Source organism: Electrophorus electricus, chromosome 10 (assembly GCF_013358815.1).
Source record: "Electrophorus electricus isolate fEleEle1 chromosome 10, fEleEle1.pri, whole genome shotgun sequence".
NCBI lineage: Eukaryota > Metazoa > Chordata > Actinopteri > Gymnotiformes > Gymnotidae > Electrophorus > Electrophorus electricus.
Window position 1 is genome coordinate 13487447 of NC_049544.1, and position 128199 is coordinate 13615645.

The 128199-nt window shown below is 38.6% G+C and overlaps 3 protein-coding genes and 2 long non-coding RNA genes across 6 annotated transcripts; 2 read left to right on the top strand and 3 right to left on the bottom strand.

Moving 5' to 3' along the window:
- The first annotated feature begins 12769 nt into the window (after positions 1-12769).
- capn7 (calpain 7) lies at positions 12770-21438 on the top strand. Of its 2 annotated transcripts, none has more exons than XM_027003029.2 (21): positions 12770-13111; positions 13470-13578; positions 14289-14446; positions 14853-14920; positions 15031-15228; positions 15341-15427; positions 15602-15728; positions 15828-15913; positions 16215-16308; positions 16441-16587; positions 16694-16800; positions 16935-17055; positions 17242-17386; positions 17482-17581; positions 17782-17914; positions 18006-18081; positions 18308-18453; positions 18860-18922; positions 19005-19135; positions 19526-19618; positions 20262-21438. In XM_027003029.2, exons 1-21 carry the CDS (start codon positions 13010-13012, stop codon positions 20404-20406), a joined length of 2436 nt encoding a protein of 811 aa, XP_026858830.2. In that variant the 5' UTR covers positions 12770-13009; the 3' UTR covers positions 20407-21438. The 2 variants fall into 2 exon arrangements, with proteins under 2 accessions (XP_026858830.2, XP_026858823.2); XM_027003022.2 differs by having other exon boundaries at positions 17779-17914; positions 20262-21437.
- Positions 21439-21813: 375 nt separating this feature from the next.
- On the bottom strand, positions 21814-35457 carry sh3bp5b (SH3-domain binding protein 5b (BTK-associated)). Its single transcript, XM_035531109.1, has 9 exons — positions 35064-35457; positions 34511-34573; positions 32865-32993; positions 27119-27283; positions 26898-27028; positions 26156-26198; positions 25826-26045; positions 23838-24164; positions 21814-23507 (listed from the first exon to the last, which is right to left on the bottom strand). The coding sequence occupies exons 1-9, from the start codon at positions 35142-35144 to the stop codon at positions 23350-23352; spliced, it is 1317 nt and encodes a 438-aa protein (XP_035387002.1). The 5' UTR covers positions 35145-35457; the 3' UTR covers positions 21814-23349.
- Positions 35458-38473: 3016 nt separating this feature from the next.
- On the bottom strand, positions 38474-42254 carry mettl6 (methyltransferase like 6). The gene is made up of 5 exons (XM_027002567.2): positions 41629-42254; positions 41415-41549; positions 40033-40203; positions 39568-39709; positions 38474-39481 (listed from the first exon to the last, which is right to left on the bottom strand). Exons 1-5 carry the CDS (start codon positions 41896-41898, stop codon positions 39327-39329), a joined length of 873 nt encoding a protein of 290 aa, XP_026858368.1. The 5' UTR covers positions 41899-42254; the 3' UTR covers positions 38474-39326.
- A 1197-nt stretch (positions 42255-43451) lies between these two features.
- On the top strand, positions 43452-46367 carry LOC113573053. The gene is made up of 3 exons (XR_003410176.2): positions 43452-43535; positions 44245-44308; positions 46299-46367. It is a non-coding gene; the product is annotated as an uncharacterized LOC113573053 (long non-coding RNA).
- Positions 46368-111471: 65104 nt separating this feature from the next.
- On the bottom strand, positions 111472-114112 carry LOC113572859. The gene is made up of 3 exons (XR_003410161.2): positions 114002-114112; positions 113817-113914; positions 111472-111876 (listed from the first exon to the last, which is right to left on the bottom strand). It is a non-coding gene; the product is annotated as an uncharacterized LOC113572859 (long non-coding RNA).
- Positions 114113-128199: the final 14087 nt, after the last annotated feature.

Genomic DNA, 128199 nt, shown 5'->3' on the forward strand with positions numbered 1-128199 from the left:
TTGACTTTTTTCTTTTGAAACACTTACAGTTTCAGCTAACACTGTGCACTTCTGTTAAATCTTATTCAGTGCACCTAAATTAAAATATTGATAATAATATATATTGCCAGAAATAAAACTTGAAGATGGAATCAATGCTAAGTACAGTTAGCCAATCTCTTGTTCCAATCATGCACCATAAATTCTGATTTCAATATTTGGGTTCCATGGCTAATATTCTTGTAAATACAGAAAGTATTAGTATATGTATATATTTTATGTATTATATTTTTTAATTATTGAGTTAGGAGCTTTCTATTTATTACATGCAAAGACTGTGGAATCTATGAGTCTTCATGTTTGACATTTGAATCTACACACTATAACAAATTGCTTGTATTGCAAGCTGACTGTTGCCTGACTACTGGGGTTTGGTAAGATTTATTTTGTAATCATGCTGTAGTAAATATATCTCCAAATCAAATCTAAGATTACTTAGTTGCTGGCTTTACATAAATGTCTTTAGAAAACCTTCTTTATTGAATTTAATATAATAAAGTAAAAATATCTTATCTTTATCTTTCAGATTGGATTTATTTTTAATTACACATTTAAAATTAAGTAATATCAATTCAAATAAAGTAGACAGGTAATGTTATAGGCACCTTACATTTTCTAATTAACACACATTAATTGTCTCAGTTTTTTAAAAAAACTCAAACAAAAAACAAACAAACAACACCCCATGAGTTCGAATTTGTCAAAATACAGAATCCAACATAGAAAGGCAGTCAAAGAACACATCAAGCAGACCTTTTGAGTTTACTTTTGGACCACATTCAGCCAATGACCACATGATAGAGGAAAAGCAGACTGAAGGAGCCATACTAATTTGCTTTTTTTTCTAGCCCCCTCAAGTGTAACTGTTCATTAAATAGAATCAAGTTTGTTTTCTTCACACCAAAAACGTTTGCTAAAATTGCTGGCAGTATGAATGAGATCTTTATTAATTAGAATTGTCAGGCCAGCTTTCTGCTGTTTTAAGGACCAGAAATTCATTGTACAAGCTGACATACTGTTAGGAAATTCCAATATATGAACAATCCTTCCTATTCCAGAGCAGACTCAGATGGTCTTTTCATGCCTGAGAATGATTGTTTTCTTTTGGGTTATATGAAACCTCCTTGCAACAAATGGTCAGTCCAGCTGCTGATGAAAAGTACAACAAAGTGATGTGATTTCTAATATTGCACTATAGCCCTTGGGCATTTTGATCATTTTAGTTTCTTCAGATTCTGTAGCTCACAAAGTGATTGCATGATTTTATCATCTGTCCAAGAGTGAATAGTTATTGTTTTTGTTTTTTTTTGTTTTTTTTATGATGGAGACCTTGGCAGCACAGCACAAGCCCCCATTATACACTGGTATGTATTCTTGGCTTTAGATTTGTTGGATTTATTTGTTTTCAGTGCATAAACAAACAAAGCACAACCAATTCAGTTTGTAAGCAAATGTATTTATTTATAGGCCTAAAATTTTCACACATAACAGCAAAAAAATTATGCTTGGAAGAGTGGAATTCATGAGATGTCAGTAGGCCAGAGCCAAATAAGTTTTATCTATATGATGGAAAATATAAAGATTCAAATGGATGGACATGTTTATATTCAAGGGATTGAGAGGCAAGAGAGGGCTCACAGATCCCCCTGGCCTCCACAGTGTCCAGGGGGAGGAGAAAAGGCTGTGAACTACACTCTCTAAACTGCTGTATCTCTTTAATACTGCTGTCTTGTCTCTGCTCTTACACACAGCTTTTTATCAGGGCCTGAAGAAGCTCATGCAGGAGGGTCTGGCTGGAGCAGGGAGCTCAGCAGTGAGCCTTCCACTGTACTGCCTGGGTCCCTTGGCATCTCATGACAAACAATCCTGTTAAATACTACAATCATCCCCTTGTTTTTTCTTCAGTGAACTAGGCAGGAAATTGCTTATTTTCTCAGTGTCTTTCTCCTCTTTCTGTGTCTTTCTTTTTCTCTCTCACACACTCCAAAACAAACATTCTTTTTCCTGTATAGTTCATTAAGCTGCATTCCTGCTCTGTGATCCTTGTTAATGTAACATGCTAAGGAATGGTTCTTGGGAATCGTTGATGGAAGAGCTGACTTATAAAAGACTAAACTCAGTTTTACTAACTTTGTGTGAGTGTGTGTTTCTGTGTGTATTCTTTCTCTCTGGTTGGTACTTTACAAAAATTTAAATACATATGTGCACCCTAAAAAGACCAATTCTGGAACTTTCCCAGGATCTGGAGTTACTTCACATGTGGATGGCATGGTGCCAATCTTAATTGCTCTCATTCCTCCAGTTTAGTATCTGTCCTCACCAGAGACCGACATTTGATGAAAAGTTGTATACAATAGGACTGGGATGTGAAGAACTAAGAGTGAGGTTTAATTCTGATCATTTAAAGCATGCCCTTCACTATACATTTACAAGTGACTTTGCTAGTCTCAAAAGCTACATATTTTGAGTCACTCATGATAAGTTGCAAGGATAAGTTATAAACAACAGAGAAAATGATAGTATTAATGTATGTATAATCAAAATCATCATCAGCTTCATCAGCATTGTTAGCATCATCATTAAATATGTCATGCAATTTAGGCTTCACATAAGATGGCTACATCTGATATTAATACTGGGACTATTTATTTAGACCTTAAATAATTTATTTACATTTATTTAGAAGAATCTTTTTTCCAAAAGTATTTGTCTAACCAAAGTAGGAAACAAACATGTAACAACTATAGATAAACAAGTTGTACATTTAACAATCAACATGACTAGTAATTAGGAGCATGGTTATTCAGAATTCCAGGTCACATTTTTCAGTGCTCACTATTTAAGCTTAGTCTTTATTTATTAAGCAACATCTGTTACAATCATTTTTTATTAAATGAAGTTGCTGTACTGACAAATTTAATAATTAATTCTATGTTTATATTCCAAGCAATAGACTTAATAGACTTAATACTATTTAAATCCAAAAACAACAAGTGTCCAAGTCAATGTGTGGGAATGGTTGTTCCCCTGGGAGAAAGAATAGATGCATGTTTCCCTGTAAATGTGAAAACCAAATCAGTGAAGTTCTACAGAAATTCTTACTAAGTCTTATGAAATGCACATGACCTTGTATTTATAGGTTCCACTGAGACTTGCCTTGGTAAGTGTTCTCAAATGTGCAGTTGAGTAATGCCAGGTTTTCAAGAACCAGATGAGAGCCGTTCTCCATGAAAGATGTAAAAGCAAAAACAAGAAAATAACTCTATGTTCCATTTTTCTGAAGTTAATGAATATGCATGTAATGAATATGCATATAGTTGTTCAGTATAGTTAAGCAGTAAAGTTATTTGGCATAGGTAATGTCAGTTAAAGAGGATGAGTCACTTGTATCATCTGTGTCTGTAACAGTAGCATTTAATGGTAACTTATAGCACTTGGTAGCTATTTTAAAATACTTAATTAGTTTGCTTCTATATTGTTTCCCCCACAGGATACTCACATGCCTAAACATGATAAATGGGGTTAGACTATACACATTTTGTACCTGTTTTATCAAACCGATATCTCTGCATTCTGCCAATAAATGTACATTTGGTACATTCAGGTTTGTCAAAACCTATTCTTTATGATTAACTAGTTGTGTGCTTACAATACAGTGTATAGTTGCATGCTTGCAAAGCTAGATTGTATAGACATAGGATGGGTGGTTCAGCACAAATAATTACACATACCATGAAGGACTGTTCCAGCAAATCATAGCCGATAGCAGTCTGGTTTCCACTGCAGAATTTGATGTCTGGAATGGATCTAACCTGTATAAACTCAGCACTCTTGACTTACTTGCAAATACATTTAACAGTAGATTAAACACACACACACACACACACACACACACACACACACACACACACACACACACACACACACACACACACACACAAACATAGAGGCAGTGTAGCAGAGGCAGTACCTTGGAGTTCTTCCAAGACTGCGTTCTGAGGCAGAGTGTGTTGAGTTTTTGGTGAACAGGGAGTATAGGGTGCAGCAGGGACTGCTCCTGGAGGGGAAGTGACCTCTAGTGATCAGAGCAACAGGGTACAGGAGGGACTGCATCCTGAGGAAGAGCACCCTCTGGTGGGGTGCAAGGAGGCACAGAGCACCGGAGGAGCACCAGCTGAGGAGGTGGAGGGTGCAGGAGGAGCGCCCACCAAGGTGCACCAAAACAGCTTTTTGGTGACATATATTATATTAATGCTCTGTTATTTTGCTTAGGAACAATTCATTAGCAATAGTAATGTGATTACTTTTATAACGTTACATTTTTTCTGACTTACATTCTCTGTATGATTGAATGCAAAACCCCAGGCGAGGAGGAGGGGGGATAGAGAGGACACGGGTGCAGACAAAAGAGGAAAACAAAAAGGAGATGGCTGCTTCCAAAATGGTGGGTCATTCTGTCACGGGTGAAGAGCAAACGGCAGTCTCCAACTGAAGAGTTTAAGGAAACAACACTGAACATGAGCGTGCACAAAAAAAATAAAGGAAATAAAGAAAGCCACTTTAACATTAATGACTGACAATTGGGCATACTAACAAAAAGGAACAACAGAACATAACAACACAGGGGTGTCACCGCAATGAGTATGGGGCATGCCTCAACCCCAGAACATCTAACACATGCAACAGAAAAGCACAGCACAAAAGAAAGGGTAATATGCATGCCACCACTGCCAGGTGAAGGCTGCTGGAGGGCAGGCACCATTGCACTCTGCTAAAATGATGGTAATCATCCATGTGTTACAATTGTGGTAGCTAGAGATTAGATTTCAAAATGCTGAGTATTCCTTTAATTGTGCCAATTGTAGTCTTCATCAGAGTCTCTTACAACTACCAAAATGCCAAAGAGCTGTGTTTGTATTGTAACAACCACTGATACGCCCTCTAGCAGATTTTGTCATTCTGCCTCACCAGTACACCGATTTCATAATACTCCTCACACACCTGAAGGACATTACCTGAACCCTTTGTACAGCTCTCTTGGCTTACTGGAAAGTCTATTGTACCTTAGCCGGGTTTCTGGGCTGGTTTTCATGAGTGCTTTTCACTGTTGATCATTTACCCTTTTTCAGGACTCTTTTTTGACTCTACCTTTTACCTGCCTCTGAAACCTCTGTTTGTCCCTGATTGACCTTATTTTTTGTAATAATGTATTCTATAGTCACTCGCACTTGCTCCCCATTATTATCAGGCTTCCTACATGTATATCTTTTTTTTAAAATCCAAAAACTCTCAAAAACCACATAACAATGTAACCAAAAGAACCAGGTGAGCCTGATCTAGCGGGGATTTCTTTCTTGGGATCGAGAAGTGCAAGCAATCAGTACTTTGTGATGACATGTCATTATGACTGAGCCCATCATGTATAACTATTATTTGTCTTGTCCATTCTTGTGAAAGTACTCTTCATGAAGAGGTCTGGGATTGTATCATGTATTAGATATTATATAATCTGTAAATAATCGATACATTTTACTTAATGATAAAATATTGATTTAATTCTTTATTAAATAGTTCCTCCAGACATTGTATTGTGAACACATTAATATTACCATATACAGTCTTGGCTCTAAACTGTACATTCTAAATGGTGAATTGATTTACATTTTTATTTATGGCATTTGGCAGTTGCTCTTATCCAGAGCAACTTACAAAATTGCTATGTAATTTACTCATAGAATGTATTCTAGCCAGTACAGTAGGTTAGAGTTCAAGATACCATTGGACTACAATACTACTGTTGAAATATAGGGCTCAATGCTGATGCCCAGACAGCAATAGGTGCAATAACAAACAATACCCTACTCCAATGTTACTCAACATTGATAAGATTTGATACTACATCATTATTTCAGTATTTGTATTCCAGCCAGAAAGTCATATTTCACTGAGTCCAAGTCAATGTGTGGGGGTGGAATTTTTCCTGGAAGAAAGAATAGATGCAAGTTTTCCTGTAAATGTGAAAAAAAAATCATGTAGTGTAGTCCTACAGAAATTCCTACTAAGTCTTATGAAAAACATGACTTTGTAATCATTGGCATATGATGAAATTGCATGTTCCCATGGATGCCACGTGGTATAGTTTTTAGGATAAGAGAGTCAAACAGTATTCTGTTGTGCACTGTGGATAAGTTGTTGATTAAACATAGTGTATTTAATGTTTTATTTCTCCTCAAATGTAATTACAAGGGTTTAGTTCATACATTCATTCATCTTCTAAACCACTTAATCCAATTTAGCGTCATACAGGACCAGAACCTATCCTGGCAGTACAGGGCAGTACAGCTAGCTCTGGACAGGGTACCAGGCAATCACAGGACCAATCAATCTAACATGACCGTCTTTGAAATGTAGGAGGAAAACACAGTATTCAGAGGAATCCCACACAAGCATAAACTCCGCAAAGGCAGCAGCTGGAATCCATGGATCAAAGCCAGGTCTCTGGAGCTGTAAGGCAGCAGTACTAACCACTACACCACTATGACACCCTCAAGTGTTTAGTTGAACAGAAAGTGATGCTGATTTACAACAAGAGGGCATTCATTTGTAGGGTGTTTTACATTTGTCAAGCATGTGGATGAACCGTAATTAAATAATAATGTAATGATGACATTCTTTCCACAAACTGATTCCTACATCGTTTCACTGGCAACTAACTTATCATTACTAAACATTTTGATATCAGAGAAATACAAAAATTAGTTCAATGATTTAAACAACTGTTTTCTGAGTAGGTACCTAGGTTCAAAGAGGAGTACCTGAAGTAAAGTTCTTTTTGTGTTACATTGTTCACAGACAGTTCAACTGAAAGGTACTTAAAGGTACTGAAAGTAAACAATATAAGTAAAAGCATGTGAGTTTACCACACGATCTTGTTTGCCACAGGGATGACATACAAAATGAATAATTGCATATGTGGATATGTGGATATGTGTGCTGCTTAAACTGTCAGGAAAACATAGATTTAGCTGAATAATTCTTCCTCCCTTCCAGTTGCATCCAACAAACTTTAATATGAAATTCTGGTTGACATCCTGCTATTATTCTTAAACAGTTTTGCATAGACTTTTCTATTATTTGGAGTTCATAGAATAAACATTATTTTAGTGATTATAATCTCACTTAAGAGCAGATTTTTTTTTTCTCACTGTTCCTTTCCGTATATATGTATTGTTGCATACTTGCAGTCGCCAGACCACGCACTCTGACAGATGTACGCACACAGTCCCCACACTTATTCACTTCTCTATTTAAGCCCATAGGAAAATTCCTCCAGTGCTGCACCATTTCTACTCTTGCGTGTCAACGCCTTGAAAGATTCTGCTAGCTGCTTGTTCACTGTGCCTGTGTGGATTTCAGTAGATACCCTCCTGACCCACACTCGCATTTCACGCCATGCTTACCACGGTCACACTATGTCATGTCTTCCACAAGAACTCAAAACTCTAAGGACTACCCATAAACATCTTATTCGTTCAGTTACCTGATTTATAATAGCATCTGTGTCTTGTTTTCCCTGATGCATTTCCGTATATAAGTCCATACCGTTAATTTAATAATTTTGAAGTCTCATTTGCCTAGCCTTTCGCGTCTGAGCCGTGTATATGCTTATTCTACTCTGTATTCTCGGATATTTTTATCTGTTTCCCTGGATTTTGCTTTCTTGTCTGCCCCATACTGGCGTTGGATAATACTGCTGTGTTTTGGAACCCTGTAATATTAAAGTAATCCTGTTTGACTACAGTCAACTCCGTCTCTGTGCCTCACTACCTGACACACTACTTCTTAATTCTTTTCATGTTTTTTATTCGCTGTAATTCATATGGGCCCAGTTTGATCACTTTGTAGCACTGACTTTATATGAGGTTATAATATATGTCTGCCACGAAAGCTATAAAAACAAAAACAACAAAAGAACACTATTTTTCCAAAATTTCTGAAGTTAATGAACAACTATGCATATAGTTGTTCAATATAATTATACAATAAAGTTACTTGGGGTAGGTAATGTTGGTTAAAGAGGATGAGGTATTTCTAACATTTGTGTCTGCAACAACAGCGTATGCATGGTCACTTATAGCACTTGTCAATTATTAGAATATTTATTGCATAACATTTTAGTGGCAAAAATATACTTGTTGAATGTGTATAGTTCTAACTTAAATAATTTTGAAATTCTGTAAATAATTCCAAAATTTTGTTTTGAGTATTCACATAAAATATACTGAGCAAGCTTTATAGTTCATATATAGTTGGCAGCAATTTTAAAATAATGTGTTCGTTTGCTTCTTTACTGTTTCCCTCATAGGCCTAAATCTCTCACATGATTAATTATGATAAATGGGGTTAGATTATACATGTTTTGTACCTATTTTATAAATCCAACATCTCAAAGCTGCATTCTGCCAATAAATGCACATTTGGAGCTAAAACATGAACAGATTTGTGAAGACTATTCTTTATGATTAACCAGTTGTGCTCTTACTATTCACTGTATAGTTGCATGCTTGCAACTCACTGAATGTATAGGCAGTGGGTTGTTCAGAACAAATATTTACACATACCAAGAAGGAATGCTCTAGCAAATTGTAGCCAATAAAAGACTAATTTCCACTGCAGAGTCTGATATCTGGAATTGATCTAACTTGAACAAACTCAACTTTCTTTCCTCACTTATAAATACATGAGTAAACATGCATGCGCAGACACTTCAGACATCTGTAGTTGAAAATGTCTAACCTTGGAATGAGCATTATATGCAGGTCAGTGTGTGGAACTATTTTACAGTGGCCTCTCAAACTTAAAATGGCAGTAAGAGTTCTACTTTTTGGACTACTTTTTTCATCCTCTTTGGACTAGTTCTTTCCATCCTGTGTTATGTAATACAGTATAGTTACTATTTTACACAACATTAATTATTCTTTGCACTCATACAACTGAATATGTCCTCAATTTTGTCATTGAAAGGTCTATTATTGCAGTCCTCATCATGTATAAGCTTACCCTAAGGCCTTCTTCAAATAAATAAATGCGTCTTGTGTATTAACTGCTTAAACTTCTCATGGAATAGAATTGACAGCTGAGTGAACATCACGGAGTGTGCCATCTATTTAGAGCATATATACAGCCCCATGAGACTCCACTATACTAAATGGTGCCACACTAAGCTTTTTCTCAAGTATAGAAAAGCACTTATTACTGCTTGAACATCTTATCTTTCAACCTTAAGAGAAAATACCAAAAATAATCCTAGATTTCTTTTTAGTACAATTGCACATCTAACTAGGAATAAAACTGACACCAATGTTCAAATTACAACATCACACAGTAATAATAAGTTCATGAATTTCTTTAATGAGAAAATTAAGCACATTAGAGATAACATTAAGAGTGTTAACATGACATTGGGTAGATACTTAGAGATCATAATAACCAAGCCAAAAATGACTCTAGAATCCTTTACACCTATCCATGAGCCAGAACTTACATCTCTGATCTCGCACTCAAAACCTCCACTTGCTTACTAGATTCACTGCCCACACACTTTCTTAAGGAAATACTACCTGAAGTAACCAAACTTTTACTAAATTTAATTAACACCTCCTTGAACCTTAGCTATGTTCCTAAATCATTTGCAGTAATCAGACTACTTATCAAAAAATCTAACCTCGACCCATGTCAGCTGGCAAACTACAGGCCTATCTCAAACCTTCCATTTATTTCCAAGATGTTAGAAAAAGCTGTAGCTCAACAGCTAAGCTCATATCTGAATCAGAACCAGATATATGAAGTCTTTCAGTCAGGATTTAGGCCTAATCATAGTATGGCAACAGCACTAATTAAAGTAGTTAATGACCGGTTGTTGGCTTATGATCAGGGTTATGTCTCTTTGCTTATATTGCTTGATCTGAGTGCAGCATTTGACACTATAGATCACAACATTTTACCAGATAAACTCGATTGATGGGATTAGGGGAATAGTCCTTTCCTGGTTTAAATCTTATCTAGCTATGGTGTCCCACAACGATCTGTTCATGGGCCTTTGCTTTTTTCTTTATATATGCTACCTCTAGATGACATTATACATAAAAACTGTGCTAGTTTACACTGCTACGCTGATGATACTCAGCTATATGTCTCAGCCAAACCAGACAACATAGTATCTTAGTATTATTCAGGTATGCATAAAGGACATCAGACACTGAATGTTGAGGAACGTTCTCTCACCTAATCCTGACAAAACAGAGGTGCTTCTATTATGCCCACAGACACCTAGGTCCTCACTCTCTAATTACTCAATGATCTACAATGGTCTCCCAATCACATCTTCTCTAACATTTAAAGATCTTGGAGTTATTATGGATCCCAATCTCCTGTTTGAAGCTCATGTAAATAATATTTCTAGGGAGGCCTTTCTCCACTTTAGGAACATGCTCTCCTCTCATGATGCAGAAAAGCTAGTTCAAGCATTTGTTACTTCAAGATTGGACTACTCTAATGCCTCACTATCTGACTGTATCATTAAGTGCCTAAACTAGCTCCAGCTAGTTCAAAATGCAGCAGCCAGAGTTCTTACTAGAACTAAAAATTTGATCACATCACTCCTATCTGAGCTACTTTACACTGGCTCCAAGTAAAATGTAGTATTGATTATAAAATAATTCCAATGACCTGCAAAGCACTGAAGGGTCTTGCCCCACAGTACCTTAGAGAACCTCTAGTGCATAACAATCCACCACGTCTGCTTAGATCAAAAGGTGCATGCTCTTTAGTAGTACCAAGAATAAGAAAATCAAGTACCAAGAATACTGCAGCGGGCAGAGCCTTTTCCTATAAAGCTCCCACACTATGGAATAACCTTCCTGTAAATGTTCGAGACTCAGACACAGTCTCAATATTTAAGGATAGGCTGAAAACATCTGTACAGTCAGGCATTTTATTAACTACTTTTATTAACTACTAAAAGTGTAGATCTGGGGGTCCATGGGCATTGAGAGTTATGGTAAACCTGGATATTATGATGCTGTTACTTCACCTCTCTGTTGTCACTCAAGTTTGTTGACTGAGAGCAGCGGAGTGCGATGTTTCAGGGTGCCCTCATGCTTGTGTTTCCTTCTAGCTCTATTCTTTTAGCTGTGCTGCCATAGCTAGATCTGCCGGAGTCCATCTTTGCACATTATAATTCCCTAACTTACACACCCTCATACCTGGACATGCCTAATAATTTAGTCTCTCTTTCTGCTAAGATACATCTACCCCTGATGTCATTATGTTACTGAGCCTCAACCCATTTCAGCTGCCATGGCTCCTCGCACCACCCCCTGATGTCTCCTGCTGTAGCCCACCACACCTCCACCCTAGCCAACTAGTTCTCTGTTGCGTTTAATGGACATTCTCTTGCAGGATGGGTTTCATACACATGCACACCATCAGGACAAGACTAGGACCTCTAGGACCTCTAGTCAGCTACATGCCATAAATTTAAATGTAGAAAATTAGATTAGACATTAATTGCTTATTTTTTCATTTTATTATTTTTTTCTTAAAATTGTTACTATTGTGGTGACTGTTATTGGCCAGAGAGGGATGCCCCCCCTTTGAGTCTTGGTTCCTCTCAAGGTTTCTTCCTTATGCTCTATGGAGTTTTTCCTTGCCACTGTTGCCCTTGGCTTGCCCACTGGGGGCTTGGACTTGGACATTTGTAAAGCTGCTTTGTAAAAAGCGCTATATAAATGCATTTTGATTTTTGATTTTGATAAATATTTACCCAAACGTCACTGAGTGTGGCATCTATTCAGAGCATACGTACAGCCCCATAATACTCAACTATGGGTGGGATATCTTGGAGAGTCTGGGGTGCCACAGCTTTGGGGCATATTTCATCACCAGCATCATAAATAAGATCACGAAATTTGGCAGTCTATTTGATCATAATATATTGGATCATAATCCTAATCTAGTGTGGCCCAAGGACATTTGACATAAAGGTTTGGAGCTCATTACTTTTCTGCAAGGCAACCAGACATTTCAGTTTTAGATGAAATTTAGTTGAAATATTTGATCTTTGATCCAAAACCACCTGTTAACGACATGAGGAGTTTTGTCAAATAGAATGAGTTTTTCCTACGAGAACTAGTCAAAATAGTCTATAGTTGGTTTAACTGAAAAGGGGACCTGTATGTAAAGTAGCCCAGTTGTAGTTCAGAGGCATTACCACCTGTTCCATCCAAAGAATAGTTAATTGAGGAATGGTTTCCTGAGCTATAGGGCCATCTACTGTCTATTACCCAGACAAAACAGAACCAACGAAAGCGACATATTATTTTAGTAAATCAAATAACCATCGATGTGACGAGGCAAGGTTACTCACTTTATGCTTTCATTCAAACCTTCTGTTTTAGTTCAGTATAATTACAATAAATTCACGTTTTTCAGAACATATTACATCTTGGTACCATCAGCGTCCTGAAATTATAATTGATGGTAGAACTACGACGTTTCTTCATCAGCTCTGCAAGAAAAGTGCTTCTGAAATTTCCCTTTCTATAGTATGGATTTCCAAACATTATGCAGTGTTGGTGACATAGAGAGTATAGAAGCCCAGTGTAAGTTCTTTGGCCGATATCTCTGATGACAACTCCGAGAAACGCCCACCTAACCGGAAGTGGAAATGTTTGTAGGCTTGAAGTAGGTAGCCTAGTTTGTTTTATTCCAGCCTGGTACGGTGTTTTTAACGGTGTAGATTTTCGAGATCTTTTCATCACTTAACATTTAATAAAGTGGAATCTTACGCCAACAGGCTTGTATTCAGTGTCTGGATTTGCTAGAATGGAAAACTTAGAGAGCTAGAAACTGGAAAGTTGCTTAGCTAGCTAGCCTGCCATAGAGGGCATTTGTGTTCGGAAATAGCAAAATGGATTGTAGCGCGCTGGAGCTTGATGCTGTCAAATTTGCCAAATCAGCGGTGTCTCACGATCAGAAAGGAAAATATAATGAAGCGATTTTCTTCTACAAGGTAAGTTCTGAAACTGTGTTTGATTAAACAACAGATTACGTAATTGGGTAGTTTGCAAGGCTAGGCGTTTGGTTGAGAATTCTGACACTTAAGCTAACGTAGCTAGCGATAGCTGTCTCGAATTAGGTTCCTCAACCAATCAGTCAACCAGCCATGTTGAACCCTGTCACATGTAACGGGGATGTGATTACGATTGTTGCCATTGGATTGGCATTTCATTGTTAGAAGTTTACAACAGACAACAACAGCAAATCATCTTTAAAAACATCTTTATAAATATCTGGTTATATACCACTATCAAAAGTCCAAACTTGAAATGGTCTTTATTTAGTAATAATTTTTTTTTTTTCCACGGTAGGAAGCAGCCCAGGCCCTGATCTATGCTGACATGGCAGGCTCCAAACTGGAGAACATTCAAGGAAAAGTAAACGAGTACCTGGAACGTGTACAAACTCTTCTCAACGCTGGTCAGTTCTCTGAAATATTGTAATGTAGTAACATTAGTTAGAAGGGTTTGCTGTGTCTGTCACTGTCATGACTGGTTTCACCTTCTTGGGAGGAAACTTTCCATGGCTCATGCTCCAGTAATGCATATGTCATCTATACTTGGTTTTGGTGTGGGTGCGACTTATGCGAGTGCGTGGAACTATCATCATGTTTTTAGACAAACCTTTTTGCAAGTTGTAGTATTGTTGTCTGGTTGTGTTGCTGTTGTGAAGAACACTTGACCTTCTCCCTGTTTCCTTTTGTTATATTTTTGTTATATGATAGCCCAGCCACAAAATAAACAACCATGACTCATTTTTATTAGGCAATAAACAGTGATCTTCATTTTGTAATTAGGCTAACCAAGAAGTGCTGCATACATCTCTTTTTAATGTGTGAATATGTGTACAGTGTAGAATGGATTGTTAATTATATTGCACTCTATGTGCGGTTGATGGCTTTATCTGGTGTAATAGGATAGTTACTTTACAGCTCAAAATTGTGTAGTTTTATCTACTCAGTGACTGATATTAACTGATATTAATTGGACATTAAAAAAGAGCCATAAAAACAAATAAGAAAAAAGGGAATTTAAGTGTTTTTTTCCCCCCTTACTATTTCAATATCTGATGTCCTCATTTGATCCTGCAATTCCATCAAAAATACTGAAACACTGATCTCCCTTTATCAGTTCAGGCCCAAAGCAGTGACCCACTGAAGAGCAAGCACCAGCTGGACCTTGAGCGGGCATACTTTTTGGTGACCCAGGCCTTTGAGGAGGATGAGCAGGGCAACAGTGATGAGGCCATTGAGCTTTACACTGAGGCTGTGGAGTTGTGCATACAAGCTGTGAGTCATTGTGTTCGAGGAAAAGTTCTGTAAAGGAGATGTAATGGAGATGCCTCTAGTATGAGGGTGAATTCATACCTTTTTTTGTTAAAAGTTCTACAATGTTAAAAAAAAACAAAAAACCAGGAACACCAGCACTGTTTATTTCTTTTGTTTGGCATGATGGATCTTAGGCTTAAAATAAACCTTAGCCTGGTACATGAAAATGGCTGCCCTGGGACTTGTGGCTGTGGACTCCTGAGCGTTGTGGCAGTGGAAACAGTATTTTATACAAGTTAGACACACCCAAAGGCTTTGTGTGTTAGGTCTCATTTGTGATTGAAATGGTTACTGAGTGCTTGCCTGCTGCTAAACAGATCTGTTGTCCTGGTGAACTTTGCACTCTCCTTGCCCCTCTGTCCCACAGTCCAATGAGACCTTAGATCAAGCACTGCAGGGCAAACTGAAGCAGCTGGCCCGCCAGGCACTAGACAGGTGTGTGCTCACAAAAATGCTGATATGCTGTACCTCGGTCTTGTGTTGGCTTGCTGTTCATATCTTACTGCTACCATGTTTTCATTCTTCTCCTTGTTTGTGTATTTTAGGGCAGAGGGGCTGAAAGACTCTCTTTCTAAACCCATAGCTCTGGACAAGCCCACTGTCAAAGCCACTGCTCCTGTGAGGCAGTACCTGCCCCTGGGTCCAGACTTCTCCCTCCAAGACAGGCCCCAGCCAGTGCGGGCAGTGCAGTCCAGTGAGCCGCAGGGCCAACGTTACACGGTCGAGGAGATAGAGGTGCTCAGGTGTGGTCGGCTGGCTCCTGATTTTTATATGCCCAAATGTCGTCTTTTTTTGTTTTTTGTTTTTTTTTGGACATGGCTTCTCATATCCACTCTTCTGCTTTGTGTATTGAAGGAAGACTTCCAAGATCAATAAGATTGAATATGTACCATTCATGAATGTTGACCTGAGGGAACGCTTTGCCTTCCCTGTTCCATTTTCGTGAGTTCTTTTTATTTTCTTCTTTTTAATTTTCAGAGAAGCAGTGACATGGTCTGATTTAAACTTACCTATCAGAACTATTATATTAATTTGATCTACTAAATCTACTTATTTATTGACAAAGAACTGTTTGAAAAGCTGTAGTCAAAAGGGCTATCATTTGTTGATCCGAAGGGACAAGTTTGGGAAATTGGCGCTGTCCCCTAAACAGACAGCTGTCTTCTCTCGCTGGGTCCGTCCAGATGACATCTGCAACAACCCCACCATGATTTTCACTGTGTCCAGCTTCAGCATCAAACAGGTGCCATGGTTTTCTGCTCTCCACAACATTGATGCTCTTTAGAAGTTTTGAAATAAACTGTAAATGGCTGAATAGTAATGTTATTTGTTAAAATTGCAGACGGTAGTGTCAGACTGCTCTTTTGTCGCCTCTTTGGCCATCAGCGCAGCATATGAGAGACGCTTCAACAAGAAATTAATCACCAGGTAGAGCCCCACTGCCAGTCACCTGGACTTCTTTTGCCTCATCACAGTTGAATGTCTTTGCTGTAGAGACTGCTATTCAGTGCCATGTGTCTTGGAATCAGTTCCTGTCCTCTTGTGTGCAGAACAGCACACCTGTGCCACTTTAGTCACTTAGAAAAAGACAACAAGTAATTTGTATGTGTGTGTGTTCTATGTTTGTGTTCATTTCTGCATGTGTGTGTTTTTTGTTTTTTTGTTTTTTTTTGTTTCTGTATTTGTGTGTGTGCTTGTTTGCACGTGTGCACGTGTGTATGTTCTACAGTATCATTTACCCACAGAATAGGAGGGGTGAGCCGGAGTATAATCCCTGTGGGAAATACATGGTGAAACTCCACGTTAATGGGGTGCCTAGGAAGGTACAGGCACTCAGCTCCATTGACAAGACCGTTTTACTCTTGAGAGTGTTGCAAATGATCTCTCATTGACCAGTTGTAGTGACCACTTACTCACCAGTGATTAAAAGTGTGTTGTAAATGTTGTTTCTTTAGGTGATCATTGATGATTTCCTCCCAGTGGACCGGAATGGTGAGCTGCTCTGCTCCTACTCAAGTAACCGAAATGAGCTGTGGGTTTCCCTCATAGAGAAGGCCTATATGAAAGTGATGGGTGGATATGATTTCCCTGGCTCCAACTCTGTATGTATGGACCAAGGAGCCTTTGTTTAAGTAAGATTATGGATTAAGGATTGTGAAGGAAGGCTTCGGCCTTGTGTCCATAAGTGTGAATTGTTTTCTTTTGTAGAATATTGATCTGCATGCACTGACTGGTTGGATCCCAGAACGCATTGCCATGCACTCGGACAATCAGTCCTTCAGCAAAGATGACACCTTCCGCATGCTTTTCCAAAGGTGAGCTCACAACCATGTAGAGAGTTACCAATACACTCCCCAGCACTGTATTGCACTACTCTTATCAGAGGCTGCCTTTTTTGATCTGGCCAAGGTTTTGAGATTCAGTGCCCATGTGGGCCCCACTCTCACAGGTTTCACAGAGGCGATGTCCTCATCACCGCGGCGACAGGTGTCATGACTGAGGAGGAAGGGGAAAGGTGGGGCTTGGTGCCCACACATGCCTATGCTGTGCTGGACATCAGGGAATATAAGGTGAGAGGTCATGTTTCCTCCCACTACGCTTTGACAAAATACTTTTCTATTCGGTCTTTCTTTGTTTAAGGGGTTGTGTTTCCTTGGGTGGAGTATTCCTCTGTTTAAATGTATTCCATGTTTTATCCAGAGGAGTCTGATTTCTCTTTTTGCTCTTAAGCATAATTTTATTGTCATGGGCTCCAGGGTAAGCGCTTCCTGCAGCTGAAGAACCCTTGGAGCCATCTTAGGTGGAAGGGCCGTTACAGTGAGCGCGACGAAAAGAACTGGAGCCCAGACCTACTGAAGTACCTCAAGTTTGACCCCAAAACTGCACAGAAGTTTGACAATGGTAAGTGAATGCTGTGTAGTGCTTATCACCAAGTGAAATGGGAAGACCAGATTCCAAAATCAAGAGTCCTGAACTGACCTTGGCCTGTGTTTAAGGTGTGTTCTGGATCATCTGGGAGGACTTGTGCCAGTACTATGATGTCATCTACCTGAGCTGGAATCCTGGACTGTTTAAAGAATCCTCCTGCATACACAGGTCAGCCTCATTAAGTGTCATATTATTACAGGTGAATCATCCTATATCAGGGTGTGTTTGTGGGCTTTTAGACAAACCTTATATCAGAATCAAATTATGGGACAAAGAATAGTTCCTCTGAGGTCAATAAATTGAAGTTGGGTTGAAGTTGCTGGGATGAAGGCTAAATTAACGTGTGGTTTAATGTGTGTTTGTAGTAGCTGGGATGTGAAACAGGGCCCAGTAAAGGATGCCTACAGCTTGGCCAATAACCCTCAGTACAAGCTGGAGTTGCAGTGTCCACAAGGGGGTGCTGCATTGTGGGTGCTGCTAACAAGACACATCACAGACAAGGTACATTCAATGATGAGTTCTACCTTTTGTGTATTGTATGCTGAGTATTTTATTTTAATGTTAACTGCATATTGTTCTATTCACTTTCAAGGATGACTTTGCTCAAAACCGGAAATTTATCACTTTAGTTGTTTACAAGACTGATGGAAAGAAGGTTTATTATCCAGGTAGATATCATAAAATAAATCAAGAAATAGAAGTGTATTAAGTGTATTTATTTTGTGTAAAAGACAAAAAAAAAAAGAGAAAGAAACCTAAGAGAGATGTTTAGTTTTTTGTTTGTTTTTCTTCTTAATTCCAGCTGTTGAGTAGTTTAGGTAGACGGGTTCTTTTGAGAGTGTGTGAGCTCTGGTGGTCCTTCCTTCATTTTCCACTGTGCCTTTGTCCTCGTAGCTGATCCTCCCCCGTATATTGATGGTATAAGGATCAACAGTCCACACTACCTGACGAAGATCAAGCTGACCAATGCAGGAATGCACACTTTCACACTGGTGGTATCTCAGTATGAAAAGCAAAAAACCATCAATTACACACTAAGGGTAACTCCCTCTGTCTCTCGGGCTTTTTCTTTCTGTGTTTCTGTCTCCATCTGTCTTTCTCTTTATGCAACTCTGTCTTTGTTTTTTTGAATAGGTTTATGTGCATGTAGGGATGTTATAAACCATTACATTCAGGTGCTATGTAAAAGAGAGGAGAGAGAACAGTGATGACCTAGAGCTAATTTATATTGGACTCCATAAACATGGTTTCTTTTGCATATAGGTCTATAGCCTGGTACACTCATGCCTCTTGTTTCATGTTTCCTCTGCACTCATGTCTCATTTTGACATGTTCATTTATCTAATGCCTTGAAGGCTCTTTGAGGTCATTTGAGCTAATAAGACCTCAGCTAACAAGCAATATGAACATTTGAGTTTCCAATTAATTTACTGTGTTCCCTCTCAGGTCTATTCGGCGTGCAAGTTTAATTTCTCCAAAATTCCGACACCATTTATCCATACCAAAAGGGTAAGCTTATGTTCTGTTTGAAACAGAATTTGCGAGTGCACTACACTGCTTGTTTTAATGATTCTTTTGTCTGTCTATGTAGTTAAATGGCCAGTGGAAGGGAATCAGTGCTGGAGGGTGTGGGAACTATAAGGACTCTTACAAGCACAACCCCATTTACCAGTTTAACCTGGACAAATCAGGACCTCTGCTGATTGAGCTTCGGGGCTCCAGGTAAGCCTGGCCACCATGTCTTAACCACATACTACTTGGGCATACGTGTGTGTACATTTTGTATACGTTACTATTCTGATGAAGATAAATTATTTGAATGGCCTCATTATATAGGTCATTGTATGATTGTGGGTTTGATCAGAGGCTCTATATCATGAGTCATGTCTTCACAGAAGACCTCATTGTTGATGTCAGAAAAGCAGTTAGCATTCTTAACAAACAAATACACACACACACACACACACACACACACACACACACACACACACACACACACGCGCGCACATGCTCTCACTCACTCACTCCTACAGTGTTTGGGAGCGTAATCTCTGTAATGTGGCGTGGGTTGCCAGCATACGACAGTAAATGTTGTTGGCTTTCCCTGGGCAGGCAGTACAGTGTTGGCTTCGAGATTCTGACTGTCTCCACTGTAGGGGATCCAGGCCCCTCAGGGTTGCAGAAGAAAGGCAGTGGAGATTACAGGTAAAGTACTGCATTTCCCAGTATGGACACAGGAGGGCATGTAGAAGGCTGATTCAGTATTAACATCTTGCTTGTGGTAGGCCAGGACAGAGAATAAGTCTAATATTTACTGCTTAAAAAAGTCATTATGTTCATCAAATTTGCACCGTGTATTTGTTAGCTCAGTTGTACAGGTAAAATAAGTGGCAACCAAACTTAGTAAGCATGTTTTTATATAAAACAGCAGCACAAAGTAAGCACAGAATACCTAGGTCTCACGTGGGTATAATAACCAATTTGTGTTTTTTTACATTGTCACTTCATTTAATTGTTACTCCTTGAGTGTTGTCCTAATCTATTTGCATGACCACGGTACTGTTAATATTTCATGTTAGTGAATAAAAACAAACTTAACATTATGATTTTATTCAGGGTTGTTGTTTGTTTGTTTGTTTGTTTGTTTGTTTGTTTGTTTGTTTGTTTATGACTACTGCCTTAGCTAGCACCTTGGCAGTGCAAAGGTTGGACATCATTATCAGGACTCTAGTTAAATGGAATAAATTTCGGTGTGGGGGCTAAACAAACACATAGCCATTGAAAACAACTGATAAGAGTCCTAATACCAACTTGCATAGCTCTTCCTGTCCTCACCCTCTCTTGTCAGGTGTGGGTTCTGCTACATGGAGGTGGACCACATCCCTGCAGGCATCTATAACATCATCCCCACCACCTTCCTGCCCAACCAGGAAGGGCCCTTCTTCCTGGACTTCAGCAGTGCCACCCCTCTCCGGGTGTCACAGCTCCAATGAAGGCTGCCCCAGCAGGAGAGCGAGGAGAGAGAAGCGTTGCCTCATGCCTTCGCAGTGGGAACTCACTTCCTCTCTGCTCTGGACATGCCTACTCTCCCTCCGCCTCCGTCTCTATGACTGCTTCCTGTTGCCATAGTGGGTGGGCTGACCAGACTGTGGTTGCCGTTTGATTGCTCTGGCATGGTACAGTGCATGGAGCAAGTGTGTACATTCAGTAAGGATCAAGCATTGTTCCAAAGTCACACAGAACCACAGCAGTGGTGTTGGTGCATGACTGTTTATTCCTAGAAAGATGTTCTTTACTCAGGAGACTGCAATAAACAACTGGACTTTAACAGAGCTGTATATTACAAGAAGACATGGATGCCGCTGTACAATGGTACATAAATTCCTGTGTAACTCTTCTAAGGACTTTACTTTTTGGTGAGTTAAGTATAGATGACTTTGAGAACTATATGCTGACAATGTAATTATAGCACTCTCATCTAGAATGCATATTATAGTGCTATGAAGGCACTAGTTCACAGATTACATTTTTGTTTCTTGAAATCTAGAGATTTTTCTATTTTTATTAGGTGATCCTTTTCCTTGTGTCTTGCAAGGTGATGCCAAAGCCAAATTAATTTTGGTTTTGAAGTAAGGAGTTTAAATACATAGTACACCTCAGTTAATTGCCTTTTTATGTTTTTGTTTTTTTTCCACTCAGATGTATTTATTTTCAGTGCAATTAAAAGAATGAGGAAGAATCATTAAATTAGATTTTTGGACAACCCATATATGGAACTCTGTTTCTCAGAGCAGGTTATATATGCTCCAAAACCACCAAACAAACTCCAGTTTTGGAAGAATCACATTAGATTACAACAGCAGCCTGCAGCCTCCTCTTTAAAATGTCCATGTGATCCAGAAGTCTTAAGTTAAATACCCATTTTTATGATTCTCTTGCCTTAAGTTCTGAACAACGACACTATTTTAATGAACTAGTTTGGTGACGGAACTACAGTATTATAATTATCTATAATAAAAACTATTGTCACTATGAGAACCAAACACTACCCATTGGAATGACTGATCATCTTGTACCTTAAATACTTGAAAACACCTTGAAAAAGATGCATAGCTATTGGTCCATACAAGTACAGGATCTTGTGTGATGGATAGAAAGCACTGAATATTATTAAATAAACATTGAGTATGAAGAGTTATTACACTAAATAGGTTATATAGAATACCCTTTTGCCTGTGCCCTGGCAAGAGTTGTTTATCACTTTCATGGTCTTATCAGCAACATTTTGTAGCATGGCAGTTTTTCAGTCCAGAATATAGACCACTCTAAAGAGTTAGGAAACCCTCAGTTTTGGCCTTAACTAGAACTGGCTGATAGAAGAAAAGTGTGGAACAAAGATGTTGCAACAAGCAGGAAGTATTTATTTAAGTCCTGAAACAATGACAAGCAGAAAGTCAAGAAAAAATAAGACACATTGAAATGGTTTGTCTTCCCCCACTACATACACAGCACAACAAAAACACAAATACAAAGGGGGAAATCAATACAAAGTTTTACATAGACTGTACAGCCTAGTCTACTGAGTGGAACTGAAGTATTGTCTGGTGCCTCTATATCTAGTAGCTGCTACTGTAATGTTTGATCACTCTTTGTGCATTTTACTTTAAAAAATAGTCATATCCTAACATGTTAATTCCCTATTCTATACTACATAAGACAAGTCATAATAGTCAAAACTGTCTAATGTGACTGTTGCTTACTTTTGCTGCTGGACAGATAAGGCTGAGCTAGGTTACCCAGCTCCAAGAAGAATCATGCTTTGGGAAATGTGCCCTAGCTAAAGGGGTAATGGGGGTTGAGGCACAGTTCTTTCGCAAACGATTCACAACCTCTAGCTGATCTCAGCATAGCACAATTACAGTTAACAGACAGCATTAAACTAGGCTACATAATGTGATACACCATTATGATCCATTCTCCAAACATTCCTGTAAAGAGAGCTGGAAGGCACAAGGCATCTTCATCTATTGCTCCTTTTTCCTACGAAAAGTTACCAAAAATGTTGACAGTCCATTTTTCCAGAGACAAACGGCATCATGCATACTGTCCTGGTGTATTGTAAAGCCCATGATTAGCCCATGTGGTGTGGCAGGGAAGGGATGGAGGAAGGTCATGTATGACGAGGTGAAAGCAGTTACTGCATGTCTGTAGATGAGGTCCAACTCAGCTTGCTCTTTTCACCTGGCTATTGAAGTTGTAGTGCTTTTTGAATCCTCTTGAATATGGAAGTGTTGTTCTGAGACGGCTTCATTGTGTTGACTCATGGCGGCGAGGTCTCTGCAGTGCTACAGGCCCAAGCCAAAGCACAGTCTGCATTTATTTTACTGAAGGATTAATGGTCTGCTATTTACAGTACCATGACTTTGCTACATTGAAAATGAAAAACAGTGGGGAAAGTCTGTTAATGTCACGTGAATTTACCAGCCATCACTTCATTTTTTCCTCAGCTCTTTAACTCTTTCCATCAGGTATTTTTGCAAAAGATTCTCATTTAAACAAAACAAAAACACCTCCCCCAAACATTCATATCACTGCTCTGTCTAATATATAATCTTTAAATTTGCAAAGGCCTTTCATATCTCTTGGCTACTTGCAGAGGTCAGTATTACTCTATAGAAACAGGGATGATCTCAGCAAGTTTTCAGCAGGCCATTCCAAAGAATCCCTTTCTCTTAAAAGTCAGTATGATCTAGCGCGATTGCTTTCCCTGAACCACCAGAGCATGCTAAAGAGCCTTGGCAAAATTAACAGTGCAGAATTCATGGATGAGGGAGAGATGGGCAGCTGCCAATGCCAGCATGTCATAGCATGTGGGTGGAAAGACTGTGGGGTTGGGGTAACGGCTCCCCATTAAGCAAGCATGTGCTGGGAGGACTTTAGGCCATACTGAAGGCCTTGTGTCTGAGGTCTTTGGTGTTGTCCATCTGTCCGCGTTTTAGGGTCAGGAGACGGAAACGACTCTTCATGCTACTGATGCTACTGTTGTTATTGAGAGCGTTGTTGATCTCAGCCTCAGCACCCTCTGCTCGGTCACCTAGTCTCGCAAGTGCACACACAAACATGCATGTTAAATGTGTTCCAATTTGAGGCATTTAATGAGTTTCAGAGAAGGGCATAAAATCTAAAATGTGTGTTCTCTGTACAAAGTGTAAAGCCTTCAGCTCCAGTTCTGCTTAATCTGGTATTGTGCACCTGACGGTGTCAATTAGTTTTTTTCCATAAACAGTCCTTCCTCAGACACAGGTGCAAGCAGGACAGGAAACCAGGACAAATGACCAAATCCATTTTCAAAATACTGGACAGTATGGTGCACAAGAGTTGACACACACATACCCCCACTCACGCTTTGTTGAGTGCATCTCACCTCTCTCCAGGTCGCACTCTGGTGAGGAGGCTCCACTGCACTCACTCCGGGGTCCCAGAATGGGTGAAATCAGGGCGAAGTCCGAGAGGGATCCTGTGCTGAGCAGCTCCAGACTGCAGGGCCGCACCGTGCGGGGAGGGGAGCACGATGGTGGTGAGGGAACGGAGGAGGAAGAGGAGGAATAGGAGGAGGAGGAAGAAGAAGAAAAGGGGCAAAGCAGCTCCAGTGGGCTGCTGCCTACAGAGCCATGACTGCAGGTAGACTGGGTCTCAGAGTCCACCTCCGACATGGCGCTGCAGTTCTCATCTTCAAACAACTCCGACCCCACTGCAGCGAGACAGACCATAGCAGAGGGAGAACTTAACCTGCACTTTGTCTGGCACGAACAAAACAGGCACAAGCTTCTATTAAGTCTTTTCTAGTAGATAACTGACATTGTTGCCACATATATAGCAATGTCATTATACCATAAGGAAGTTGTTATTGAGCAACACAAACAGTGCAGTGCTCCTAAAAGCAGGCCCTTTGACTGCCCTCAGACTGCATGCCAAAGGCACTAATCAGCCTTTTCTTGCTGACACTGGTGAAGACCCTTCACTACCCCCACCATCCTTACTGTACACAAATGAACAGCCTCCTAATTAAAGCAAAACCAGTTACAAAATCTCCCATTACTTCTTAGCAATGAAAGGAACAATGCAAACTTGTCCAAACAAACTACTGAAAATCTAAAAAAATCAGCACCCATATGTTGATGTTCACAGATGTTCTAGTGCAACTAAAAATTAAAAAAAAGTCTCTTTGTTGCCATGGTGACCGGCATTCCCATAAACATCTCATTAAAGCAGAGCAGCAGTCCAGCCAAGGGTAACAGCACTTCAGCCACAACTTTGGTACTGGAGACGGATGTCCTCACTGGGTTATCCCCTGGGTTCTGTTCAGAGCCCAGGACTTGTCTGTCTCTCATCCACCAGCTCATATATACATTTTTAGAAGTATAACTTCATATAGAAGTTTTGCTGCATCCGGGCCAGCATCATTGATCCTAAAGGAAAATGTCAGTCCATCTGTCTGTGAGCTAAATCTCAAGAGAATGTGGGTCCTGCAACAAGAAAACTAATCATTCTTAGGTAGAATGAATTGTGTGCTTAAAGAAGAACAAAAGTTAAGGTTTTGGAATGGCCAAGTCAAAGTCCTGACCTTAATTCATGGAAGGACATGACATTAATGGGAGGAAACCAACCAATATAAGAGTTTAAACTATTTTGTATAGAGGAATGGGCTAAAATTCCTTCAAGACAATGTGCACTACTAATCAGCATGCCACATACTGGGACCATCACACCAGATAATGAAAACAAAGGTTCACATTTTTCCACACAAATATGTAATATTGGATCATTCTCCAAAATAAATAAGTCTAATATTTGTCTCATCTGTTCAAGCTGCTTCTCTATTTACATCTTGGTCTTGTGTGACAATCTGATTAAGTTTTAGGTAAAATTTATGCAGAAATATAGAAACATCTAATGGGTTCACAAACTTAAGCACCACTGTATTAGCAATAGCCACAAGTGAATGAGCACATACAGTATTATGGAGGTATTCAAACTATAGTCCTTGAAACCCAACTACTACAGATTGTTCAGCATCCATTTATGTAGGAGTCAGGTATGCAAAGTGGCCAATCAAAACTACTAAATTAGTTACAAGTTATTACCAATTCTGGTGATAAATTTAGTTAACATCCAGACTTGAGTATGACTTGAAAATAACTGCATCATTATATCCCCATAGCATCAATACTTGTCACTACTATCCAACACCACATCACTTCAGCTTATGATTTAAAAACAAGCAATCCAACCTACTAATTTTTGTTTCATGCATATTTAACCACAGGTTTATTGATGAGGGGAAAAAAGAAAACTATGACCTACTGTAAAGCTAATTTGAGGTTACACCTTCAGCTATTAGAGTATACTCACAGGAGATGCCATCTGATTCCATTTTGAAACTTGTGAGGTCATCTCCACCGAGGCAGTCACCCTCTGCCCCGACTCCCCTCTCCCTTGGCCCCATGGCCGAGGAGCGCCGTCGCTCATGGATCTCATCTGAGATCATCTCCAAATTTTTCAGAGCCGTCTTATACTCCCCTTTAGCTTGCGTCAGCTTGGTCTGCAGCTCATCCACATTCTTTTTTAGTTGCTGGGGGGGGGGGGGGCGCAAATGTAGATCAATCCAGTAAACACCACATATGTAGGTGTAGCAGGAGGTACCACTGAATGTGGGTTATTCCTTAATATTTACAAAGTTACCTCAAGCTGCAAGTAGTATTTTGCCTTCAGTTCAAAATAGGGCCTGAGAAAAAAAAAGTGAGAGAGAGGGGTGAGAGAAAGAAGTAACCATCAATAGAACCATACATTATTACCATAGCATCCACTTGCTGTTCCCTGCCAGGTTTGATGAGCGTTGGGGAGTAGGACTGCCCTCCTATCTCCCTGCCCTGCAGTGCCAGGCTGTAGCTGAAACAGACTGGTTCTGCACATGGCTGCTCCTTTTGTCCACACGGTTATGTTGTGGGTGAGGAGAGACTACATGCCATGCTCTGTCAGCAGACAGCTTGCATGTCATTCATGTGAGTCCAGGAAAATAGACTCCAAGCAGAAACCTTATGGTTATGATAAATGTAAGGCTGTTATTAGCAACCTTTAACCATCTCCCAAACACACACAAATGCATGTTTTGAATTACTACCTCAATTATTTATCTCTATACACCATGTGGTTCAGTAGAAAACAAAAAAAAAAACAAAAAAAAAGAAAAAGAATGATGACATCTCGCATGATGGAGGGCTGATTTCACAGTGCTAAATTTATGTACACAGACAATATTGTGCCGTCTGGATTTTGAGGTGAGGGCTGAAATCAAAGCCACAGCTCCAGGGTGGGAACCAAATAGCAGCTCACAGCACGAAAGCACGGTCAGCATCAAAGCCTCTGCTGGCTCACTGCTCTGGGAACTTTAAATATTTAAGCATGCCATGTGGACAACGCTCACTTGGACTTGCTGATGGTGCGCTTGAGCTTCTTCTCCAGCTGCTTCATGCGGTTCATGGCGGTGTTGTACCTGGCCGCAGTCTTCTTGTGTAGCAACTCGCTGCATGTCTTCGTATGCTCTGCCTCCATCACCTTCAAAATGCAGGGCACGTTTTACAATCAGTGAACCTCACCACCGCAATCCCCGAACTCCAACCAAAGGGGGAGGTCCACTTCACTCACCCTCTGGGTGGCGTGGTTGAGCATCTCCTGCCAGGCAGAGTCGAACTGACGCTTGTCCTCCTCCAGTAGCCTCTGTTCAGCCAGGGCGATGGTCTCCTTTGCAGCACGGAGCACCTCTGTGGCCCTCTGGAAGTCTTGTGTGGCCCTCTGTGCCTCCAGCTGAGCCTGGGGAGTAGGTAGAGTGCAGCTCCATCAGCTAGAAGTCAGCAGTGGTATGATGCCAGGAGATACTGCCAGACTCCCTCACAATCACTAACCTCTACCTGATTGGAGGAGTGAGGTATTCCTGCTGTGGGACCAGCTGGCTAGCCCACATTTCAGCCAGATTTCATTTAACCCAGGCAGAAACTGCCCCAACATAATTGGACAATTAATTTTTTTAAGCAAATCACCTGCAGAAAATTCTTACAGACCAAATAAGCATTATATTATATAAATGGCAGTGCAGTGATTTTGAAATACTCTTCCTTATGGAGCATGAAATTAGATTTTCTCTCCACTGCTATCAGCTTCTGGTATATCAACTTGAGCACTGTCCTGCTTCCCTTTCTTTTTGGATAAGTTCTATACATAAGTTTATATCCCTTTTTACATTTCTGAAAAACAGTTCAAACATTCATGTTTCTAAAGAATCATTAAGCTAGTAGGCTTCTTTAAACTTAAGATGATGGAGCAGGTTTTATCCCCGAGACCAGTTTGGATCAAAATAGAACAAAACACTGACAAGTTAAGTTCAGCTGGTCAAATCTTATCCATAGTGCCTATGCAAATCTCCTGTTAACAGCTCAGGTAGCTATGGTAGATATGCTCAGGTAGAACTGGTAGATATACTATAGATATAGTGAAGATTTGTATGTCATTAAATACAAAAAATACAGTAGGGTAGACCATTTACTCTCTTGTTCCTCATACAAAACCACTTCTCCAACATAACTCATAACTCACTTCTTCAATATACCCTAGATACCAATATGAATGGAGCACTGCAAAACTAAATGTGGACATGCTTTAACCAAACGAAGCTGGTAGTCTACAGTGCTAAAGACAACTTAGGCAGTGCCTGTGGGTTGGGATCATTTCACTATGCAATCAACAAAACTGCTTGAATAAATAAGACCTAATATAGACCTATTGTTTTGTGAGACCATGCATATACTGGATTTACTTTGAGATGTGGCGTAAATGGCCTTAGGGGGTTCCTCACTGACTAAAATATCAATTTCAAGGAATTCAAAAGACACCAATATTTCAGACCATTTATACATGGAACAAATTCAGAGCCTCAATTTTGCATTGTAGCTGACTGTATCTAGAATGGAAAAATTAACACATTTCCCTGAGGAATTATTTCTCAGATAAATATGAATATGCTATTTTCCAATCACTTTTCCTTCATCAGTCCTTTAGCCATTCTGACATCACATTTCTTGCACTTTCCCTCTGCCTCTGTTCATCTTCATCTCTGACCTGCTCTTGGTAGTTTTAGTTCACAGTTCAAAGTAGATGCTGTGATCGTACATTTCCGCAGATAGGTGACTGTGCTACATTTCATAGATGAATAGAATAAAATAATAGAAGAATTTTTTTAAAAATGTAATCAACTAGCAATACTTTTTAAAAATAATTTGAAGTACACTGATGCACTAAGGGCAGACGGCCATAAACACTACATCCATTTGTCTAGTGTACAGCCTGACTACACGCCATAATCAGTTTTTTTTTCCATGTTTCATGCTGGTTCAAGACAAATACACAAAAAAGGAAGAATCAGAGTTGCATTAAAGATTCACTGTGCTCATTAGCACTCATCAAAACAGGAATATTTGAGTTCTACTCTTTGAAAATAAGGAGGCAGTGTTTCATTATGATCAGAGATTATCTGAAAGAACTCAATTAATTGAGTACCAAATATTCAGACAATAGCTCTAATAAATTATTCCAACTCCATGCAAAGCAACCATATTTGAGGCCTTTTGCAGTAAAGCACATCTCTGAGGGTATGGAACAGCAATTTGACATCTGCTATTGGCCCAGCTCCAAGTGAAAGCTACATGACTTAAGATAGTGCATCATTAACTTTATTGGGCCTAGTGTGCCTGTTTTAAGGGAGTGAGAGATGAGGGAACTTTTTTATTAGATGACAGCACGCTGAATCGGTACATTCTGCTCTTTAGCGTGATTGGTACCGATTTGAGGTTTCATTACACACCGACAAAACAAGGGTGTTGCTACATTTGGCCTACGATTTCTCAAAAAAGCTGCTCACAATGAGATATCCTTCAGGATGCCTGGGACACAGCATGACCCAGTTGAAACAGTGGTTTGTGTTTCTCTATTGGCCCATATTCCAAGCACATGTTCCTCAACCTTCTCCCACATGAGGTAATTCACACTATCTGCTTTATCCCAAAGTTCACTTCTCAGAAGATTTTTTTCACCTCTCACATTCCAGCACCGCTGGGGCATTGTCTGATTGTGGACCATATTTGCTAATAGCACAAACCACACAAACTAATTAAAATAAAAACAGATCTCCAGTCATCGGGTTTTGACAGATGAATAATTTACAACATGTGAAGCTGTCCTCATCAAAACAAGGGCAATATTGGGCTACAACTGGCAAAAATGCAGTATAAGGGCCACTGAAGCTTGAAGGTTTAAGGGACAGATGAGATACAGACATAAGGGTAGATTTATTTTCATACTAGACTTGTTTGCCTTTAATGTGAACTGTTTGAGCATAGATCAAACGTAATTTGGACTTGCATTACAATCATATGGCATATTGTTTGGCACAAAGAAACGGAGCAAGGCAGAACAAAAATGCTGCATCTGCAATGCTTGGGTCTGCCGACAAAAGCTCCTTTTAGCTGGAATTAAGGTTTGAATTCCAGCGTTGTTATTTTATCATTCATTAGAAAAGGGGGATATGAGATCTAAAATCAGCTTGGTTCGAGCCCTACCAAGTCACTATTAAACATGATGAGGCTGCCTGGCCACAGAAGCACTTGCATAACGGCATCCAACAGAGCAAAAGAGCTGCCCAACTTCCCCAAGAGAAAGATGGAGGCTTTCAACAGACTGCCATCACCTTGGCTGTCTCCTTCACAGTAGCTTTGCCCTGTACAGCTCAGCCAGCCAACATTCATCTCATGAACACTGTACACACACTGAAGATTTATTGCGATCAGAGACTTTCCATATGGCTTTTACACACAGTTCAATAATATAGCACTATAGAAAATTATTATAAGGTCCTTGGGCATCCAACAAAGGGAACAGACCCATATAATAGGTTAGAAAGATGAGACAGGGAGTGAGATGCTCAAGATTTAATTATTCTGAAAATGCCGTTGCAAATTAATCTGAAAAATTAATACATTTATTAACCTCAGTGCCAAAATAAGCTTAGCAATCTTCTGCATCCTGCACTGTTGAAAGGACCATGAACAATCAATTGTGTGACTTTTACAGTAAACAATCTTGGGTGAATATCATTGTGAGGATGATGCTATAAAAAAGGTACATTACCACAGTATTCATTATACTGTTCTGGACAGCCCTGTATTGGTGTAATGAAAAAGTTGAACTGAAAAACATCCATCACCATCATTATGGACTGATTACATGCTGTGATATAATCCTTACAGGCCTGGCTAATGAACAAGCAGCACTAAACCATATTGACTAATGCACAAGTAGAGCTATAACCATATATACCTGAACACCTTTCTGTGGGAGGTCATAGAGATGGGCCAAAAAGAATACTGATGGGGAGAGCTTTTCAGAGCTTCTCCCACTGAGCCTCACGGGTCCCATCTGACACTGATCACTTGCAACATCCAAACTAAGCATCACAACCACCTCCATGATTGTGAATGACATTCTTTCCCTTAGGCTGCTCACACAAGCATTGGTGTTTAGTATTTCCCATGCAGTAAGTCAAAACTGAAGAAAAGTGAAACAGTGCCAATTCTGAAGCAGAAGTACAACCAATCTCAGTTATAATGAGTTCAAATAAGGAAGAACCTATAACTGTTCAGAGAAAAAAGGAAAGCTCAAGGAATAAAGCTGTACCAAAAGGTGTGCAGTCAACTGTTCCTCCCAATCCTCTCAATCTAGGGAGGAATGGTACAGAGAAAATGCAAGAAAGAAATACACTGCAAGAAGAGGGGGAAAGAGAGAGAACACTGTAAATGAAAGAAAGCAAGAGAATAACATAACCAGAAAGAGTCAGGAAGATATTACAGTATGGCTATAACAGATGTCATCTTGACTTCTCTCATTTTTTTTTTTAAAACCAACACCAGAATCAATTCATAAGGTCTAAACCCAATGGAGACCACCCTGCCAGAGCTATGAGTAATGTGTTTGGGTTTTCCACACGATTAAGGAGATTGGCCTCTGTCCAATCGCCTTACAAAGGCACCACCGCAATATCTGTACATCCTCCTGGTTTCCAATCAGCACATTCTCTATTGGACATAAGAACACTTCAATCACATCAGGTTACTATTAGGAGCTCTGCCCAAGCTATTGACACCAAGGGCTGGTTTTCCAGACATGGATAAAAATCTAGTCATGGACTAAATTGCAGTGTCAATGGTCTGTCAGTGATGATAACTGCAGAATTAAAAACAAAAGCCAAAATCAAAACAAACAAAATTCAGTGTTCTAAAGATCATTACTGTAATTAACTTGAAATGTGAAGCTCCAAACCAATGCCCTTCCAGAAACAGAAGAATTCTGATTTTCATTCTGTTATATATTGCATGCCTGGTAAACAGACTTTTTTCAGCTCAACAAAACATCTTTCCCCCCAATTCAAGGCAACTACATCATTAAACGTAAACCAAAGCAGTACAAGTAAAATAACTTGTCCAACAAGCTGGTGCTTGAGATTCCTAATAGCAGAACAGGTACACAACTGGTTAGTAAGTTCTCTTAAGACAGTACTACTTCTTCTCGTCTTCTTCTCTAATGAATGCCCAGATGGCACAGAACATGCCCATACGTTCTGTATATACAAATACTTTGATATATACAAATGTACCCAAGCATATCCTTCATTATACCAGATCCAAGCTACACTGGTTCCTACACCACTCTGTACTGAAAGAGAAATGGGCACATTACCTTGAATACAAAGTTTAGTCTACTATCTTTTTATAATGAAGTACCTTATTAATTTAATTGATTGTTCTTCTTTACAAATGCTGTTGGTTGCCCCTGATAAGCATGTTTACCTCTCTGTGCACTTTGCTCCTCTTTGCTGCTGAGGAAAAGCCCAAAAGAGTTGATGCTTTCTCAGTGAAATAGTTGGACCGGCAAAAAAGAAAAGCGTCCTTCAAGCATCCACGGAGACCATGGATTTAAACTACATTGGCCTGCATACATATTTTTTCAGTTAAAAGTTTGCTAAATACTACCAAACTGCACATTTTAAAAAGCCTGTGGCATTACAAACCTTTATTTGTAGAAATCAGCAGTGAAAGAGAAATTGCAGGTTTACTTTCCCCAATACAACCAGAAAACACATACATCGAAGAATCTTCTGTCCTGACCCAATATAAAATGTGAGTGAATGTACCTGTCAGCAAGTTAACAATGGTAGGAGACGACATGTGATAGAATGAAAACTGTTCAACAACTGAACTCATGTAACATGCAAGAAGGATCATGTTCTGGTCAGAGAACGTCCATTACTGCTGTGAGTCAAGCTGTAGTGGGGCTGAGGGGGCCTTACCTGTCGGGCCACCCGCCGTGCCTCCCAGTATGGTTTGGACTCTTCCACCGCCTTACCAATCTTTTTCACCAGGTCATCCAGTTTCACGGTGGCCTCAACCAGCACTGAGCGGAACCTCTGCCTCGCATCCTGAGAGTCACAGCACCACCCATTACACATGTACCTTATACAACCGCATATTAAAAATCAAGTTTGCTTGGAACAGTAAAACAGGACTTAAGATGCAGCCATTCAATTCATTCAAACCGCAGTTCTAAAATGAACACATGATGAAATGTAGTGAGTCAAACCTACATGTGCATTTCCCATTTAGATTAGTAATCTGACCTCACCTTTAAACAGCTCACTAAAAAAATGGCAAATGTTCTTCTGAGAATTGTACAAGGAGAAAAAAAAGGATAATTTTCACTATAAACAAACAGTGGGCCATTCATTTTGTTAACATCTAATGATTTTAAAAGTCCATCACTTTAAACCAAAATTCTTTACACTTATGACAGTGTCCAGACAAAGTTCTGAATGACAACAGTGGAGATGACTCCGTCTCATAGGTGAAGCCAGTACTGTGATCACATTCACCATCATCAGGACCATTCTTTTTAGTTATAGTAATGACATACCAAGAAAGATGTCTACATGCAGCCTGACCAGAGCAAGCAAAGCTGCAAACACAGGCAGGTTATGGCACGCATCATACAGGCAACAGCCAAGACCTAGTCTGGTGGACTGAGGCAGACAAGTGCCAGCACAACCAACTACATACAGCACTGTTTCTTTAGTTCTTTTCTCCCCAGCGTGCCCAGTGGGGACATTTGCACTGATTTACAGTCATGGCTGATACTGAGTTTTACCTACAGCTCTGCAGGGCTGAAACAGGTTTAAAGCAATTACTTTAGTTGGCATCAAATGGCAGTGGACTTTGACTGGGTACAGGACCGCTAATATTTTGATCTTAGTCTGCAGGCAGATTAAAAAATTAACCCAAGCAGCTTTATAGCTGGATATTAAATATTCAATGCATTTGGTGAAAAGTAAGATCCAAGTTGGGATTTTATTTTTAATAAGATGATCTTAAACACTGAGGGACTCTATACTTGACCTGGTAACAATGCCACAATTGTAGACCAATGAAAACTGGCATGACCAGTCACAGACCGAGATCTGAGGCAGTTAGTTATGAATGCCTGTGTGCCAAGTCAAACTGCACTGACAGAGTGCTGTGAGCACTTGAAGAGGATGTGAGACCTATGGTGGACTATTTCAGTCTGGCAGATCTGCACAAGGATGTGAAAACCACATGTAGAGAATCGCCTGATTTTATACCCCTGAACAAGGGAAATTCATCACATGGACTATACAATGGATCAAACTCGGCTCCCCACCATTACAGTTATTTATTTATTTTAGTTGTTTTTTTTTCTCCTCCCTGTAAGGTCTGGGCAAGGTACAGAAACTAAACATGCAGATTACTGTAGTCAAAGATTTATGGCAGCTCAATGTGGATGAACCGATTAGTGTCTTGAGAAGCATAAACTAAGAAACAAAATGGTTATAAAGACTGACTTCAAGAAAACAATATATAAAATGTATAAACACACCCGTCACTGTAAAAGTGTTTACCGGTGCATTAGAATATGTGAACATACCTCCAGCTCTGTCTCACATCTGTTGATATCATCTGTGGACTGATTCAATTTCTCAAGCTCCCCCTATTATCAAAGAATATAGAATTTATAGTAAGAACCAATAAATACACAGACAGACAACCGCTTTTAACATTCACTTAAAATGAATGGCCATTTCTGAGCGGGTATACATACTTGGAACAGGCCGGTAAAGCCTTCATAAAAATGACTGGAGTGCCTCTAGCTTTCAGGTTCAAGTGTTATAACCGTCAGTTCAGGTAGCATAGACTACAGTCACTGTTCTTTCATGAAACAAATAGCAGCCGCTTGCGAGCAAATAGTGGAATTTACAAAATTCTCATATCAGACATCGCGATTGCAATTTCCCAGCACATGTCCTCGATTTTTCTAGGGTCTTACAAATCAGTCAAACCTAATTAATTTCATATATTGCTTTTGTAGGCCCCCGCCCCATAATTTCTTTCTTTCTTTTTAAAAATAAAGATTCATAAACAAAAATAAGGAACAATATAGTTTAAAATAAAACGAAAGGACACCCAGTAGCTTGGCTTACCTGAATCCTTGGGTCAACCTCTTCCTCTTCGCCTGATTCGTATTCCTCGTCTGACCTATTTTCCTTATCTGTATTATCCATAGTGAGTAAACAATTTCCTGAGCCCCTTTGATGCGCGTAGTACCAAACAATGGGCTCTCCTGTGCCCTAAACAACAGATTGAGTCACGACAAATTGTTTACCTTATTCGCCTACGTCTTGTAATCTTTTCAGTCTGAATGATGAGACGAAGTCACGAACACAAAAACACTCCACGCGTTCTTCTTGTAACAATGCGGAACAATCTATACAAATATATTTAACTGAGCTCTGCATAATGCGTACGCTTTCTCGAAGAGCCGTGGCCGAACTGCGACTGCACTGTAGAACATGGCACCCGCCCCCTTCTCATGTCACACAAGGCTGGTTTACCCAGTAGTAAAATAAGCCACATGCACCAGACCTAGTCCTAATCTAAAATGTATTTTATGTGGAGAATCACCATCGGCGCTGTAATTTAGCTCTGTAAATGCCAACGGTTGACCGAGTTACACTGCGCTTTCATATTAATTAAATTATAAAAACAGTGTCTTTCAGAATAATAATTAAAAAAAAAAAAACTAGGAAAAAAAAGATCTTGGAAAAATCTTTAGTTGAGCTCTAAGCGATTTATTTCTAAGCGACCACACTGAGTGCTCAAATTGTGAAATTAGGCTGTATTTATCATAATTAATTAATGACGCAAAGCCCCCATTTCGCAACCACTTCTAGCATCTGTTGAAAGAAGGAAAACATGAAGGACACTTACTAATGACAGAACTGTTATACAACAGTCCACGCTCTTTTCAGAAATGACAGGAAACCATGTTTCCCTGACACACCTAAAATGCTGGCTTTTTCCATAAACTGTGGAAGACTACTTTGTATGGAAGTATAGGTGCAGTAATTCTCTTTAAACAATATAAATGCATTTTAATCATGCATCTGTATTGCATTCCATATCTAAATCATTTAATAATAATGTTCAATTTATATAGCGCCTCTCGTACTCAAGGTCGCTTTAAAACAATACATGGAAGAAGATAAAAAGCACAACTGTTTACCGAAGGAAGGTGATCAAAAATATGGAGAAAAAGGTTTATGTTTTATGAATTTATGTTTTAAATTCAGCTTTAAAAGAGAAAAGTGAAGAGCAGAGAAGGAGAGATTGTGGTAGTGTGTTCTGTAGTTTTGGGGCCATAACACTGAAAGATCCGCCCCCCGCAGAGACCGATATGAATTTAGGGATGGAGAGAAGATAAACATCAGAGGACCTAAGTGTACAGTCGTAGCCAAAAGTTGAGACTGACACAAATTTTGGTTTTCAAAAACTTTACTGCCTCAGTTTTGTCAGATGTTTATATGGTATAGTGAAGTACAGTTACAAGCATTTCATAGGTTTAAAAACAACAAAACTTTTTATTGACAAAAAAACCATCCAGTTTAAGCAAAGACTTAATATTTACAGTGTTGACCCTTCTTTTTAAAGACTTGTACAATTCACCTTGGCATGCTGGATATCAGCTTCTGTGCAAAATCTTGACTGATGGCAACTCAGTCCTTGGAGTTGTTCAGTTCTGTGTTGTTTGTCCACCCTCTTTTTGAGGATTGACCACAGGCTCTCGCTGGGATTGAGATCTTTGGCCATGGACCCAAAATTTCACAAATTTTGTTCACCGAGCCACTTGGTTATCACTTTAGCCTTGTGACATGGTGATCTGTCATGCTGGAAAAAGCATTGTTCATCACCAAATTGCTCCTGGATCATTGGGAGAAGTTGCTCTTGGGGGATGTTTTGAGTGTTCTTAGGCAAAATTTTGAGCAAACCCACTCCCTTGGATTAGATGCAACCCCACACATGAATGGTCACAGGACCCATGGTAGCGCTCACCTTTTCTTCTCCAATCATTTGTCCAGATGTCCCAAACAGTCTGAAGGTGTCTTCATCAGAGAAAGTAACTTTACCCAGTCCTCTGTAGTCAAATTCCTACACTTCCTGCAAAATATCAGTCTGTTCTAGATGTCTTGATGTTTTTCTTGGAGAGAGGTGGCTTCTTTGCTGCCCTTCTTGACACCAACCCATCCTCCAAAAGTAATCGCCTCACTGTGCGCTCACATCTGCCTACTGCCATTCATGAGCAAGCTCTGCACTGGTGGTGACACGATCCTATAGCTGCATCCTCTTTAGGAGACGGTCCTGGTGCTTTCTTGACTTTCTTTGATACGCTGAAGCCTTCTTAACTGCAACTGAACCCCTCTCCTTCTTGATGACCGATAAATGGTTGATCAGCTATCTTGTCCTCGTTAACACTTTTTCCTGAGCTAACGAGATGATCACTGAAATGATGTTAGCAGGTCATTTTGTGACAGGGTTGAAATGCAGTGTGCAGTGGCTGGAATGCAGTAATTTTTGTGATTGTTAATTTTCATGGCAAGGAATGACTTTGCATTTGATTGCAATTCATCTGATCACTCTTCACAATCTAGAGTTAATGCAAAGGCCACCATAAAAACTGAAGCAGCAAACTTTGTGCTAGTCTCAAAATTTTTGGCCACAACTGTAAAGGCAGGACAGTAAGTTCAGCTAAATAAGGGGGTGCAAGACCATGCAAAGATTTGTATGTGAACAGAAGATTAAACTGAATGTATTGTGGGACAGGTAGCCACTGTAACTCATGCAGAATTGGAGTGATGTGGGCTGATTTTCTAGCATAAGAGAATTCTTGCAGGTGAATATGTACAGTGCAATCTTTCACTAACTGGAGGGTGACTAATGTGTTTTCCTGTGGTGTACTGTAATTTTCAGATAGCACTCTGGCAGATAGTGCTTATAAGAATTATATAAAACCAACAATGAAGTGAAATCTGATAGGTCTGGCTGAACTTTAAAATCTTTCAAGCTAAAAATGCTCACACTGCGCATTTCACATCATTTCATTATGTGGCTGGTTGTAAGATAGGCTCTGAGAATTCAAGGACACATAACGAGGTTTGTAGAACACCTGAGATAACATAGTAGACTCAAAGAGCATGTGTAAGTTTAGGAAAATTTAGGCAGTTGGCAAAGCACCACATTACAGGTGGTGAACAGAGCAGATAGGAAGTATGCTTTAGAATGTGGCTCTGTTCTCAGGATAAAATCAGAAACCAGGGGTATCTGCATATCTCACTGTATTACTTCAACTCCAGAGTGCAGGGACCCACAAGATATCCAATCCAAATCCAGAAGGGCCAAATCAACAAGGAATGTGTCACCCTCCAGTTACTGATGGACTTCACTCTACATACTCAAAAATGTCCATACATTTCAAGTATTAACGTTTCAGTATTATTTACAGTATTCAATGCACTCATTTCACTGGTTTCATGAAACAAACTATAGCTAGCCAAGACAAATTTGATCACACTTTAAACACTTCTGTTACACAATTTTTTACAGGGTGAATACAGATAATTATGTTAACCTCAGATTACTTTTGCTGTGCCCAGAGTAGCATTTAAATCATCTTAAAAAAACAATAAAAGACAATCACGATGGGAACAACTATTTAAGGGAATTTCCTCACTTAAGATCTCAAACAGGACCTAGCATCTTAATGTAATGGCATTTACATTTAGAAAAGCACAAGATGTTCTAGTATTCAAACTCTTGACTACTAACCTAAAAAGAAAGAGCAGCAAAAATAATTGACCCTTGAGCAAGTGCACAAACTATACACAGGCTGTCTCCACAGGAAGCAGAAAACATGACATGTATTGATTAGTTGGATGTTCACTGGGAGGAAAACCTATGGTGCTGTAGAACATTACCTAAATCTAATTATCAACAAAATATAATTTCCTTTATTGGCCTGGTATCGTGACTTCAGCTAATAGCGCATCCATTTCACACACACCAGTGTTTTACCATTTTATATCACCCTGACACACTATATCTGTACATACTAGTCTCTCTATAATCTCAGTTCAGAGAGAGAGAGACCCCGCACGCTGGGGGGGGGGGGGGGGGCAAAGCAATTGCTGCCCTCATGTGTTCAAAGATGATACAGGTATGGCTAATTCTTATTTCTAACCATATAACTTGATATGCTAGTATCTCATTACCAGTACCAGTGAAAGGTTATTTAATAACATCATACAAAAACTTTAACTGTTTTGAAAGTTGATCCATCCAATTAATAGAGTAAAATGCATACATCAAAAATAAACAGGTTCAAACATATAGATAAAAAATATGATTGTGGATCACTGACAGGCATTTCTGGTACATTTTTGGAATTTACCCTGGAGAAATACTCGGGGAACACAAAGTCCTTCCCTTTTGTTCACAGTTTCCCTCAGAACATACTCATTTACAAGTGTGTGAAATCCCGCCTGGTGAAAGAGGTTGGCAAGATACTCTGAAAAAGAGCCAAGGAGTTAATGAGTTCAACAGGATGGTACAGAAGGAACATGTGATTCAAAACACATCCTGACCACTACTGACCTCTGGAGAAGAAAAAGGAGCGAGTGCCGTCCTGTCTTACATAGAAATTCTCCCCAAGTTTGCTGGCTGACTTAAACCTCAACATGGCATGGTCATAGAGGCCATAGTCCCTGAACAAGACTATACCTCCGACTTTTAGGACCTGCGAAATGAAAACAAAATCAGTATGACTCAATGCACTTCACTTTATGCCATCAAGGGAATAAATTACATATACATGAGCTATAATGTGAAGGGATGTTTAAATGTTAAACATAGCTTGAGGCAGCTATGTAATGATTTCATGCCAACAGTTTGTATTTTGCTAATACGGCAGAGTGTTCACTGCTTGTTAATGCCAACCTCACTGTTACAGTGCAACACTAAATAAGTATAGTAAACAGGAAAGAAACTTTATCCTGGCTAAAAATGCCCTAATCGCACATTTACTACCTGCATCTAATCAGACTTAACAGGTCACATTACCTTATGAATGTTTTCAAGGGCGTGTCGCATTTTGTCAGGATGAATGGCTGATAAAACAAATACCAGGGTGACCACATGCAGACTTTCTTCTGGGATGGTGGCTTTCAGGTCATCTTTAGTCAAGTCACACTGAAATGCCAGACATTGCTCTGAGCAGTACAGGTGATTTTCCTGGAAACAAATATGAATGCTAAATTTGTGAACACAAAAGCTGGTGTGCTTTTCTGCTGCATATGTAGCATCTGCTTGCTGTGTCACCAGGCACAGCTGCTGTTTGCCAACAGGAAAAGAACAGAAACTTAACCACTTCACACTTCACAACCATAGAGATCAGTGAGCAGTATGGAGTATAGGTGTGACAGTATGGATTTTTTTACTCCAACTTTTTACACGTGTCTTTTATTCTGTGTAATGTGGGTATATATTGAATCGAACAATGTCAGTAGATATACTAAAACCTAGAATTAATTAATAATAGACACAAAAGAAATCCCATATGTTTAATGGACTGTCTCTTCCAGTCACACGCAATGCTGAAATGAACAGCAATTCAAGTTTTGTTTCTCCAGAAACCCTTGAACATAAGATGGAAGATAGTCAAAGAAAAAAAAGATTTGTGGTGATGATTGCAATGAGATGAACCCTGTGGTAGGTATCACGTGAAAACTCATCAAAGCCCGAGTGAGAAGAAAAGCATTTCAGAATGTACAACAAATCAAGCATAGAGGCAGATGGACTATAACAGCAGACCACCACATAGGGTTGCCACCTATTCAACAAGCTCAAAGTGGACACTCCTATTCCATTAGACTCCCCACTAATGTGTCTTCCAAATGTAGCCTACATTGTATTTGTGGCAAAGAAACTGACCAACAATTCAGGCTGCGTCTTCTGATATAATGCTGTGTGGGACGGTTTTATAGCACACAGTGGGCACCTTATGCCATGTGTATCTCTTTACGACTACAACTTCTAGCATGATGATGCACAATGTTACAAAGCAAAGGTAATCATAAATATATGACAGCAAGGAGTTTACTGTACTTCAGTGGTCTGTCCCATTCACCACATCTGAAGCAAACACACTGGGATGTGGGAGAACAGGATATTCACAGCATGAATGCACAGTAATTACATAATGGAATTTTTCAAATAACTTGAGGATTCCAAACCACAAGGAATTAAATCTGAAAGCAAATGGGAGTCCAACTGAGCATTAATATGGTGTTCCTAATAAAGTTGACTAATAAAGTTCCTAATAAAGTGAGTGTAGCTTTTCTTCAAGGAAACTCAGGGAGGTTGGTATAACTTCAACCAAAACGATCCTTAAATATAATAGGTTTTGGTAGCATCTGTAAGGAGGAAACTCCTGTAGCACTTACCTTCACAAACTGTACAGCTCGAGGTGAGAAATCACAGGCATAGATGAATATATTGAGATCCTCTTCCAACAAAGGGAAGATGCAATTTCCCACTCCACATCCAGCCTCCAGCATGATCAGCTTCTGGGCATCAAACTGAAAACATAACCAACCAGTTAATTCATTTTTACATGATAGGAAGTGGAAAAACTCTCACACATTACCAACAACTCACCTTTCTGCATGCTTTAAGCTCCTCAAATTCTCTTGTCGTCCAATGCCTGTCCTTAAAAAAATTTGTGGTATTCCTTTTGTAAAATAAGTCCCAATTTTTCTGAGCCTCCATCTCGATTTTTTTCTGCTTAAAATCGGACACCAATATCCGGTCATTTTTCAGTTTCTCTAGTTCTCTTTCTGACACTGTCCTTTCACTTGACTCTGTAGACTTGAAAGGGAACGTCGGGCCAGGTCCTACTGCTCTATCAGAATCGTTTGCTTGTGCCATCCTATTGAGGAACTGGTGGCTTTAAATAAATAGAAATGCTGTAATATAACATGTGATAGAGCAAAATTATATACGCGGCGAATCAAAACGTCTGGTGTTCAGTGTGTTATCTTAGCTAGCTAGATGTGTAGCTCGCTAACAGACATACACACACAATTGTTATTAATAGTTGACTAGGAAGTTTAAGGTTTATAGCTAGTTAGCTAGTTTTTTACTCAAAAAGAAACAAAGTTAGAAATTGGCCAGATTATCATATATGAGCTAATACGTAGTTAACTACTTGAGCCAACGTCGGGTTATAGTAGTTTTCAATGTAGCTAGCTAGCACATTCAGTATCGTACTCTCATATGGGTAATTGCTTCCTGGTTCTCTTGTTCTACAAAAAGTCGTTGCTAGGGTAAAAATTATTTTGCATAGCGACACCCGCTGGACATGAATGGAACATTATTTACCCAGGCTAACTAGGATAAACTAGGAGAAGCAGAAGAAAACAAAAATATCTCGTGCACCTCAGGACGAAATAAAATAGAAAATCTCATGGTTTCCAAACATTATTTACATAATAATCGCTTAAGGAATTATTTTTGCCTGCTTAGTCTAAAATGAAAGTTTCTTATGGAGCTACAAGAACATATTTCAAAAGCAAAAAATAGGAAACCATATACAAATGTATTTTGCTTACTAGTGGCTGTTTCCGAAACTTTAAACCAATACATCCACTGGCAATGCATCTTGGATCATAGGCTACTTTTACAACTAATATAACTGAAATCCAGGACCAGAAATCAAAAGATCCATTTTTTTCATCACATAGCCCAGTAAGCCAGTATTCTCCATCTTAACAGGGCAGGTATGGGGTGAAATCATCAGAATGCTTTAGCTGTGGTGTCACAGCGTATTTCATATTCTCTACCTTAACGCCATAGTATTTTCCAATCTAAACTAAGCAACCAAACCAGCCTTACACCTAAGTATAACAAGCTCTGTAGTGACTTGCTCTTTCATGACTACAAAAATAGTTACTTCCCATATATTGCCAACAGTCACAAATCTAACATGTATAAAACATCCCCCAGAAAATGTAAAGAAGATAAAATATTTTGCCCAGTGTAAGCCCACCCAAAAACACGACACGAAAATTATGGCAGTAACATATTGCATTGTGATTTCTAAAGTAGTCAGTAAAGAGTGATTATTGGTTAAAGATTACCTTAAGTTTAAAAGAAAAAGGTTTTTAATAGTTTGATCTGTATGCTGTTTGTGGAATTGGAACAAGCGAAGGTAACCCTACTACTGCTACACAGATTTAACAGACCTACAACACTTTTAACAGGTCGAACACATGCCCCTCTTTCTTCTTTCGAGGTTGTTAGTCTATATGAAGTTCACAATGTAAAAATTATTCACATGGAACATAGATATCTAATTTTGTACTTAAAGTACATGGTTTTATACAAAAAGGGTAATCATTTAGTTACACAATTACGCATGTCCTTTTTACTCAGATAATTTAAGCACTGCTTCTCACTCAATGCACGTCGACCACTTTACGCTCTGATACGATAAACACGTGCATTAGGGACACAGTTCATTTACCCCCCACCCCCTCCGCGGGATTTACGGCTGTAAGGTCCAGGTCAGAATGTTTTTAGACCGATATTTATAGTTGCTATATACTGTATCTACATGCTATATAAGATAAACTATAATGTTAATATTAAAGTTAGATGTCAGTACTAATTGTACTGGCAAATATCATCTACTATCTGTCGTTAACTAGCCAGCAAACGTCTATAGCAGTTTTAACACATGGAAAGCCAAAGTGGTCAAAATTCTAAACGCGCTTTATTTATAAAAAAAGCGGCGTTGTGGACGTTTTTACGCCGCAGAAACGTGGTTGTATGTCAGTTGAAAACGCTGCTCTAAGTGTTCCAAAATGGCGTTTTTTACGCCGCTTTGGAATCCCCACAACGCCGTTTAAAGTGCTGCGTTATAGTAAGATAACGAGCTCCTCCTACTGGTTTTGACACTCAATAGACTTGAACTTTCTTCACCCAAATGCTCACGAACAAGGTCAGCTCTTAATTGGCTGATAAACCAGTGCTCAATGTGTTTATTTGTGGGATTCACATGTGTTAATCCACTCAACAATTTATTTGTTCATACACTTATTAGCTAGCTAGAGGTTTAGTATGCCTAGCAGTAGTGACCATGGTTAGGTAATTCAAACATCGTACTTTAAATGGGCAAGTACTTTAAGTAGGCAATTGGCTAACTAGTTAGTTAACTAGTAACATTTCCTACAGCTGGAAGATGTTGAGGAGTAACTTCATTTTGCCTCGTAGATGGATACAGAATGACAGCACTCTACAATCCAGGACCCGATGTAATTCAATCAAAATTAGCAAGGTAAGTGCTATTTTAAACGAGTTAATCGCCGAGTCCAGAAACAGCTAGCTAACTGATAATTGGCTGCAAAACAAAGCTTACCCAAAGGTGAGCTCACCCATAGTTGGCCAGTCATGAATTGTTTCTAGCGCTAGACTGAAAGCAATTTTTGTTATCTTGCATGAACAAATACATGTTTGTGTTGAACTTAATGGCTAGCTAGCTATCAGAGGTGCGGTTTGATATCATTATAGCAATTGCTGACTTCAGACTTTTGTTATGGTTAAAACTGAATGAAAGGGGAAAGGGGTTATTACAACAAACTCAATAGGGATGCCAAACAGTGAATATAGATAACGGCGCTGTTGGTCTTGGAGTATCTCTGTTTTGCACAGACCTGGTCCTGGGACAGTCACATAATCAGCAAATCCAGACTGGACAACTACCTATTTTTATCTATTATTACATGGCCCGGCTCTACTATCTCACACCATATTAACCATTCTCTTTTTATGTTCTGTGCTCTGAGTACTACCTTAATCATACCACACACAAATGTTGATGTCAAGTTAATTCCCCTGCTTTTGTCCCATCCTTCTAATGTTTCTCTGTTTGTTTTTGTGGCTTATTGATTATTTATGTTCATACTGTGCATATCCTTATGCTGTCATATGTTCATATCATTGTGTCCATCAGTGGAGGATGGGTTCCCCTTTTGAGGAAGGGTTTCCTTTAGTTCCTCTTGATGTTTCTTCCTCACAGTCTCAGGGAGATGTTCCTCACAACTGTCGCCTTTGGCTTACTCACAGGAGGCTTGGACCTGTGTTTTCAAAAAGATGCTTTGTGACAGATGTTGTAACAGATGTTGTAAAAGGATGGATGGGGAGATTATATATATATATATATATATATATATATATAATAACCTTGATTGATTTATATTTACACAGGGGAAATCTTGCAGGTTTATATTTTTCCCCATTGTGTTTTTGGGGCTTATAGTTTTGACATTAACGTCACACATGGTTTCTAGCGCTAGTTTCAGATGATTGCAAAACTAGGATACCGTTTTAAATTGTGCAAATATGCATTCCCCTACATAGGCATATAAAGCTTAGCCATCCATTCAGGTTTAATTTCTGAGAAGTGAACAGCTGCAGAAGGAAAGAGAAAATGAGTTACTGCAGAAAGCAAGCAGCTGAATTTAAAAACATGAGATTTAAGGGGTTCACATTCTACAGAGATTAAACAGGGTTTATTTGTATTTAAAATGCCTTATGTTATGTGATAATGAAATGTTTTAACATCTGGTGTTGCTGATGAGTAATTAATAATATTTGGTATTCTCTGAATTAGATGTTAGAGACTGAACTGTAAAGTACGAGTACATTATGTAAGAATGAACCCAATAGTCACTCTAAAAGAGCTCCATAGGTGTAAATCTATAAATTAGTGGTTCATGGAAAAGTGGAAAGATGGAAGCTACTGTTGAGAAAAGGCCTATGACACCATGCTGTCATAAAGGATTCTATCAACATGTAGAAAAAAGATTCTCTGGTCTAATAAGATGAAAACTAAACTCTTGGGCAGAACAGCAGGCACTGTCAGGTGAAAAATAAGCACTGCACATTACCTGGCTAATACCATCCCTACAATGAAACATGATGGCAGCTTCATGCTATAGGGGTGCTTCTAGGTGAGAAATACAGGGAGGCTGATAATAACTGTGAAATGGAAGAATGCAGCCAAATAAGAACCATCCTTAACAAAACCTCCTCCAGAGTGCATGCAAACTCAGAGTGGGTGAACAGTTCCCCTGTCAACATAACATTGACCTGAAGCATTCAGCCAAAACAACACTAAAGTGGCTTTGGGACAAGTCTTTTAATGTTTGAATCTTTGAATGATTTGCCCGTTTTGTGATTGGTGCTTCTGAGATGCATCTCTGCCACCATTTTCTAACGTGATTGTGAAATGCCTTTCAGGTTGATGGTCTAATGTGACTGTGTAGTGCCTTTCAGATTGATGAAATCTACAGTGTACCAGATGCGGGAACGGTGGTTTGAGGGACGCTCTACAGGCAAGTCCACCACCTCCTACTCTTCCCAAACCAAAGGCACCTCCAGCAGACTGCCACCTCACTGCACTAGCTTTCTAAGTGATTGCAAACTGAAATAAAAATGGACCTTTTAAAAATACTTCCCTCTTGTGTTGTATTATCAAATTGTTAAAACATCTGGTGGCTGCTTAATCATGCCCCCAGTATGAAACAGTGGTACTTCTCAAAGTCCAATCTCAAAAACATGTAGCCATAGCAACCAAGGCAAACGCCTGCCATCTACCTACCTCTAGAACTCCCCTGGCCAGTTAAACTAAATATGTATGTGACTTTGAAAAATCTAAATTTTAAAAATGTTTAAATGTCCTCTTCCTTTCTCTACTACTTCTACTACTGATATGCTGGCAACACCCAACTAATCCTTTCCTTCCTACCTTCTAACATTTCAGTTGTATTTCAGCATGCTCAACTGACATTGCTTCATGGATGACAACCCACCACTTGAACCTCAAGCCCAGTAAGACTGAACTTCTGTACATCCCAGGAACTCCTAATCCTCACCATGACCTCACCGTTTCATCAGAGAAATCCCCGGTCATCGTTTTTCTCCAGACAGGGTGCAGTGAAGCATGTGTTACACCTTCATTCTTGTGATGGTAAGGTCAGAAATCATGTTGTTTAGGCTGTAAACAGTACCCTCAGAATGAAAATAAAAATCACACTTCTTAAGCCTCGTGTTCACTAATTTTGACTTTACCATAGTTGCTAAAAAGGTTTCCTGGAAAAGGGAGAGGAGAAATCAATGACTAAAATGTCCATATTCACCATTTAAAAAAAAAAAAAAAAAAAAAAAAAAAAAAAAGTCAACAATTGGTTCCATTTACTTTGGAGAATATTTCGTTGGCATTTAGGCAGGAGCACATTGATTATTTAAACACCTTTCATATTTCACTGGCTTGAAATGTGAACTTCAGTTTAATAACACAGACTATGACAATTCACTAACCAATATGTAATGTGTAAAATTGTCTCTCTCTGGCTTTCTCCATCTCTGTGTACATGGCTTTTTAATGAAGGTTTTTAAGTCACTATTAAAATGTTAGTTGTTACACAATTCAGATGATATGGAAAAAAAAAATCTAATAGAATTCTATTCATTTATGGTTTTTGTTCTTTACAGTATTAACAAAGCAGACAGAACAGCGGCTTAAACAGTGATTTATATATAACTGTAATGAGCTGCAAAGACGCATGGAACCGAAAAAAATTTGGGTTCATTACGAAAGTGCGGTGGTATAACCACCAGAGGGCAGTGTAGATCTAGTATGTTAGAATGTGCTGTTGATGGTGTTAGATCAAAATAAATGACCCGTTTTTTGGCCTTACATCGCTGTTGCATTTGACTTCTTAACTGAAGCTGAAAATATTTATTCAATGAATGAAATGAAAGTCAGTTTAGCAATTCAAATTCATTAATATTTCTATATTTTTTAAGTTGTCAAATAAATGTACCATATGAAGGCAGTGTCAAGTGGCATATTTTTATTCAAATACAAACAGACGTTTGACAGAACAGTTCTTTCTCTTGGTCTTATTACAGATTATAACAATGGGCTATTTATTGAATCCAGCCACTTGTCTCTATATGCATCTGCTGTAATTAAGGCATGGCCAAATCTTTTTACATTTTTTTTTAAAATAACTGCTTCCTCGAAGGTTGAGAACTATTCTAATTACATCTACTTTATAAAGACGTTCTGTATCTGGTGTGGGCGTGCTAGACTAATGCCATGTTAACAACCAATGATGGTGCTATCCTATCTTTAGAGCTCCCACCTGTGGAGACAGAGAAAGTAAGAAATACACTCCCTAGGAGAATGCCTTACAACATCTGCATCACCAATTGCACACACATTCAACAGAGAAAAAAGATCACTGATATACAGATATGAGCAGATGGAAACAATTATGGATTGCAAATGAAAACAGATTCCAATATGAATAAGTTTGATAAAATTATTGAATCTCTGATACACTACCATTTCCAAAGGTTTTTTTTCTGCTACACTATCATTTCCAAATGTAATTTTTTGAAAGTGGTCTTTTGCTATGGTATAATTAAAATGCTGTGTAATTACCTAACAGATGCTGGCTGTCTTTACTTATATTGTTGGATAATTTGTGTACTTTCCCCTCAAACGTGACCACCACCAACAACAACAAAGGTGGGGGATGGGGGTGGTGCGTAATCTTTGTTTAAACTGTGTTTTAATTATTGTCTCATAAGATATCATATAGACTATATACCTACTTTGTCAAGATTTGAACAATCCTCCCCCTTTGTAGAATGTGATATGATACTTTTTACTCCACAGATCCCAAAAATTATTATACAATTGATAGAAGGTATTTTTGTCATCTCTGATTCAAAATATAAACAAGAAAAAGAGAACACCGTCCATTTTTGAATGATTTAACATTTTTTTCCGGAAAAGTATCACCTCTGACACGTGAATATAGGTCTGGTAGTCTGGCCTGTTCCTCTTTAATGACATACAGTGTTAATATCACACAGATGTCTGCCCTCTATCACATACAGTGTAATGCTAAATTACTAGCAATGACTGCACAACAAAATGCTTAAAATGCTGAATTTGTGATATGATTGTTCTATTCTTTGACTTTTTAGCTACGACCCTTAAGTTCTTCATTTTTGTTTCCTTAGCAACACCTTTGATAACCCTTTATCCAAAAGCAATCACGTTTGTCAGGAAAAGGCAAAGCAATTTTCTCAGTCCAGACATTGTAGACAGACATCAGTGGATTGCAGTGGCTGAAGCAGAAAATATTTGTGGTAATAAAGCTATGCCCCACTCCAAACCCCTTACACCTCACTTGATTCCCTCTTTCACACTTAACCATTATTTCTCACACCTTCTACTGCCCCCTCACTGTCACTCAGTGGATTTGGACAATGAATGCAATTCTTTATGGGCAACATTTATTGCATAGGTGAAGTGAATTTCTTCTACATTAGTTAATTCATGTAAATCCATCTGCTGCATTTGGTGGTAATGGTCATTAAATAATCTTGTGCTTGTGATGCATTTTGACATTGGTTTACTCTGGAATGCACTGAGGTGTGCTCAGTGAGACAAGCACTTGTATGGCGTTCATACTCTGGTGTTCAGCTAGATTAATGTTCCCCGCTGCTGGAAACAAATGTGAACCTCCTAGCATACCAAACACTGTCGCTATTAGTGTGCAGTCCACGTGGGCCACTGCTCGCTCAAACACACTCTCTCTTCCTTGCTTTCTGCTCTCTCCTCCCTATCTCCCTCTTTTTCTCTCCTCCCTCTCTTCGTCTCTTTGCAGCTTCTTCTATCCTCTCCCCCTGTCTGTGTCTCCTCTGGCTCAGTGGTGTGTTTCTAAGAGATAAGACCCTTGCTCATTTCACACATGAGCAGACTGGGGAAGGGAGGGGGTGGTAGGGGTTGGGGGTTGGGGGTGAACAGGACTCTGATGGCAGAGGAGCAGCCTTGCCCAGTCTCCCATCCTCTCCTTGTGCTCTCCCTCTGGCTAAAGGGAATGATTTTTCCCTGCTTCAGGTGGGTGTATCCACTGAGCCCAAGTGCACTGATGGTCCACTGAGAAGATAAAAAAGAGCTTGTAAATATCCAGAGAATCTCGAATGCTACCCACAACATGTGTTGATTCGAATTTTTTCATCACTTATTGTACATAGACAAAATACTTGTTTATTGCGCATTTAATATTTTCTTCTAGATATAGTCAATTTGATATGTGATTTATGATAAGGCTGTGTAAACAGCACCCTGTGAATAGAATCTCTCTGCTTTTTGAAGGCTTGTGGGAGGTAATTGTGAAGTAAGAGCTACACTACAGACCACTGGCCCTGTTGAAATTGAATGGCACATAAAAGTGGTTAGTCATACATAGCCAAGCTAATGAAGTGTGGTTTACTTGTGTAAGAAAGACATTTTGAGTTTCTTTGTCTCTCTTACACTCCTTATACCTAACAGTGGCTGCCAAGAGCAACGGAGGAGGAACAGAACTCAATTTGTGCAGCATGTGTGCATGCATTTAAACGTTCCTTCTGAAAGAACTGCTGAGACTTTGCTTTTTGATCAGAAGATAGGAAAGCCAATAAAAGGCTTGAACTCAGTTAACACCCCAAACTCTGGGGAGATATCTACCATATGGAAATGTGAAGTCAAAGGAACCTGCTAGCATTGCTTGATGTGCAATGTGTAATGCTGATTAACCAAACATAGTTTCAATTGGAAATATTATTACACATGTAAGGAAATGTCAATGCAAAGTTATTCTTAGCTTTTTCATTCACTCTGGGGGTTAATGTATTCTACCTAATGAACTGTCACTAATCACAGCAAGAGTGGTAATCTTCTGTAAACTTACACTGTTTACAAGGAACCGGTTTGTTGAGCAGAGCTTCAGAGTCCGGAGCTGTTTTTGTTCAGGATGTAAATCTGTTCTCCTCTCTGGTCCCTAGTGTTACATTACAGAGTGTAGGTTGATACACTGGCAGCACATTATTGGACCAGGTATGAAATTGCACTGCTGCTATTCTCTCAATGGGGCAATGAATGAACCCATTGTGGATCTGTCCATGCAGCAAACATCAGTGTATCAGTTCCTGCTTCAAATACATTTAATCCAGAATAAAAGGTATTTTACACACTGGATTTTGAGATTGGATTCATTTATTCAAAGTTCTAAAATTGGATAATTCAGACGTGAACACACATGGGGTAGACTATCTGAAAAACTTATCATGATGGAACATTTCTTCAGAGGCCTCACTAGCTAAAGCCATAGCTCAAACATATGCAGTAAACATATGCATAGTAGACTGGAAATGCCACTGAAGCTGTGCAGCAGGATTCTCTAGATTTTGCCAAATTGTAGGAACTGCAGAGCTATCCCCCTTATAGCATGTCATGTACAATCATGTGTTTGTGCATATCTGTCATTATGATTCACACTCATGAAAAATACTGTAGTTATGCTGGGGTATTCCATACGCATGGACATCCTAATCATACAATTTAAACGCATGAACTGTAATGGCCAAAATGAAAAACAACTCATGTACCAAATGTAGTGGACCCTATGCAAACCACTGGATTCTAGCACTGTTTCCTCTCCTCATTGATGCTTCCACTGGCCAGATGAGCAAGGCTACATTTTTTTCATTCAAATTTTAATTGAATTTTTCCCCACGATTTCCTTGCTTAGTTAATCCTCGTGCTATCCTCAGGGTGGATGATTGGCATGTAATTACTGTATTTTGGCACTGACAAGACCCAATATGTGCTTTTCTCTCTCTCTCACCCTTACTCTCTCCCCCTTTCTCCTCTCTTCCCTTCCCTATTGTGGTTTCTTTTTCATTTCTTTGACTTCTATCTATCTCCTTCCATTTCTCAGTGTCTTCCTTCCAATCTACTTCCCTACAGTCTTAGATCGGCATTCTCTGTCTCTTGCTCTCTGTTTCTCTTGTTTTCCATCAATTAGTCTTATTCTTAATCTTCTTGTAGTGTTTAATAGCTTTCCATCCTTCCATTAGTCAAACTGTGTTACACATTGGGAAAGTCTATATGGGTGGCTCCTCTTTATATGACATAAGAGTTTTCCCCACAATAATTATTTTTTCTTGCAGACCTATCAACCTGGGCATCAGCCTGTGTTGCAGAAGAGCTATTCTTTGTGGACACATGTTAATAAAACAAGTTGTAGATAACGGTAATTACCACTCACTGGCTCTTGCTCTCCAGCCAAAGAGAGAGTAGGTCTGTCTGTAGTTAGACCTCGATGTCAAAGGGATTAATTTTGCTTTTAATTAGTGAGGACCCTCAGCAATACTGACCCTGCATACAGCACACCTTCTCTCTCCACACTCACACTATGCATCGCCACTGTATTAGCATAAGTAATTACAAATTCCTGTGTGCCTGCATGGGTTTCTAATTTAAAATAAATGTGCCGATCACTTTGATTCATTTTAGGTTGGAGCAGCCTGTCTTGTACAATTAAGATAACAGGGGTTTGTGATGGATGGTTGTGGGGGGTAATTGGACCCCTCTTCCACATCTTCACTGTTATCTCTTTTTTTGTTTCAAGAGTGTTCAGAAGACTCAAGATACAGTGTTCTGGTGCACATTCAAGTCTGAGGAGAATAAGGTTTTTTGAACTCTCTGCTTGTTCAATTCCACTGATTTAACTTCAAAATGGAAATGCGTGTGAAACACTTAAACTGACGAATATCATTTGCCATGAATGAAAAAGACACCAAAATATAAGGTTTAGCAGTTATCTAAAATAGATTTTGCCCTCTCACATCATGAAAACCTAAACTTTTACTTTACTGAATCTGCAATCTGGGAATAATTTTTTCCCCAAATAAATATTTTCTGACTATTTACACAGTGCTGCATATATTATGGTGCAGTGGTGTCAAGTGTGTTTTAATGTATTCTTTGGAGACATTTACTGTTGGCATTATTATTTATTATAAGCCAGCTTCATTTGAGATGGAAATCTTCTTGTAAAGCATGCTAACATGCTCTAATTAAAGGTTTGTCAAAACCATGGATTCCCCTGCCTACCACAAACCATACAAAGAAATGATATACTGGGTGTTCTTATTCTTGAAGAAATGCTTTAAAGGGTTCTTAGTAAGGAATTTAAGAGAGAGAGAGAGAGAGAAAGAGAGAGAGGGAGAGAGTGAGTTTATTTTAACAAATTTAAGAAAACCCAAGAGAAGATGTTCAACACCTACTAAGAGGATATTCCTGTGCCCATGGCATCCTATGCAGCTTCTTATTTTGTATGAATTAGGCTGTCAAGGCTTGGAGGAGGTGAGACCATTCTGTTCATCATTCAGAGATTATTTCCAGCTCTCTCTGAAAGCCACTGGCAGGGCTGTTTGAAAGAGATGATTATTAAACCTGCACCAAGGGGAGGAGCAGGAAGGCAGGGGAAACTCTTTTTTGAATGGCTCTTCTGACAACATAATTTGCATTCTGTAATTAACTGTCTCTCTTTTTATTTCCCCCCCCCCCCCCATTTTTCCCCCCTGCCAGTTGCACCCTGAACCCCCCTTTTTTGCAGGGGTTAGTGGCTGACAATTCCAAGCCTATGAAATAGGTCTGTGTTGCCCCGGTAACAACTCTTTATCACAGACCAGCACACTGAGGCAGGAGAAAAGCTGACGTTTAAGGGGGGAAGGGTTGTGTGTTGCTGTGTGTGTGTGTGTGTGTGTGTGGGTGGGGGGGCATAAGTGTGTATGTGAACTGCTGCTTAACTTTTTGAAGTGGAGTTGCAGACTCTTATTGGTGAGAATAATTGGGTGGGGTTCACACCATCAATATTCTGAATATTTAAAGTTCATAAGTTTTTGTAGTTCTGAATAATTCCAGTATATAAATAATTGATCTGGTTAAGGTTATTTGTTATGTCAGTGGTTAGTTCCAGTCAGCTGGTGCATACTGCTCTGGTGATTCTGATTCTACCCATAGTTCAGGTACAGTTCACCTTAGAGACGACAATAAGGCACCAAAAAAAAAAAAAAAATCCCCACCACGTCACCACTTAAACAACAACCCAAAATTTGGTCTACTAAGAATGCTTGCAACATCAAAATTGAATTTAATGATGTTTACCAAATTTATGATCTGCTGTCAAAGTCCTCTTAACCTAGTAGGTCTAACCATTTCTCCAAGATGATGGAGTCAGAGGAGACAAAGACGTCAGAGGAATCAGAGTCAGAAGAGAATGGAGGAAACTTACACATCCCATGGCAGGTGTCCCAACTCAGGGTCATGAAAAGAGGAGACAGCTTTTAGTCTTCCACAATTAACATTTTTTTTTGTTTTGATCAGTCTGGTTCAAACAACAAATGTTTGGCATATGCTTCATCTTAAATATTTGCATGAAATGCTTACTTATCCAAAGTAGTTTTGGTTAAATTATGGACACACTTAAACATCTTCATCTATCACATCTACTGCACATTTTAATATGCAGTAGATGTGATACATTTTTTTCATGAGATCATGTTCAAATCTTCTAAATAGTAATGCTGTGTGTAGCAGTCACCCATTTCATAAAAGTGTTAGTGCCACTCCAGGGAACAAGAAGAGAACATGAAGAAAGCACCCACATGTCAAAGTTAGAGCTGCACTTAAGGCACATTCTAACATTCTTAAAAAGCAAAAAGGTTCTAGGAACAAAACTTTGTTAGCAGGGCCCATTCTCTGCTGCTAGAATCAATCGATTTTAAAGTAGGCAGCAGACAGAGAAAACTGTGGCTATTGTCCTCTTTAACCTCTTCCCTTCACTGTGAATGGAGCTGGAGCCATCATGAAAGTGTTCAGAGTAATAGATATTGAACCGACAGCCCGAATTCTCAAAATGAAAGGTAATCAAAGCAGTTGGTAATTACAGTGTCTTTTCAAGTCACCCAAAACCAAGGCCATTATGTTCTTAGCACACTTATAATGAAACCAGAAGCAGACGATGGGAGTTGAGGTGGGCTGAGGGTGCTGGGGAGATGCTGTTAAGTCAAAGCACATAATTATGTGGCCATTGTGATGGAACACATACAATTTGCCTTTACTAAGAGTGTGGCATAATGAATAAAAGCATTTCAGCATTTGCTGGAAGAAAAGAAAGCTGTTTAGGCAGAAAAGGTTCTATTCTGTAAAGTGACTGTGTCCATTATAAACTAAGAAAATGCATTAAAAACAAGTGATAGACATCATAATCAAAGCAATCACAACAGTGATTGAAAGAGTTTATGCAAGACTTTAAATATGCGATCATTTTCAGTTGAAAAGGATTTTAAGTGCTCTGTCAACTGAATAGTGGTATGTTTCATTCAGCAAATTATTTAAATTCTTTTTTTCCCTGTGCTGTGTATTGGACTTTGTATTTGACTAACCATGGTTCTCTTTGTACCCATACTCAAATTTGTACCCATGTTCAAATTTGCATCAGATTATGCATATGTGCCTAAACTATTTGTTGTTGTTGTTTTTAATAGTTTGTTTCCTCTTAAACCAAATATGTGATGGTATACAGATATACAAACTAGAATTCTAAACTTGAGTTGGAAGATTGCCTTTTAGGACTAAATGTTAATTTATCCTAATAGCTCAGCTATTGTGGTGTGCTAAACACCAAATTAGCATTCTGCTCATGGCCAGACTTGTGTCTGAATGTCATCTATAATATAAATTTCTCCAATTAGAGCACAGTGTAGAGCCATCCAATGTCTAGCAGGCATCCCCTGAAAGCTCCTCTTTCACCATACTGTTGTTAGCACCTGTCACGTGAGGGCACAATAAGCAGGAAGTCTAGAGTAAACACGTTTGTGTCCCCTATACTCTACATGCATGTCTTTCTCACTGTTTACATGGCCAATGTGTGTGATAAATGCATAAGTAACTTCATTCATTCAGTTCTTTTAGTTCTCATCCAATCATTTGCATATTCAGTTAATCATAAACCAACCATTCACAGAATTCTAGAATGTTTTAAAGCTTTACCATAGGACTGCCTTATAATTTCAACTATAACCCATGCAGCCTGACAAACAAAATAATGTTACAGTAACACACAGAGTTGAATTAACTCTTAAAATGTTCCTTTCTGTCCAGCTGGTCTTTCATTTGGTGTGTGATGACTGATAGGAAAATAATGTCTTCCTAAAATAAAAGCAGAAAGTATGCCCTGTATGAATTTAAAATGGCAAAAAAACAAAACAAAACAAAAAAAAAACCTATGAAAAAGGTAATTCTTATTACAATTTGGTAATGGTTCTAAAAATAAACAAACAGGACATATATAACCATGCATACAGCTGACTAGATTTCATCAAGGACAGAGTGGGAGTCACTTGTAAGTTTAAAGCAGGGGCTTTATTGCAACAGTGACAAGAATATCCAAAGTTGATGTTGATAAACTTAGCAGGGTTGATAACATAAAAGCAAACAAATCCGAACATGAAACAACCGACGGATATAGTAAGTTTAAAGCAATTGCAATCTGTATGTTACTTTATTTATTCGTCTAGTGGTCTTAAAGGGTCCTAGATATTGAGGTTTCATTCAAATTGAGGTTTGCCCATTGCTTTACAGATGATAGCCAGAAGTAAGGCTAATGTTAACTCCTAGCTTCTCCATAAGGGCTTGCCATACCTGTGATGTAAATTGTGGACACCTGTCTGATAGGACATCCTTGTGTATGCCAAAAGTATGAAATACATGTTGAAATAAAGCCTCAGTGGTAGTAAAGCTAGGGGGAAAACCTTGTAGAGGAATAAACCTTATTGCCTTTGAGAACTAGGTCAACTAATGATAACATGGTAGTATAACTTTCTGATTTAGGTAGATCAGTGAAGCCAATAGCAATATACAACCATGGCCACTCTGGTACTGGTAATGGGACTAATATTCCTGCCAGTAGTGTGTGAGAGACCTTAGACTGAGCACAGTCTGTACAAGAGGCTACAAAGGTATGTGTGTCTCATTGTATAGCCTCCCACCAGTATCTTTTTGACAACAACTGCAGTGTCCTTGTTTCGCAAGGATGACCAGATGTGTGTGAGGAATGAGCCCAGGTAATGAGTTTCTCCCTGTAACTGGACAATATGTACAATTTTCCCTGTGGGCAATGTTGTGGGATGGAGGCATCTTATAGATCTCCTTTAAGAGACTCGTTGAAACCCCACTGCATCACCCCTACTAAGCACCTTAAAGGGAGTATAGGCAAAGGATCAGTCTCAGCTTCAGGATAGGCAGTTTCATAGATTTGTAATAATGTGTCTGCCTTGCCTTTCCTGGACGAAGGCCTGTAAGTGATACAAAAAGTGAAGCCTCTTAAAAAACAGGGACCACCAAGACTGTCAGAAGGTGAGGCATTTTGCATTCTATGGGAAACAGTTGAGGGTGATTCCCCATTTTCTGTAAAATAATTGCTCCTACTCAAATCTCAGAAGCATGCATCTCAACTGCAAACGGTTCTTCTGGGTTAGGATGCTTCAATTTAGGTGCACTAGTGAAAGCCTTCTTAAGTGCAGTGAATGTCTGATCAGCCTGGAATTTCCATGATAATGTTGGGGGTTTGCCTTTAAACAAAGTAGTAAGGGAAGCCTGCCATGGTCAATCTAATTGCACTGAATGTAATCCAAGAATGATGTTTGTGCATTCCATTTGCAACATCTCTCCCTTTTACATAAAGGTTGTATAAACCTGCTAAATGTGCTCAGAATAAGAGGTGAAATAAATGAGGATGTCAATATAGCTCACCACATACTTTCCAATCATGTCTCTTAAAACATTACTGATGAAGGCCTGAAAGACTGAAGGGGCATTGGCAAGGCCATACGACAACCTGGTATTCATAGTGCTCCGAATTGGAGATAAATGCTGTCTTCCACTCATCCCCTTCCTTGATTCTAATCAGATTATATGCACTTCTAAGGTCCAATTTAGTGAAATAACACCCCCCTCCCCCAATCAGCTCCAAGGCTGATGGGACTAGTGGTAAGGGATATGGACATTTTATTGTGATGCTCTTTAACCGTCTATAATCAATACAGGGAAGTAAACCACTGCCCCTTTTGGCTATAAAGAAAAAGCTCACCACAGCAGGTGACTTAGGAGATCTTATGTACCCCTGAACTAACACCTCTGCAACAAAGTCTTCCATGGCTTGATTCTCCTCAATGGAGAGAGGATAGGGATCAGTGCGAAGTGGTACACCCCCTTCTATCAAGTCAATCACACAATCATACAATAGTCAGACCAAGCCACAATCTCTGGGAAGTCCCATGAAATATTAGGATTATGCTTACTTAACTAAGGACAGCCTAAAATAGGATGATGTGAATGGGAGACAAACAAAGAAATTATTTCTGCAAGAGTAGTGCTACTGCATAGTTTTATAGATACAGTTATTTTATTCACCCCACCAGATCCAATGGGACTCCTGTCAAGGAAGCTGACTTTAAAACTTGGGGAGACTTCCTCCAGATGTATGTTTAGACTCCAAGTCCTCAACAATTCACCAGCAGCTCCCAATTTGATTATAACTGGAGCAACAGTAACCAGACCTTGGGGGAAGATTTCATCATGTAATATCAATGGATGAAAAAACGTTGAGGGAGATGGGTTACTCACTGCCTTGGCTTGCGAGGGAAGAACCTCTGCGTGCTTTTGGGATTCCTCCCTGTCACATCTCTAGGGACGGGTTGGGCAGGAGTGCGGTATGTGGCCCTTTCCTCTACAGTAAACACATAGGTGCAGCTGGAATCTCCTTCTCCTCTCTGATTCACTAATAAGAATACTATGCACTTGCATCTCTACCATTTCCCCCATAAGGGTGGGTAGGACATGAAAATGACCTTGTTGTTGATGCTATTCTCTTTCATTCAGTAAATGTTCCAAACATATAGGTGATGTTCTTCTAAAGACTTTAGAATCATCTCTACATGCCATTTCAGTGACTAATCATTATTAAGTCCTTAGCAATATGCAACAAGTAATGCTGCTGTTAAAGTATGGAATTTAAGAGCATATTCTGCAGCTGAATGAGCACCCTTTTTCTGGGAAAACAATAATTCTGTTTGCTCTGCCTTCACGGGGATGGTCAAACATAGTCCAGAGTTGTGAGAAGAACAAGTCAATTTCCTGTAACTTCCCTACCCTGATTCCTAATCTAACGCTGTACTGCACAGTAGTGATATGACCAAAGCTATACAGACTGAATCTGGACACAGAGGCTGATGATCAAAAAGCCTTGACAAAGCTGGATGACCATTGTACTTATCAGGTAATTCAAGATGAAACAGAATTAAACTTGGTGTCAGTTGTGGCATAGTGGGAGTTACCATTACTTTAGATGTCTTCAAACAATTATTTAAATCCAATGTAGCTGGAAGTTGAGCAACAATCCCCCTCGGTTTATCTTGATAATTCTTCTGCCATATTAGTTTCCAGTCATAGATGATACTGAAAAGGATATCCAGAGCCGATGCCGATAAACATAGCAGTGTCAAGAACAGAGAGAATCAGCAAAATCAGGGCAGGCAAAGAGATGTTTACAAGCAAGACGTGCACAGAGTAAATAATATTCAAAGTAAACATAAGGAGACATGTAATGTAAAACAAAACAAAACAACACATCACAAAGTCAATCTAACACAGTAGACTTTATATAGGGACCTAGATTATATCTTAATTAGGAACAGGTACATTAGAATTGCCCCGGAGGATTCTGGGGAACGTAGTCCACTACAGACTGGGCAGGAGTGAAGTGCATGACAACAGCACATTGGTATGCAACTTTTTACATTACAGAACTGAGTTTCTATCTAGCCATGCTCCCCTAAAACAATGTGAAATATTTAGTTAAAATAATCACAATCTGTGTTTCTTTCTGAGTGATATGGTGCACACATCTTACATAATTCAGCACTCACCTCACTTTCAAAATTCCTACCCAGACTGCAACCTCTCTGGTACTCTGTACTTCATAAGTCACTTGTTAAAAAATATGTTGTAGGTGTTGTATTGCCCATGGGCCTTTACTAGGATTGTGTGAAAATATTGTTTTACACCAATATATTCTTATGTACATCTGGTGTTGGGCTAAGAATGGTCAAATCAGCTGATATTACATCAAGAGGTCCTAAATCTAGGCAGGATTTCAAGGAGGTTGTTGCTTAGCACTGAGCATCTTAGTTTAAATACGACACTGGCATTGCTTAATCTACTGCTTGCGGCTCTCAGTCATAAATGGTACTTTCCAGCACTCGTGCAATTTTTGCAGTTTGCACCCTCTCTGGTGCCCAGCTTCCTCCCAGTATGGCAGCTTCACTTTACCAGCTCCTAGAGAAAGCCACAGTAGTGCTGTGCTGCTGTGTTGTCCTGGGTGATATTTCATCTCAAAATGAAAGACAGCTAATTGATTCCTCCATCTCCTCTTGATGGCTTCAAGTTTTAAAATGGCACAGGGGATTATTTCCATCTATAGATAACCTTTGATCCTAAATGATATCTAAAAGTTTCAGAAACATGTGATTTAAAGGCAAACATTTATATGTGATTTAAAGGCAAACATTTATACTTCTGTAATTTCTGTAATTTTCCTCAAATGTTTTAATGCATTGTACAACTGCAGATTTTTCATTTTAATTTTTGTCATAGAGCATCCACAACAGTTTATTTTTAGGCTTTTTTTTTTTTTTTGCGTGTAATATTTCTTTATGAACCTGTGCAAAATTGTGGTGATTGGAAACCATCAGGTTTTTAACAGAGTTTGTAGCAACATCAGATCAAGATACTCCTGGAATTGCAGTCCCAACTATAGAAAAAACAAATCTTACTTGCAAACCCATGTGTTGTCTCTCTGGCTGACTTGACCTGTGGATTACAATGTGGAAGTTTCAAGGCAACAGGTGTTTGATGGTTTTGCTCATGTATGGAGGCCATGATGTAGAATGCCTGTGCTGAGAAGGCAGCTAACAGTGTTCTCCAGCAGCCACAGCTGAGCTGAGCATCAGGAACACATCAAGAAAGCTTCTTGCAATGCATGGAGCACTCCAGCCAAGATCCAACATCTAAAGGCTGTGCTCCAGCTACAAGGAGGGGGAAGGGGCCTTCAAAGTGTGTGATCCACTGTCTAAGGTGAGGAACGAAATATCCATGAGTATATCCAAGCAACATCCCTCAAGGATGAGCTGATAAGGGAGTTCCTCAGACAGATGGGTGATGTGGTTACCATGGAAGCAGAGGAGGTACCATGGAAGGATATGCCCCACAATAGAATGTACTGCCACCGCAGAGGTGGCTGACATAAGACAATCCTACCAAATGGCTAGAAAAAAAGCAGGACTGAAGGACATCTCAGAATCGCCAATCATGGCAGCACAAGATCAAGCAGTAAGCAGCAGGTCAATCGAAGCAGAGATATGTTCTTTTCAAGTGAAGCATTGAAGTCCCTTTAAGTGTCTGATGATTTTCGAGTGTGCTTGCGCCCCTCCCTCACTACTGGGAGTATTTCCTTAACTGGCCTTAGAGGAAAGGCTTACCATCTAGAAATAGATTAAATAAGTAAAACAAACAGTACCTCTCTTAATCATACGCATTCCAGTGTCATATGTCAAGATGTCACATACTGAACATGCTTGACAACCAAGATTATTTTCCAAAGATATATTTAAGGGACTATAGGAACACGCTACCCATGGGATAGTTGGCAGTAAGTGAGCATAATGCACAAAATACTTATTCTGACAAGAGCCAACTGAGACCACATACTGATTGAAAACAGTGGCTTTAATGTGCAGAAGCCTCTGTCTTTCAACATGTCTACCTTTACTGAGACTTGGGCTGGATTTTGTAAGATTGAAATGTAACAATCTGCTCCAAAAACCATTTACATCTTTAGTCTTGCAATTTATTTTTTAAAATTGTATATGGATAATATAAATGCAGATTCAGGTCTTAAACTCTAGCAGATTTCAGTAGATCTGCAGAGGTTGTGGGTGTTGCTTGTGATTGAGTAAACATGTCTGAGAGGTTGTTCCAAAATAAGGCATGGGGCTGCAAACCAACTTGGCATCAAAGAGAAATACACTGAATGCCCCATGCAAAGTCTGTTTACTTAACACAGCTGTAGTTTTCATATGAAAGGAGACACCCAGCATGCTTTTTATGGAGCACATGGGCTTTATTCCAAATACTCTACCTGTTAATACTTCACATATTGCATCAGACTTACAGACAGCCTGGACCTCCCCCATGCCACATTCTCCTTAGCACTGCATTCACCTTCAAAGGTATGCTCTGAGCAGTTGGTTGATAGTAAAATAACTTGAAAGTAGCAAAAATCCAACAATAAAAAGTAATTTCCCAAATGGTGTGTTTCTCAGAAATATGTTTTCCAGCAGAGAACTTATCTGTAGGTGTCTGAGTGGAAGCAAAAGGAGGAACATATCTAATCCTATACTGAATATCTCTGCTAATCTGAAAAAGAGATGAAAATTTAAGTGATTCAGAAAATCAAAGCATAAGATGCTCTAGCGAAAATATATCCTGAAGGAAAACAACAATTTTTGTATTGTGGTTGTGTTGAGTTATTCTTCACATAGGCAAGTCCCTTGAGGTCACAATTCCAAGCAAAAGGGCAGGATCAGAATAACAGTTATAATGTGTATCAGCAAGACTCACCAATTAAATAACAAGTAAAACTCATCAGCAAAAACACTGATGTTTCAAACAATCTGAAAATGTATACACAGGTAGCTGATGGAATGACAATTAATTTAAATTCATAAGGTGTGTTAACTTTCATTGCAATGTTTACCATGAGTGAAGACAGCTGAAATAAAGAGCACTCACCCATATCACTGCTTTTCACGGGAAATGATAAAAGCCAATTATAAAACGGAGTCCACATTTTAAAATATGAGCAGAAATCTAATGATAAAAGTCCAGCAATAGCTTTGTAAATAAAAAAACATATCAGAATATCTATTGCCACGTTATTTTTGCTGCAAAGATCTGTACAATTATTTTATTTATTTTTGGTGTTGTTTTTGTTGTTGTTTTTTTTTTTGTTTGCAAATTGCTGTGAAAGTCCTTTATGAAAAACTGTACTTACAGATTTCCATAAGGCTTGTGAGGTATGTTTGCTGATAACATCAGTATAGTCTAACCTAGATAAAAACTATACTAGATAAAAACCTATACACCTTTTCTACATTTGGAAAACATGCTTTCTTTAGAAATAATGCTGGAGTTTACCAATAATATTTAATACTTCTATATATGATGTTTTAAAGTATTTTTTATTTAGCCAAATTCTTAAATAGTTATAACATATCTTTCCTATATTCTCACCGTCAAGCATTAAAATCTGTATTTCGTTGTATTTACAATAAAATGTGAAACAACTATGAGCCTTATTTTCATGTGTGCTTAAGGACTGTTGCTGCATCTTAAGATTAGCACTGTAACATACCAGTATTGTCATGGTAGTACATATATATATATATATATATATATATATATATATATATATATATATATATATATACATGGTAGTATATATATATATATATATATATATAACCTGCTTCTTTAGATAAATCTGTGGCATAGACAATAAAGTCTAATAAAGTCACTCTTGTTTTTTTAGTTTTATATTATTCTTTGATTTTTTACTTGATTTTCACAATGATTCTATTTTTATATCTCTATGTTTATAGGAGTTTCCTAATTCCTTATTTTATTTTAATTATTTTTGTTTATTTGCTCTTAAGGTGTTGTTAAAAATACACCCTGTGGCACACCTACATTCTTCATTCTCATATTACTCTGTGGACTGTGTCTTCATGACATAATTATTCTGTTTTTATATCTCTGTTTATTTTACAACATAATTATACTGACTGTTTATTTGTATATTATATACCATCTGTTTATTATATACTCTTAAGTATTTCCATTTTCAAACAATTTTTGGTGTAGTTGTAATGTGTAAAAATTCCTCTTGGAATAATAAATTGATCTATCTACCTGTCTGTCTCTTTCTGTCTTTCTAGAAATAAAGCTCAAGATTGTAAACAATACCTTCAAGATATAGTGCTCTTTGTCAATTGCATAATTGGTAAACCATTTCAGTATATCAGCACTAAGACTATTTATGTAGTCTACTCAACAAAAGGTTGTGGTTAATAGAACTGAGCACCTTTGAGATGTCAATGAACAGTGACATGCCAAGAACCTTGTTATCTTGGTCTTTGAATATATAGTTAATAACTTTAGTAATATTGCCTTTTTTTGAAAATTGATTTTAGTATAAATGAATTTAAAGTTCTGTAGTATGGCTGCAGTAATTTCTGCAATAATTGTTTTTTTTTGTTTTGTTTTTTTCCAAGAGAAATGTAGTTGCATGTAGTTCTTCTGAACAAGATGCTTTTCAAGTATGTATTGATTTTAGTGCTCCTTGGACTTCACAGAAATTTCACTAAACTGAAACTTGTACCTAAAATAGCTCTTCGGATCCTTGGCTCAATAACTGAACCTACATTTGGAGTTTAATTACGCATATTTAAAAAAAATGCATTGCCTGTTTTAATTAAATGTATTTATTATTAATGACTATACTATATATTCATTTGAGCTGGGTATATTGGAAACAAAATGTATTGACTTTCAGAATTTAATCAAATCATTCAAGTTTGCTTTTTTTGCAGTAAAATTTAAAAATTATTTCCATTTCCTTTTTAATTACTACATTACAGAATGTTCTAAGTGCTTTTGGTGAAATTGAGAATGAAAATTTTTAAAGTAGCATGTTTGTCTTACACTGCAGAGACGAAAGACAGAAATTATGACTATATATTTTCAGCATCTGAAATGAGGGCTATTTTTGCTGCCAGTAGACGAACCGTTACTGACAGTAGATGATCTGATACTTCCATCTCAGAAACAGCCCACCCACCTTAAGCCCACTGCAGTAACTGAGGCTCCACATCTACACGAAAGTGGCTACTTGGACTAAAATAGCATAGTAATTCTTAGACTGGTTACTAGCTGGGCCATCCAATGGAGGATGGATTCCCTCTTGAGTTTTGGTCCTCCTAAGGTTTTTTCCTTAATTCTGCCCAGGGAGTTTTTCCTTGCCACTGTCACCTTCAGATTGCTCATTAGGAATCTGGACTCATACATTTGTAAAGCTGCTTTGTGAAAACATGTGTTGTAAAAAGTGCTATATAAATAATTTTGACTTTGACTTTTGTCCATTTACATAGTGAGTGTTGACTAGGACAGGCTGGATTGCTGGTAAATAATGAGAGACTGGGTTACATAATCCATTTAAATTCACCAGTCACATTTTAGAAACATATGAATTTGTGGCCACTAATAACCTAGCTGAACCTATGAATCGGTACAAAAGTATACAATTGCAGATTGCAGCTCATCTGGTGATACACACAATGATAAAAATCTCCAGCCAGCAGGGGCTAGAGAATGCCTAAAATGAACTGTGCAATGCAACACAAACTCCAACTCTACACTAAAAAGTAGGTATTTCTAATAAAGGGGCTGGTGAGGGTATTCACTTCTAGTTCACATCTCTTAATAGTATAGTTTCATTATATGACTGCAAAAAAGTTCATTGATCAAGTCAGTGGCGAAAGGGGGATTATAATATTCACCAACACCCAAATTTATCTTAAATTCTAAATTAAGTCTCAGTAACAAATATTGCTCTGATTTTGATTAAATTCAAGGGGCAATTGATTGGCTCCTTTTTACCTCTGTAACACTAATCAACATTGTAACCAACCTCTGTAGCCCTAATAAAAACTTAAAACCAATCACGGTAACACTAATAAATATTGTAACCAATACTTATTCTGGTCAGATTCAGATTTATTTAACCACATGAGATTTCACTATATAACTTGGCCATATTTGAGCTTTAAAATGACTTGGTATAAATCACTGAGCTGTCAAAGACCAGGGGTTCGGATGTATATTTCCTGACATCAATAAAACAGTCCATCATAATGTACCAACTTTAATGAAGTACCAATGGTTTAGCCATTGATATTTATTTGAGGGAATTCGATACCTTAGACAAGGAATATAAGGAAACATGGATTTGTATAAAATGGACCCTTGTGGATGTCCAAATTTATACAGAAAATCATGGTGTAGAATATACAGCCTGCTGTGCTAGTAAAGTAACAAACTAGGTTTCAGTTAATGCAGAGTTGTTATGAATTTTTAGCAAAGGAGAAGGTATAATGTCACTGGACTCTGTACAACACACTAAACAAATTATGACAAAACAAATCTTCAAAAGAACACTAATCTGTCCTTCAGTTAGGCTATGTATGGAGGTATTAAGTCAGTAAGAGACTTCAAAGAGCGAATGGAAATCTAACTAACATGATTTAAAGCATCTAGGTAAACACAAAATCTGAAAATCCCAGTACAAGCTGTAATGGCAAGTTTGAAACAGTGAGATGTTTGGTCATAGATAGACAGGAAATTGTGCTCAGAACCTGAAAAATAATAAGGTGGAAGCTGGCACTCAAACAGTATTCTACAGTATAGATATGACATCACAACACAGAAGTCAAACTCTCATAGATAGCTTATTTTTCTCATGCAAGTGAAATTTAAGCAGTGTGTAATTTAGTGCTCTGAAAATTCCATTAGTGCAGGTGGCATTTGGCTTACCTGGTCCCTCTTAAAACTGGTGGCAGATTACTGATGTTGAGTAGAGGATGTCAGAAGTGACCAATAATCCAAAATGGTGGAAAAGGAAAGGGTGATGTTGGTTTACAAAACCTGAGCAGCAATAGGTTGGTTTCAATGCATAATAATGTAACTACCCTAACAAAGCAATTTTTAGTCTTTGTAAAATATTGAAACCACAAAATAAACAACCTAAGATAAAAAAAGAATTACTATTCACTTGCACATTGTTTGCCTTACTACCCTCTTGGTATACCATCACCAATAACCACAACACTAAATTAATTGTTAGAAAAGAAAGAGCTAAAACTGTTCAAGTGGTGTCCAGTACTTGACTAAATGTTTTTTTTTTTTAAAACATGAACCACTAGAGGCCAACAATGTCTGCTGAACAGTCACATATATAAGCAGCAATTATATACTATATGTTTATATTATACATGCATACTATATAATCTGAATAATTATAATAATTATTTATAAGATCTTTGACTTTCAGTGGTTTGCCTAATTATTAATAGGACTCTTTAGATTATGCTTAGTATCAGAAGCCATCTTAGAGTCAGAAAATACACAAGTGGAGGGCACCTTTTAATTTCTATGGAAATCGTGGGGGAAAAAAGCTTCCATTTTATACTTTAATTATTCATCTAATTATGTGACATAGGCTCACCTGGACTAGGAAGGAGCTTCTGGGGAAGGCGTGGCCATATGGATGCACTCATGCCACTATTCATCATTCATGAGTAGCCAAAGAACACCTCCTTCCCACTAATGGCATTATTTGTTATTCCATGCTAGGCAGATGCATTTTAATTTGCCCACCCTTTCCCTTTCCTTCCTCGCACAGTAATGAAATGCCTGTCGGCGGGGGAGACATTGCCATGAAGCATACCGATTCTCCATATGCTGAGCGAGATCTCTGGATCGCATGTTGCCGTCCCTGCACATCACTTTCAGGCCCAGTGAGACAGTGTATGAATGAAAAGCTTGCATGCTCCCAGCTTGGCAGAGGATCAGTGGGGAAGGCAAAAGGCAGAATCACCAAGGGAAAGGAAGAAGGGAGGAAGAGGGGAGAGGAGGGGTGCACTCAGCCAGCTTTTCACATGCCTGATCAAAGACTGAGTTTCCACTGGGTGCGCTGACTTTGACAAAGACAGCAGGTTACATGCTTAATCAGCCCTGAGGAGGACAAGGGCAAAAAGTTGCCATGTTTTTCAGCTCGCAGCACTCTTGGGAGGACAGGTGGAGCAGGGACAGTAAAACCCCCCTGAGCAGCAGGGGTGGGTCTGAATCACAAGCTAATTAGATGGGCATAGAAAAATGCGAAACCATTATCACAGCTCTTAATTTGACAAAATAAAAAATATTGATACTAAAGGCATAAAGAGATGGCTTGGTTTGTGTATCAGGGACAAAAGTCTGAGTCATGGCATACGCTTGAGCAGTGTTCTTCTGGAAGGGCTTGATTTTATTTCAGATTTTGTCCCTTCTTTTCAAACCACTTCTGTTTCAACCCACCGACTGATGTCTGAATAAGGACAAAAGTGTGAATGGCTGGTAGCAAGCTATATTGGGAAGCTGCTACTACTACTCTGGATGTACCTGATATATACCAGTAACACATGGCATGGATGTGTAGTAAATTTCACTGTAGTCAAGGGGGGAGGGGTGGGGGGATAAAAGTGGGTCATACATTGAGATAATCTTAAATACAGGTCATCACTTTACTGCTTTGATCATGGCTCACTGAGAGTATTCCAGAAGAAAGCTATATGTATACCTACCTCTCAGGACACAAATTCTCAACTTTGCCTTGGACATCTAAGGTGGCTTCAAAGGAAAGGAATTTAATTTTAGATTATGTTATGCAGGCACTAAAGATTAGGAAATGGAATTCTAGTCGCATCACAATGTACCTACTGCTCACATCATTCTATTCACAAATTATAGGCTAAGATTAGACAATATTAAACAATAAATGTCTATATTTTCAGGGTAAATCACTAGACCTTGAGGATAACCCCTTCCTATTTGACAAATGTATTCCTATTGTTTTAAAATCTACATCCCTATGAATAAGTAAACTCTAGACAATCTTCCTGAAAGAAGCTCTTTACAGTCACTATATCATCTTCCATATGGCAACAGGGAATGTTGCACGATGTGGTACAGGACAGACACATTTGATGACCTTTGTAAAGACAGTGTTTTTTAGCTTGTTTTGTTGATTTTTTTAACAATCATCTTACAAGACAATTATAAAAATTGAATGAATTATATGAATTAAAGCGCTAACAGCAAACCAACAAATAGATAATGTGATATAATAATACAGAAGCAAAAAAAAAACAAAACAAAAAAAACCCAGAACAAGAACAAAACAACAACAAAGAACAAACAAACAATAAAAGGTCTGCTAGAAACACAATGAGCCTTCATCAATGATACAACCCAATGGAAACAAAATCTACAATAGTGCACTGTGAGATCAAAGTGTTATGAGGTAGGATGACACTGGTTATGAGCTCATTTTGAGATCTTATTTTAGGTCTTTGATTGTGCACTTGTTTTTTATTTGCAACTCTGTTTTGTGTTGCAGGACTGAAAATTCATCTGGGTGCTTCTTTACCAAAGCACCTATACTACAGTGGGTATAGTAAAGTTCAGTGTAAAATGTTTGAGTGTTTCAGTGATTTCTCTAATACAGAGAGTTCTTCTGCCTGTTGGTAAAGCAGTGTTTGAGCTAGCACCCTGTGTGTATGTTCCAGGATGTTCCAGGAACACATGGGGCAACACCCATCTTCCTCCAAAACTCCTCAAACCATCATCACTCTGAATGCACTTCAAATGTAACTGTATGCAAAACTGTAAAACTGTATGCTGTGTGTACTGCCATGTGTTCAGTCATACATACATAGATGTTTCAGTCACGGAAAAGCAGCTAGAAAAGTATATATGTAAATGTATGACTAAGGTAACTTTTCTGTTCATGTAATGTGCAATTAAATTACTACATATTTACACTTTTTATATTCAAGCATTCAGAGTAATAATATTGCTTGTGAATATGTCTTGTGCAAAGGTTTGGGCACTGAAATACTTAATGGCTACAGTGTTTAATGCATTCTTTGGCAAAAATTACAGCTTCCACACATTTTCTATAGCTAGCTAAGAAAAATGTCAGACAGATGTTTATACCTTGCAGGGGACATATAAACCTCTCTTCACTTAACGAATCACTGAAATATGCTATATAACCAGAAGTGCTTAAACTATTTGCAAAATATTGCAAGGACCATCATTACCAAGAAGGTTGTCTGTTTAGGTCAAGCAATTATTTTTGAAAATTTAAATTGACATATTGACTCACCTCAGTTAAAACAAGTTCTTGTAATGTGTTTTCATGTAGACTACACATAGTCCCACTCTCAAAGGGAAAACCTTTGAAATGCCACCATACTGGTTTCATACATGTGAATAAGTTGTATATTTATTCATGAAATAAGAGAAAAAACCCAAATTGCAGTGTTCAAAGACCTTTAGTCTTTCTTAGTTATTCTGTCTTTCTTCATTAAATCAAAATTACAGGATTTTTGTATGTCAGTCTTTCATTAGATGATCTGGTTTCTGATTTAGGTTTATTTATTCACATATACATGTAGGTTCCCTGCATCATACATTGTTGCAGCATCTGGTCAGTATAACATCAACACCCTTGGACCTGTCACAAACACTTTTTTATATCTGTTGAAGGCATTTTATTCTTCCTTTCATTCTGTCCTTCACAAGATCACTTAATCATGATGCACAGATGAAAGTGACATTATTGAATGCATGCCGAGCTAATAAGCGAATGTAGGAGAATGACCTTTATGAATCACTTGGACATGATCTCAGTTAAATGTCTCTTCCTCCTGGGCTTTCCCCAAAATAGTCTCTACACACACAACTGGCACCAGGGGGCACCAATGTTCTTCTCTACCAGTGGCCAAAACCATCAGGCACAACCGCATTGAGGCCATAAACATATAAATCATGCACATTTGTTTTGCTTTGTTTTTTCTCTGCAGTAAGAGACCATGGACTTCAATGTTGGGCACTTGTGATTTTCTTTTTCAATATTTACTCAGAAAACATTTTCCTACATACCTGTGTACCAAATTAATATTTAACAGTTTCATTTAGCTGAGTGTGTGTTGGGTAGTTTAATTTTCTAGTGTGCAACACAATCTTACTGTGCTCTTGCTTACTAAAAGCATGTCAGAAACTAACTGGCCTCTCCAGAAGATATTCTAGGAGTTCACTTCAGCCTGGCAAGTGGACGTCTTGAACCCATACTTTGCCTTGCTCCTAAGAGACTCCCATGCCTTATCTCATTGAAATGTATTAAATAGAAGATTAATACAAGAGACCTTTAAGACGACTTGGAACTTGCTGGGAAAAGAGTCTAGGGAATTCTTACAAAAGGGCTAAATGTTAAAGGAAATATTCATATTTTCTTCTTGAATCTTACAATCCTTTATAAGGTCTCACTGGTGTTTGAAATATTAATGACATGATTACTTCTTTTTTTTCAATATACAGTACATTCTATGTATGGTAGCTGTCAAAAAGAGTAGACTGCAAGGCATATCAGGAATATTAGCTGGAAGAAGGAGGCAAAACAAACATGACATATTTAAGCAGCTTATGAAAAAGGTGAAGTATGTAACTGGAATTTTGTAACAGATTTTAACTTTAAATATAATTAAAATAAAATAAAAATATTCTTCATGCACTTGACCTCTCACACTATGACCAAAACATTTTAGCTAGCTTGATGGAGATCATATATATCACCTCACAGGAAGCTGGTTGAGCCAATAATATCTTGAGCAAGTAGATTTTAGAAATAGCCACCAATTTTCACTGCATTTTCACAATTTTTCACCATTAGCTGACAGACAGTGTTTCACACAACTAAATTATTTGTCTCTGGTAGTATCCATATATAAATGTCTAATCTATTGTAAAATATACTATGTTCTCTTAAAATGTGCTACCCTCATTTAATAGATAACAGAACCAGTCCTTGGCCACTTAAAATAAGGAGCAGCTGTTTAAAGGTTCTTTATTTTCCTCAAGTTCACTCATGGCCTCCTTATAGTTCCCTTTTTATGACTTGGTGGGGTTGTCAAGTGCTCTAAACCATGTATACAGTAAAAAAGATTTCATTTACATCAAGTCACATATCAATGTATACATCCTTACATTTGATGGTAGAGCCTTTGATCTTCTTTGTATATTGAGATAATTATGGTAGCCACAAGGCCACCTTTTCCATATATTTCTTAATATTATAGCTAGCAAAAACCAGCCTGCCACAGTAAAATACCATAACTCTTGGTGCTTTAAAGAAAGCTCTTTTCTCCTCTTTCCTTTCATTCTTTTTTATTTTCTTCATCACAACTAAGTGTTGTCAGAGGCCTTGCTGACAATACAAGGAAAAACAGAAATCCTGCAAAAAGAACTGGTTAAAAAACATCTGCAACCTTTGCTGACATACAGTTTTCACAGTAAAAAAAAAAAGGTGTACAAAGACATCTTTCCGTCCATTTGTGTTCAAAGTGAATAGCACACAAGAGTCATGATCCCAGTGCAATCTATAAAGCAGGCCAGAATATTTTATAAAACATTAGAAACAAAGATCTTTGTTGTGAGTTATGCTTCTGAAGCTTTTCTTTGTTGAGAACATGGGAAAGTATAAAACAACTAACAATTTTTTTTTGCTTGGGAAGATGCTGTGGCCTTCAATATCTTGTCATTGTTTCAGAGGCATCAGCATTGTCCTACATTTACAAATATGAGCTTGTACCTTTCCACACCATGGCCTAAAACAGTTGAAACACAAAAGGGAAAAAATGGAAACCTCTGAAGAAAGAAATAAAATGTTACACAAAAGGGCAAAAGGATTTGAATAGCCAACATGATGCCATTATTAAATCTAAACCGATTAATAGCTTGGTCAAACAGGTATTGAATATGCCTAAGCTGCCCAATTGATTGTGGATATAGAGCAGTTAGACCAAAAACAAATAAAACTGTCTTTTCTTTTCTTTTTTGATAGAGATCTGAGCATTGAAAGTATCCCTCACCTTTTCTCTCTCTCTTTCTCTTTTCTGTTTCACAGTGGTAGAGTAATTGACTATCGGAAAACCTTGGCTCTCAAGTCGGAGGATAATATATCAGTCAATAAGCCTGAAGAAAACCATTAAAGCACGGGAATGTTGGCCAATCTCAGGAAAGAAAAACAAAGTTCAGGCCCCTGTAATCTCTTTAAAATGATCAATAAATCAAATTAAAGTTTGGCGGTTTGAGGGCACTAAATAAAGCCCTGTGTCCACCTGTGATTTTAGTACCTCTAAATGCCTCAGGCGTGGATGTGGCTGTGTCTGCTCATATTATCTGAGGTATTGCAAAGAGAGGTTCTTAAGCCCAATAAATACATGTCTGAACATACACTAGGCCATTCATCTGAAATTTCATGTAAATGGGACAAATTGTCCTCTTCAGTCATGCATGTACATAGTGGAGCCAAAGGACACAGGTGCCCAATTCACAATGGTATGATTTGGGTGCTTAACACTTCCAGATCTGCTTCCACAAGGTGCAACATCATAAATTACTCATAACATCACATCTTCTATGCATGGCAATCATATGCACACAGAATGTATTTCCTTGTTACCACAGAAGAAAAGGAGTTTGAAAATGCCATAATACTTCAATTATTTATGTTGACATTTGATGACAAAAAGACGACAAAGAAGGAAAGGAGAAATTGGGGGCAACCTATGAGCTAATGACACTTTTCAGGAGAGGAGACAAAATATTTTTTATTTAGTGAATAAAATGTTAATGTCTCTCATCATTCCTCGTCATGTTATACTAGTTGATTTATAGACTTTACACACTTCTGCATCACATCACATCGCACACACGCGCACACGTGCGCGCAGACACACACACACACACACACACACACACACACACATATTTTGTCTTAGTTTTGTCTTGCACACTTGTTTCTATGTGAGTAACTGAGTTTTCTCATTAGGGGGAGATGTGGGAGTGTTTTGCTGTGTAATGGGATGAAGGAGGAGGTCATTTTTCCTGCGGCTTGCTCTGGCATCAGACACCACCACTCCGTCAGCCGCCATTCTGATGAAATTAACTGCGTTCTTCACCCATCTTCCTCCACTGAGCAGATTACAGCACTTCAGGGGCATTATTTGGATTGTTTATCACTTCACACACTTCAGCTGAAATGAAATGGAATTTATGGCAGGGAGAATTTCTCCAAAGAAGTGAAACTAGATCTGCCCATAGTGTCTGTGCCCTCAGACAGTCACTTATTCTCACCCACTTTATTTCTGTGTGTGAATGTGTATGCTAGCAGGGTAAGTAGCTGAGGCTAGACAAACAGTTTAACCAACAGCAGGAAAGCAGTTGAGAATTATAAGCACCTGCTTATGAACACCACTCAAATCACAAGATACTCAGCTTCTGTTAATGAAACAACACTAAGAGCCAGTGTGTAACTAAATAGACTCACTGAATTGAATGAAGACTTGCAAGAAAATAAACTGGTGAGATAGAACGGCATGTATTTCTCTGCCATAAAAGCGCAGTTCTGCATGGCCGGCTCAGCAATGACTAAGCAAGGCACCTTTGGCCTTATTCGGTGTGGTCATGACTGAGTTCATTTGAGTTCTTCATCAAGGACCGTCCTATGGTGTGATCATTCTTCAGAGCTCTTGCTCTGTTCACTGCACCACATCTTTTTAGAATGATTCTAAAGAGGTGATGGTAGATTCCATGTGGCCTCTCTGAGGGTGCACTCAGTGACCTCATGTCACATACAGACAGACATACATTCTCTCTCTCATTCTCTCTCTTCCTCTGTGTCTCCGACCTGTTGCTGTTTGATCTAAAGTACACACATTTGTCAATGTCTCATCTGCCCCTCCCCACTCCACCCTCACCTCTACCACTGCTGTGCCACTTACTATACACAAAGATGCCCACACAGACAGAGAGCAGGGAAGATGTGCTTTGTAGTTTGCTGCTTTTCCAGACCCAGCAGTAGCACAACAGTAGTTAACAGTGGATTGGGCATTCAGAATGATGGACAGTTGTTATCTGGAAAAATTATCTGTTGTTATCTGTCTTCAAACACCTGTTAGAAGTATTTAAGTATAATCCAAAATATGTGGGTGTGTTTGGGTAGGTCTGTTTTATATGTATGACTAGTTTATGTAGGTTATTGGCTTATATACATACAGTGTACCTGCATACCATACATAAGACCACTTAAGAGTAAAATATGGTCGTGACTGGCAACTGAACCCAACTGATCCCTGTCTCATTTCTACACCTTTGATGAAATAGCAGAAACATGTAAAGAATTCTAGACATTGTTTGAGTTGTAACAGTGGAGTGACATTGATAAGCCAAACTCTCTGATCCAAATCAGAGCTTAAACGCTACCTTAAACCATGTCTTATGATGTGTTGCAGAGTTGGCTTTTTATAATGAAAGGGACAGTTTTGCAGAACCTATAAGAGGCTATCTTGAAGCTTTTTACTTCAAACAATGAAAAGGTCCTTAATTTAGAACAGCCTCTTTCTTTTTTCTTCAGAGGCCTATGTGGTTTATAGGAATAAGTTCTGGAGTCAAGTACTCTGATCTTAAATTAGATCTCATACTCAGTGCTGTGGATAATAGCTTACAAGGAAGGAATATGAAGTACACAGGGCATTAATGAATTTGCGTGTAACATCTGCTAAGATACGCTCCATACGCAAGCTATTAAAGAGAGGTGATGGAAGGCATCTCTTTCAGCAGACATTAATTGCCGCCACCACCAGATGCCAATTCTCCCTTCTGGCAGGTAGGGGTGTGATGGACAGAATGGATTGCTCTTGTCTGAACTAAAAAAGAAGGGAGGGGACTGAAAATGATGCAACCAGCACCTTCTCACACATGTCTGGTCTCCACTCTCCTCATTTCAGCATATATATTTTTGTTAGAGTTTTAAATCAAAAATAATATTTTAGAATGCTCCACCCCTTTCTTTTGTTTCCCAGCTGTTTTGTAATTATTCTGTTTAATACTGTTTGTATAAACAAAGTGCCACATTTATAATTTTCACAGCATTTTACTGCTAAGGGATTGAATCGGATGTCAATGTTAGAGTATGCTTGAGCTTGAGGAAAGCTGTTGTGGAGGTAGGTATGAGTCATTATGGTGGTAAGAAAGTAGCACTACAGTGATGGACAGGATCCTGTATTATAACAAACGATCTTAGATGTGGCTTAAACAACTTTATAACTCTAAAGCCAAATGGTTTCCATCTGCACTATTGGATACTTCCTCATTTGAACATTTTTAATTTAATTGTTCTGTGTCCAACAAGGAGATCCAGTCATGGATCTACACAATAAGAGTTGCAATAAGTCAATTCTTTGTTAGGTGCTTCAGTGCAAAGGCATACCATTAGGAACACAGGCATTTGCATTGATCCTTATTTTAAATACTCATCCACAGTTCTCTCATAGCTTGTTGTCCACTGTGAATCTGTGTCTGTTTCAGGTTTCTCTACTAATTGATTTTAGTTTATACCGTTTGAGGCCTACATTTCAGACAGCATTGAGTTAAACTTTACATCTAGAGACTTTACATCTCCATAACAATTGTTTTGCCCACTGTTCTTAGATACTCCAGAGGAATGGGATATTTGCATGTTTGAAAAGCTTGCACTGTTAAAAACATGGGCTAAGCAGCAACACACCCACTCATAGGCATGTATGTGACAAAAGCGAGTCACATGACTGGTTGAATTGGCATATTATTGCCTTTGGCTCATAAGGATCTTGTAGCAAGCAGGGCAGTGTCTCGTCACCACAAGCACTCCCCTGTAGCCAATTTACACCTCTGCAGGATGAGCAACAGCAAATCAATGCAAACGGCATCACATTTCACCAACAAACACACTGTCGTGCAAATTTTAATATGTACTGTAAATGCAGAAGCCCTAAATTTTATAACTGAGCACACAAATGGACATAAATTGGGTGAATGGTTGACAACAATAAAGGAGAAAGGAATATTCTCTTAATCTCTTAAAAAGTTGCAAAATAAAAGATATTGAAATGCATGGCACATTGCAGACCTCTGGTTAATTTGATTTTAGCAGACAAAACAAGAGGCTTTTACTAATCAGAAGAAAAGCGGTTTAAGGGCCAACATCCTCATTTGTAATATAGCATGGCTATTATTGCTTTAATTGAGTTTCCCTCTTGTTTTCTTTGAATTACAGAAGACATGAGATTAGAAGAGATTTTATCATGAGTGTGTGTCTTTGTGCTTATGAGAGAGAAAGAGAAAAGAGAAAGTAGGTGACAATGTGAGAAAATCTCTAATCTACGCTAACCCCTAACCCTTCCACTGCAGTTTTTCTCCCAGCCCACAGACTGTAATTACCATGTTCCTCTCAGACCTGCTCATGCAGCACTAACAGACAAAACTCCATAGCTGCTTTTCTGTGTCCATGCTCTGAAGCATACAGCCACCAAGGGAAAATATGATTAACCTACAGTGCTGTGGTTCACAGATCCTAGCAAGTCAGTACTAGGATATCCAGTAAGAGGCACCATTACTAGTAAACATACACACACACACACACACACACACACACACACACACACACACACACACACACACACACACACGCGCACACACACACGCGCACACACACACACAAACATGCACACAGAAAAATGAGCAGTGTAGAACTAAAATCTACAATGCTTGAGTCCAGTTTACTCCTCGGTCAATTGCACTGAACTCTATTTAACATGGGAATTTTTAAATGCACGCACAATGTATAAAATTATTGGACAGTTGTTGGAGATGCTGCAGCAGTGAGCCAATGTAATACACAGAATCTGCATTTGCATTTGCATCTGCTGAAGTGAACGGGAGGAAGCACACTATTGAGTAATATAAATAATATACTGTAGAGGGGAGGGAGGAAATGCAAGAGAGCATGTAGAAAATCACTTAGTCCTTTCCTGTGAGCTCCTCCAGTGTGTTCCACCAGTGAGCTGCACTATTAAACTCTACCAGTGTGCTCCACCAGTGCACTCCACCAGTGCATTCTACTAGTGAACTCCTACCAGTGTATTCCACCAGTGAACTCCACTAGTGTGTTCAACCACTGAGCTCCACCAGTGTGTTCCACCAGTGAACTCCACCAGTGTGTTCCACCAGTGAACTACACCAATGTGCTTTTTATATGCATTGTTTTCATTTTTTAAATATTTTAAATCTAGGCTTGTGGTATCTTAAATTTCTTCACACTTCTGGCTGAGGGGCTCAAAACCTCATTACATTAAATAAAGCTGACATTTAACAATGACTATTTACTTAATTGTACTTTAACTAAGACAACTTAAAGAGTGCTAAATGTTGATTGCAGCTGCCTGTTTGTCAAGATTAAATGTTGGTGTATAGGCATATAGCCTTTTGGATAACTGTAGTACAGGGAAATCATTATGTATTAGAAAACACTGTAATTTCTACGTTATAGCCAAAACAGATGTAAATTACTTACAAACTGCATGTTTCTGTTTGCCTGAGTATGCATGTGTGAGAATGTGTGTATAGGCCCAGGTCTATTTTTGTTGACATGGAAGAAGTAAGCACTGTTTAAGGTTATGAGACCTCAGAGGTTAGCCTGCTGCTGATGAGTGTGGAGAGATTAAAGGTGTCTCAGGTGTATATCCCGCAGACAAGTGGCCACAGCAGGCGTTCCCCATGTACATCTTTAATTTTATTCACAGCAGGACATTAATATACTCACTATGAGATGAAACAAAAGACACTGTAACTGATAATAGCTCTGACATGCTCATACATTTGTATCTAATCTTTTGAGTTAGAGTGGGGGGGGGGGGGGGGGGGGGGGTGCATGGTGTGCCACCTCCTACTGACATAAGAACTGTGTCACTTTCAGTAGGAATACACTGCATCTGCTTTGACTCTCAATGCATTTGCTACATTTAGACAGTCAGAGCACCCTATAAAACAGTTTATGCAAGCATGCATGTGCGCACACCCACACACACAGTCACTCACAGGCAAGCACACATAAACACATGTGCACACACACACACACACACACTTGCAAGCACACATACACACACATGCGCACACCCACCCACCCACACAAAACCTCTTTCTGCCCTCTCATGTGGCTCTTCCACAAAAGGCAAAAAGTTAAGACAGCACTGAAACACTGATTATAAATACTACCCGTGTCTCAATTTATCAAGCATATTCTATAATTTCATGGAACTAAAGGTTAGTATTCTTCAAGCACAAACAATACTTAATCAAGGATTTCTTTCAGATTATAATACTTATAACAGAAATGTGGTTCTCAGTTAAAGTAGGTATGAGATTTACTAATAGTATCTTGGCTGTGACTAGGTGATTGCAATCAGATTATAAGCATCCTATAAATTATATACATTATAACCTTCCAACCTGATGGGATTGTGTTCTTGTTGCTTTTCTCCTCTATGCTGAACTGCAGAGTGTTGAACCACTTATGGCAAAGCTGTGAGGCTGTCCTGACACCCATTTGCCCTTCATACCACTGATGCTTAGCTGTAGAGTAATTACATTTTAAATGACTCTGCATACAACTGCTGCAGCATTTCTTATTCACACAAATTACGGTGTGGGAAAATGTCTAATTCAAAAGGAAAGAAAAAACACATTCTTTCAGTGCTTCATCTCCTGATAAATGCTTGCTAGCTGTCTGTGCCTCTAGTGTCCATTTATAATATTTATTTATTTATCTAGTTAGTTAAGCCTGCATAATCTTTTTGGCTATAGGTGATATAAGAACAAGTCTGAGCCCAGCAAAATGCATTATTCATGAATGGGAGATACAGAAGGTGCCAGGGGTTTACAAGATGCAAGTAAGATTAGCCAAACCCATCTTCTTTCTTTATCACAAAAACCCTCTTGGACAAGGAGTAATAGCAGCACCAGATAGAGCAGAATGTGTGTAATGAATAAAATTGTAAGGAGATGTAGTAACTGAGATTAATAACTCATAGAACCCTATTCTTACCACTCTGTAGCTGAGTCATGCACCTTCTCCTCTTTCTTAACCCACACTACGAAATAACTCATACTAAAATAACACCCATAGCACACATTTGGCACTGGTATAACTATGCAGTGTAGATCTATGACCAGTTTAAACTGTGGATCTTTATTTACAGTAAAAGTAAAATCATAATTACTAACATGGCTAATGATGAATTAAAGCTAATAGCCAATAATTAGCATTAGCTCTATTGTCTAATGCTATTTCATGAGTACAGATACTAACCACATTCTACATCTAACCCTAAGTATATCTTTACAGTGTACCCACAAGTGTGCATAGTATCCATGAACAAGTTGGCATTGTCAGCTCTTGCGTCAAGCAACATTATGTCTTTGGAATATTATGTCCTCAGGGTTTCCATAGACTGAGGATCTTACTGCTGCACTGATAGCCCAAACATTGTGTCATTCACTGCTTCCCTGACACACCCAGGGGGAGGGGCGAGCAGTAGATCAGAGATAAATGACTTCATTAGAGTGTGGCTCACACTGGGCTGGAATCATCTGCATATCCCCATTGTGCCACAGGAGATTATGAACTTCATAAATCAATATATTTTAATAATTGGATAAAGTTCTCTGTTCGAAAGCACACATAAGTGCAGGCAGTGTCCAGACATAAACATAAACCTAAACATAACCTTCGTGTTACCTTGCAGGAAGACACAGATTGTGCACAAAGAGCACTGGCAGGTGTCTCATTCATGCCATTCATATCTTCAGATGATTCATAGTTTTCAAACTGTACATTATATATTTATATATTATATATATATATATATTTAATGATACTGACAATACACTGATAATACATGATACTCATAATAATGATTATTTAGTAATTAATGTCCTTTGGTAACATCTAAAATATCATAATCAGACAGACTGTGACTACACTGGCCCTTCGGAGCCTGCACAGAAATGTAATGAGATAATGCTTGCCTTATTTTACAACCTTCAGTGGATATATTATATAATCTTGTGTATATGCAAAATCATGGAAACATACAGGGTCATAAAACTCAAACATGAAAGTGACAAACAGAATCTTACTTGCTTGGTGTGAACCTTAGTAATGGAAAAAAGCACAGGGGATCTATATGCAGATACAGCATTTTGCTGTGTTCTCCCACTGCCTGGTGTGGCTATAGAACTGCTCTGATTAAACAGAAGCTCAGTGGTAATTGTATAGAGCTCCTATCACGACCTTCTCTGTCAGGAGTGAAATAGGGGCCATCATTCATTGGTGCCATTACTAGCCTGCCTGCTGTGAATAATGCAATTTGTATCCTCCATGGAGTGCATCCAGAACAACAGCTTCTTCAATAAACAAACAGCCCATCAGAGTGGGAATCCACTTAGAGGAGTGGCCAGGCCAGACCTCTGGGTATTAAATACATGCTCAGGTGCCATGATTACACCTTTACAAATCAAGCCTCCAGTTAAGTCAACAGAAAGACCTTCTGATGCACTCAGCATGTCATTAGATTGACAGTACAGACAATGTGCATACAGAGTCATTCACATCAAAATCAGCTATTGTCTCCTATTTTCAAATAGACTAAAAGTTGCTAAATGCATAATCATTCAAATTCAGTTGGAGGAATTAATTTTTGACAATGCAATCTCACAACTGCAACCTCATAAGAATTTGCATCAACCCCCTTGTATGAAAACAAATGGCTAAGGTTATGGCTAGTGTCATTCACACTACTCTGGGAACATCACATCCACTGAATAATTTTGTCATGGTCAGATTCTCTTTCGAAAATGATGCTGTAACTGCACTACTGCACTAACTGTTTAGAAAATGCCTGTACACAGTTCCTAATGCTCTCAACATGGTTTTTATTTTCAGCATCAGAGCTTTGATCATGCTGGGGTTTTACAGGTTAAATCAAGCTTATCTGCACAAACACAACTAAGGTGGAAATGCTACTGGGGTAACATATTGCTGTTTGGAATAAAAATTATTTTGATAACATTAACAATGGGTAAGCAACTGCATATTTTCAAGTAAGTACAAGTTTTTATAAACTGTTTTGCACAGTTTTACAGTATTTATGCTCTCATGTATAAAAACAGTGATAAGAGGAAATCAGCTGAGTCCAAATCATCCTAGCTTTATGATGATCAGTCAGGGAGCAAGACTTTTACCCTGTGTGTAAGCACTGATAACATATAATCAATAAAAGAAAAGAACAGTTGGGGTGTAGAAGACTTAAAAGTGTGTGTTGATGCCTGGAGTTCACAGATTCAAATACAGTGTTATATAATGTTACATCTTATCATAATACTGAAGACAGGTTGCAAGTCCAAGCACATACGAATGCACAACATGCATACAGATATTGATGCACAATACACATACAGATATGGACACCCCCCCCCCCAACCCACACACAGACACACACATACACACACAAACATGCGCACACATACAAACACATACACATGATACACAAAGACAAATATATTCTCTATGTCCTGCTGGGAGATGTTCGGAGAGGTGTTAGATCTGATGTACCTTGGTTTTAAAGGTCGGCAGTTGACCTTCTCAGATAACTAACAGCCATTGGGTCTGAAATGGATTAAACTGGTAGTGTTATGTAGATGGGCTGAGTGACAACATGAGTGGCAGACAAAGGTGTCCTGAATTGACTCTAGAGATATGGTGTTAACTCACAAAATAGATGGATGATGTACAAAATTACTATATATTGCATCTATAATATTTCTTACAACATATTAAAACATCCTATGGAGCCCTTGATGCGCCATGTTTAAAGACTGGTCTGCATTATTTTGACTGAAATGGTTTATGATTGTTGGATTTGAATGACATAATTTATCATGTAGCCAAAGAGCAGTCATCTGGACTGCCTGAGATTGGTCAGAGTGCTCACAGTATACAATAAAAATGTTGTTATTTGTTATAGCATTAATTTGCATATTTTAGCCTTTTATGATACCAGTACTGCAAAGGTTAATATTGCGCTAATGATTAACGAACAATACATTGTGCAGTCTTATGGTGTTGCTTTCTGGGATTTGGGATGCTGGGATTGTCAAGATAATTTTTTATTTTCATTCACATGAAAAGGTTGTGGCAGTGCACTTTCTCCTTATTTGTATTCATTGAATTGGAAGAAATCCTAATGTGCACTCCATTAAATAGCAACACTGCATGAAAACAGAAATGCTAGGCTCAGCTGACCTTGGACAGTTCCGTAAAATCTGGGGCATCAGTGGGGTTTTTGGGGCCTTCACTTTTAATACTGTTAATTGCTGTTATTTGTTGTGGGGCGTTAATCTGCTGAAAAAATGTGGTTCAGCTGTTGTCACTAGTAGATGCAACTGCAGAGACTTTTTACATGGTAATAATGCAGAGGAACAGGTGGACAGCCATGAATAAATAAATACATACATAAAATAAAATAAAATAAAATAAGCAAATAGGCCACTCTGAGAAGGAACTGTGGTGTAGGATTATCTGTTGTAAAGTGTTTCTAAAATGTCTCCCATTTTTTTCATTTTAAGATTTCACTTGGTCCTTTGAAACAATGACAGCACTGCTGTTTTGAATGATTTCAGGAAAAGGGTCTTAATGGCAATGTGGAAGAAGCTGTATCAAGGCATCAGCATCATGGAAACAAAGCCTTCCTACAACAGCTAATAAAGTACAATATACGTCTCATGTAGTATCCTTCAAAAACTATAGTTTTTCAGTCTGAAGATGTGAGCACAAATGACTGTCAGTGCAGTTTATATATTTTGAATTCATTAGTATTTTTACTTATAAATCAGTCTAGTTTTTTTTTTTCTTTAAAATGCATCACACGTGAAATATGTCCATTAAATTCTGTATGCTTTTTAGGACACAAACTTGCCTCATGAATTAAAAAGAAAATTGAAAATGGAATATTTACAGTCACATTTATGGGGCCATGGGAGTGTGATCTCACCAAAAGATCAAATAAATTACAACTTTATTACAACAAATGTAATAAAAAGTCATATAAAAGACAGTAATGTAATACTTGACATTAGCCCTAACCTTAATCATTCATAACTTGTCATGCAATTTGGGGCATGAAAATTCTTATAATCTTGAGATAAAGTTGGCCTATGAAATGGTTTCCATAAGACTCACAGCACTCCTTTAAGATAGTTTTGCAATGTCTTAGGCTACTTATTGTCTTTTAGATTTTATTAATTAAAAATAATGTAAATGCAGTATTGTTACTGGACAGAAAATAAAATATGATGCAAAAATCAACAATTTTTCTGTCAGATGTACTTAATTTGAAACAAGTGATCCACTTCTTCTGCAATCCTGGATGTCATCTGCCTCCCTGAGTCCCTTCAGCCCATGTGCATCCATTTGTTTTCTACAGCTCTGCCCCAAACTGGTTTATTTGGATTTTATTGTCATGTTGCACTACAGAGCCTGCCAGAACTACATAATCCCTCTATTTCCCCCAAGATGATGGCATCTGTCATCCGTAATAATCTCTGTGCTGGCAGTACAACTCTTGTATGCAACAGGAGGATGGGCAGGCAGAGCAACTTTCACTCCCAACACGACACTCAATTAGAGGAGACATCATCTCCAAATGTGAAGTGGCTATTTTACCCTCATGCTTATACAATACTTCTCATATCCTTTAATCTGAAGCTAATGCGGCTCAGGACTGTCTCTGACACACAAACCCCAACCCATGCACCACACAAACTCACCCACCCATGCACACACACATATACTCGATTTGGCTTCAGCCAAAGAACTTGGAGGTGAAGCTATTAATTGCCCTCTCTTTCACATCAAGGTTAACCCTGCAGGATAGGGGAGAGTCTCTTTGGTTATAGACTGACAATGTTCTTTTCGTCTAGCCTATTATCTGTTTTGTCTTTACCTACTGAAGCTACACAGAGCATTTTAGAGGCAATAATCTTTTTGGAACAGATATTTGAGTATTTTAACCTTTAATACTGCTAGAATTCTCTCTCTGTGTGTGTGTGTGTGTGTGTGTGTGTGTGTGTGTGTGTGTCTAGTCTAGATTGCTTAATTATACATAAATATTTATTCATAAAGTCTAATGTGTAAGCTAAATTTAAGCATCATTGTACACTATCACCTTCACACATGTGGGTCAAAAGGAGAACAAACTTGTTTTCTGACAGTACACAGCACTGCACACATAATTATTTTGTACTGAAGGAGAGACATTAGTTACAATCATTTGTAGCATTTCTTCAATATCCCTTTCCCCGCACATAATTGTGGTACACTAAAACATTATATTTTGGAATAAGCCTATATTCTCCTATATACCATGCTGTGCTGAAATTGGGCTCATTTTCATTGTAAAATATTAACCTTGGAAACAGTTCTCCATATTGTGGCTCATCCCCTCACACCTACACATGCACACACAGGTCCTGTTCACACCTCAGCACAGGGCAGCTCAAAGCCTTAAGCCAATCTTATCACACATCACACACATAACGCCTTCCCACCATTTCCTTCCTCCCTGTGTGTGAAGCAGGTAAGCAACCTTCTGCATGTAAATACTGGCCTATTGTGCATACAGTCATTCTTGTTGCATGTGTTGTTAGCACAGACAGCACTGAGATTGGTTTCTGCCTGCCCTCTACTATCTTAGACAAACAGTCATATGCAGACATTTGAACAAAAATATTTGGAAAAGGCATTTACCTTTCACCAAGACCTGTGATGGTTGTCAAAAAAATAATTCTCTGACCTTGTCTTGCCCACCCCTCCTTTGATATAGAGGTGAATTTTTTCAAAGGGTTTCAATTAAATTGGACACATGAAAAATAACGTCTTAACTGTGTCTGAACTATGCTTCTAGTCTGAACTCTGCTTCTTGTGGTTTTTCAGCAACACTAATCACACCTACATACCACATCATTAATGTACCAATCCGTTATGTAACATCATTAGTAAAATTATGGGAAAAAAACTTTCTTTAGGGGAAACCTCCTGGCTTTTTGAAGGAAAAGGAATATTTCACATTTACAAAAACAACAATAAAAAAATCCTTTTCAGAAATGAAAATTGTGTAGCATTTTCCACATTTTGGGTAAGCGTTATCGTCAAATCCTAAATCAAAAAATCCCAAGTTTTAAGATAACCTACTGTCAGTGATTTATTTTTAAAATATGAACTAAACTGTCTTTATATAGCCACACATTGTGATGTTGGTGGCACAGAGGAAGCGAGAGGTGAGGTTGTGGGTAAGTGCTCTTTATTTTCCATGTCAAGTCAAAGTCTGAAATTACTAATGAAACAAAAGAAACAGTAATTTCTCAAAGCAGCATTGTGTTTTCAACACAGCTCTATGGTCAGCTATTGTGCAGTGCTCTCTTCTGGGACCTGTGGGTTTAAATATTGGGGAACGAAAATAAGGAACAGGTGAACACAATTAATAAGCAGGTGATTGGGAGCGGGGCAGGTAGGTGGTGTGATTCCGAGCATGAGTGGGCGTGTCCCTCCTGCTGGATGACTGGCCAACCATGACACATATCCTGTTAGCTGTAACTAAAATAATTGCTCTAAGAAAAGAAAATGTCTTAGGGTCTGTAATCAGCATCTAAAAATTTCAACACATGGTCTGGTTAAATTAACCAATCTGGACACTTCTCTACAGAGAGGTCAATTCTTTGGCATGGGCACACAGCAGACAGAAAGGTGGGGTAAGTGCTAAATGTGTATATGTTTGGAGGGAGGAATGGGCTGGGACTGAAGGACCGGAATGATTGCTTTCATGGCTGAGACTGATGGAAGATAGAAAGGGTTGTATTTACAGCAGCTTTAAATGAATTACTACAAAAGAAAAAAAAAGAATGTTTGATCTGCTGTAGTCTGATTATCATAATTATAATATTATTATACTAATTATAATAATTTTACCAGTAAAGGATTATTACAATCTCTTGCTGATAAAATTCCAAAACTCTTAAAACTCTTAAAACCTTAAAACTCAGTCCTAAAATTGACAACAGGATCCTTTTAGGGAAATTACTTACAGTCCCATCCATATTTAGTTTTATATCAGAACTGCCATAGGTTTAGGAAAAAGCTTGGGTGGAATTATCTGCAGATTGTACAAGATATTGGAGGAATACAATTTGGAATACAATGTTTCTCTGCAATTTCACTGGGGTTCATATGTAGTCTCATTTAACTATATTAAAGGTTGTGAAATATGCCTTCAGTTAAATAATTTTGGATGAACAATACAGCTACCTTCTAAAAGCACATTTTTTTGAGGAACAAGCCAGCTCTCACTATTGGGAGAACATCAGTAAAGAGTTGTTTCATTCCTCAAAGACATGTGCATCTGTGACAAAATAAGGATTGAACCCCAGCCAGAAAATTGACATCACTCATGCTTAGGCCAATTCTGAAAAACAATGCAGTAGAAAACACAAAAATATCCAGTTGCAAAATATAGCCCTGGTAAGCACTGCATTTTGACCAACTGAGTTGCTGAAAGCCCAGCCAGGAGCAGCTGTGCGATCTCTTCTCATCTTCTCAAGCCTATCTGAACAAATTGTAGTGAAATCACCTAACCAATGTTTTTGTAATCTTCCACAGCTCCACAAAAATACTTGTCAGTTTACATCAGTAAGCCAGTTTGTGTTTGAACATTTCGCAGAGATCCACACAATTTTTCTATTTTTCCACAATGCAATGTCTTACTTTTGTATAGGTCTTCCAGAATACAAAAGAAACATTTAATTCATGGGCTTTCATAAATAATACATTTCACCCTAATTGATAACACTATTTAAGTGCATAATGCATTCAAAACATTCACTCAAAGCATTCAAAAAGAGTAGCAAACATTGGTTTGGCAAAGTTTAAATCCAGATGGCCTATGAGGGCAAGTGATGAGAAGTTCACTGTATGCCTACATGTACACATACTTTCAAGAATGGTTGATGGGTTTACCCCATTCTTGAAAAAGACCAAACTAGCTATCATATCATGGTTCTCACTGGTCATGCCTAAATTAGTTGGCTGTCCTTGTGGGTGGATGGCATATAGAGGAGACAGCGGGCTAAGCAGACATGTGGGCCAAGTTAGAGAGCCTTCTGTGGGTCTCCTTCTATAAGCCTGTCACCCCACAAGCACCATTAGTTCACTGCAGAAATGCCCTGCCAAAAGTGCTTTAGCCCAGCTGTCTTACTGAAGGGGTCACATACAGTGTAATATCCTCAGCAACCAAACATTTACTTGGCACTATCTGTTTCTGATACCTTATCTCATGAGCCCCCAAACACTGGAGAATGAAGACAGGAAATGGCAGGATGTTTTACTCTAATGGGGTTGGAGATAATGCAGGATGGGACATTGTCACTGCCATATTAGCATGTATAGGTGGTTCAAGGGAACAAGCTATTTGTGTTGATGTGTTTCAAAGCACAACCTTCCTTTACTCTAGAATTCCATGGATCTTAAAATTCCTATTCAGCTAATGTAAGCATATAATGGCAGGGCTAAAAAGTTCTTGACTGGCCAAGTCAGTCACCTAACTTCAACAACACTGGTAGAGCAAGGTGCAAACAACACAAAAGTGGGTTCAATTCTCTGTGAGCACGCAAACTGTCAAACTGGTAAATATTTATGTCACTCCGGATAAGAGCAACTGCCAAATGTTGTAAATATAAATGCAAGACAAAACAGTTAAGAACTGAAAATGCTAGCAGTATAAGCCTGGCAGAGCATCACTAGAGAAATGTAGCATGAAGTCCTTCAGAAGATACACAGCCAACAGTATCAATTTTTTTAGCATTAAACATGACCATTTTGTTTATGCATTAAACTTTATCATGGTATTTAATCATGACCATGACTATAAAAGTATGGTAATTTCCCCAGTGAAATGTGGGGACTATGTATAAAAAAGCAGTGGTACATATGTTTTATCCAAATCAGATCCCAAGTTCTCTAAAATGAAAGCTGACATTGAATACTACAGCTTCTTAGTTGTTATTTCATTTAAAACCTAATGTTCAGATTCAATGGCATATAAACCCATCAACGGTTCATGAAAGTATTCACAGAAAACACACATGCAATGAATCTCAATGAATTTCACCTCCCCATATTTTTTTTCCTGTTATTATGTTCCCCTAACACCATTCGCCCTCCCTCCACCCCATTCTGTATTCATTTAGTCCCATTCATTTAGGTAATGCTGCTCCTGTCCAGTGAGTTTTTGGAGAGAAGCCTGCTTGTCAGTACACTCTAATGGACCATTACGTTAAATTACTCCCATTTAATACTTCACTAATCAAGCAGACTACATTGCATGCTGCTTTTTGAGATGGGGCACTTTCTATATAACTGAATTCAAGAGGGGGAAGGATAGCATCTTTGAGTCAAAGGTTTGTCTTCCATAGCTAATAGATTTAGGCCATTACAATCCATTGCTTATTGATTTAATGCTGTGGAACATTAGCACTAAATGTGTCCAGGAGAATGGAAGTCACGGCACTGGGTCGAAGCTGGCATATATTAACGAAATAAAATGCAGCTTGGTATCAGTGGTTTAGCAGCACAATAACAAAACATTTATTTATTAATTTTCAGGAAACATGATGCAGTGCATAAATATGCAGACTCCTTGGTGTCATTATTCAATAATTAGGTGTAAATAGCGCCCTCCCTAGTTTAGCCCAGTGAATCTCTGTCGAGGCCTTCCTTTGTGTTCCGGTGCTGTGTTCTCATTAACTACACTTAGACCTGTGTGACTCATAACACATCTTCCATCCCTGCAACATATGCTCTCCTTCCATATTGAGAGTATTACTTATCACTCTCGCAGCTCTCTTGTATGTAGTTTATGGATCAATCATGCACATTTGTATGCCAGATGTGCTGACAACAGATCACCATTACAGCTACAATGGGCAGCAATTTTTCATTTTCTCTCTCATCAAAAGTGTGAAAATGGGGCAAATACAGAATTACTGTTGCAGATGCCCCCAGGAGCCTATTGACCAGCCTGTGACCTGTAGTTCAGTGTGACCTAAGGTGTGAAGTGGTGTGGTCAAACTAAATTTCCCTCCATAATTAAGTTGTGTGAGCAGTGATCCACTGTATTCGGCACACTGGGAATGGGAAGCAGAATAACATGAAATTGGAAAAGACAGCATGAGGCTAGGGAACACATAAGAGTCCCAAAGTATTTATGTACACATGTTCCGAAAAGAGAATTCAACAAAATAACAAATCAGATGCAATTAACAATCTAAGTGGCTGTAGAATCACAAGTACACATATGCACAAACAGTTACACAAAGGCATGGTTACATTTTGCAGTTCATATTACAAAATTAGGTTTTACAATCTTAGACTGTTTACCTGAGAGCACAATTTGAGTGTTGAATTATGCTTGATATAAGGTAATGACTAAACCTTAGGTAGCAGGCTATATTTAAAATATGACTTTTTACATTGTGGTATCCCATGTATCATATTAAAATTCAGTTCAGATAAGAAATTAAACACAAACCCACATTTTTAGAATTTGATGCACAAATCTTTTCAAAAACAAAGGCAATCATACCAAAATCATACCAAAAATCACTGAAAAAAACAGCAGTGGTTAATCTAATTATCTTTGTTTTTTTGACATAGTTTAATATGGGCTCCTCTTCACTGAATAGGAAAAAACACCAGTTTTTATAGGTGATATTAGGCAGAGAAAAAATAAGCCACACAATGAAAGTATGAATGCAGAATGGTAAAAAGCAGCACTGAGTGAATGCAAATAATTAATTTTCCCTGAATCATTTGAGTGGGCCCAAGAATACACCCTTTCCCTATGTGTAAAACAAATTATTCCTTATTATTGTGTAACTTTAGGCTAACAGGACAAACAGCTAAAATGACAATTTTACAGTGTCTTTTTTATAAAAGAGTATAATGAAAGAGATAAATTATATGATACTACACATTAATCATAACATCTAAATTCATGTGCTTCAGGAGTTAAGGGATACATTTGATAAAGCTGATCAGAGTATTCTAATGATACAACTTAAGTAATGGATAGGTAATTGTGGGTCATTTATTACATTACTTGGACACATTTAACTGGAAGATTTTGTAGTTTGTTAGTTTAAGAAATAGTTTCTCAAAAAGACATACATTCATTATGGTGTACCAGAGGGCAGTGCACTAGGTCCTGTTCAGTTCTCATTTTATGTACTACAGTGAACAGCAAATGACACGTTATGAAAAATGATTTCACTTCAAATACAGAGTACCTTGTGCAACTATGGGACTTACTGAATTCTTCGCATTTATAGGGTTAGATCAATTTAAAAGGTTCATAATCAGAAGGACCGCATGAATAAAACAGAAGTATAATAATTTATTTAGTATAAAATAGTAAAATAATATATAGATTGTAATGAAGGCACACATATACATGAAGGAAAGGATCCAATTGCTAGAGGTTTTATTTAATTTACAGGGCAGGGGGGAACTGAAGGGAGAGGCTTTAGGGTCTTGAGCATTGCAAGTCAGGTAAGAGGGGGTTAGCTGGTAATCTTGGTCAGACCAGTCTGAGGTCAGGAATGCGGGGCAGAGTCCAGAAGGCATCCAGGGGTCAGGCAGTAGATGAGTTTTGTAGAACAGGTAGAAGACAAATACGTACCAGGAAGGCTTGCTATGGGACATGAGATTGGCAATACTTCACAAAGGGAGTACAAGAGAGGGGAGCTTAAATAGGAGGGTAGTAAGGGAGAGAATAGTCGACAGGTGTGTTAAATTAATATTCAGGCAAACAAGATTTTGGTGGGAAGACATGGGTGTGGAAGTTCTGGGATGAGTTTGGTTCATGGAATCCATGACATAGATAATTGAAAATGATATGTACTTAGTCAGATGCAATGATATAATACTTAATTTTATTGTTGTGTAAAACATTGTAAATAGTAATGAAACATTTTCTTCATTTTGATTATACAATAATGACACTACTAATACTAATAGTATTTACAAAAGAATGATCACAGAGTATGTAGTCTGCTACTAATATATATAAATATATATATATATATATATATATATATATATATATATATATATATATATATATATATATATATATATATATATATATATATATACACACAGACACACACAGACATATCAGAATATTATGACCACCTACCTAATAGTGGGAATAACATCCCTTGGCACGTATGATATTAGTGAGACGTGACATGGACTGTATTAGGTGATGTAAGGTATCCGGAGGCAGTCATGCCCATTGAAGATGCAGTAGAGCACTGAGTTCCTTAAGATTGTGTGGTTGTGGGTCAGTATGGTGAACCTGGCAATCCAATGTATTTCCTGATGTTCTCTACAGGATTGAGATCAGGAGAGTTAGCAGGCCTTGGTAGGACATCAAAGTCACTCTTGTGTTCCTGAAACCACTCATGCACAACCCTTGTGTGGTGAGGTGGTGTGTTATCCTATTGATAGGTACCATTACCATTAGGGAAAATCATCAACATCGATTGCTTTGTACCACTCCCCACTGTTGTTATTTCCCTGCTGGCATCAGTGACCCAGGGGGCCCAACTTTTATGCTGCTGGGAGACACTCAATACACGAAAAGTTCATTCTCAGTACGCCTTCACTACGGTGGCTCTAGAACACGAAGTTAGGCGTTCCTGTGATGCTATTATTATAAATAAGCTGTTAAAATGTCTTACTAGTATTGTAAGGAGAATGATTTCACTAAGGGTATGTTCAGACTTTATAGCTTTGGTACTATTAAAACAAACCCTGATGTGATTCTTAGTGTTGTTTAGTAGAGCAAGTGAGAATGCTGGCTATATTTGAAATGGCACACTGTATGCTGTATGCATATGGCCAGAAATAGTATATGACCAAAGTGAATTTCGCCAGTATGCCATACCCTGGTGTCATTACTGCTCTGGCCAAAAGTTTTAGTATGTGGGCAGAGCTGTCTTTGTGGAATGCTGCATCCCGCAATGCAACATTGTGATGGCCCGAGTGCTGCAGGGTAAGGAGCAGGATGCACAGATCTCGCTTAATGTAGACAGACATTTATTTTCACAACACATAAACAATAAACAATATGGCACTCACACATAAAAAGGTAGTGCAGTGTGATGTAAACAATATTGGGTACAAGAACTTGCATTACATGCTAATATGAACATCTACCTGACACTTTTATCCAAAGCAACTTACAACTATGACTGAGTACAACCTTAGCAATTGAGGGTTAAGGGCTTTGCTCAGGGACCCCACAGTGGCTACTTGGGAGGGGTGGGGCTTGGTAGCAACCTTCTAATTACAAGTCAAATACCTTAACCACTGAGCTACAACTGCTTGGAATATGAACACCTAACATGAATCTGAACAATAACAATGACTGACATCAAGATATCACACAGGGGTTTAAATACAAACATAGATGAAATAAAGATCAAGGTGCAGGTGTGTGTAAACAAGGGGGTGTGGCAACAAACAAGGCAGTCACATTGAACACAGTCAACAGTAAACTCCTACTGTATGTGGTGGGCTGTACCACATGATCAATGGGAAGGGGAGCATACAATGATATTACCTCCCCCCAAGGGCATGGCTCCTAATGCATGGGACTGAAAGCACTGCGGTGATTGTGGACGACAGTGGCCTCGGTGGGACCCATCTTAGACAGATGACATAATGCACCCACATGGACAGTAGACTGTCCACACAATAATGAGTTGGTATGCCTGCAGACGAACACAAAAGGTGCACTATCAAAGATCCTGTTGGAAGGGCAGGCACTGTAGGCATGTCCCTGGCTCAGCAGGACATGCAGAGGGGCACATCCAACCTGGGTCCAGACATGCTGAGATGGACTACGAGCCACACATTGCCAGCTGCCCAGGGAGAGACCATCATGGTGGCGAAGCCCTTGTAGTGATTTTCATACTTTTAATTAATTGTCAGTCATAGTTAATTGGGGAACCACCCTGATTAACAGGGAAAATGTATAAATTTTAATGAATGTATTAATGTGTAATAATTCAGTCCCACCCTTGAAGTGTTCCTGGATAGACCCTCAACACTTACCAAAGACTAAGGTGTGAGGGGGAAGGGGAAGAAGCTATCAAATTATTTCACATGTGTTTTCTAGGTGCAAGCAAAGTGATTGGCAACTGTTTCAGCAAATAGAGGATGCTTAGACAAAAACGTAGATGCCTCACTTGCCTTATTTGTTTACCCACCTCATGAGTTAGAGCCATGCACACAGCAAAACATGCTCTTTGTAATCAGATAAAGTGTAGCGCTTGTGTGTGACACTGTTTGGTGAAACTCATGCAAAAATCAATAGGTTTTAGTTAATAATTTGATCACCAATAATTTTGGACATAATGGAAAGGAAGAGGCTTATTTTAGCTGAAGTTTATGTGGAGTTGTTTGGGTGCAGTTATGAGCTGGAAGCTGAGAGCTGTATCAGTGGCTACTAGCATGGACTAGCTATAATGTTTGCATTGTAAATCATTGGATGTTTCCATTCAATGCTGGAAAACTTGTAATCCTCCTACAAATTGTAAGTATAAATGAGAAGGCATACTATTTCTTTACAGTATTACAGTATTTTCCCCAGCATAACCTTTTAGCCTAATAGCAATGAAGCTAATAGCAATGAAGCTAATATTGTTTAGCCTTTAACAATGAAGCTATAATGAAGCTAATGTTGTCTTTTAGTAAGTTGTTGAATATTGTTGTGATGTTTTAGCAAAGAAAATATTGCAAACTCAATGTATGGAGAGCTTCTTGGGCACTTTGGAGATCTCTACCACACCTAGTAGAAAATACTGTGTAGCTCCTAAATAACTTCATGGATATGCTCAAAAGTGTTTGTGTTATTAGACAAGACCCTGGTGAATCAGGAAATGTAGAGCATGACTGAAAAAGGATCTCCAACATCCAAATACACATGATAACCCCCCAAAATAAAAGGCTTTTTTTTGCTTTTTTTTTTTTTTTACATTTTCTTCTCTATTAGATGAGCTCAAATGGAACCTAAATGATGGAAAAATAAGCCTGGATGTGAATGGATGTCTTGTCCCAAGTGTCTACATCAATTTAAATACTGAATGATCATTGTGCAATGTGTACAATTTCATATAACTAGTGAACAAGTACATAATAATAACAATAAAGTGAGCAAGTACAAATAAGCTTAAAACTGGATGTGCACATAGGGGTTATTAATAAGATAAAAAAAAACCAATAACATCCAATTAAAATATGGTAAACTAAGACAACCTAGTATTTCTAGCTGCTTTTCGAGAGGTTATTGGCTTGTTTAAAAATGAAGAAAAAAAACAACTTTGTCTCTATCAATGTTTAGATGGGGGTTACCCCAACCTTCTTTGTTTCAGTCACTGTTCACAACTCTGACACAACTAGACTGCTCGACTTGACATACTCCTCTCCTCATCGCTCAACTTCTCCTACCAACTTACCAACTCATGAACTTAACTTTTCAACTCAGCTGAAGGGGTAGAATTTATCAGTTATCTTTTATAAGAAAGAAGGCCTGCCAAGGTCATGCATATTCAATAACTTCTGTTCACAATTCAGGGAAACAAATTTAAGAGATATAGGAATACAGGAATCAATTATACAGTAATCAATTAAAAAGAAAATTAAGAAATAAAGCAATAAAGAAATGTAAATAATGATTTCTATGTCCTGGTCTTAGAATGAAGGTAGAGCATTTGGATAATCCGTTTACTTACTTTCCTGGTTTCTAGATATTACAAAGTTTACTATATTGTGTAATTGGTTCATATAGGATTTCTGTTAAACATAACTAGGAATGAGTAACAATTTGTTTACAATATACATGAGGTAAGCAACATACAGATGAGGTAATGTGAGTGAATAATACAAATTAATGAAAGACAAGTAATGAACAGAATAATGCAACAATGGATATTTATAAAATAACAGGAGCACACATTACAATTTGGAAATTATATTAAAAATAACCATACATTATTGGTTAATTATTTTACATCATAGTAGATTAAATGATTAGTTGATATTTTGTGTATATGTGGTATGAGCAAAGTATATGCCTTAGTAGGAATTTGAGTCTAATGGAATTTATGGTCTTCCTTACTATACCCAGGCTGATAAGAGCTTTTCACCTTACCATCCATCAGTTTATGACCCATAGAGAGAAGGGGGTTGAGAATTAGGAGCTCAAGGCACCAGCATGTCCCAGGTCTGGTCTTTGGCCCAGATGTTGAAGAGAGCCCCCATTCTAAGCAGGTTAGAACTTCATCAGGGGAATAATTTCTAATCTATCTTCACTACACCTTTAAGGCAGTCCTCTTCCTGGGTGTTGGGTGAAACCGCCAAGTACTCATAGCCTCCTTTTGAAAGAGAGAAAGAGAAGAGACGGCAGAAGCACTAGCTGGAGACCTAGCCGGACCCACTAGACCACCCATAGTGGCCCCAGAGGTGACAATTGGCTCCCTACGGGCTTGGCATGGTAGCACCCCCCCCAAGAAATTCCAGGGTGGGTCCACTCCTTGCCTGGAGTGGGCAGTGTCCTCCTCCTCCTCCAGTGTGGCTGCAAGCCACTCCCCAACATCTAGGGAGGTCCGCTCCCCAACATCTAGGGATCCAGGCAGCAGCTTGGGATGTCAGCAATAGGGAGCCCTCAGGAGTAGCCACGGCTAGGGGAATATCCCCTAATGTCAGAGCAGCACAATTTCTATCTGTGTGCACCTGCTCTGTGCCATCTTGTTAGCTTGACCTTGAGTGCAGTGAGCCTTCTAACCATCCATCTCAGTTCTACACTCTAGGTGAAGCTCAGGCTTACCGATTCAGGACAACATTTGGTACAGGGCTGTTGGCAGCACATTGGAATATTCAGGATCAGGTGTATTTCCAGCTTTCCATGGCCACACCTAAACTTCAGTGATCCAGACAAGCCTAATTGATGATTGTCCCTGGAAACTGACGTAAGAGCTATATATCACTGGACCCCCACCAGTTTGCGTATCGTACAAGCAGATCGACCGAGGATGCCATTTCTACTGCCCTTCACTCTGACGTCACCCACCTGGACAATAGGAACACCTATGTACATATGCTGTTCATTGACTTTATCTCAGCTTTCAATACAATCATCCCCACCAGGCTAGTTACCAAGCTCAGTGACCTGGGAGTCAATACCCCGCTGTGTAACTGGGTTTTGGACTTCCTAACCAACAGACCCCAGGCTTTGAGGTTGAGCAGTCACATGTCCTCCAGCCTCATTCTGAACACTGGCGTGCTGCAGGGCTGTGTGTTGAACCGTCTGCTCTTCTCCTTGTTCACCCACAACTGTGTGCCTCTGCATAGATCTAACATCATCATTAAGTTTTCAGGTGACACAACCATGATTGGACACATCAACGATGATGATGAAATAGCTTAGATCCAGCATCTGGCAACCTGGTGTTCCACCAATAACTTTTCCCTCAACACTGAAAAGACAAAATAACTCATTGTGGACTACAGGAAGACCATATTCCAAACAAACTCTCCTGTTCATATCAACAGAACTGAAGAAGAGCATGTTTCCAGGTTCAAGTTCCTGGGCATCCACATCTCTGAGGATCTTTCATGGACACTCAACACATCTCATCATCTTTACCAGCATCTTTATTTCCTGAGGAGACTAAGGAAGGATCATCTGGCTCCTCAGATGCTTACTAACTTTTATCACTATACCATCGAGAGTGTTCTGACCAACTGTGTGACAGTATAGTATGGCGGCTCCACTGTGGCTGACAGGAAGGCCCTGCAAAAAATGGTGAAGAATGCTCAGCACATCGTTGGTGTACAGCTCCCTGCCATTGGAGACATTCACCACCAGCACTGTGTGCACAGAGCATGCAGGATCATCAGGGACTCCTCCCACCTCAACCACACACTGTTTAACCTTCTACCATCTGGGAGGAGATACAGGAGCATCCATGATAGAACCAGTCAGCTCGGGTCCAGCTTCTTTCCATTCACTATCACTCTACTTAACTCTAAAATATACTGATAAATACTGTTGCCCCTACACCGTTTATACGGTGTACCCTGGACTTATTTATATTTAGCATTCACCATACTGGATATAGTGTATGTACATCATACACTACTGTTATATTTATTCTGTACATGTTATGTAAAGATACACCATAAATAGTCACTATATTATTGTATGTACTACCTATATTGTATTGTAACTTATTTTGTTATACTGAAATATTATGTATATATCCTGTTATACTTGATATATCTCACATATGTTGTTACACTTTACATACATAAACAACATTTACATATATATTTTATATATAATGCCATAGTTACATACTTTGGCACATTCTGGCACTCTTCTGTCTTGCACATTGCTACTATTTGCACTTCTGGTAGATGCTAACTGCATTTCATTGCCTTGTACTTGTACTGAGCAATGAGAATAAAGTTGAATCTATCTATCTATCTATCTATCTATCTATCTATCTATCTATCTATCTATCTATCTATCTATCTATCTATCTATCTATCTATCTATCTATCTATCTCTCTATCTCTCTATCTCTCTATCTATCTATCTATCTCTCTATCTATCTATCTATCTATCTATCTATCTCTATCTATCTATCTATCTATCTATCTATCTATCTATCTCTATCTATCTATCTATCTATCTATCTATCTATCTATCTATCTATCTATCTATCTATCTATCTATCTATCTATCTATCTATCTCTATCTATCTATCTATCCCTTTGGCAGCGACATTCACCGCTAGCTCCATTACCTTTTTGGCATAGGCTAGCCTTAGTTAGCACCCTAGCTAAAGAGTTCTCTGGCTTCTGCAAAAGTTCTTCCCTCTGATCCCACTTCTTTTCTTGGTTGGTGGTTTATTATTATTTGATTAGTTTTCTTTATCTCCTCTGCCCCTGTTCTTTTCTCATTCAGTTGTCACGCATTAGATATTCTGTACACCTGAGCCAAGTCTGTCATAGTAGTTTATAGCACCCGTTTCACAATGTCATTGATCAATTAACTTCCCATTTATTCAACAAGTCGGTTGTCATGGAAAATATATTTGAAGCAATCGTATTCAGTCACTGCACAAGATATGAACTAATTTATGAATGAGACTGATATAACGTCTATAAGCCTTTGGTACTTCACCATTGTTTGTTGACATATTTTAGGGTGGTGCCCCTTTTCAATAATTCATAAAATGATGTGCTTTTGCTACACTTGTATAGAAGTAGGCAAAAGCAAGAAAATATTGCAGATTCTTGGGAGTATATTAGGCTGTTGTCCATATACATGATGACTAGCCTTATGATTGTGCTGTAGCCCTGGTAAAAGTTTACTGTGGTCCTGTCTTTACCCGATGTCTCACAGAGAGCAAAACTACAGAAGGCTACATGACTGAGGATTCTTCTTTATTGCCAAGAAAGATGGCGGTTTCTGTTTCATAGTTCTAGGAACTATGCACAGCACTGACCACATGCAGGGAAATTTTCTCCCAGTGAGTCACACAGCATCAAAGGGTGATGGGCAGTGTTTTGTGAGTAATGAGTCTAGGTGTTTTACATTCAGGTAACAGGGCATTAAACAGGGCTGGATAGGGAATGTGGGTAAGTTCAGACACTTCACTAGACCATCAGTGACAAAGTCACCAGTGGATCCTAGTTGATCATTGTTGGAATGACAGTGAACACACCATTGCATAGGATGGATCTTGGTGTCTAACACAAATGGACATGACTTATGAAAGCATACAAAAGTTATTTTGATCTTCCTGTATCAAGGTCTATGTTGAAAGTAGAAATTCACAGGCTATTGATAGAAAATCTAGTGGAGCATGGTGTATTGCCTGCACAACCAGTTGTTGTTCCGGTAAATGATCAGGGGATACAGGTATCTGGAGAGTCAGAGGTAGAGGGGACTTCTGTCACAGTTGAACCAGACGTAAAGGTTGCTGCTACATTTCCTCATTATAACCCATAAGCTTCTCATTAGGTTACCTGCAACAAGAAAAGCAACCAATATGGAACACAAATGTGCACACCTGGCACATAACACTTATGAAAGACTGGAGATGTACCCACCACAGTGGACCCTTCAGCATGCCCCCTCAGAAGAAGTAGTGTTATGCCCTAGTGGGTAGACAGGGAAATCTCAGCTCTGATTACCAGTGCCACTGCAGTAAAGGCCAGGGTTGCAGCCTCCTTAATCTGTCTGCCACAGAGGGATACATGATGTCAATGTACATGTCCTCAGGGTCATCGCATCAGCGTCTGGGGACACAAAGCGATGAACTGGCCTGAGAGACAGACCATGAAGGCCTCTTTCCCAGAGCAGGTTGTTGATGTGAATGCCAAGTGATATGAGCTCCTCTATATTTGTAGATTCATCCCTGCACATGAACTCAGTGACCACCTTGGTCCACCAACCTTGACGATAAGCTACAAGAAGGGCCGCATCATTCCAACTACTGCTAAGTGCCAGAGTCCTGAGCTCCAATGTGTAGTCAGCAGCTGAGCGAGAACTGTTTCAGGGTGATAAGCAGATCCCCACTGGCCTTAATCTTGAGTGGGTGGTGAAATGAGCAATAAAGCATTCATAGTCTGGTCATATCTCCTCCTTTGTTATACACTGCAGTGGCCCAGCCTAATGCTCTCCCATTCAACAGAGAAATAACTAGTGCAATGCAACAGGTATCAGTACATGGCGACAGACAGGGAAAATATAGTTAACACTGCATAAGGAAGCCACAACAACCAGACTAATTACCATCAATCTTGTAATGCAGGGCTAAGATGAGTGTGTAAAAAAATACAGCAAAAGGTGAAACAGAAGAAAATGGAGGAACCAGGGGACTATCAGTTCTCCCCTTACCTCGTGTAAAAAGTGTGAAATGTTGGGTCAGTTCAGTGACAATTGCAACAGGGGCAGCTTGTTGCTATGTTTTTTTTAATTTTTTGAAGATTGCACTCATTGAGTGATTTGAGGAGCTGATGGTGCTGACTCAACAGTTGTCCTTGTGATGCTACACTGTCAGGCAGGGAACCAGAATGTGCTGACTCCATATGTTGGTGAAGTCTTCTGTCAGGGTGGGCAAAGAGAGACGGAGCTGAATACAAGGTCAATAAAGCAAAGGATTTATTATAAAAACAGTAGGACAATCCAAAGATGAAATCCAAAAAAACAAGAAGAGGTTCTACACAGAAAGGCAAAACCAACCAGGCAGACAAAAAAAGAAAGAGAAGCCAAAAAGGAGAAAACCCACAGATGATGCAAACGAGGCAAAAAGCACAAGTTAAACAGACTGAGACTGGCTTATATGCAGTAGCATACAGAAAATGAGACTTCACAAAGAATTAGTGATGTCAGTCTTAAATCTGAAGTTTGAGGCTTATGTAAAAAAATGACACTATTGCTTTGATTCACTGTGTCGATGTTTGATTTATTCTACAATGATCATATGACCACCAATATCCGAAGCTTCATTTTGGCACACAGCTATGTGACTGCTTCAGGGACTATTCGAAAGCAACAAATACTAATGTGTGCTTCAAGGGACATTCAAGAACTGGCAGAGAGAGAAACAGCAACTGAACAGACACAAATGACAATTTGTATTGTTTGTATTGTGTATTGTATTGTAATAGATTACATTATTCAGCGATCAAAGTATTCTGCCAAACCCTGAATGGATGTGTACAACTCAACAATGAGATTTTGAAGACATGCAAATTTATCAGTTGCTTTTACTGAAACAACAAAATGGCTTTTTTTTTAATGTACTGGAACACAGTTTTAAAAACTGTAAAAAAAAAAAATGTTTAAAGGATCTCTTGTCCCTCCAGTACACAAAGCACTTTGAGGTCTTGGCCACCAGATGTCACTAATTTGCACTGAAGTTTGAGTAATTAACCTTTTCTTAATACAGGTAGGATGAAAGCTTCAACGCTTCAGAAAGCTTCAGTTTGCCATCAGTACAAAGAATAGGAACAATACGGGGGTTTATATACACAGACACTCATATAAGAGAATTAGCAACAGATGAGAAGGCATCATGGGAAGTGTAGTCCATAGGAGTGACAGAGTGACAGGAGTAGTAGGAAGGGTAGGCATGACAGATAATATTTTAATCTAATTGCTAAATGAAAGTTAAAATTTTAAATATTTATCTTGGAAATGGTACTACTGCTATGATCATCCCAGTTTAATATAAACAAAATAGCTGAGGCTAACCAGCAACTAATAAGTTATTCAGGTAAATCACCTCAGGTGAGCAACCTCTAATTTTAAACAGCAGGTGAAGTCTGTAAACTTTCTATATGGAAATATATATATTTTAGTTTATCTATAACTAAGATACAAATTAAGCACTCTCCCTCTAGCAACTTTACCACTCTGAGGAGTAATTGGTCATGTGACTCTGTAGTACAGGACTGCTAAATGTCATAATGGATTATACAGACCTACTGCAATCTACTATGGAGAGTGGTATACTATATACAGTATATAATAGTGTAGTATGCTGTATGTAATATAGTAGCATGACATTTTTATATAGCATCTGCCTTTTGACTTCTGGTGCACACAAAATATGTGGACCAGGAACCCTTAAGCAGGTTGTTCTTAGTATGCTTGCAAATGAACTGTGGTGCGGTTAGTTTGAAGTATGAACACAGTATGCCTCAAAGGCACCAAATGGACCAAACATTGCACATGGTGTCACAAGATGCAATCCTAAACACCATATGAGTGAAGAGAGGTGTGGTAATAAAAATTATCAGATGGTAAACGTGGAGCAATGAGGACATAAAATGGCTCATTAACCTTTGGTCCAATGAGCATATCCATACTATTTTCTCCTTAATGCATTTTGCCAGGTCTTCCTGAGTTTTTACCTAGTAAAAATGCCACCCTATATACACTCACTCTCCAATTAGCCCAGCGTAGATCATTGCTCTAGTTTAGTTGGCATCATCATAGCTATTGTTTCAAAAATATATGTTATAAAAGCTGTTTAATCAGGATGTGATCATATCAGCATTACATTTGTTTACATCCTTTGATTAAATATGTCAGTGTGAATGCCATGTGAACCAGGATCATTTTCGTCTTAGATGTAGACCAAGGGAACTGAACTACAAAAGTAAATGCACCTTAAGACAGCTTTCTTTCATCTAAAAAATGAAGCCTATTTTGGGTCTTTGTATCTTTTAATTTTAATTTGTGTCTTCATATCTTTTAACTTAAGATATTGTAAGGCACATAATCATCTGACAGCTTCAACTTGCTTTCAAAAAGCAAGATTTCAAAGGTTTTTTACTACCTTATAAAGTTTTAAATAGTTTAGAAGCTTGATACAGAGAACACTAAAACTAAATTTATCTCATTGCTGTTTTTAAGTGCCTACCTACATACATTTTTAATGATAGTTGTAATGTTTTACTTAAATTTGGTTTGTTTTACCTCTGTTTGAAACATTTGTGTTTTATAATGTTTTGTTATGTTATATTTGCATTTTTCTTTATTCTTTCACCCTTTTTTCTCCCTCCCTTTAAGCATCTTCTGCAATTTCAAGAAAGTCACTGTAAATAAGAATTTGTTCTCATTGTTTTGTTCTCAAGATTTTTGTGTATGTTGTAAATGTGTATTGTGTAATTAGGCTTTAAGATTAAGTGTAGGCTTTCTAAAAATTAAATGAATAGGTAAACAGAGAAAAAGCATTTTTCATGCATTACATATATAACATTTCCCATCCAAAGATACTCAGCAGGTGAACTGTTTTCATATTTAAAACATTAGCTTAAATTTTCTACTTTAGCTTTTATTTGGTGTGTTTCTGTTCATTATTATTTTATTATAAAAAGGTATCACGTTCAGTTTGACATGGGAGATGTGGCTCACAGAGACTTTGGTAGACCTGTCAGGCTAAAACTGCTGCAGCTGGAATAACTCAATTTAATTGGCTGCCACAAGCGGCTGTGCAAATTGTGGCTGAGTCAATCAAATTGATCCTGTGACAATTTTTAGCACTTGAGATGCAGAAAAAGGTATGTGAACTTGAAAGATGTTCTCATCAGCCCAAGGGGATAAGTGATAACTACTGTAATGCCTCACTGTTATTTGGATGTTCTTTCAGGTTTTAGATTATACAAGTTACATAGATTTTCACTTATATAACATTTGCAAAAAAAACCCTTTGTTTATAAACCTGTTGTTTATAAGAAATTGAACATTTCAACCTGCTTTATACTGGAGGACAGGTTTACAGCTATTTTGACAGTGAATGTTGTTGTGTTGGCAGGGAAGAAGAGCCAGAGAATGACATTTTTGTTATATTCAGTAGTGGTTTGACATTCATACCATGAAGACAGCAGGAAAATCCCAAATGCTAATTAATTAACAAAAGACATGTCTAGCTGAATAAAACACACATACAACTTAAATATAAATGAACAGCAGTAAAACATTAAATTAGAAACTAAATAAAGTATGTGGAGAGGTGCATGGCATTCTGGGAGTCCTGACCATACTCTGCTGTCCCACTGGCCCACTCCCTGCAGTCCAGTGTTGGACTCCACAATATAATCATTATGTAAAGATAAAGCAAAAATATCTAAATTGATATGCCTCTAGAAGCCGCAATACAAAGAATGGATTTACCATCCTTTTTGATTAACTTGTTTATTTAACACCAAGCTCAAATTCAAAGCTTTTAAAGGATTCCACCTTTATTCCAATATTTTGGAAACTTGAATTGGGACCCTGTACAAGGACCAAGTACTACAGAGATCAGCAGTATCAGGCGAATCTTGTAAGAGCGTGGGTTGAGGAATAAGCTATTTTTGTTGTCCTCTAGAGCGTGCTAATGACTTGCAGCTACCCAAGAAGTGCAGGCTGCAGATGGGCTGCTGAGCTGTCAGGCTGGGTTAGCAGGAGGGGGTGGTTCTGCCCCAGCCATGCCGATTGGTCCACACTGGGCTCATCTATCACCTCCAGCCAGCAGTGAAAAAGCCAGCCGCCCCCATGCTATCCCCAGCAGTACACTGCAGCTTCGATTAGTGCCCCCATTAGGGTCATGGTGGCAAATCAGAGAAGGACAGTCAGTGGGTATTTATAAGTCCACCATCAGACTTTACATTTCCTAAGCAAAATAAGCAGGGTGTGTAAAACATACATGGACATACATAAGCACTAATACTTACTATACCTGTCTAGCTCCAAAAGGCAAAGTTGGATTCTGAGCCTTGGAGAGTGTGTGTGTGTGTGTGTGTGTGTGTGTGTGTGTGTGTGTGTGTGTGTGTGTGTGTGTGTGTGTGTGTGTGTGTGTGTGTGTGTGTGTCCTCTAGCACCAGATGTAATATTTGTATGTGTATGCACTTGCACAAGAAGAGTGTGGTTGATGGAGGGAAAGTGCTTGCAAAGGATTCTTGAAAGTAAGTTGTCACTGGACATCTGTTCTGGTAGCACTCCTCTACACTCTTATTCCATACAATAGCACTCACAGGACTTCCATTTGACAGCAACAATATGCATTTATTATTAAAATGCTTACAGAAGTAGTTCCTAACACTTGGGGAAAGTAGTGACTCACCAAGGACCTTTCTAGTTAATTGACTGTAATGCTCTATAATATGCTATTTTATTTTTCTTGTCTTGTCCTCATAATTGCATCTGCCAACTGTCTCAATATAGCAAACTGAATTAGCACATTATACAAACACAGTTAAGCAGTTGCTTCTTTTTATATTTTTGAAAGTTATTATTACCACCATTGCAACAGAGACAAAAAAAATTATTATTATTATTATTATTATTTTTTTTTTTTTGCTGAAACAGATTTATGAATTAATTGTTCATCATTAAATAACTTGCTTTTTCAGCAACATAAAATTTACTTTAATTACTCCATAGGCTAAGGAAACATAGGAGAGCATAGCTAATTGTAAGTGGAAGAGCATTGCTACAAAGCAACCAGGTAAGGAACATAAAGGGAAAGTAGAATTTATTCAGAATATGATTTAATACCAAAAGTTTGGATGTTAATTCAAAATATCACCTGAACACAACCTTTCAACAATCAAAACTTAACCAAAAGCAATACCTCTGACAATATTTTACATGTTTTAACATTCAACTGCAAAGCAGAAAGTGTTTGAATAGTGAAGGTCAAGGCAGTATTCATAGCCAGTGGATAACCTATTTAGTAATTTATTGCAAAATAAACATAGGATTGTCATTTGCACTTATAAACTGCTTAACAGCTTAACCCTCTGCCTGCTAGAGGTAGAATCTCTTATCACTCCCAAGATAACAGTGTGTTCTTAGAGTAGTCTTCATTATTCCATCATGTTCATAGTATAGCAGTATAGCATAGTAGTACAGCCACTGATCAACCACCAATCTATACATAACACATGAGTCAAGTGTACTAAATTCATCTGATAAATGACTGTACACGGTATATTATCGGCAGAAACTATTGCATCACAATGTCTTTGGCAGTGATGGACAACAGCAGTAAAGCAGCACTATGAGCACAAACATGGGGAATTATTAGGAGCTGTCTATGGGAGAGCTGTGTGATTTCCCCTGCTGCTACCCCCCTGTGTCATTTGTCAGCAAGTGCTGGCTCTGGTGGCAGATAGTATGCCAGCAGCAGTCAATCATTCTACTCATGAATCCAAACAGCAGTCAAACGCATGGCATGAGAATACACAGAGGCAAATCTAAAGAACTTGTTGTCATTACCTATGGGTCTCCCAAACACAGCTGGATCACTGAACAAAAGGAAAAATTTACTCTCAAAAATGTGTCCCTCTGATGTCTTCAGGCTTCTCCAGACCACATGAAATACTTCCAAAAAATTGGTTATAAGATCAGATGGATTTACCAATAAGATGCCTTGGACACATTCAAGTGAATGACTGGTAACAGTTTTTGAAAGATTGAGTGAAACCTTTTTGAAAGCAATCTTGAGTTGGGCCCTGTTTCCCAAACGCATTGTAGTTTTAATATCATCTTAAATGGGAGGGAGAGAGAGTGTTCAGTGTGATACTTGCTTTGCCATTTGATTTTTGTTTTATGATTCCTTTGGGAAACCTAGTCTTGAGCTGCAAAATCGAGTCTATTTTCACAGTGTGGCTAAGAAGAACATATCAACATTTGTAATGTGAATTAATTCCCTAAATTCTGGACAAATGCTCAAGTGACAGTTTTAAATGTTACTTTTCTATACCTCTATTAGTGTCTGATTCACTGCAAGAAATCTGTTCAGGGTTGTCATATCTATCACCCAAAAATCAAAGATAGGTTAGAATTGGCAAATCTGTGAAAATAGGTTAGAATTGGCCATTTATAAATTTGTAAAGCCAACCAGAATGATTATTAAACATCTGATATTCAATATTCCTCTAACTTAATTTGATATGTATGGTTGACAAGCACCTTACAATTCATACAAGGAGGTGACAGACATCTGAGCAGATATAAAGAATCTGTGCATCCTTGCTGCCAAATAAAGCAGTTGGATCTCTGCACTCTAAACCAAACTGTGTCTACCCCAGATCTCTGGCCAATAGGTAGGCACAAAATTTACTCCAGACAGAGAATTTAAAAGATATGCAGATTTTATCACTTGGGTACCTGCTCTCAAAAGCTATGTGGCTTAAAGGGCTAAAAAGTTATGTGATATTAGTTTGACATATGAACACTGTCAAAAGCAATGTCGGTTTATGAGTCACTGAGAAGAGTGACCACCAGCACACATCCCATAGACTGTACAAAGCAGTGTAGCGAAGCAGTAGAGTGATAACTGCAGGCCTTTCTCCACCTGTGCTCCAACCTCTGCTCCTTTTACTCCATCTCTGTCTCTCTCTTTCCTCTGGCCGCAGTCCTCTGTGTGGAACCCTGGGGCTACAATGATTTGGCCCAACCATCCTGTTATCATAACACCTACGTTTCTGTCACAAGGAATAGGAGATACAATTTGATCCCTCAGGGGAGGCTGACTGAGGCATCCTTTTCATTTTATAAAGTGCTGACCCAAATTTAACACGTGCTCCAGAGAGACTGCCTGCTAGGGGGAAAATTCTCCAAAGCACATGCTCCCAAGGAGTCCCCTAGAATATCCACTTATTTTATTACCAGTGTCTGTTTACATAGTTCCTCTCACTGCATGATATTTTTATGGAATAAGTGAATGTGGGGCAGTGGAACATGAAAAGAAGTATTTAGGTAATGCTATTTTATAAAAAATGGTGGTTGCTCAAATCTTTACCTTTATCCATTTTCCCTGCTTCCAACACATCATCTTCATGCACTGATTGTAAATTTATATTTCCCCTTGAAGGGTGCCATTGTAATGTCATTGGTTTTAATTTTCTGGCTGATCTGCCTGTTATGCCACAGTGCTACATTCATGTTGGTCAATCGTATAGTGCTGAGAGTCATAAACACACTGGGTGACATTTATAATGAAATTGGTTTGTTTTTCTTCTAGCAAAGCACATTATGCTATGTGCTAGGGTTGCTTTAGGTCTTTCACTACTGAACAAAAGGATTTTCATTCAACTGACTGTTGCTCTTTATGAGATATTATAGTGAGCATGTAATAACACCATCAGAGGGTGGATTAAAAGGAATGATAAACAATGCATAAATAACGTACTACATTAAAAGGTGCATGATTTAATGAACATATTTAATTCTATTTAATAATAAAGGTTTGATTTTCATATTGACCTAACTGTTTGGTTTTTAAATAAACAACTTTAGACTATGTAAAAAGAATAGAGACTTGGAAAGTATAATAAAAACTCCCTCCATCTTACAAAGAACCTGAGTATTGTCTCAGTGTAGGTATGTTTAACCTCACATGATTGTTAACATGCTCTCAGCAATGCTTTCTGGAAACACTCATCCAAAGGTCTTTAAGACTTGGTGAATTCTGAATATTTCAGGACCACATTTTATGGTGCATGCCGCCCATCTTAAAGCTATGTTTAATCTATGTATTCAGTGTTTTAGAAATGTTAAAAAGTATGCACGTTAAATGACTTGCACCATAAAATATCAAGGTAATTTATCATGTCTACTTTAAAAACTTGAAATCACCAACGAATTAGTACATTCTTTTTTAATGTTGATCAAAGAATAATTGGAAGGGTTCTGTTTTTCCCCATTCAGGCACACTTCCAAAACCATTGTGTATCAGAGGCAATATCAGCTGGTGCTGAGACAATACATACATGTATCTTGCTTACATTAGAACGAATGTCTCAGAACCAGGAGATAAATTCCCTCATTTAAATAATAGTGCAATGGACAATACAATGGCCTAGCTGTGTGTGTGTGTGTGTGTGTGAGTGTGTGTGTGAGTGTGTGTGTGAGTGTGTGTGTGAGTGTGTGTGTGAGTGTGTGTGTGTGTGTGTGTGTGTGTGTGTGTGTGTGTGTGTGAGAGAGAGAGAGAGAGAGAGAGAGAGAGAGAGAGAGAATAAAGTCTACAAACACCTTGCATTGCAGATTTACTGATCTGTCTGCATTTTATGTGGACGAAATGGAAGAGAGAATAGCAGCATGTTTACAGCTCCATAAACTCTTCTGTTAAATCCCAAGGACTTGGCCACCCTGAAACTGTGTCAAAGCTTCCATAAAGCTGAGTGTAATGGCATCCTTTAAATCTGATGAAACATTTATCGATCCTTTTAGATCTTGTTTTATTTTCTCCTCCTCTCTAACCTCTGGCTGAAATGTGATTGCTAGGGCAGCACAGGAAATCTGGAAATTTTGCATCCTAAGATGTCAATACAACAAGTGGTGATGAAACTGTGGGTCACTAACATCAGTCCAATGAACAAGTGAAACCAATAAATGGTGGACAATGAAACTATTCATTATAATCAGTTAGAAAAATGACCTTAATGCTCTTTATTGCAGTTTTCACCTAAACTGAAATTCCTCTCTCATGCAGTCGTGTCTCTATTTCCTTTAGCAACAAATTTACCTTTTTGTCACTTCTGAGAAGAATATATATAATCTCTATAATCTCAAATAAGGCATTCAGATTTGTGGTCAGACACTAGTAGTAATACAAATGTACATATTTCGATGTAGATTGCTTGAGGTTTTGTCAAATAAAAGGATCATTCTAATGTTCTGTTAAATAATCTCATCCCATCCCAGGACATACGTTCTTTTGTCTCTGAATGGTGTGATTGATGTCTCCACAGCTTTCTTTGTTGTCTGTTCTTGGTATGCCTTAGATTTTCTATGTGGTGAGGTATCTCTTCTAACAGGCTGTTCCTGTCAGGTGTTCAAGTTTCCAATTGGTAGCACTAAAGCGGAGCACTCCTGAAGTTTCCTTGTGGTGATGGTTACCTGCTAGGTACTCTCTTGTACTCCCATGGCAGCTCCATTTAGCCTTTGTTGATGTATTTTTGTATGCTTATTGTGATCTCTCATACTCGTGTGAAAGTCAGGGTTGATGCTGAATGTTATTTTATTCATTTTCATGTATGAAATGTATTGTAATTATAGAACTTGTTCTTGCCTTTAGGAAGCTTTAGGAAGTGTAAAGCTTTTCTCCTGGTCTGGTTTAGCTAGAGACAGGCAAGGCAAACAAAGCAAAATGGCCCCCCCCCCCCCCAAAAAAAAACCCCCACTGCATTTGACATCACACACAGTGGCAGGACTCCTGGCCACTAGACATGTTTATCTTATATTTTAAACTATCAACACATGAACAAAACAAGAAGCTGAAAAACAAGAAATGATCTGTTCTGACATCACAATTTCAGTGCCATTTTTAAAGAAATGTAAGCTTTTTGGCAATTAGTAGCAAGATGGTAAACAAATTGGCAGTAGCAGTGCTTTGCTGACAGTTCCACAGTTCAGTCTTCAAACATTCATGTGGAAAACATCCACCCTTTGTGGACAGGAGCACTTCCATTGTTAATGACCTGAAAAATTATTTTCATTTTGGTTAATTTAATATTATTGTGATGAGCTTTTGACTAACAACAAATCCAATGTTTTTTAGATATTTCTTTTCTGTAATAATTTTGTGTTTTTGCTAAACATATCTGTATTCTCCATTAATGTATTTGTGTTCTCATAATGCATTCATATTCTAGACTTTTGTTGGCTGTGAAAATGCTGTTGGCCACTATAACTTTGTTGACTCTCCTGGACACCATATCTTTCAAAGTCCAAATTCATAACGACCACTTTCATATTTCAAACTCAACTGGCTTTCTATCTTTTATGCTACCACTGCAGACAAAGCATGTATAGACTTATTACAGTCAGCCATAGGTCTTAACATTTATATTTGAAATGTCTAACATGCAATATAAATTTGTAGGCCCTTCTGAAGTTAAATTATGGGCAATTTACCATAAGAATTTTTCTAGGTATACTGGTAGCAAAAAGCCTCAACAACTCATCTCAATATGCCACATATCACTGCAATTTCTGTCTGATTACACCAATTCATAGTTTTACATACACAGTGCATTTGTGTGCTAGCTGAACCCTTTTGTATTATCAGTCATGTTTATTAACCTGAAGCACTAGCAACAAATTAAAAAGATGACCTATTTAATTTAAAGCCAGACATACCAGTAAACATATTTTTAGAATAGTGTTAACAGAAAATTGCAAATGTAGCTTTTTTAAGCATAAACCAAAAATGCATTTAACAGAACTAATATTTCCCTTTAGGGCATGCAATCATATTAAGAATACTTTAATTAAATACAAAGTTTCTATTACAAATGGGTATGCACAGTGCTATAGAAATTTTCCAGAGGATCCTCAGATTGGTAAATGCCACAAACAGCCAAGGAGACTCTGTGTAAATGAAAGGATAAAGTTAGTTAGCATATATATATGCAATACAAACAAAGCATCAAACTCATTATTAGTGCAGTGTAAAGTTTTAGATTTGTATTTCATTCCTGGTTCAATATTATTTATTTATCTTTTACTATTGTTACAGGTCTCAGGGATTGAGCACCATAACAGTGTATTATGAACCGACAGCTATAGAATTAAGATAAAGAGAAAATTAAGAGGATACATAAGTGGATTTACTCAGAGCAGGCCATTTTTTGTCTTTGTCTTTATTAAACATCTCATTTATGTATTTCTTTCTCTTTCACTTCTGTACTTTTCATAGAGAAAACTTCTAACTTCATCACATTTCAGCAGACACATTAGTGTAATTTACAAACTATATTCACTGCTTCATTAACTCCCCTCATGTCCTAGGAGAACTATTTCCACACGTGTTTGACCTTACACGTACGACGTCAGTATACTAGATTAGTATTCTCAGATGCATAACTGCACAGACACAAGCCTGCTATTGTGCAGTCATGGCCAAAAACTTTGAGACTAGCACAAATTTTGGTTTTCACAAAGTTTGCTGCTTCAGTTTTTATGGTGGCAATTTGCAATAGACTGTGAACAGTGATCAGATTAATTGCAATTAATTGCAAAGTCATTCCTTGCAATGAAAATTAACTTAATAACAAATATTACTGCATTCCAGCTACTGCATTTCAACCCTGCCACAAAATGGCCTGCTAACATCATTTCAGTGATCGTTAGCTCAGGAGAAGGTGTTAATGAGGACAAGGCATCTGATTTAATTCAACCATTTATCGAAATCATCAAGAACTTCAAGGAGAGAGGTTCAATTGCAGTGAAGAAGGCTTCAGGGCACCCAAGAAAGTCAAAAGAGGATGCAGCTACAGGATCGTTTCCAAAGAGGATGCAGCTACAGGATCGGGTCACCACCAGTGCAGAGCTTGCTCAGGAATGGCAGAAGGCAAGTGTGAGTGCATCTGCACACACAGAGAGGCGAAGGCTTTTGAAGGATGGCTTGGTGTCAAGAAGGGCAGCAAAGAAGCCACTTCTCTCCAAGAAAAACATCAAGGATAAACTGAACTTCTGCAGAAAGTATAGGGTTTGGACTGCAGAGGACTGGGGTAAAGTTATTTTTTCTGATGAAGCCCCTTCAGACTGTGTGGGACATCTGGAAAATGATTGTCCAGAGAAGAAAAGGTGAGCACTACCATGAGTTCTGTGTCATGCCAACAGTGAGGCATCCTGAGACCGTTCATGTGTATGGTTGTTTTTCATCCAAGAAGTGGGTTTGCTCAAAGTTTGCCTAAGAACACTGCCATGAATAAGGAATGGTATCAAAACATCCCCCAAGAGCAACTTCTCCCAATGATCCAGGAGCAATTTGGTGATGAATAATGCTTTTTTCCAGCATGACAGATCACCATGTCACAAGGCTAAAGTGATAACCAAGTGGCTCGGTGAACAAAATTTGTGAAATTTTGGGTCCATGGACAAAGATCTCAATCTCATCGAGAACCTGTGGTCAATCCTCAAAAAGAGGGTGGACAAACAAAAACACAGAAACTGTGACCAACTCCAAGGACTGAGTTGCCATCAGTCAAGATTTTGCACAGAAGATGAATCAATAAAAGATCAATAAAAAGTTTTTAAAAAACTTTATGAAATGCTTATAATTGTACTTCACTATACCATAACATCTGACAAAAGGACCTAAAAAACCTGAGGCAGTAAACTTTGTCAAAACCAAAATTTGTGTCAGTCTCAAAACCTTTGGCCATGAGTGTACAATCTCTATTTTAATTTAATTTCACATAAGAACTCTCCTCTGACAACAGACATGGAAACTGTAGCTAGCCAAACTTTTAGCTAGCTGTTAACATGGAGGGTAAAATTATAGATCGCCAAGAAAACGAACTTACTTTTACACATGCAATTGAGCCACCACGATATCTCCCTGAAGGAACACAGCTCAATTCACTCTGCTGTTTCATGCTACCAGTGAGTATCCTTGACATTCCTGGAAACAATTTACACTTGACCTGAGGGTTTATAATGAACTAAAGTAGAATTAGGGAAAAACCAACAGTAGACAAAAGTGGGTTACCTCAGAGCATAGCTACTTCCCCATGGCTGCCTTCACAGCAACCTCTAGTGGCACAGAAGGCTTCTTTGTTTGTAATAAATGTTCATGAGAGTGATAGTTCCTCCTCTTTGCGGTCTGTTTTTTTTTTTTTTAAATAATGACAATTAATTGGAACAACAAAAAAAAAAGACCATACTTTTGTGAATCACATGCTTTCCAATACAGTAGAATGACTCCTGACACCCTACATTATATTAATCACATTTATTGTTAACAAACACCCCAATATGTTTGATGTGCATATCCTGTCATACAGTTATTTGCAAAACAATAGCAGTCTAGCATCAATAATGAATTTAATTACTGATTTTGGCAGAAAAGATAATATAACATGGAAAAACATTCATGACTAGATGTAGCCGAGTAATGGGCAACCAACAGAATCAACAGACATGACATGCATGCTGCTAATTCGGTGTAATTGACTCATTTAATGAAAGGGGAGTGTTCAAATTAATAGCAGTGTGGAGTTCAATTAGTGAGGTCATTCGTTCTATGAAGAAACAGCTTTCAATTATGGCCCTTATTTAAAGAAGGAGGGCAGCAAATGTTGTACCTGCTGGTTTTAGCCATTGCTCAGTGAGTAAAATGGGTCATTCCAGAAATTGTACTGAAGGAGAAAGAACTTTGATCAAGAAGTTGATTGGAGAGGGGAAAACATAAATAAGTGCAGAAAATAATTGGCTGCTCAGCTAAAATGATCTCAAATGCTTTTGCCAAAACACATGGTAGGAAAAGAAATACTACCATCCACGTAGACTATAAAATAACAAGAATGGCAAAGAAGCATCCAATGATCAGCTCCAGGGAAATCAAAGAAGATCTTCAGTTACCTGTGTGTACTACAACAATCAGAAGACGCATATGTGAAGCCAAACTATTTGCAAGAAACAAGTATCATTGTTGAAAAAAAGACATATTGAAAAGGTTAGTTTGCCAAAGAACACACTGACTGACCTAAAGAGAAGTGGCACAACATTCTATGGACAGACGAGAGCAAGATTGTTCTTATTGGGTATAAAGGCCACATCCGTTTGTGAGAAGACCCATAAACATTGAATTCAAGCCCCAGTACACGGTGAAGACTGTGAAACATGGAGGTGCAGGCATAATGGTTTGGGGATGTTTCTCATACTTTGGAGTCGGACCCATTTATCGCATACCAGGCACCATGGACCAGTCTGAATATATCAATATACTGGAAGAGGTCAAGTTGCCTTATGCTGAAGAAGAAATGCTCTTGAAATAGGTGTTTCAACAGGACAACAACCCCAAACACACCAGCAAGTGAGCAGCATCCTGATTCCAGACTAACAAGATTGATGTTATGAAGTGGCCAGCCCAATTCCCAGACCTCAATTTGACTGAGAATTTGTGGAGTGACATAAAAATGCTGTTTTTGATGCAAAACCCAACAATGCAGAAGAACTGTGAAATGTAGTCCAGTCAGCTTGGGCTGGAATACCTGTTCGCAGGTGTCAGATGTTAGTTGACTCCATGCCACAGAGATGTAAAGCAGTTATCAGAAATAAAATCTATACAACTAAATATTAGTTCAGTGATCAACAGAAAAGCTAAATCTGTAAACAACTTTCAGTTTATACGGTAAATATTTGAGTTTGTAAATGAAAATGAAAACACTGCTATTTTTTTGAACACTGCTATTTTTTTGACTTACCCCCATCTTCCACCTCTTTGTATGATGCTGAATAATCATTAGTCTGGTCAAATCCCTGGGCTACAGGATTGTGTTCTGATTCTGTTTTGTTAACTCCTTACTGTGGTTGTTCTGTTCTGATCAGTTGCCCTACCAGCACAGACGGTCTCTCTTACAGGCTCTCTCCTTCCTGCAGATCTTATGCAGGGTGCTGACCTCAGGTGTTCAGTTGACACTCTGCATGTTGCCCAGTCACCTACCGGGGTGCTGGTGGATTTTAAATTGTTCACATCATGTCTCTGCTTCACAACATACACTATATTGCCAAAAGTATTCACTCACCCATCCAAATAATTGAATTCAGGTGTTCCAATCACTTCCATGGTCACAGGTGTATAAAACCAAGCACCTAGACTGCTTCTACAAACATTTGTAAAAGAATGGGTCGCTCTCAGGAACTCAGTGAGTTCCAGCCTTACAAGCCTTACATCACCAAGTCCAGTGCAAAGTGTTGCATGCAGTGCTGTAAAGCACGCCGCCACAGGACTCTAGAGCAGTGGAGACGTATTCTCTGGAGTGATGAATCAAGCTTCTCCGTCTGGCAAGCTGATGGACGAGTCTGGGTTTGGCGGTTGCCAGGAGAACGGTACTTGTCTGACTGCATTGTGCCAAGTGTAAAGTTTGGAAGGAGGATTATGGTGTGAGGTTGTTTTTCAGGAGTTGGGCTTGGTCCCTTAATTACAGTGAAAGGAACTGTTAATGCTTCAGCATACCAAGATATTGTATGCTCCCAACTGTGTAGAAACAGTTTGGGGATGGCCCATTCCTGTTCCAACATGAGCGAATACTTTTGGCAATATAATGTACCTCAAGTTGTAACATACCTCAGAATCTGTGTCAGTCTCACTCTCCTGTCCCATTGTGGCTGAAGTCCTGACTCCTGAAGGTTTTGCCTTTCCTCTGAGTTGTGGTGCAATTGCCTTTGTTGCTGAAGAGGGAATGTCCGCAGGTAAGTCATTGACAAGATGAGGCAAGTTACGGTGCAGAACACAAGACTTGGAATTATCTGCCTCAGAAAACATTCTATATACAAGACTATCTTTGATATGTTCCTTCACCTCATAGATTGTCTGTTCCAAATATGATCTTAGCTTCCCTGGCCCCCTATCTCATTCATGGTCTGCACAAACACACAACCCCCTGTTGTAGTACTACGCCCTTCGTGTGTCTGTCGTAATACCTCTTACCATGTGCTTCTTCATTCTTCCTTCCCATTTCTCAGCATAGCCTCTTGGTGTCCTCTGTTCCTCTTCAGATATCAGCCAAATGTAAACTCTATGGCTAAGCTAGGGTGATGCCCAGACAGTAAAAAGAAAGGTGAATATCCCGTAGCCTCATGAAGCATGCAATTATATGCATGAATGATCTGTCCTTTACATTGTCTTCCAGGGTATGTAGCATTTGTAACAGCGTTCAGTTAAATCTCTCCACTGGATTACCCTGGGGATGGTAAGGTGTAGTCCTTGATTGTCATACACCACTCAACTGTTGCAGTGTGGAAGAGAGTCAGTTTTCAAACTCAAAACCCTGGTTGTAATGTATTTTGGCCAGGTATCCAAATCTCTGGATGTAATCATTAAAGATCTTCCCTGCTGCAGTCCTACCAAGACTTGTTTCTTGTAAGGTAAGCCTGAGCATATCTCGTAAAGTGATAAGATAAGATGTACTATAAGATATATTAGTAGCCACCCTCATTAGGTTCTAAATGTAAGTAGTCAACAGACACTAGTTCAAGAGGTGAACTGGTCATATGCTAAACATGAGGGCATGCACGTTACTGGTTTCTTTTGTTTTATGCACGGACACTGTCTGGTCATGTAAGTCTTAACCCAACACCTCATATAAGGCCAGTAGAATCTCTCTCTAAGCTACCCTAATACTTGCCCCATACCAACATGACCCATGTCACCATGTAGCTTTTGCAGGACCAGGCGTTTGTAGCAGGAGGCTAAGGCTAGGACTAATTGTTGTATGTTGGTGAGGATATGTTACAGTAGCCCATTTTTTCTCCTGTAATTTTCCCCACTCAGACATCATTTTCCTCACAGGTCCACTTGCATTACCTTTAATTTCATTAGTCAGCATTATGTTTGAGTCTTTCAGCCTCAGAATCTCACTTATGGTGGGATCCTCCCTCTGTGCTCTTCAGTGATTGGCTGGATCAATGGCTGGTAGTAGCTTAATGTTATTAGGCTCCAACTGATCACTGATGTAGAGACATTGCAGCCACTCAGGCCACATCCTGAGCACCATTCACCAGATTGCCCTCCCAGATTGCGCTGACCACCTCTGTGAGAAGTTCGGACACATACAGGTTGATGTCTAGTAGACACCTTGAAAGGGTGTCTGCATCGGCATTGACTCTTCCCAGAAATGTCTACATTTTTCACCAACTGCCCATTTCAGTGCACGGATCTCCAGTTTCCCTGCATGGATTCTGTATTTCTTCTCAGTGGGTGTGAATGTCTTTGATCCAAAGCAAATAACTTGAGTTTGCCATCCTGATGCTGATATTACACAGCTCAAAGCCCTTTATCTGAAGCGTCCATGTGCAGTACAAATGGTAGGTTGAGGTCTGGGTAAGATGTCAATCAGTTGACTCAGGGTGTCGATGCTCATCTGTCCACTGCACAGGTGCTTTGGAAGGCAGCTGTGCACCTGTTCCCTTGCCTTACAACTGCTTTGTCAAATATGTTATTCACTGGAGCAGCTCATGTGTTTTGCAATGCAGGAAAAATCTTGGATGTAGGAGAGATAGTAGCTCAAACATCCTGCAAACCTATGTACAGTTGTGTTCAAAATAATAGCAGGGTGTTTAAAAAAGTGAGTAAAGCTCAAAGTTCTTATAATAGCTTTTATTTTCATACACACAAATGCATTGAGAACACTGCACATTCTATTCCAAATCAAAACACGAATTAAAATTAATCAAATGTGTTATTACTTTACAGAAAGTGAAGAAAAGAGAATATTAGGCTGTTCAAAAATTCACATTTACTGTATAAACTGAAAAAATGCTTGAATATTGAGCTTTCCTGTGAATCACTAAACTAATATTTAGTTGTATAACCACTGTTTCTGACAACTGCTTCACATCTGTGCTGCATGGAGTCTACCAACTTCTGGCCCCTGTGAGCAGGTATTCCACTTCAGGATGACTGGACTACAGTCCACAATTCCTCTGCATTTCTTGGTTTTGCCAAGCATTTTTGTTGTCACATTTTTGATGTCACAAGTTTTCTATTGGATTAAGGCCCGGAGATTGGACTGACCACTCCATAAAGTTAATCTTTTTGGTCTAGAGCCAAAATATTGCATGCTTACTGGTGTGTTTGGGATCACTGTCTTGTTGAAACACCCATTTCAAGGGTGTTTCATCTTCAGCATGATTCAACACAACCTCTTCAAGTATTTTGATGCATTCAAACTGATCCATGATCCCTGGTATGCAATAAATAGGCCCGACACCATAGTATGAGAAACAACCGTGTTTCATGATGCTTATGCCACTATGCTTCATTGTCTTCACAGTGTACTGTGGCTTCAATTCAGTGTTTGTGGGTCATCTGACAAACTCTGTGGCCCCTAGACCCAAAAAGAACAATCTTGCTTTCATCAGTCCCCAAAATGTTGCGCCATTTCTTTAGGCCAGTCAGTGTGTTTTTTGGCGAATAGTAACCAATCCGGCCCATGTCGTTTTTGCAGCAATGGGACTTTGCGGGGGCTTCTTGCCAATAGCTTGGCTTCACAGAGGCGTCTTCTAATTGTTACAGTATTCACAGGTAACTTTAGACCTTCTCTGATCTCCCTGGAGCTGATCATTAGCTGAGTCTCTATTCTTCCATCCATTCAAATGGGAGTTTTCCGTTTTTCTTCCATGTCTTTCTGGTTTTGGTTCTCATTTTAAACCATTTGAGATCATTTTAACTGAGCAGCCTATCATTTTCTGCACTCCTTTATATGCTTTCCACTCTCCAATCAACTTTTTAATTAAAGTACACTGTTCTTCTGAACAATGTCTGGAACGGCCCATTTTACTCAGTTTTTTTTACTCAGCATGCACAACATCTCCTGCTTTCATCCTATAATAGGGGCCATCTGTTTGACACCTGTTTTTTCACAGAATGAATGACCTCACTAATTGAATTTCACACTGCTATTATTTTGAACACGCCCCTTTTAGTTAATTATTCAGTTACACAGAATCAGCAGCATGCATGTCATGACTGCTGGGTCTGTTGGTTTTTTATTACTCTACCACACTTAATAGTACATTTTTTGCCATGTAGAAATATGATCTAGTTAGTGATGCTGGACTGCTATTATTTTTAACACAACTGTACATCATCCACTGTTGTAGGAGTTTTATCTCTCAAGGCATATACAGCCTCTTGGTTTTTTGTGATGAGACCAACTGGCCAACACACCTCAATTTGTGCTTGAAGAGCTCACACTTGGTTGGTCTGAGTTAACTCCATGCTTCTGGAGTGCCTGAAGATCTTTTTGGTGTACTACCACATTATCCTCAAATGTTCGGGCATAGCATGAAACGTCTAAATATGGAAGGCAGAAATCATCATGGAATGAAGTGAGCATTTCCTACATACTCCGTTGAATCACAGCTGGTGCGTTGGTCAGGCCGAAAGGGATACAGACCCACTCATAAAGGCCCCATAGGGTGATGAATGTTGTCAAGTGTCATGATCCTTCTTCAATAAACCCCTGATGGTACACCTTCCCTTGGTCTAAAATTGAGAACCAGGTATAGCCTCCCAAGGTGTTAATGAGATTCTGGATCCTCGGTAGAAGATGTCTGTCAGGGATGGCTTGCTGGTGCAGTAGCCTGTAATCAACACACAGCCAAAGGAAACCATCCTTCTTATGTACACAGACCACACGGATAGGAGTAGGAGGACTTGGGACTTCATGATCCATCCCTTGGACAACAAATTCTCAATATACTCTTTAACCTCATCACCGAGAGGCTTTGGAATAGCTGCTGAAGACTTCTGCACAGGTAAGTTGTCTTAACGTGTCAAGGACATCTGAAAGGTAGGGATAATGCCAATGTCACCATCATCTTTTGCAAAAGCACTGGATTCCTCCCATAACATCAGCCTGTCAATCTGCTATTCAGTGTTCAAGTGGCTTATGTCAACAGGTGGACCAGCATTTAGCCTGTCCCTGACTCAGGATTGGGACAGTTTGCTTAACTATAATTCAGAAGTATGACTCATCTGGACTACTCTCAACAGTCTGTAAAATGTGGGATACATGCTCAATATACTCTTTCCTAGTGTCCAGTAAGTTATTAACAACATAGCTGTGGATGAAACACTTGATAGTGTATTTGTTCCCAACAAGCTGAGCCACCTTTTTATGGCTAGGGACACCTTGTTCAGGCAGTGAAGAGTCGGCTCCAGCCTGGTTTGAATCTCCTTGTCACATGTTGGTCTTTGTTCCTGGTTAAGGTTTGCTCCATGTTGGTTGGCTGATGGTCGGCTAATTTCTCCTTTTCTGAGACACCGCACAGCTTGATGGCCCTTGTCACTGAAGCAGTGATGGCATACTGTTACACCCTGTTCAATACAAAGTGAACAACTGGGTGTTTGTACAAACCTAGCTTGATACTGCTACTGAATCTTCTCTGTAGTGCTTGCATTTACTAAGGAATCAACAGCTTTAGTCAGAGCAGTTTTTGCACTCGGTTCAACCTCTGTGTGGTTTCATCTTAGCTTCTGTTGCTTTTCCCACATCGTCTGATTCAAAGGTAGTCCTGTGGACCTGTGCCACTTTGTGACGAGGACAATAACCTAATCTTCATCTTTCACTCTCCTCACTACATACTCTACTCACATGCTGCAGTAAGCATCATCAGACAATGAACTATCAGACAACAAGGGTATAAACTCCTTACGGATGTCGCTGTATTTTGAGAGAAAGCCCTGGTAAATGGTTCTCAGGAACACATTTTGGACTGTACAAGGCTCATACTCAACTTCAGTGGCTGTTTTGATGCAAGCATCACTCTCAGAGTCCTATCATCCTATATAGAAATTGTTGTGGGCTTTCCTGTTCATGTTGTCTTGTGCTTATAAGATCTTGGAAAAGCTCACTACCACCTCTCTCACTTAAGTGTGAACGCAGAAAACTTTTAAGTTTAGTAACCGTGAGGTCATCTTTGTTTATGAGCATGTCTCTGAATTGTCCAGGTTTAATATCACAGAGTATTCCATGAATAATCTCACTTTCCATGTGACTGGATTATACACCTTCACCTGCTTGCTCAGGCTGTGGTAGCAGCTATCGGATGCACTGTTGCTCATATGACCTCCATGAATCATGAATTCTTTACGCTGTAGGAATGACCGATCTCTTATGGACACAAGGCTGTCAGGCCTGACCTCATCAGAATGGCAGGAGTGGTGTGTGTGGCTGCTAATCCTCTTTGTATCTGTGTGTGGTGAGTGAGGTGTAGTAATGTTTGTCTGTGGTGCAGTTCTAATCCCCACTGTCTGGGTGTTACTTAGGACATGGGAGCACTGCAGTGTTAAAAGCTCTGTGAGTTGATCTATCAGAGTTCCATAATCTGCTACCATCTTCTGATAAGCTTGGTGTTTTGTTCTACAGAGCCAGAAGGAGCTACAGGTAAGTGAGTCACTACCTTAGTTTGGGCTAAATTGTGCGAAGGTCTAGATGCATACATTTCACCCTCAGTGCCCTCAGATTGACATACCCCTGTGTCTTCTCATCGCAATCATCATCAATGGCATCCCTTAAAAAACAGGTGAGACAGTCCCTGATCCTCTAGCTCAAGGAGTGTTTTATAACATAAATAAAAACATATGTAGTCATAACAGTACTCTTCATCACCCACAACTACTGCTTAGAAATCGAGTTCTGGTACCAGTATGATCTCAGCAACATGGAAGTTCAACCTGGAGTTCATCAGCAGTCAGTTCGTGAGGAGCTTTCTTAATCTTTTCTGTTCACTCTCCACCATCGTTTGCTTCTGTTTGTCAGCCATGGTTCACAGTCCAAGACGATTTGCACTCACACTGTCGTCCTCTCACAGCTAGGATCCACTCACTTTCTATCTAGTTTCCTTAACTGCCTCTGTCAACCACTGGAAGCTTCTCTCATGGATCATGTGTCCCCAATCTAGGATTCACATAGTGAAGGATAGGCTCCAACAATGATCAGGGATGCCTACCCCAGCAGTGCCTCCAAATATTTGTTACAGGTCTCAGGGTGTGAGCACCATAACAGTGTATTATGCATCTGTAGCTGTAGAATTAAAGAAAAACAGACAGGAGACACAAGTGGGTTTCCTCGGAGCAGGCCGTTATTTTTCTTTATTAAACATCTCATTGATGCATTTTTTTCCTCTTTCACTTCTGTTCTTTTCATACAAAACAGTTCTAACTTAAACATATTTCAGCAGACACATTAGTGTAATTTACAAACTATACTCACGGCTTCATTAAATCCAATCATGTCCTAGAAAAACAATATCCCCACACGTATTTCTCGTGTTTAAACTTACATGTACGACATCAGTATACTAGGTTAATATTCCCAGATGCATATCTGTGCGACTTTAGATGCATAAACATGAGCCTTCTATTGTCCAGTCGCCATTTTAATTTCATTTCACATAAGAACTCTCTTGTCGGCCTAACTCTGGTGACAAACATAGTAACTGTAGTTAGCTAGCAAAACTAGTTAGCTAGCTCTTAACATGGAGGGTAACATTACAGATCGCCACGAAAACGAGCCAGCTTTACGAATGCGACTGTTGCAACCTCGATGTCTCCCTGAAGGAACACAGCGCCACCCGTCACTCAACAAGTTTCACAGACCCACCGCAAACAATTTATATTACAATAAAACTCTTCTCAGACAAGTTAAAGACTATAAACTGAAATATTGTGTTAAAATTCATATTAATCTGAATACTCGAAATTACCTCAGCACCTACAGATAATGCTAGCGTTGTACAATTCAGTTTTTTTAAGGATAAACTCCACAATTCACTCAGCTTCATGCTACCAGTGAGTATCCTTCACATCCCTCTAAATAACATTCATCACTTTGACTGACTGAGGGTTTCTAGTGAACTCACCTGTATAATTGGGGAAAACCAGACAGGAAACATAAATGGATTTCCTCACAAAAAGCCGTTCTTTGTCTTAAGAAACGTAAAGTCAACTGTTATGTTTTACCCAACTACTTCCCTGTGTCTGCCCTCACAGCACCCTCTAGTGACGCACAAGACCTCCTTGTTCGTAATAAACGTTCACGAGATTGACAGTTCCTCCTCTTTGCTGTCTGCGTTTTTAAATAATGAAATTTAATTGGACCAAAAAAGTGACCATACTTTTGTGTGCGTTACCCTATTATACTTATCCTTAACACACCACCACCCTAAAAGTTCTTTTTTTTTTTTACTCGTGTGATTATAATGTTGAATAAGTGTTCAGGAGGAAGAACATGAACATAAGTTAAGCAGCCCTGTTTGGCGGAAGTACTGAGACTCTTTATAATGGCTAGATTCCCTGCATAAATAGACATAACCCCCTCTGTATCTCAGCACTAACGTTTTATGCTCCATACACAAGAAACAGGGAAATAAGCACACACATGTAATTACAGAGGCCCAATTATGGTAATAAGTCAAAAATTGCTATGATGGATGTATATAGCCATGTTCTAATCAGCGGTGCAAACTTCAGCAGACTAAAGAGTGAATCCTAGTAAATTCAATCACTGCATTTTCCTTATTGTCTGGCATGGTTTCCCCTTTATTTAAGATGAGTTCATTATGCAAACAAGAGAGTTATTCTAAATCAACTAGGTAATATGTTCCAGAAAGGTTGATTAGCACATTAATTGTTCATATGGAGCTTTCACATTTAAAAAGCCCAATTTTTGCTGTTAATTATGTGCAGTTCCATAACAGAGTGGTTTAATAACCCTGGGCTCTCATTTGAAAATGGCCTAAGTGTAACAGTGTAATTAGGGAATGGAAAAGAATCCAGACTGCTTATTTATAATGAAAATGATTTGCTGAAATGATCACCCTTGGCCTTGCAGTAATATGTAAGACAAATGATCTGTTATAGATCTTTTTAATGAAAGTGCAGTTTGTGATTAAATGATTCCATACATGAGGTGCAGTGCTATCAAGAATTTACTATAATATTTCTTAACCAATATGTCACAGGCACTACCAATAAGATAGTTGAAAGATGAAGAATTTCACTGCCTAATGTTTGAAAGAAGTGAGATATTTTCAGAAACAAAGGACACTGCACCACATTTACTAAAAATGAACTTAAACCTCTCCCACAATGGGTGGAAATGTTTTCAAAATTTCAAGATACTACTATTTTATTTTTAGCTTGTTGTCCTTATTTGTTCTCGACACTTCTTAAATTGCAACCTAATATAATACAGTCATAGCTAAATCTTATTGTCATTTAAAATGTGACTTATCACAATGATGTTTATAAATATGTTTGGCCCAATATTGAATATATATAGATATATACACACAAAATTAATGGCAATTTTTAATCTTATCTCTGTTGTTCTGTGTGCTAAACCATTGTGTTTTTAATCTGTTGTTGTGTGCACTAAACAATCAATTTCCCTTTGTTAGTTCCTCAAGTCTGGCCTCTGAAATGGAGTATATCACTTGGTATCTCTTGAAACATGAGTTAACTGGCCAGTCTCCAAGCTGTGACATAAGTCCACTTCTAGTTTTGTAAGTCTTATTTCTGCTCCTGGGTATTGGTCAGTTGTGGGCTGCTTATGGTTCACACAACAGTCAGTACTAAAAATAAAGATAATAAAGAAACCTTCTAAAAAGGAAACAGTAATGAATCCTCTACATCCTCTGACACTATTAATAGAGTTCACATCTTATTTTTAAGCTTTGTTAAGGAAAACATCACTTAAAAAATAAACAAACACCTGAATCTACACCTGGTATTTTTAGAGAATGCTTTATTCAGGTAAAGCCCTTAGATTCTCATTTTAAGTTTGTTGACCTTAGGTAACACCCATTCGAGAACTTTAAGTTACCTTTTTTTTCCAGAACAACTCTAGTGTTATTCATCCTTGACTGAGTAAAGATTTGCCAGATGGTTGAAGACTTAGTTGACCATATCAGAGAGCTCTACAGTATGTAATGCAGGTAAAGTCACAATTATATTCAGATGGGTTACCTAAGTGCAGCTGAGTGTTCTCACACACACACACAAACATGCATGCATGCATGCATGCATGCACACACACACACACACACACACACACACACACACACACACACACACATATACACACTTCACACACAGTGTGAAGGGGTCAAACTGGGCAGAACTCATGAGCTATGAGGCTAGATTTCTCTCTGATTGGACCATAATGAAATATGACAAGTGATTTATGCCCAGTGTTAATTATGTGTTTGGAGATAATTTGTTATACTGTGAAGGCATAGGCGCTGCCTCTATTATGTAATTGAATAACACAAATAATACATTCGCCATTTCCACTACACAAACTGTTTTACTCGCTGTAATTCCATGCATTTAAATGAAACAACTTCACTCATTAAGAGGGAAAGCATTTCCAAAGAGGTATGTCTTTTTGTCGCTGCCATCTAACATGTTATCCATTATGAGCTATATAATATTTTCAGCAATGCATGGGAAATTTGCCTGTATGTAATTCTTAGTGCCTTCCTTATGTGATGAGTTAAACTTGTATTTTCAAACAACCGCTTTTAAAACAACTACAGTAATAACACAGTTAATAATGCCTAATTAAGACATGATTCATTTCTAGCCAATGACTGATCAGAGTGTGCTAATTTATTTATATTTATATATATATATATATAAAGGCATGCTAAAACATGGGAAAACACTAAACTGTGCAGTGCTACTGTGCAGATCACAAACAACTGAAAGCAATAATTCATGATTCATACTAAGTTTGTGTTACATATTTGCTGAATAGTTGAGGCTGCTGTTGACCAAAGAAACATCTGAGAGATGTGGTTAAAGGGGGAAAACTGAATAGAGAGGATAGGGGAAGAGAGTGTGTTCTAGTTGCAGCTATGAATAGCAGAAGTAGTTGCATTTCCCTTCCATTAAAAGCATTTCCACTAACCTCAAGCTCAGAGTTGCCACCACTTTTGTTCTCTTAACCTTGCTTGCTTTCACCACCTGACCTGACCCACAGCCCTGAGTCTGGGTAAGACTGTATAAACCAAAAGGGAAGTTTTATACAGCTTTAGTAGAGTCTGTGGCCAGTACCTGACTGGGACTGCCTTTAACCACAAAAGACCAAAGGTAAATCAAAGGTAAATCAAAGTTTATTTGTCGCATACATAGTCATCCACAGTACAACTGGCAGTGAAATGCCTTTTGAAATGTGAAATATCAATCACATATAAAACAGAATGAAAATATGATTCCCTGAGCAATGACCATCACATTCACATTCAAAAGGTTTGGCAGTCTGCTTTTTTTGGACATGATAAGAACTCTTAGTAAGAAACATATAAATGTTATCATGTTTTTAAGATCCATAGTTTCAGACGTGATGACTCACACTTGCATGTAAAAGCATGAAAGGTCTCATAATATAGACAAGAGTGATTCTATTTAAAAGCAATGCTCCTTCTTATCCCAAGACTATAATTATTAGTCATCTCAGGATGATAGCAATTTATGTTCTCTGCTCATTGCTCTCCACCCATGCATGATCTCCAAATTGATGGAAAGCTCCATTAAAATAGATGGCAGTGTTTGTTCTGGGGCGCAAGGACTGCTCTGTCTTGCAGGGCAGGTTATTCCCAGGGGCTGTTGACTTACGCCTGGCTGTCTAGTAATTAGACAGGCTAATAGCCTGCTGTGTGTGGTACTCTGTAGTGGTATGAAGAGATGCTACTGTGGGCACTCACCACTGCCTAAAACTGAATGGTTAGAGACTAGCAGCACCCATGATCAACACATGGCACAAACCTACAATATATACACGTGCATACATACACACACCAGACAGCGTACACAAACAAATAGGAAATTCAATAAGCTGTGGCTGAACATATCAGATGCTATTATAGGCCCATGTGGAGCAATTCAGAGAATATCTATAATCCAGTCTCTCATATGGATTAAAGTGGAACATTATAGGTAAGGTGTGGAGACTTTATTTATTCAAGACAGGTGTCTTTTTTCCATGTTCTTGTACTGCATTGTAATTTTAGGCCTAATTAGGTTTAGTGATAATCAATATTGCCTGTAGGGTTTCTCCTCTTGAACATAATCGGCGATGATGTCAACTTTCTCTTGAACAGTTTTCAATGTCATTAGACTACAATCTGTATATCCAAATGCTGTTAGAATAACAGAGCAAGATGATGGCAGTT

Coding starts and splice junctions, on each gene's coding strand:
- capn7 (XM_027003022.2), top strand. CDS start 13,010: ATGGATTGTAGCGCGCTGGAGCTTGATGCTGTCAAATTTGCCAAATCA. Junction 15,729..15,827: donor CCAGCTTCAGCATCAAACAG/GTGCCATGGTTT, acceptor TTAAAATTGCAG/ACGGTAGTGTCAGACTGCTC. Junction 19,619..20,261: donor AAAGGCAGTGGAGATTACAG/GTAAAGTACTGC, acceptor CTCTCTTGTCAG/GTGTGGGTTCTGCTACATGG.
- sh3bp5b (XM_035531109.1), bottom strand. CDS start 35,144: ATGGATAATACAGATAAGGAAAATAGGTCAGACGAGGAATACGAATCA. Junction 32,994..34,510: donor GATGTGAGACAGAGCTGGAG/GTATGTTCACAT, acceptor TGTGACTCTCAG/GATGCGAGGCAGAGGTTCCG. Junction 26,046..26,155: donor AATACTACTTGCAGCTTGAG/GTAACTTTGTAA, acceptor CCCCCCCCCCAG/CAACTAAAAAAGAATGTGGA.
- mettl6 (XM_027002567.2), bottom strand. CDS start 41,898: ATGGCACAAGCAAACGATTCTGATAGAGCAGTAGGACCTGGCCCGACG. Junction 41,550..41,628: donor AGCTTAAAGCATGCAGAAAG/GTGAGTTGTTGG, acceptor TTATGTTTTCAG/TTTGATGCCCAGAAGCTGAT. Junction 39,482..39,567: donor CTCCTTTTTCTTCTCCAGAG/GTCAGTAGTGGT, acceptor GCTCTTTTTCAG/AGTATCTTGCCAACCTCTTT.